The 102,946-nt window shown below is 49.3% G+C and overlaps 24 protein-coding genes across 24 annotated transcripts; 16 read left to right on the top strand and 8 right to left on the bottom strand.

Annotated features, from left to right (window-relative positions):
• Positions 1 to 5,278: 5,278 nt before the first annotated feature.
• FTJAE_2756 (uncharacterized protein) lies at positions 5,279 to 6,827 on the top strand (the record flags this gene model as incomplete). Its single annotated transcript, XM_037348982.1, has 3 exons — positions 5,279 to 5,560; positions 5,607 to 5,744; positions 6,090 to 6,827. 3 exons carry the CDS (start codon positions 5,279 to 5,281, stop codon positions 6,825 to 6,827), a joined length of 1,158 nt encoding a protein of 385 aa, XP_037210149.1.
• Positions 6,828 to 11,398: 4,571 nt separating this feature from the next.
• FTJAE_2755 (uncharacterized protein) lies at positions 11,399 to 11,737 on the top strand (the record flags this gene model as incomplete). The annotated part of the gene is made up of 2 exons (XM_037348981.1): positions 11,399 to 11,485; positions 11,540 to 11,737. The coding sequence occupies 2 exons, from the start codon at positions 11,399 to 11,401 to the stop codon at positions 11,735 to 11,737; spliced, it is 285 nt and encodes a 94-aa protein (XP_037210148.1).
• Positions 11,738 to 13,647: 1,910 nt separating this feature from the next.
• Positions 13,648 to 18,549, top strand: FTJAE_2754 (26S proteasome subunit YTA7; the record flags this gene model as incomplete). Its single annotated transcript, XM_037348980.1, has 3 exons — positions 13,648 to 16,509; positions 16,556 to 16,831; positions 16,879 to 18,549. 3 exons carry the CDS (start codon positions 13,648 to 13,650, stop codon positions 18,547 to 18,549), a joined length of 4,809 nt encoding a protein of 1,602 aa, XP_037210147.1.
• A 290-nt stretch (positions 18,550 to 18,839) lies between these two features.
• Positions 18,840 to 19,924, bottom strand: FTJAE_2753 (reductase; the record flags this gene model as incomplete). Its single annotated transcript, XM_037348979.1, has 4 exons — positions 18,840 to 19,157; positions 19,206 to 19,532; positions 19,585 to 19,778; positions 19,831 to 19,924. The coding sequence occupies 4 exons, from the start codon at positions 19,922 to 19,924 to the stop codon at positions 18,840 to 18,842; spliced, it is 933 nt and encodes a 310-aa protein (XP_037210146.1).
• Positions 19,925 to 20,231: 307 nt separating this feature from the next.
• On the top strand, positions 20,232 to 21,138 carry FTJAE_2752 (glutathione S-transferase kappa 1; the record flags this gene model as incomplete). Its single annotated transcript, XM_037348978.1, has 5 exons — positions 20,232 to 20,265; positions 20,315 to 20,393; positions 20,443 to 20,483; positions 20,536 to 21,016; positions 21,066 to 21,138. The coding sequence occupies 5 exons, from the start codon at positions 20,232 to 20,234 to the stop codon at positions 21,136 to 21,138; spliced, it is 708 nt and encodes a 235-aa protein (XP_037210145.1).
• Positions 21,139 to 21,459: 321 nt separating this feature from the next.
• Positions 21,460 to 22,144, top strand: FTJAE_2751 (dihydrofolate reductase; the record flags this gene model as incomplete). Its single annotated transcript, XM_037348977.1, has 2 exons — positions 21,460 to 21,582; positions 21,677 to 22,144. 2 exons carry the CDS (start codon positions 21,460 to 21,462, stop codon positions 22,142 to 22,144), a joined length of 591 nt encoding a protein of 196 aa, XP_037210144.1.
• Positions 22,145 to 22,350: 206 nt separating this feature from the next.
• On the bottom strand, positions 22,351 to 24,980 carry FTJAE_2750 (3-oxoacyl-synthase II; the record flags this gene model as incomplete). Its single annotated transcript, XM_037348976.1, has 6 exons — positions 22,351 to 22,916; positions 22,969 to 23,414; positions 23,517 to 23,574; positions 23,636 to 23,759; positions 23,808 to 24,530; positions 24,579 to 24,980. 6 exons carry the CDS (start codon positions 24,978 to 24,980, stop codon positions 22,351 to 22,353), a joined length of 2,319 nt encoding a protein of 772 aa, XP_037210143.1.
• An 811-nt stretch (positions 24,981 to 25,791) lies between these two features.
• FTJAE_2749 (uncharacterized protein) lies at positions 25,792 to 28,586 on the top strand (the record flags this gene model as incomplete). Its single annotated transcript, XM_037348974.1, has 6 exons — positions 25,792 to 26,572; positions 26,775 to 26,943; positions 26,990 to 27,208; positions 27,256 to 27,451; positions 27,506 to 27,711; positions 27,848 to 28,586. The coding sequence occupies 6 exons, from the start codon at positions 25,792 to 25,794 to the stop codon at positions 28,584 to 28,586; spliced, it is 2,310 nt and encodes a 769-aa protein (XP_037210142.1).
• A 1,561-nt stretch (positions 28,587 to 30,147) lies between these two features.
• FTJAE_2748 (transcriptional regulatory) lies at positions 30,148 to 32,190 on the bottom strand (the record flags this gene model as incomplete). The annotated part of the gene is made up of 4 exons (XM_037348973.1): positions 30,148 to 30,608; positions 31,077 to 31,737; positions 31,789 to 31,985; positions 32,040 to 32,190. 4 exons carry the CDS (start codon positions 32,188 to 32,190, stop codon positions 30,148 to 30,150), a joined length of 1,470 nt encoding a protein of 489 aa, XP_037210141.1.
• A 3,383-nt stretch (positions 32,191 to 35,573) lies between these two features.
• Positions 35,574 to 36,743, bottom strand: FTJAE_2747 (pyruvate dehydrogenase complex X precursor dihydrolipoamide acetyltransferase comp; the record flags this gene model as incomplete). Its single annotated transcript, XM_037348972.1, has 1 exon — positions 35,574 to 36,743. The coding sequence occupies one exon, from the start codon at positions 36,741 to 36,743 to the stop codon at positions 35,574 to 35,576; it is 1,170 nt and encodes a 389-aa protein (XP_037210140.1).
• Positions 36,744 to 37,499: 756 nt separating this feature from the next.
• Positions 37,500 to 38,393, top strand: FTJAE_2746 (uncharacterized protein; the record flags this gene model as incomplete). The annotated part of the gene is made up of 1 exon (XM_037348971.1): positions 37,500 to 38,393. One exon carries the CDS (start codon positions 37,500 to 37,502, stop codon positions 38,391 to 38,393), a length of 894 nt encoding a protein of 297 aa, XP_037210139.1.
• An 8,810-nt stretch (positions 38,394 to 47,203) lies between these two features.
• On the top strand, positions 47,204 to 49,806 carry FTJAE_2745 (Leucine Rich repeat domain protein; the record flags this gene model as incomplete). Its single annotated transcript, XM_037348970.1, has 2 exons — positions 47,204 to 47,236; positions 47,296 to 49,806. The coding sequence occupies 2 exons, from the start codon at positions 47,204 to 47,206 to the stop codon at positions 49,804 to 49,806; spliced, it is 2,544 nt and encodes an 847-aa protein (XP_037210138.1).
• Positions 49,807 to 52,909: 3,103 nt separating this feature from the next.
• Positions 52,910 to 56,487, top strand: FTJAE_2744 (3 HAT complex component NTO1; the record flags this gene model as incomplete). Its single annotated transcript, XM_037348969.1, has 2 exons — positions 52,910 to 55,437; positions 55,488 to 56,487. 2 exons carry the CDS (start codon positions 52,910 to 52,912, stop codon positions 56,485 to 56,487), a joined length of 3,528 nt encoding a protein of 1,175 aa, XP_037210137.1.
• A 3,694-nt stretch (positions 56,488 to 60,181) lies between these two features.
• Positions 60,182 to 61,407, top strand: FTJAE_2743 (serine threonine phosphatase PP1; the record flags this gene model as incomplete). Its single annotated transcript, XM_037348968.1, has 4 exons — positions 60,182 to 60,361; positions 60,485 to 60,886; positions 60,957 to 61,256; positions 61,312 to 61,407. 4 exons carry the CDS (start codon positions 60,182 to 60,184, stop codon positions 61,405 to 61,407), a joined length of 978 nt encoding a protein of 325 aa, XP_037210136.1.
• Positions 61,408 to 62,462: 1,055 nt separating this feature from the next.
• On the bottom strand, positions 62,463 to 62,936 carry FTJAE_2742 (uncharacterized protein; the record flags this gene model as incomplete). Its single annotated transcript, XM_037348967.1, has 2 exons — positions 62,463 to 62,771; positions 62,847 to 62,936. The coding sequence occupies 2 exons, from the start codon at positions 62,934 to 62,936 to the stop codon at positions 62,463 to 62,465; spliced, it is 399 nt and encodes a 132-aa protein (XP_037210135.1).
• A 1,587-nt stretch (positions 62,937 to 64,523) lies between these two features.
• Positions 64,524 to 64,858, bottom strand: FTJAE_2741 (guanine nucleotide-binding subunit gamma; the record flags this gene model as incomplete). The annotated part of the gene is made up of 2 exons (XM_037348966.1): positions 64,524 to 64,644; positions 64,698 to 64,858. 2 exons carry the CDS (start codon positions 64,856 to 64,858, stop codon positions 64,524 to 64,526), a joined length of 282 nt encoding a protein of 93 aa, XP_037210134.1.
• A 4,009-nt stretch (positions 64,859 to 68,867) lies between these two features.
• On the top strand, positions 68,868 to 72,222 carry FTJAE_2740 (translation initiation factor 3 subunit A; the record flags this gene model as incomplete). Its single annotated transcript, XM_037348965.1, has 3 exons — positions 68,868 to 68,870; positions 68,996 to 69,259; positions 69,322 to 72,222. 3 exons carry the CDS (start codon positions 68,868 to 68,870, stop codon positions 72,220 to 72,222), a joined length of 3,168 nt encoding a protein of 1,055 aa, XP_037210133.1.
• Positions 72,223 to 74,935: 2,713 nt separating this feature from the next.
• FTJAE_2739 (beta-1 3 exoglucanase) lies at positions 74,936 to 76,903 on the top strand (the record flags this gene model as incomplete). Its single annotated transcript, XM_037348963.1, has 1 exon — positions 74,936 to 76,903. One exon carries the CDS (start codon positions 74,936 to 74,938, stop codon positions 76,901 to 76,903), a length of 1,968 nt encoding a protein of 655 aa, XP_037210132.1.
• A 948-nt stretch (positions 76,904 to 77,851) lies between these two features.
• Positions 77,852 to 78,885, top strand: FTJAE_2738 (DFG10; the record flags this gene model as incomplete). The annotated part of the gene is made up of 2 exons (XM_037348962.1): positions 77,852 to 78,443; positions 78,494 to 78,885. The coding sequence occupies 2 exons, from the start codon at positions 77,852 to 77,854 to the stop codon at positions 78,883 to 78,885; spliced, it is 984 nt and encodes a 327-aa protein (XP_037210131.1).
• Positions 78,886 to 78,908: 23 nt separating this feature from the next.
• On the bottom strand, positions 78,909 to 79,799 carry FTJAE_2737 (alkylated DNA repair alkB like 6; the record flags this gene model as incomplete). The annotated part of the gene is made up of 3 exons (XM_037348961.1): positions 78,909 to 79,246; positions 79,348 to 79,588; positions 79,641 to 79,799. The coding sequence occupies 3 exons, from the start codon at positions 79,797 to 79,799 to the stop codon at positions 78,909 to 78,911; spliced, it is 738 nt and encodes a 245-aa protein (XP_037210130.1).
• Positions 79,800 to 81,452: 1,653 nt separating this feature from the next.
• Positions 81,453 to 86,133, top strand: FTJAE_2736 (nasopharyngeal carcinoma susceptibility LZ16; the record flags this gene model as incomplete). The annotated part of the gene is made up of 3 exons (XM_037348960.1): positions 81,453 to 85,248; positions 85,300 to 85,526; positions 85,579 to 86,133. 3 exons carry the CDS (start codon positions 81,453 to 81,455, stop codon positions 86,131 to 86,133), a joined length of 4,578 nt encoding a protein of 1,525 aa, XP_037210129.1.
• Positions 86,134 to 86,956: 823 nt separating this feature from the next.
• Positions 86,957 to 88,896, top strand: FTJAE_2735 (ribosome-interacting GTPase 1; the record flags this gene model as incomplete). Its single annotated transcript, XM_037348959.1, has 6 exons — positions 86,957 to 86,977; positions 87,192 to 87,474; positions 87,674 to 88,064; positions 88,150 to 88,396; positions 88,511 to 88,631; positions 88,877 to 88,896. 6 exons carry the CDS (start codon positions 86,957 to 86,959, stop codon positions 88,894 to 88,896), a joined length of 1,083 nt encoding a protein of 360 aa, XP_037210128.1.
• A 7,728-nt stretch (positions 88,897 to 96,624) lies between these two features.
• On the top strand, positions 96,625 to 98,327 carry FTJAE_2734 (centromere binding B; the record flags this gene model as incomplete). Its single annotated transcript, XM_037348958.1, has 2 exons — positions 96,625 to 97,136; positions 97,199 to 98,327. The coding sequence occupies 2 exons, from the start codon at positions 96,625 to 96,627 to the stop codon at positions 98,325 to 98,327; spliced, it is 1,641 nt and encodes a 546-aa protein (XP_037210127.1).
• A 2,337-nt stretch (positions 98,328 to 100,664) lies between these two features.
• FTJAE_2733 (uncharacterized protein) lies at positions 100,665 to 102,470 on the bottom strand (the record flags this gene model as incomplete). Its single annotated transcript, XM_037348957.1, has 4 exons — positions 100,665 to 101,022; positions 101,060 to 101,110; positions 101,162 to 101,930; positions 101,978 to 102,470. 4 exons carry the CDS (start codon positions 102,468 to 102,470, stop codon positions 100,665 to 100,667), a joined length of 1,671 nt encoding a protein of 556 aa, XP_037210126.1.
• Positions 102,471 to 102,946: the final 476 nt, after the last annotated feature.

Genomic DNA, 102,946 nt, shown 5'->3' with positions numbered 1-102,946 from the left:
TCGGGGCAATGGAACGGTGAAGTAGACGAGTGAGGCGAGGAAACAAAGTATTACGGAGTTCGCTCGCGAGATGAGGGCTATGATCGACAGGGCAGGCAAGATTTCCAGTGGTCGAGAATCGTCACAGGGGTCTGGAGAGAGCAGAAGCGAATGGCTAAGCAAATGCAACTGCGGATAGAATGCTACAAGTGTCGAGGTCTGAGGCCAAACGATCACAGGAGACGATAGATGTAGAATGTGCAAGATCGAAAGATCGAAAGCGTTGGAAGGGTTCTGGGAGATTCGGGGCAAGCGGCGGCCGAGAGAAAGGGGTACGGCAATCTGGAGAAAGTCGAGCCGGGGAGACGAGGGGCAGAGAAGGCCAAAATGGCGATGGGTTACGGTGATGGCGACAATGAGGAGGAGAATAGAAAGGAAAAGGAAGAAAAGACACCTGAACAAGGAGAAACAACGAGACGATGAGATGAGATGGTGAAGAAGTCAATCTGTTGTTCAGAAAGTGAGGTGAGGTGATTGAGAAACCTCAAGAGCCCAGGTGGGTACGTAACTCGTGTTATCCACACGCTAATAATGCATGGGATGGTCCTAGTCGGACTTGCAGAAAAGGGACCCCGTGGTGCAGAAGCTCACTACATATGTACAGTGGACTGCCAAAGTTTGTTTTCTACAGGGCACAGACAGCAGTGAGGTCCCTATAATTTAGCGGTCCAAGACCCAAATTCCGGGTACACTCCCACCCCAACGCGGCCCATCGTGGGAGTGATCTCGGACATGCAACCCTTTCGACATGAACGTGACAGCAGTGTGGTTGCAATCTAACGCCTATTCAGAAAATAGCCTCGAATGAGGATGGATCGCTAGGGAGGAAGAGGCAAGCGACAGCCGCGATTCATCTATCTCACTCAAACATCCATCGTCTCTTGGGTCTTGTTCAGCTTGATCACGACAATGATAACACAACCTCACGCGTTCAAAGACAGCGTATCAGGCTGGTAACCGTTCCGTAGTCCTGGAGATACATAAAGTATTGTCAGCATGCAGGGGACAAGGGGCAAGACGTCGTAAGCCAATTCTCTCCGTCCGTCTGGTCTGGTCTGGTCTGGTTGCTGTTGGCATCTCGAGATGGTCGATATTCACACAGGCCTCTCATGCACCCGCACTCGTCCTAAACACGAGGTGCTCGTGGAGCCATCCCAGGGATTCCCCAAGTGAAAATCCCACAACTCCCAGGAGACTTGAGCGGGTCTTGTCAATGCCAGAAGGGCCAGTACGTCCACCATTGGTCACCGCCGCACGGAGCTAGCAGGGAGCCTGGTTCGGTAGAGTGACCACGTCGAGAGTCTCTCATCTCTCCCTCTGTTTCTGTTGTGCTTTCTAGGCTGTCGCGAGAGAGGCAGAGAGCATTGATCCAGGAACAAACTCCTGTCCGTGCTAGATTGATGGCTTTTGCCTGTGCTCTCTCTGCTGCATTGCCCAGTGACCAGCTGACGGGACCGGGAAGGGCTCAAACATTGGTGCTGTCTCTGTGCGAGGCTATTATGGGTGCTTGAGGTGAAGTCCCTGAATTTCTTTCCTTTCCGTCCCGTCGTCGCTTGTCCGCGGTCCTTTGTCTGTTGCCGTCTCAAACTAGAAGACCGAAACGGATTTCGGGGTCTTGAGAGAAGAAAAAAACCACCTCACAGCAGACAGCGACTACGGGATACATACTCAGGGGTATGAACATTTTCCGGCCGCTGCACAAAATACTTGCGTGTACAGTACAGTACAAGACATACATACACATCCATGAATTGGATCAAAGCAAGGGACATTCAGGGGATAAGCCTGGCTTAGTAACTGATCCACGTCAGACGTGCCAATCACCAATGAGCATCATAGACGTTGAGAGGATCAACATTGAGATACGATTGATTTTCACGCTTTAGCTCCTTTAGGGGTTCGCGCTTGTGTGTGTCTCGTCTGGAAAGGGTCATGGCTTTTTTCGGCTGTTTCTTTCAGGTTGTGACTTTTGAGCCAGACAATTGATAGCGGCTAACGTTAGATCGAGCCAAACAGTCTGGTATCGCTTGGCGTTGTGTTTAACATAACCAACAGCTCTTGAAGCTATTCTGGCGATATTAACAAATATGTAATCAATGTGACAATGACTCGCCGTTTCCAGGCAGGAAACAAATATCTCAACCTTCCAGTAAACAAACAAGACTACCCAGTCGAGATGTGTGTGAACCCACTCAGCTGCTGAATGAACTTCTTTTTAACTCGGTCATGTTTCTGCAACTCAACTCTTATTGTCCGCCCGGCAAGATACGAAAACACCAATTATCCCTTCAGCCGCAGCCATTCTTTTCAAGTACCCGCAGTTCTGGGATTCCTCTGGCATATGATCGAGGCCGTTGGGCTCGATGTCGGCAGAGAGAAGCGTCTCATGGCTTGCAGTCTGCAGTAGCTTCTGCAGGATGCGTGGGATCTGACACCAAACATCCGATAAGTCCAACTGGTCCAGCCAGTTCTTTCAACGGCCACGGCGGGACACTCAAAAAATAACCCCCATGGGCCGAAGACGCGAGTCCAGTGGATCTCGAAGCAGAAAAAAAGGCCAATCTCATGCATGATGAAATCGTAGACGAGCCCTCGACTTCTGATAGGAGGGGATTTGACAAGACATGTTTTACAAGACGACACCATCTTCTATCACTTTGACCCTGAGAGACATTCCTATGCTTGACTCTTGCTGCCATGGAGTCTCTTTCAGCTCACCACAATTGCTGACCCTTGCATATCATAGGTATTCTCCCCGGCCTTGGTTCTCCTGTTTCTGTATCATAACAACAGCTCATGCATGGTACTGGAATTTTCCATGACAGCATGATATGGCACTCCAGTCTCCTCGCCTCTTCCAAGTACACAAGAATAGTAGTTATCCGCGTATTTTTAGAATGGGTCCGCAGGTCGTCAATCGCGTACCCACTGAGGAACTTAATTGTGCGTGTATTTTTGCTTAATGGATGTGTATAGAATAGGTGCTAAACCAAGAAAGTCCCGTCAGAACTTGGAAAGATCAGGTTTCTAGCATGTTCATGTTGGTGCAGAAAGGGAATGAATACCGAAAGCACAAAACTTTAACAGAGAAACTATTACTGACGAGAAACCTGATCATGGACGGATTGTCCTCACCGACAAAACACCGTCACTTACATACCAGTCTTTGTCTGACTCAATTTACGGGTCTGGGGTAGGTAGAGAATGACAATGGAGGAGATATCCTGGACATTTCCAGGGTTGAAACAAGCCCGCAGGCTGGGGTCTCAATCTACGTTCTGAGACAGGCACATTAAATTCTGGTGATATTTTAGATTGCTTCATCATGCTCATTGCTGTATATTGAACCATGCTATAGAAACTGCGCCTCATGGAGCAGAAGCAAGTCATGCTATCTAGATCTCCATCGACCAGAGATAGAAAAGAACTGAGATGAACTCGAATCTCGGCTCTGCAACAGGCCAAATGTGTGTTGCTGAGGTCTTGGCTGCCGAGGTTGGTGTACACATCCCATTACAGCACTGCTTCACGCCTTATGAGCAGTTGCTTGTAAGAGAAACTGATCGTGGTCCCTAAAGTAGAGTTCGGACTATGTAAACATATTGCCCAGTTTGCCACTGTAACTAACTTGTAAGGTTCTTGCTCTGGCTGTCGCGGCTGTTTGCTTTTTAAACCAGCCTCAACTCAATTAACCATACAAGCAAACTCTCTAGACTCTCCCGCCTTTTCCGTTCAACAACCTTATGCCCCGTCTAGACCGACTAGATTCCAGGTTCGACCAACGATTTAGACAAGCACCTAGCTTGGCTATGTATCGCATTAATCTAAAACTCATTAAAGTGCTCGTCTCCTCATTCGGCGTCTCTAGCTCGATATACGCAATCCAATACACATGCACAGGCTAATATGCGAACCGTTCTTCGGTACTCCAAAGAAAAGCGAAACTGCTTGGGTAATGCAGATCAATCTCTCGTCATCCACGATTTAATTACTGGGCGCATGTAACAGCGTCTCAGCTCATGGGCCACAGCGGCCAACTGCGTTGAGATTGGGGCCGTTCCCCTATGTTCAGATAGATTACACAGGGATATGAATTCATTTCAGTTCAGGGCGAGTTGGATACATTCCAGGGGTCTCTGAAAACCTCCTAGCGTCGTTCGAATAGAGTAATTCCCGCAGCTAATTGCCGGAGAATGCTGTACATAGCCCACTGTCCCCGTGGGCTGGTAGGCCGCCATTGTCTATTCTTCAATTTCGGTGAAGTTGTCCTAACTGAGCTTTCTGAGAGGGAGACCGAGGATATGTTACAGATACATCAAGTGATCGACATTGACAAGAGAGATTGATTGAATGCAACACCACCGAGCCTCGGGCCAGCTTGTAAAGTGGTCCTGGTGGAATTCGATCAAAGTTTCTCCAGATTTTTGAACAAATCCATCCGTAACAGGCTGAATAGACTAGACGTCGATACTACATAATCCTCTCAAGGTAGCAGTACTGTGCGTGATCCGCGTTGTCAGATTTGCGAGAGGCGTGGTAGCTGTTCTGGGGCTGATTTCCATATGGAGGAATACATAGGTAGCGCTGAATCCCTTGTTTGTTGCCTTGAAACTCTACAATACTAGCACACACTGCCTCCGAACAATACTTACTGTACATACATACATCCATCCTTGATAACACAACATAGAAACCCCGCGAAGACAGATGCTCTCTAAAGGGCCGATCCGACAGCGCAAATCATCTCTCTTCCCCGCCAGTACAAGCATATTCATCACAATCCCCTCAACGTCGCCGGCCGCTTCGGGAAGTTAAACCGCTGGGGGTTCATGTCGATCTGATCCGACCCGATAGCGGCACAGATGATTAGTTAAGAACCGGCGGTGAGCCCTTGATTAACCTTGTCATGGTTGGTGTTCCCAGGAGCACTGGATGCCGCCTTTGCAGAACCAGGAAGGTCAAATGTGATACCCTCAAGCCGTCCTGCGGCAACTGCATCAAATATGGAGCAGAGTGTCCAGGTTATTCTCGTGGCCTGAAGTTTGTCGATGAGAAGCATCAGATTCGTCAACGCGGCAGACGACAGGGCAAAAGCCAAGAAGTGTCGACTACTGATAGTTCCGCTTCCAGTACAACGGGCTCTGATATCGCTGCATTAGACTCAGAATCATGGTCTTTGGTAAGGCCCTCGCCAACCCTGCTGAGGCTGGAGTTGCCAAGAGGGCCACTGCTACTCAACATGATAGAGTCGTCCACTAACTACACTCGGTCTACTGATGTCTTTATACTCTTATCATGGTTGAACATTGATCGTCTAGGAAAGCGGGCTCTGCTCGACGGGGCTATCTGTTCTTTTGCTCTCCATCTGACTGGCAAAGCAAACTCCAATGCCGACCTGGTCGCCAAAAGCAGAACCATATATGGCTTGGCACTCAATGAGTTACAGGCCGCTCTGCAACACTCCACAGAGTGGAAGGCATCTGAGACCCTATGCGCTGCTATACTATTATGCTACTTCGAGGTATTCCTGCCACCAATATTCTTTATTCAAAGCTTACGCCCCATAGCTGTTTGCTGGGACAGCAGTCCCAGATACTTGGATTCAACATGCCAAAGGCATTGGAACTCTAATGGAGCAGCGAGGACCAGCAGCTCACGCTGAAGGCTGGGACGCAGCCATGCTGCTCTCATGCCGTGGTATTCTTGTATGTCCCACGTTTCTCCTTGACTACATGAACAAGGCAAAGGATAAGGAACTCGCATTATCTCCAGGTCAAGTGACGTGACGGAGCCTTGCGAATGTCTTCCAGTAAGAACCAATCGCTGTTTGGGGAGCACAATGCGTTGGATTCTGTCTCTGTTTCGTCACCGGCAGGGTTACTCTGCATTGCTGCATTGAGATGGCGCGATATAGCATCTCACATATCACCCATCCAGTCCAAGTGGACTTGTCATCCTAGCCCTTCACCTTGGGTGGACCTTTCGTCCCTTTGCAACGGCCTTGACAATGTTACCCTAGCGGGGTCACCACTAACACGGTCCCATGCCAGACTATAAGCGATATGTTCTATCCCGGAAAGGACCAATTGTTCCTGTCGAGGCCAGCATGGAGGCATGTCACGTCTGATGGCGGTAGGCGTCTCATCTATCCTCCTGACGCCCCCATTGAGCACATCCGCGTCGGTGATGGCTTCCTTGCAAACCTGGCCCAGCTCACGCCTATTTTGCATGGGGCTTATCTTCTGAGAGAAGCTAACAAGGCTGGCATGTTTGTCGAGCCTGACAAAATCTCCGCCTTGGCCCACCTAGCCACCGTGGAACATGCGAGATTGGCGCGATGGTTCGACGATTTCGACGCGCTTGAGTTTCCAAGACCGGTCGAGGTTCTGCCAACCGACCCGGATAATTCGTTGTTCGAGACAGTGCTGGAGCACAAGTCGGCAGCAGCCGGGTCCTTACTCATGGGCTACTGGGCAAGTATGCTCATCCTAGAAGAGACATTGGTCGAATGCGGGACACCGCGAGCTGATTCGGAGATATCCATCCGGTACTTTGTGGAACAGATATTGCGGTCGGTAGAATCTGTGGGACGAGACACCATGGGGCCATATCGAATTGGGTTCGCCATACGGATCGTGTATGAATTCGCTACCGGGCAAGAACAGAGGTGGATTGCCAGCATGTTGGATAAGTTCTCACAAGGGTATGCTGCGATTGACAAGAAGACATACCCTAAGCCTAAGGACGATGACACTCAGCCAACACGGTTTGTCCAGTCTACAGCTTAGGGTAGATGGTGACCTGGAGGATCCCCAAGATGATGCTTGATGTTGTAGGTAGATGCTATTTATTAGTTTCCTGAGAAGTTTCCCACAAGTCAATCGATATCCAAGCCTTTACAAATCTTTACACCAGTGCTGAATCTATTGATCGAGGTCGACAAGTGCGTTCTTCCCTTTCAACTAATTGGCGACAGATAGCCAGTCCTCTAATACCATTTATGTAAAAATCTTGAATGCCACAAGTATTCATCTTGATTAGTTACCTGGAACGATGCAGCTGGAAGTTATCTTCTTTGATAAGGTCATTGAGACTTGACAGTTTGCTCAAATAACATATTCTGACTTACACTTCTGTAGCTGTTACTGGAGTGACTGAATCCCAATTCCTGATTGCCACTAATCTAAACAAGACACGTAACGGTTGTCTTGTATCAATATATGATAGGAGCTCACTATGGTGAGTTTGAAGCTTGAACATGACTATGTCGAGACTCTGTCAGTTGTATACGAAACTCGGTGGGAAAGCGTTAAAAGTCAGTAGAGGTTTTGATGGTCTGCAGTGACCTTTATTCGATGAAAGATGTCTCAATTGGTTGACAAATATGACTCGAGAGTGCTAACTTGAGGAATACATGGCTCCCTTGAGGTCACTCACACTCATTTACTAAGCTGAATCGCTCTGTTATGAGGGTCAGATCTCCTGAGAAGAAATACTCATATACAGGAAGCTTATGAGTGATGTTGCCTAACCGTAAACACAGTTTGGTCTGGGTTGAGGTTCTGCATAGAGAGAAGTTACGAGCGATGGCTCAGGAAGAACCAGTACATTTTCCCCATCAGCGTGTACAGCAATGGATTGTATAACCCTAGGGGACTGACCCAGATCCGTGGTGAGGGTATTGTACCTCGAATACTTGATCAGGTTTGTACGAGTGATGAATAAACAGCGTAGCAAGTAGTACAAACTTGCCGTCCAATATCAATCAGTAGCCACTGCTTTTCATAGGAACTCTACTAGCCATAGCAAGTGACAGATACGGTATCATGGGAGTTTCAATATCATAGTGAGGCTTTTTTTGAAATGAATAACCATGGGTAGTTGAAGTCAATCCTATTACGAGTTGTGTTCTTTACGAGTGTACTCCTGTCATTCATCAAAAGTCTTGCCACCTCAACAAAACCGCTATCAGTTGGACCTAGAAAGAAACGAACTATGCTTGAAACAAAATGACAGCAAGTTTTAAGCTTGTAATTCCAGGAATTAAAGGTCTTCCTTTTGGAACAAGCCGCCAATGTCAAAAGGTCGCTTGACTTCAGCAATACAAATTGTCAGAACCTATAATTGAATACATTTTGACTGTTCATGCTATTGACAACACTATGGTAGTATCTCTGTGCCAAATGTCCGATGAACATGAATTTTCACATGGTGTATTCACATGTCACACTGCTTCTGGTCAATACGTGCGAATTATACCACAACGTCGCATCGATTGCACAGTCAATCACATGTAAATCGATACGAACACTTGTAGATAGGTAGAAAATTATATTCGCCTGCAAAAGGGTATTCTTATCCGCCCCCGACGACATCCTCCTCAGGCGGTCTGCATCAGGATACGGTCTCCTTTCTCAAGATGCAGGTTTAGGTCCACTTCCGGAGCGTTGTGTAACGACGGGCTCAAAAGGTAAGCAGCTAGAGTAGCCAATAATAAAGCTTATCAGCTCTGTCATATATCGATTCGAACACTGTTTGCCCATTCACTTTAAGCAACTTAGAAATGGATGTCAATTGGATCGCTCACTGGTTCGATGTCTGGCTTCCTCACAGGGTTACGAGGAAATACCCGGAGAGATATAGACTGGGTACCTTTATCATGGCGAGTCTTGCGTTGCACAGTAGCTGATACTTACTGGAATGATATGCGTTTTGATGAATATCAAGACACTGAGTGGTTCAGCCGGGAGAGCTCGCCAGAGCGGTTCCAACGCCAGTCACACATTAAGGTAAAGTATGTGATTAGTTTAGTCAAAAGGTCCATACCTGGCGGTGACTCCTTGTTCATAGCTCGCATCACTCATAAGTTTCATTCTAGATCTAGCAAGATATCTCCACTCACCTAGTTCGAGCAAAGAAACCACAACACACTCGCATCCATTGGCAAGGATAGTACCATACTGATCCAATGACAAAACCTCATAGCAACAATTGTGATGCTTACCTGACGGAAGTTCCCTTCGGTGCTACTTAGATGAGGCCTGCTCATCTCTTCAATGAAGAGACAACTGGCTACTCCACTGAATGACAAAGAGAAAAGAAAATCGTACCACAAAAGGACCAAGATTAAACTAGATGGGCCATAATAATATCCACCTCTCACCACGTTCCGAAGATCTGAGACTCCCGGTACGCAAAATAGGGCTGATATAGGCAGGTACAAAGTCGGGATGGATCATGGGCCGAAACCTTGATCTCAAAATTGCCGTGAATACTCCAAAAGGCAAAAAGTTGTCAATAAGAGACGAGAGCCAAGGATAGAGCGGCATCTTAGTTCCAAAGAAGATGTTGCCAAGATGACGACCGCTTCTTGGTCGAGACTGATGAGAGTTTCTTTAGCTACCTGACCTTTGAAGCAGATGCTACCATTGTGAGATGCAACCTATCGACGTAATTGACGGCGTGGCCGTTAGAGCAAACGATGCAACGGTCTAAGAGCTCATCACTGCTCGGTCCCTTGGAGAAGAGTCATCGCAGGTTCTAGAACCCTGTCAACTAAAAGGCACCAACCTGATAAAGCAAGGTCAATCGGGTCAGAACCTCCTCGCTGGAAAGTGCCGTTTGACACTTGCAACTGTGGCTTTCAGCTCAAGGCCACATCGTCATCCCTTGCCATAGTTTCACTAAAAATAAGAGCTTGGGTTTATGTGGCTGCAGCTGGTCAGTCTGCCCTACGCTCTAGACCGTGTCTTTTGTTTAAGGTTCTCAGTAGTGGAAAACGCCGCGATGCAACGTTCCTACACTATCTCTCGGTTAGAGAGAGTTCTCGCATAGCTATTTTGAGTGCCTAGACTCTTGATTGCTTGTTGCGTACCGACACAAAGGTTCGTAGGATAATTGAGTTTATTTGGCGAAATCGAGCTTGGGGTAAGCCACTTTTGACTATAGTAAGGCTGACTGACATCAGGTGAAGTTGCCAACAGCTGCTGCGTACGTGTGCAACCAAACCAGCCAATGTGCAGATCTGAATCAGTTGCTTACACGATTAAGCATCTGACATGGAACCCTCAAATGCTTGCTATGACAATCTACCCCAAAAGCCATCAGGCAGCAAAATAATGCATACGCTAAAAATGCCAATCTTCAATTGACCAACGAGATCCCAGGCCGCGTATCTCATGATAATTCCCCATGACTTCACCAAGCCAGAATGAGGTTGCATCGGAGATATGAGAAGCCCCCCGCCAAGCAATAGTTTGTTCTCTTGGCCCAAGGCTGAGAGAACGCCCGGGTTCGGTGTGACAGACCTTGATCTTATCTCGACATTATCTGATACGGATGGGCGAATCATTACCCAGACCGTCAATCTTACATGCATAGAACTCCTTCTAGCGAGCTTCTGGAAATGGAGTTTTGGTGGGGACGTGGTCACGAGGTTGTTGTTTTCTCTCTTGGCGGGAAGGATAAACGGTGCCGATGCTTCGGTGCTTCCGACTATGGGGAAACCGGTCTCCACCCGGCGGATGACGGTCCGGGGTTATGTCAGCATCTCGGCCGACCAGTGCCGTCTGTAGGCTCCACATGTTGTCACTGGAATTCCGCTGGATGGGAAGTGAGGGGAGAAGAGATAAGGGGAACCAAGGGATGGGCTATATGGGCAAATGTAAGGGACCAGGCGCCTGGCTACGGTTGAGCTATTTACTGCTCATCACAATAAATGCCGAATAATTGTATCACGGCAGTGTCTGACTCCCTTATCATACGACTTTCCGATTGACCCTATCGTAATATTTACCGTATCACTCGTACTCAGCACTGACTCCTTGTTGACACCTGAATGGCTACCTGCACGGCGATCAATGTCAAAGGTGAGCCACAAGGTCGCATCGTATCTTCAATTGGACCCCGCGGAATCCATAAGCTATCCAAGCCGGCACGTCATACCCAAGAACAGCCAAGCTAGCCAAGCCTTCGTCTGACTACAGGCATTTTTAGCGTCGCTCCATAGGGCGGCATCTGCTACGTAGCAACTAGGGTTGGCGTGGTCTTCGAGTCTTGGTACAGCTTGGGGTAGATCAGCCGCAGAAGCATTGTTGACAAGAACTTTTATTTAAGGGAGTCTTTCCCCCCTTGATGATTCTATCTTATCCTCATCATCATCAATCAGTTCCTTCATAAACAAACAAACTCTCCTTGAACATCTTTTAGATTGCACCAGGAGTGCCTTGAACATAACTACAGTACCTTGAAGGTTAATAGACGATACATCTACGATACACATACCCAGCAGACTTAAGACAGTCAAGCAATTACTTCAACTATACACCACATACAACTCTTCAACTTTACAAACATCGCAATGGCTTTCGGATCTTCTCGCACCAGAACCTCTTCTGAGGAGCAGCGTGGACGAAGCACTGAGCCAATTCCCCTCATGGAGTCTAAGGTATGTGACACTGAACTCAGACTTAGCCTGGCCCCACTAACAAAGCTATTTCAGCAACGAACAAACTCATACTCCAGCGAGTTCTCGACCCAGTCTACGGCATCTTCCACTACCAAAGCTTCCCGCTCTTGGTTCAAGGCTGCCCCCCAGCCAGTCAACAATGTCACCTACTGTGGCCGCCATTCAAGCCAGTTCCTCTTTGGCGGCCCTTCTCTGGCTGATCTCGCCCGGGCGATGTTGGGCAAGGATTGAAGTGTCAGCTGTACGAGCACATACGAACAAGAACAAAGAAACCCTGCTCTGTCTGCAGCATCACCAGCACTATAGCATGATCGCCTAATCACGCCAAAGAAACATAAACACTGCGCTGGTTGTTTCACACTCACTCATCGTCACTGGCTGGTACGGGACGGACACTCTCATTCACTGGGAAGCGTGGCGTCTTTGGTATGGTTGCAGACACTTGTCCATCCAACCAGGCGCAATTAGGGAACTTTTTTAGGAGTCGGAGTGGGAATGACTGTACCACAAGAGACCATGATACCATTTTCGTGTAACAATACCTATTTAACTACAATGAGTCCATGAATTCGATACAAATTTTTACAAAATCTTCTAAAACCTGTTTCTAAATTTGGTGTGATGTTGAGCAAGAAAAAAAAAAGTCTGATCAGGCCGTGTTTTCCGTTTCACGAATCGTGAAGATCCTCGCATTCGGAACGATCTTCGCATTGCGTGGCTAGTCTTGGCGATTATGAGCCAAGACCTGGGCCGCGTAATGTTTGGCCGAGCATCCGACTATGAGGGTATATCAGGGTCCGGGAATATTACGATAAAAATGTGACTATTCCCGTTGTAGTCCTGGAAACACTAGGGTAGGTCGGTTCATCATCCGAGCAAAGATCTAGACCAAGCTGATTTTACGCGGTGTCCAATAGATAAGGGCTAACGTTTCTTACGATCCCCTCGTCTCCTGTGTTACGGACAAATTCTATTTATTCTCTGTCATACAATTGGATTATGGCTGATCATAGGTATTCAGTTGATAGCTTCAGGGAGAGTAACGGGTAACGCCCCTTCGCAATTAGAATAAAGTGTCACAATAGAGTACAATGGGTCAAGTTGAACATACCATGCGCAGATTTCACGAACTCTAACTTCTAATAATTATTACCCAGTGAAGCGCACGTAGCCATAAATCCCTCTCAATAGCTTTCATTGATGATCATGTGTGATCTATTGTTGTGTGTCGGGAGATCCTATTGTGCAGTGCTGCCTAAATCATAAGGCAACCATTTTCTGGGGTAAGGCGCATGCACCATGCTGTCAACGTCTTCAGCCCTACAACGATACCGAGCTTTAAATCAAGCTGACTACCGGGGACGAGCTGGGATAGATCGAATTTATATGTGAGCATGTTGGAAAATATGATCAAGAATTGAAAGTGCAGATGGGCTTGAGCAAGGTCAAAAATGCGAGGAAAACGAATTTGAGGCCGAAACTGACCTTATTGACAACAAAAGAGACCCGAAAGCCATTAAACAAGTCATGTTGAGAATTCGTCCTTTTGTTCTCGTCATGGGAGCTTCGTAGATCAAGCTACAATTAAACTGCGATCACATTGAAATTGGTGGTGACCCACCAATCAGAGACTGGAACCACAACTGCCTAAATGAAAGTGGGTCTACATTGCTAACCTGTCGTTTGGTATCCGTAACTAAACCTTCACTTCACGCGGCGAACCCCCAAATTCCATCTCCTATTTTGACCGCGTTTGCTTCGAATATACCATCAGCATCAGCCAGTTCAATCATCGAAATTGCGCGGTTTGGTTGTTTGGCTTGTTTTCCACTTGATGTCTTTGCGCCGATCTTGAGCGCCACAAGCTCAACCGCGACCCAGGCCGCGCCCATGCATGCTTTGACGTGAAATCATAACTAGACGCGCATATAGGTGAGTTTACCCCCCAAAAAATCATCAAAAGGAACGCGACGATTCGATGAATGCAATGCAAGGTCCGCGCTTATGGCCGTGACTGTTGTGACCCTGTTGGCATCCCTTGGCTGACCTTGACCTCCCTTTGCGTACAGAACCGCCAAAGTTCAATTATACCGGTCGCCGATAACCTTCCATCATATTTACGCGCAAACACCATAACAACCATGGTTAGCAAACGCAAAAGAGTCCTCGAGGACTTTGATCCTAACAAGTCTGATCCCGAAGACGAGAATTTCGACCCCTCGGAAGCTGGACCACCCCGAAAAAGCACTAAGAAGCACTCCCGTTCACGCGGCGGAAAACCCAGCCGCCGACGCAGGAACGGTTACCTGGGTTCGGACATCGATGATGACGAGGATGAAGTCTCTGATAGCAACGAAGACGATTTCCTCGATGACGACGAAGAAGAAGAGGATGATGCTGCTCCTGTGAATGCCGCTGGTCGTCGCGCCAGAAAAGCTGCCACGCAGCCCCGCAACTACGCAGAGAGCAGCGAAGGAGAAGAAGCATCAGCTACTGGCGACGAATCTGATAAGCCAGGCGATGAGAACATCAAAGTTGACGAAGATGTCAAAGAAGACGACGCCGAAGGCGAGCCAGTAGAGGAGCCTGCCAGGTCAACTAGATCCAGAGTTGTCAAGCTGAAACTCACCAACTCCAAGTTGCCTGCGCCTCGTAGGACTACTCGGGCCCATACAGAGGAAGCTGAAGAGTTCCTTGAACTATCCAACTCTGGAAAACACGCCGTCCCTTCACGCGATTCGCGAAGTAGAAGCCCTGAGACATTCGCTCGGAGCACGAGAGCTACACGTGGGTTTAAGGGCCTCAAGAAAGCCCCGGAGACGATTCAAGAGGCCACACAGGAAAGCAGCTTTAAGGAAGTCAGAGATGCCGACCAGCCCGACGAATTATCTCAAGATCCCGAAGAGATTGAAAAGAAAGAGGTGGCTGATCAAGAAATGCTAGATGCTGCTGATCAGGATGCACCTGGAGAAGATGCGCCTGTGCAGACGGTAGAGGATGAGGACGAGGAGGATGATGTGCCTGTTACTCGCCGAACCCGTGGATCCCGCGCCAACGCCTCCGCAGCACTGGAAGAAGCTGAATCGGATGCTGGACCTAGAAAGACGCGCCGACTTACCCGCAAATCGAGCAAAAAGTCTCAAGAAGTCAGCAGTGACTTCGAGCCAGGCGACGAATCTGACGACGCAGAGGGCTCCGGTGCAGAGAAGCCCCTACCTCAAGATGACGACGACGTTGATAGCCCAGTTCCCCGCGGCCGACGTTCCCAACCCGCCAGATCTCGCCGTGGTGGGGACTCTGGAGACGAGGAACCCGAATTCGACTTGGACGAGCTGAACGAAGAGGCACGAGAACTTAGGCAGGACTCGCGCTCTCGCCGCCGTCGCCCAAGAAAAGAATCGCCCATTGTGTACCAGGAAAGCACTCGGCGAGCGAGAACACGGGTGAATTATTACATGCCTCCTCTCACCTCGGCCAATATCGAAGAGGAAGAAGTTGAGGCTCCTGCTGCGCAATCGCGCTCGCGCCGAGGACGTGGCGGTGCCAGTCAAGGCTGGGAACGCAGTCTCAACACCACATTTGGACCTTTTGGAGGCGGCGGCGGAGCTGGATCCCTTCTTAATGGGCCCTGGGGTACTGGCGCAGCTGGCGGGGTCGATTCAGACAGCAGTGACGATGAGATGGTGCATCGCTCTAGTGTAGCTGGTAATGTCGGTATGACGCCGACAGCAGCGACTCACGGTGGGCTTCTTCCCGGTGTCCCTGGCCTGAACCCTGATGCTGGCGCTCCCAACGTTGGCAAGATCAAGGACCGCAAAGCTCTTGCGGATGCTGATCCTCTGGGTGTTGACCTGAACGTTGACTTCAGCAAGGTTGGTGGTCTTCAGGGACATATCGATCAGTTGAAGGAAATGGTACAGCTTCCTTTGCTCTACCCTGAGCTCTTTACACGATTCCACGTCACTCCACCTCGTGGTGTTTTGTTCCACGGTCCCCCTGGAACTGGTAAAACGCTGCTTGCTCGTGCTCTGGCCAACTCAGTTGGCTCCGGTGGCCGTAAGATCTCATTCTACATGCGTAAGGGTGCCGATGCCCTGAGCAAGTGGGTGGGTGAAGCCGAGAAACAGCTTCGATTACTGTTCGAGGAAGCGCGCAGAACTCAGCCCAGTATCATTTTCTTTGATGAAATTGATGGTCTTGCGCCGGTTCGTTCCAGCAAGCAGGAGCAGATCCATGCTTCCATTGTCTCAACCCTGTTAGCATTGATGGATGGTATGGACGGTCGTGGCCAAGTCATTGTTATTGGAGCTACCAATCGACCTGACAATATCGACCCCGCTCTTCGTCGACCTGGCCGATTCGACCGAGAGTTTTACTTCCCGTTGCCTGACATCGAAGGGCGAAAGTCAATCCTCAACATCCACACAGCAGACTGGGGACTATCAGAGAAGTTCAAAGATTCCCTAGCCGAGAACACAAAGGGCTATGGTGGTGCTGATTTACGAGCTCTCTGTACTGAAGCAGCTCTCAATGCCATTCAGCGAACTTACCCCCAAATTTACGCCTCCAAGGAAAAGCTTGTGGTCGACCCCGAGAAGATTGGCGTTCATGCCACTGACTTTATGCTGTCCATCAAGAAGCTTATTCCCTCCTCTGAACGATCAGCGACATCTGGTGCTAAACCACTTCCCAAATCGATAGAGCCACTATTGCGCAAACAGTTCAGCGAAGCCAAGAATGCCCTCGATGACCTGTTGCCTCGTAGGAAGAAGATGACAGCTCTTGAAGAAGCCATGTACGAGCAATTCGATGACGATGATCATGGCTTTGGTAGAGAAACCATGCACCAGGAGTTTGAACGATCCAGAGTGTTCCGCCCTCGCTTCATCATATATGGTGTTAGCGGTATGGGACAGAGTTACATTGCTTCTGCCATTCTTCACCATTTCGAGGGTGTTCATGTTCAGAATTTTGATCTTCCCAGCATCTTGGGCGATGGAAGAGTAAGTTTGTGCACTCACACGGGAAACCACAGACTAACATCGGCAGGCTATGGAGCAAGTCATTGTCGGTCTCTTTACGGAAGTCAGGCGACACAAACCTAGCGTTATTTATATCCCTAACATCGAAGCTTGGTATATGGCACTACACAACACTCTGGCTCTTACAACTTTCAAGACTATGTTACGATCTATTCCTCCTACAGATCCAGTTCTTCTTTTCGCCACAGCAGAGGGTGATAGAGACGAGCTTCCCAGTGAGCTCTTCCGCGATTTCTTTGGATTCGCAAAGAAGAACCAAATGAAAATTGAGAAACCTGATCTGGTAAGTCAGAGAGTTGTGGAATGGGGCTCCTGTGCTAACTTTTGTAGCATTCTCGAATGGAATACTTCAGCACAACGTTGCAATATGTTAAGAAAAAACCCCGCGAGTTCCCCGACCCCGAAAACCGGAAGAAGAGGGTCCTTGAGGAGCTTCCTGTGGCTCCTCCAATCGAACCACCGCCCCCTACCAAGGCTGATATGAAGGCTGCACAGAAGAAAGACCACCAGCTTCTCAATGCTCTCAAGATTCAGCTTCAACCCATCATGGATCAGATCAATCGAAAGTACAAGAAGTTCAGACAGCCTGTCATACCTCAAACTCAGATCGACTATCTTTTCGCGGAGTCGGACCCCAATTATGTGCGTCCAGACCTTGAAGCTGGACAACTTAGACCATATGAGATCGTCAAGGACAAGTATGACAACGATGTTCTCAGAGATACCACATCTGGGAAGTGTTATTATAATCTTGAGACAACCACCATCGAGGAGCGCTTGTCAAATGGCTTCTATGCCCGTCCAAAGGACTTTCTTTTCGACATCAAGGCTCTTGCAAAAGACGCCAAAAATATTGGAGACAAGGAGCGAACTCTCAAGGCCAATGAACTCCTCAGCAACGTCGAGGTTGATGTCGCTAGTATCGAAAACCAAACCTCTCAAGTTGACTGGGAGGCGCTATACAGACGCCAAGTTCAGCGCGCCAAGGATGCTACCGAGAAAGAGAGAAAGCGAAGAGCCATGCAGTCTGTCATAGACCGTGTGCAATCTGATCTGGGTGGAAATGACAGCGACTCTCAAGGCCCTGTAACTCTGGGAGAAGCCGTGCCAGGATCGAGGACAACTGCCAGATTTCAAGTTAGAAGCCCACTTTCAAATGGTCATGGCACCTCTGGCCAGGACTCATCACACCCCTTGAGTAATGGCATCACCCAACCATTAGGAGAAGATGTCCAGATGAGCGGTGTCCAAGATGATACGCAGGCCATGTCTGACATGGGACCTCCACCAAAGTCTCATGACCCCAGCGTGGCTCATACTGGCATGACACAGATTTCACAGAAGTCAGTAGTGACTACTCTTCCCCCAGGAGTTTCACCATCAGCTGTTATCAACGAGGCTTCAACAACCAAAACCTCGGACCCGTCAACTCACCAATCGTCAAACTTTAGTCAAATGACAAATGGTGGCCATGCTGAGAACCGAGGTGTTGAGGATGATAGCCAAGTCGACATCCCAGACACGCTACTCGTAGCCGGGCACAATACTTCTGGAGATGACTCTTGGTTGCACTCTCAAGCTCAGGCTGCTGCGGCAGGGGGTAACCTCTTGCAAGGATCGGGCATCTCTGGTAGCCCACCTTCGCAACGATCATCCGGTTTCAAGGCTCAGAGTGTGGGCGGAATGGCCAACATCCTCAATGATCAGACTTCTGATGAATACCAGTCGGTTCGAAACTCGGGTTCATCCACTTCCGCTTCTCAACCGTTCGCTGGAGGCGAGATAGATACAGTCCTTCAGCACCTAACTGACGCGACAAGCGGCTGTACTATTGAGCAACTTGAGCAAATTAACCGTGAGCTCATGGATGCTATATGGCGCACAAGAAATGAGTGGAACCGCAGCAGAGTCGTTGACCAAATCATGCACGTATTCAACGGTGTAATGGACGACATTGATGGCATGCAAGGAGTTGGACCAGGTAGCCAAGTCCCCTATTGATGGCTGGCACACCACAGATTCTCAGCAGATACGTGTTTTTGTAAAATGACAGGGAAAGGAAAGGGATGGAATGGAATGGAAAGGAGGGGTTTCAAAGAGTCGGGTGTACGTTTATAATCATGTCTAGGAGTTTGGTGAACGCAGCTTCCATGGCCAAGGAGGTATTAGATGTGTGTTCTAGAGGATATCATGGCTGCTCAGGTTGATTTTCCCCGTGCCAGTAGTTAGCTACCTGTACAACGGTCTCTTTTTTCCTACATATATTGAAACAATAGCGATCCTCAATAATTCTATAGCTTGGGTTTATCCTTCGTGCTGTCGTAGCGTTTGCCCTCATCTGCTTGCTCTGCTACAGTCAAGTCTGGGAGACTTTGAGGCATGATCCTCCGTGGTGAGGCACCTGGAACTACATTGTATTTGGAGAAGTCGGTTATGCCTGCATGTTGGCGGAGGAAGTCTTCATCTAGTAGGAGCTCGCCGTTCACAACGCTTGGAGAAGCTTTGAGAATCTCGAGGATAGCGTCGGAGAAGATGGTTGCCTTTCGTAAATCATTGGCTTCTTCCGGGTTTTTGGCTGTGAATTTCCCTGTGGCCGCCGACTCGATAGCCTAATATGTCAGTTGTTTGAGTGACTCAAGGTGTCAGATCCAACATACCACAGCTGGCCAAATTGACGTGATGGCCATATCCTTCTTCCCCTGGCGCTCAAAGTCCATGGCAAGACCCTTTGTGAGGACACTCATACCAACCTTGCCCATAGCATATGCGGTCTTGCCACGGAAGAAACGACTATAGATAGGTGGGCTAACAACAACTATCCGACCCGAAGAAGAAATATGAGGAAGAACAGCTTGAACGGTTGCGTAGAGTCCTTCTGGATTGACGCGCTGCATGAGTTGGAAGCGCTTTACGGGAGTCGACGATACAGGGGCCCAGAAGATGGCGCCTGAGTTGTAGATGAGAACATCTAGACGGCCATAAGTCTGGAACTGTCAGTAGTGAGAGTTAAAAGGAAGAGCAATTCGGTAGACTCACGGAGATAGTATTCGATACAAGAGCATCTATACTCTCAGGATAGCGAACGTCAACCTGAATAGCAGTAGCGTCGCCTCCCTCAGAAGTAATCTCACGAGCAACTGTTGTGATGGTAGAAGCGGAAGAGTTAGGATTTGGAGGAAAGGGTTCTGGTAGATTAGAAGGATCACTGATTGTCTTTGCAGCAACAACAACTTTAGAGGGTCAGCTTCATGAGTACAATACCTATAGTGAAGCTTGACATACCAGCGTAGCCATTGCGGGCGAGGTCAACGGCGACTTGACGGCCGATGCCTCTGGAGGCGCCTACAACAAGGGCAACAGGTTTCTTGGATACCATTGTGAATAATTGTTTTACTGGTCAAGAGATTTGTTATTTGAAGACTTGAATAAATAAATACTGACGATCTGCTTATAGATCAGATCTGAAAGGTCCAAGTCCGATGCACCCCAACCCCAACCTCCACCTTCCCCGAGCCTCGGCACGGGGAAAGACCCCACATCGACCGGGGCCGAGATCCGTTTAATAGGTAGGTAATAGAGCTCCCTCCCTCCACCTTGGAATTGTATGTACAGTACCTGCAAAGTACGGATACAGATCTCGTCATTTACTCCTCGAATAACGTCAGAAACAAGTGTCGTCTAAAATGGGTGGACGTATCGACTGCTACCTAGACATTGGTGAGAAGCCTAACATCTCTATTTCCCGGACAGCACTGATGTGTAACAGTGTCATTCTACAGCTATGTAGGATATGCGGACTTGAGGCAGAACATGAGCAAACTTGCTGCTCATGGGGTACAAGTAAAGTATGTTCATGGATATCCATATCTTTAAGCAAATCGCTGACTTTTATAGCTTCATCCCTGTCTTTTTGGGCGGCATTATGCAGACATCAGGTAACTAACTATACTGAACCGAATACCACGACTTCTTCTTACATAAACTTAGGAAACCGTCCTCCATGGGTTCTCAAGGCCAAGGGGAAATATCTTGCTAGAGACTCATTCCGCGCTGCTGAGCGTCTTGGTGTTCCCTACCAAGGCTCGCCACCCGATATCGTTGCCATCGCAAAGACCGTGTCACCTCTCCGCGCTTTACACTTTATTAAGGACAACTACCCAGAGTCAACTTATCTCGCTGCGATCCGATTCCTCTTCCACAAGATCTGGCTGCCTCCTCATGTCAATCTTGCCGAGGATGAGAAGCTCATTGCAGCTCTCAAGGAAGCAACAGATGAGTTAGATGGAGGGTCTGGCAAGAAGTTGTTCTCTGATGAGGATGTTGAGAAGATCATGAATGGGAGAGAGAGCATGAAGGAGAGGGTCAAAGATCTTACTGGTGAAGCGGTTCAGAACGGCGCTTTTGGAGCTCCTTGGTTGATCGTGACCCGCGATGATGGCAAGTCTGAGGCGTTCTTTGGAAGTGACAGGTAAGTCGTCAATATGGCAAAGGAAAGAAAACAGAAACTGACTTTGCAGATTTAACCATATTTACCGGTTTCTGGGGGTTCCTTTCAAGGATGTTGAGATTTTGCCTCCATCAAAATTGTGAGGATAGTCTCACTCGATACCTAGATACCTTAACCTTGGGTGGTTAACAGAAGGAATTCATAAGCCTGGGACTAGATTTGTACCAACAACCAAGACAGAATTTATTATAAATTAAACGAAACACGATCCACTAATTACAAGCGTAAGAACAGTGAAAGATGTAGAATAGATACGCGATACATCGTCATTCCATGTCTCAGGTGTCATTAGTCCTATCACCGTTACACCAACAAATCCACTCAACTTAAGCATCATCAAACCTCCACCTCAAACTAACCTCACAGATTCATCATCAACGTCTTGAGCAATGCAGTCTCTCGAAATGAATCTCATAGTCGCGGCCACGCGCAACATGGGCATTGGCCTTCATGGAACAATGCCATGGCAAGGTCTACGCAAAGAGATGAAGTACTTTGCGCGCGTCACAACTCGGGTGCCTCCACAGGTATATAATACCCTTCCTTACTTTGCCATCTATATATCGCTGCGTTGTCGCTTTATTGAACAGACCATGAGATTCATGTACTGACTCGACCAAGGCTTCTTCATCCTCTATCAACGCAGTCATCATGGGCCGCAAAACCTGGGACTCAATCCCCACCAAATTCCGCCCTCTCAAAGACCGTCTCAACATTGTCATATCCCGCTCCGCGCCCTCAAAGCTCCCCGAAACAGTCGAGCCTTCTGAACCCGTAAGAGTTCAATCTCTTGAACTTGCTCTTCAATACGCTCGTACTCACAGCGACGTCGGTCGAATTTTCGTCATCGGTGGTGCGCAGATCTATGATGCTGCTCTCAAACTGCCAGAAGCGCGACGGATCCTTCTCACGAGTATCGAGCGTGATTTTGACTGCGATACTTTCTTTCCTGTCGACTTGAAGGATGGATCATGGGAGAGAAAGTCTAGAGATGAGCTACAGGAGTGGACAGGTGAAGAAATTGAAGAGGGTGGTCAAGAAGAGGCTGGCACAAAATATGAGTTTCAAATGTGGGAGAAGCGTGATTAGTTAACTAGGCCATACAAATATAATCACAACAAAAGAACATATATATGAGGTGGAATATCATCAGGGGAATTATTCATATACAACCGTCATGCCTAGGAAAACCCCATCTTCCAGTGCCCTATTCATACAGCCTGCCCGTTCTATTTTTTTTTGTCATGTAACCCATACATCCATCCATCTGATAGTACAAATATTCCATCCGCATTCTAGTTCGCTGAAACCTTGGCTGTCTCCGCTGTTGATACAGGCTCCTCGTTCACCTCCTTAGCAGGAAGACTATCCTCCTGCTGTCCGCCAAGTTGCTTCTCCAATCTCGTCCAGAACACATCCACTGGCTTGGCCATAATCGCTGGTAATTGCACAGCAAGGTTATTGTCCGAAACAGCCTCGAACTGCAACAGTGTCGATCTCATCCAGCCCACGATAGCAAGAAGAGCTCTAGGATCCGCATCAGCAGAACCCTTGAACAGATTTCGCCAGATGGCGCTTGCCAGCATCGCATCGCCCTTGATGAGGCCCTCGTCGTATGCTAGTAGGAGACCACGCCACTGAACGAAAATGTCCTTGAGGTATCGCTGGCGGAGGGCGCTCGATGTGATGTGGTGATCGATGTGCATCTTCTTCTCGCATTCGAAGAAGAAGTGGTCTGTGAGCTGGTGCTGCCAGTTTTGAAAGCCCTCGCGGTCGAAGCAGCGTATTCGGGTGTTGATTAGGTAGAGGTGAAGCATGGTTACGTGGGACCAGGTGCTGAAGGTTGGAGGAAGTTTAAAGGCTGTGGAAGTCAGCATGAGACAGGTACTTTGAAGTTTGTTAAGAAGACATACTGTGATGCCAGGGACTGTCAGGGTTCAGAGAATGCCCAATCTCTTCACCATCCTCTGCGAGCTGCACCTGATCATCCTTTCTCTCCTTCTCAGTGATATGATAATCTGCCGCCTTCGCTGAAGCCTTGAAAAGCTGCTCCGTCGCACCCAACACACGATACGGCTCGGCCATAGATTTTCCAATACCCTTGAGGAGGCTTCTCGAGCTCGTGTTGCTGAAATGTCGTCGAGTAACAACCGCAGTGGGTGGAAGGAAATTCCTCGTCGTCGGTGCAGCGGCTCGTGATGCGCCGGCTCGCATTGCAGCCCGGAGGACGGTCCGGGCCTGGGTTCTACATGTCTCGCAGGCCATGCTCATTGTGAGAGGATTTTCAGTAGGGAAATTCGGCGTGAAGGGCCTGGACAAGGCGGGATGAGAGGCACTTGGAGTGTTATCGTCATGGACCCTTGGATCCTAAGCTAGTAAGTTGAATCTGAAATTTTGTGACTGGTTCGGCTGTCGGTAATATGGTGCGAAATGCACTGTATCTACTGTGCTATATACCTACCATGCGATCACTTGAGAATAGAGAGGAATTTGATCAGCAGAAATACAGTAGTATACAGCTATTTTACATTTCACGTTAGCATCATTGATATCTGGAAAATAACAATGAGCTATTTGTACCGCCAAAGCCAAAGCTATTGGATACGGCTACATCAACCGTCTTCTCTTGTGCTTCATTTGGCACAAAATTAAAGGCAGCTCTAACATCTGGCTTCTGTAGGTTTAATGTTGCTGGCACAACTCCCTGGGAACAGTTAGTGAATGCGTCTTGACGGCTTTGGAATCTACATACCTCATGAATGGCTAGGATGCAAAACAAAGCCTCAACAGCCCCAGCTGCTCCCAGCAAATGTCCGACTGCGCCCTTGGTGCTGCTGACTGTAACATCTGACTCTTTCTGATGTCCCTCTTCGCCCAGCATGATCCGTCTGATGGCCGACGTTTCCGCTACATCCCCAACATGAGTTGCAGTTGCGTGTGCGTTGATGTAGTCAACCTGTGAGGGCTTGATGCCTGCACTTTTGAGTGCTTTCTTCATAGCAAGATATGCGCCATGGCCATCTTCACGTGGTGCTGTCATATGGTGAGCATCACCGCTGCAGCCGTAGCCCTTGATTTCAGCATATATATGGGCTCCCCGTGCTTTGGCGTGCTCTAATTCCTCGAGAACCACCACCGCAGCACCTTCAGAAACAACGAAGCCATTGCGGTCAGCATCAAACGGACGACAGCTTGCTGTGGGATTGTCGTTATATGCTGTCGACAGAGATCTTGCTCTGCCAAAGCCAGCGAAAGTCAAAGGATGGATACATGATTCTGAACCTCCGGCGACCATTACATCGGCGTCTCCCATGGTGATAAACCGTGCTGCATCTCCGATCGAGTGTGCACCAGTCGTGCAAGCCGTCGTAGCCGTGTGGTTGGGACCCTGGAAGCCGTATTTCATAGCCACATGGCCGGCGGCCATATTAATAAGAATTTTGGGAACAAATAACGGAGACACCTTCTTGTAGCCCTGTCACGTATTTAGCATAGGTTCGACAATAACCGAATGGCTTCTCACGTCTTGATGGTGCACTAAACTGGTCTCGTAAATCTCGTCTAGATTTCCAATACCGCTTCCAAGGCAAACACCTGTTGCCTCCTGCTGCTCTGCGTTCTTCGGCTCCCACCCCGAGTCCCTGAGAGCCATGTCGCTAGCTGCGATGGCATATTTTGTAAATTTTGACATTCGTCTTTGCTCATTTGCATTGACCCATTCTGATGCCCTCCATCGTCCTTCTCCATCACCACTGGGCACTAACCCAGAGACTGTGCTCGTCAACTCTTTCCATCGCGCCTGAGGCTCGAGATCTGCGACGCTGACGATTCCGCATTCGTTGTTAATAAGACGAGTCCATGTTCGCCTTACGCCAACTCCCAAGGGCGTGATGGCTCCCAGGCCTGTCACTACCACGCGACGCATCATAAACCCATTCCGAGGAGCAGGGTCTGAATGAGTGCTACAGGGGAATAGATGAATCGTATAGAAATCTTAACACAAATCAAGTGAATCTATACAGGTCCAAGTGATTAAGGGACGGTGGAGCTGATGTTGTATAAAATCGATGGATTATTTGATCCAAACCGAAGTGGAATTTCCGTGTCAGGCTTAGTGCCATCTTGATACAGGGGCATGTCTGAGGCACCTCTCATAAGTTCAATGGGAATCCTCCCGAACCTTATCTTGAACAACATCCTCCTGAGTAGATCTCTTACCTTCTTCGGATTATCTGGAGGATTTGTCCCTTTCATTGTTCGATGCTGAACCAACAGCTTATATTATTGTCCATTATTGTTTGCTGACAGGCTTATGAAGAGACCCGAGCCTCAATAGACGCCACAAAGTAGTACAAACAAAAGGACACTTCCCTCATATAACGACACGACTTCAACGACACCTTGAGTCTCGAACATTTAAAAACTCTTATACTCAGCTCAGACACGTCTTTCTTTTGCAAGAGTAGGAAAGAATACATGTCATAGCTTCATCTCAACCACGTCTGTTCTCTGTCTAGGGCTTGAGGCCACCCTTACCTCAGACTGCGTGTCCTATACCGGCGGATGAGATGCAAACCGATTTCATTCAAAATAGTGAGTTCATACCAAAGAGTGCAATGCCTTTGAGATACTAATGTGGTATCTAGACTCTCTGAATTGTCCAAAGAACTAGATGAGCTGCAAATCACTATAGCCCACTTACCGATAATCCCGGGTGAGAAGAGCCAAATCTCATAATGCCAAAAAATAAGAAGTTAGGGTCGGTATTGCCAGCCGAAGCCGTTGGCCAGAGTATAGGAGGTCCTAGTGGACGCTTGTCCACGTCTCTTGAGATTGAGGACTCGTCAAACGAGAACCTCAAGCATCGCCTCCATGAGTGGGCAACCTCAGCGCGAAATGACGACGAGGCAGGTTCGGAATACGAGATGCTTATGGACCCAAATCTACCCGATGAGTATGAGACACGACGAAAGGGCTCAGGAGAGTCTGGTGATGAAGCAGCGCTTCTCAGTGGTGATGAAGACGACGAAGAGGAAGAAAACTCCCCTTATCCTGAAGTTCGAGCTGCGGTGAGAAATTTCGACGAAGATCTTCCATGCAATACAGTGAGAGCTTGGACTATAGGGATGATTCTGGTAACTGTCGGGGCTAGTATAAATACGCTTTGTTCTCTCCGCCAACCGTCCATTAGTATTGGGCCTCTCATCGCTCAAATCGTTGCGTGGCCTATGGGTCATGGCTGGGCAAAGGTTGTTACTGACAGGGAGTTCACCACTTTCGGTATAACGTGGACTCTGAATCCTGGGCCCTTTAATGTCAAGGAACATGCAATCATCGTTGTCATGGCCAGTGTGTCATTCTCTGTCGCGTATGCTACAGATATCATCCTTGCACAGGTTGTCTTCTACAAGCAGGACTTTGGTATTGTGTTCCAGCTTCTCCTGACTATCTCAACGCAATCTGTGGGATATGGCATTGCGGGGATGCTACGCAAGTTCTTAGGCAAGTTGTCCCTATGTCACCGTAATCCCGCAACTAACCCTATAAGTCTATCCTGCGTCCATGATCTGGCCCGAGAATCTTGTTGGTGTAACTCTTATGAATGCCATGTACGAGACAAACGATACGCCAGATCCCACCATTATAGGGGGCAGAATGCACAGATACAAGTGGTTCGCCATTGTAACTGCATGTTCCTTCGTATACTACTTCATTCCAGGCTTTCTGGCCCAATTTCTGAGTATCTTTGCTGTTGCCACATGGATGGCACCTCAGAATCCTATTGTGAATCAGCTATTTGGAGGACAGACGGGTCTTTCGCTTCTTCCTATCACCTTTGACTGGACTCAAGTAGCAGGATACGTTGGCTCGCCGCTCATTCCACCATGGTATGTTTGAAAGAAACTCTTGATAGGAGTAGCTAATCAAGAAAAGGCACGCCATCGCCAATACCGTCATCGGAGTTGTTCTGTTCTTCGTTATAGGATCATCCTTTCTTCATTACGGCGGAGCTTGGTATGCTGAGTATTTGCCCATGAGTGACTCTGGGACTTACGATAATACCGGCGCTTCCTATAATACCTCCAGGATTCTCACGAAGGACTTTGATTTGGATGAAGAAGAGTACAAGAACTACTCCCCCCTTTTTATTAGGTATGATAAGCAGTTCATATAACCATGATCAAGACTAACATGGAGAGCACCACTTTTGCCATCTCTTACGGCTTATCGTTCGCTGCTATATCGTCACTCGTTGTCTACACCTATCTGCATAACGGAAAGCAGATCTGGCAACAATGGAGAAACAGCACAAACGAGAAGCCTGACATACATATGAAGCTCATGAGAAAGTATAAAGAGGCTCCTACATGGTGGTATATGTCCCTATTTGCTGTTGTATGTCATGATGCTGAGGGCCTCTTCTTGTATAGTTGACTGACAATGAAGTAGATGCTACTTATAGGGCTCTATACAGTACTGGCCTACCCGACCAATCTCTCCTGGTGGGCTTTCTTGCTTGCTATAGCCATTTCTTTTGGTTTTTCTCTGCCTATAGGCATTATCCAAGCCGTTACAAACACTCAGATTGGCTTGAATGTATTGACCGAGTTCATCTATGGATACCTTCAGCCAGGTCGACCTCTAGCGCTCATGATGTACGTTCGGCCTCCACTTCAATAACACTTGTGTGCTAATCCATTAAGCTTTAAAACCCTGGGCTACATATCAATGCAAGTATCATAGACACCCTCGAAATGACGAAAGAGCGAGACTAGCTAACACTCACCCCAGGGCGCAATCGCTTCGTTTTGTCTCGGACTTGAAGTTCGGACATTACATGAAGATCCCCCCTCGAACCATGTTCCTGTCTCAAGTCGTGGCCACTACATTCTCGTGCTTCATACAGATCGTCGTTCTAAACCTATCCCTGAAAAACATACCCGAAGTCTGTGAGAAACCACCCTTCACGTGCCCTGGTGGCCGTGTCTTCTTTGCCGGTAAGTCATGCAATCCATCGCCTACAGCTCTTCCTAATTGGCTAGCATCTGTGATCTGGGGCCTCCTAGGTCCTGCACGCATGTTTTCCCCTGGTCAGGTATACTCTGGCCTCTTCTTCTTCTTTGTCTTGGGTGCCATTACACCAATAGTCATCTATGTCTCAGCCAAACGATGGCCGAGGTCTCCGGTGCGATATCTCATGGCACCCCTCATATTCGGAGGTGCAGGGGCGATCCCACCCGCAACGCCGCTGAATTATCTCTCATGGGGCATTGTTGGCTTCGTCTTCCAGTTCTGGATCAAGAAGCGCCACTTCAGGTGGTGGACCAGACTCAACTTCCTGACGTCGTCGGCTCTCGATCTAGGTCTCGCCCTAGCGACTTTGTTCATCTTCTTTGCTTTTACGCTGCATGGTGTAGATCCGCCAAGCTGGTGGGGGAACAATATTGTCACCTCGACGATGGATGTCCAGGGGACCGCGATACAAGCTCACGTACCGGATGGAGAGCGATTCGGGCCCGAGAACTGGTGATGTAAGAGGTGCATATGAGAGGAACTATTGTATCTAGAGTTGCATAGGTATTCTAGGCAAATTTGTTGGTGGCTGATGCATCTGCAGAACCGAACCATTCGATGCAACATATCATTCAGAGACATCTTGACTATCGATGTTTAGAGTTATCTCAAAGTATTCACTCAACAGCCAGTCAGACTCAACGTGGCGCATGTCGCGCAGATGGACAATAAGCCCGCCGCCCGCAGAGTCGAGAAGCTGAGACATATGCAAGACTGCATTGCATTGCATTGCATTACATTGCCTGCCGGGAAAAGTTCGCAGCCTTAGGGGCAAAGAAAACACCAAACCTTGATATAAGGTGTCAAAATAAACTTAGCAAAGAATACCCTAAGCTTAGGCTAAATTTACCTAATATTTTCATCGCTTAGGGTCAAGGTCCTGAGTTTTCTCTCCTCCCATAGCGCAGTATTGCATTTCGTGTGTACGTGCGTTTGTTATGTGGCTTGAAGAAGGGATATATCCATGTACCGGGAACCGAAACTAATCTAAACATTGCCTCTTTTGTTGCATCGCATGATTCGTTGCGAATCCTGTAGTCTGACATACTAACTAAGGTAGCGAGCAAACCTGCATGCAATACTGCGCAAGCATGTCATTTTAGCCTAGAGCGGGCATAACAAATTGCAGTCTAGAATCGTTGAAGGAATATGATGTATCAAGCAAACATTATGCAAAAATATGTATCAATGCGCCATGCAATGCAGAAGATCACCTAAGTTAGCTGAAATGAAATAGCGTCTTGGTACTGTATTAGCTGCATTGCATACCCAAGGTACAGTACATTTAGAGCTGGACAGCGACCAGTCATTTTTCAACTCACCGGGTTTCACCTTTATGACCGGTATTGGTGAGCGGTTCTGAAGATCATATGTTCTTCTTGTTGTTGTCTCTTATCTCTTCTCAGGCATCTATCTGATTTGTAGTTGATCACTACGTACCTTATGCAGTGTACTCACTCCAACACAATCAAATACCTAGCACAAGGCAGTTGATGCTGCTACAGTGCCATAAAGATGCAAAATTGTATCTACAAAGACAAAAGTTATAGTTGCAGAAGTCTCAAACTAGGGGCAGATCACTTCTAGCCCATATGTTGCCATTGTAGGGGCCAAGAGCGGAGTTCAGTCAATGCAGGGCCAACAGTCACTGCTTAACTTGGAGTTTCTGTGGTATTGAGTGACACACCAACTACCCGGACATGATTTCCATTGACACGTATGACATATGTTCCTGAAATTCGTCTCAAAACGCCTTTCTAGGACTAAAGTGACATACTGTATTTGACATCTGCCTCCCAATCCAGCACACTAACCATCCTTCCTCCTACGCCAAGTGCTAGGCTCATCCGCGTTTACCGAGCTATTTCCATTTGCCTGCCGGATCCCTCATCCATCAAGTTTCCCTTTTCTCTCAGTTACTTGGCTGCGTATGTTTGGAATGACCCATTGTATGTCTGGGCTGCCAGGTCATCGAGAACGTCCCAATTTGAACCTTGAAGAAAGGGTCTCATGGCAGACTAATCCATGTCGATGCTATGGTCACTAAAATTTGAGCTTTGTGAATACTCAGCAAAAGACTGGGATTGATCCATATTGAAATCGGTAGGCGAGAATAGGGGCCTTGATGACAAGGGGCCCGAGTACCCCCCAGCTTCTTGCTTGATCATGGTGTGGTTTGCAGTCCCTGACATGCGACGGCTATCGCATGGGGATACCAAACTACCACGAGGCATTTGCTGGAATGGAGAGCGATACTGACTAGGCTCGTAAGTTGTCACCGGCTCGCGTTTGACTTTGTGAGCCTGTCTCCTCGAAGCCTGTCTTATAGCTTTCAGTTGTTCTTGGCGTTCGACGTCACGCCGAAACAAGTCCAACTTGGAAGCGAACTGCTCTGCGTAAGGGCTCGAGGCGTGCCATGTTTTCAAGATGAACATTGCGTCTTCAACCAACAACAAGTGTTCCTTTCGAGCGTAGATGTCTGCATAAGTACTGCTAAGCAAGACAAGTGTCGCTTCAAATAAAACATAGCTGTGCTTTTATGAGCGAATACTCAAGGCCGACAATATGCAGCAGACTTACAGAGCTAAGGGGTCAGAATGGCGCAAGAGGTTGGCATGAAAACCCCCTTTCACCATTTCAACCGCTTGAAGTGATTGAGATACGCATCTTTCAGACAGTCTATTGATCTGTGTCTGGATACCATCCGAGGCGTTCGCCCCCATGAAGGATAAAAGGAAAAAAGGGCGACAAAGGAGGATGTTGGCGTAAAACCCAAGTAAATGCACATGAATTTGAGACACCGTGGGCATTAAGCTGCTTGCCGTAAAGAATCCATCTTCTTGGAAACTTGGGTGGGCTTCTAGATACCCCAGCATTTGATTCGGAATCTCGATCGCAACTTTGTCACATGAGTAAATGTTGTTCACGATATGACCAATCATTTTACATGCATCAATAGGGGGGTCGAGCATGTCCCTTTTCGGAATTTTGTTGGGACTGCTTGGTCGGCCGGGTGGCATAAGGGAGGATTCGGAGTATTCGTTGTCAGAGATGGCGAATGGTCTTCCTAACGTTGCAGCCAGGAATCTGTCTAGGACAAACAAACTTCTCCAAACGTTTCTTCGTAAAACTCTGAGTTCCTCGCTGGCGGGGAACTGGCTGATCTCAGACTCATGACCTCGATGAATTCCAAGGGCGTACGCAACTCGAACAGCTCGACCTGAACCATTGTTAGCTTCGATGGTTCGTATACAGATACGATGAGACTTGCCGCAGTATTCATAGGCAGTATTCCTCATAGAAACAGACATCATAAAAAACGACATCAGAGCGAGAGCTTGGAGGGGCCAGAGGACGTCATCGTGGTACTGGGACTTTTCGAATGTACGGGTTGGGTGAGCCAGCCCCTCGGCTACAGCAAATAGCTGGTGTTTAAATTCCGGGCTCGGTGAGTGTGCTGAATCACCATAATCCAAGGCGAGTGCAACGGCTAGAACCAAGTAGAAAATGCACCGATCGGGTCCCTGAACCTCATTCGGATTATTTTGGAATTGATACAAGGTTAATCTCACAGCTTCTGGGTTGACAATATCGATGAAGCTCCGTACCTAATGAGAAATCAGTTCTGTTCTTCTCTCTCGAGTAGCCCAACGACTTACGTGGTTGAAATATAATTCGATCAAACTCGCAGTTGCACTTGGAGAGAGAAACGACTGCATCCTAGGGGCCACGGGGAGTCTTTCTGGTAGACCGCTCCAATTGCTATCTGCCGTGAATTCCGAAGGGCCATCACGTTTCTCGATCGTGTTCCTGATGTGGTGCATGAACGAGTGAGCAGTAGAACGCCCAACAAAGGCTAGGGCTATCAGTAACAACTCCCAGATAACTCCAGAATAGCGAGCGGGCTTACAGAGACGATTCTGGCAATCAAGCAGCATGCAAGTGTGCGCCGGTATCTGGATCTCTTCGGATCCGGAAACCGAAACAAGTCGAAACCTGAAATCAAATTCGGGAGTGGCTGATCTCGCGACGTTCTGTTGGATAGGTGCATCATGGACCATGTCCAACGTACCGGAAAGCTCAGGCAGGTTAGAACACTCTCTATAAGGACTTTGCCTCGATGACGGACGAGGAGACTCGCTCGATGATACTGAGTCTGTACGACTCCTGTATTCACAGTCCACTCTTCGTTTTCGACAATATTTACAGGGACGAAGGCCATCACACTGTATGATAGAGGAGGTGTTAGTAAACGCGTTTTTGTCCAATTATTTGCGGACCAGGTCGCCGATCTAAGAGACTTGATAGTTCGGGATAAGATCATATAGGGGAAACCTCCCAGGAGTAGCTGCTTAATCAGCAAGGCCACGCTTCCTATGGTTAGGATATAGGAGTCGCTTGTGGCTAGGAGTGAAGGACACCATGAGGTCCGCTGATAGAATGGAAAGGACATTGGTAAAGACAACTGATTATGAATCAAGGGGGAATAGACTCTTTTCTTACACGTTGTTTACGCTGCCTGCATGCGTTACAGGCCTGCGCAACCCGTCTGCGCTTATCTGCTGGGACTCTCAGTCGCGTCATGTCAGATACAACTGTCAAGGTGTCCGCTTCGAAGATAATCTTTGTGTAGCTTTATACAGAGGAGACTGTTTCCGCAAAACAGTCCCGTGGTGTTGATGTAAGCTGATGCGTCTTGCAAAAGCGACTGGATAGCCGGTGACTCAGTCGTATCAATTGTGAGGGTCCTTGTGTCTGAATTGTGAAATTCAGCAAGAAATTTCTGCGGCAGGCCCTGCCAAGACTGTTCAGGATACGAAACTGGAAGACAAGGAGGACTCCCGCAACTGCAGATTCACTCCGGGGAGGTCTTACTCGGTTGGTGGTCGTCTTGGTCAATATTGGATCCGAAGATGCTGGAGGCCAGAGCTTCATATATATAGGGCTCTACCTTGGCAGGAGGCTTCTAGAGAAACAGCCTTGGATTGTACAAATGGGATGCAACGACAATGCAGAAGAGCAGTGACACTCAGCATTAACGAGACGGCACAGCGGGACGGCAGACACTTTCTACCCATCTTGCCAGCGATGGGGCCTAAATTCATCCAACTAGAAGCCTTACCAACAGCTCGGAACCAGGCTGTATGATGTTATGTGACCAGATGAAAGCAGCGACGCTGGTGGGAGAGGTAAAGCAGACAATTGTGGCGTCCCATGGGCGTTCCATGGCGCATGGTCGCAGGAGCTGAGAGGGAGGAGGGGTCCTGAGACGTACACAGCAGACATGGAGCTATTGGAAGGCCCTCCTTGTCTTAGTGATCATCCTGGAACTTCTGGTTGCGAAGTCATATCATTGGCTTCAGGCTGGGGTCGCAAGGTCCTGCAGTAACGGGGAGGGGCAGATCTGAGACCAGAAGAAGCAAGTATATGCTATTGGAAGGGCCTCCTGGAATGAAAAGAACCCTGTCTCTATAGTCCTAGTGCGAAAGTCCAACATAATGGCTCCTCTAAGCTCGCGACGCGAGGTAGTTTGAAGCCTTGGGTGGGGGACATGTCGCTCTAGATGATGGATTGATCCTGGGGGTGTGAATTTCTCAATCGGAACTCAGAAAGTCTTGGTATTTCTGTTGGTTGGTTGTTTCTCTCGTATTATGTCGAGGACACGACTAGCGGTCTTTTCTCTCTCTGTAGCGTGGCCAGGTTGTCCATCGTGAAGATGTTCAACTTGTTGGTCCAGTCAGAGGAAAGAGAGAAGTCTATTCACTTTGCTTCTTCCACGTGACGAACATTAGCTGCCGGCGAAGTCGCTTTGTGTAACCGGCCTTCCTTCACTTACATACATGCGGCCCGGGACGCCTTAGTCATCCATCCACTTGCTTACACTGAAACTCAAGGCTCAGCCTGGCAAGGATCTCAACATCATCTTCATCTATGAGCATTCCGATCCCGCCTTGTCCTTCTCCTGCCTTACCATGTCTTAGCTCAAGCGTTTCAACAAACAGGGGTGATTCATCGCCACTAGCATCGGTCGATTGGGCAACTCCAGCCAGTATTAATACGCTTCTGCAGATAGCCGCTTGCTTGTTTTTTCCTCACCAATCAAGACCTTCGCTGGTAACTCTTATTGATACGTCTCGAGGCTACGGCACTTTCCAGCTGTTTTCCATGTATCATAACCTTGTCCGCCGACCGGGTTCGCGGATTCTGTCCTATTCCCCGAGACACACCCACAGCCACTTCAGTCAACCAATTCATAGATTGCAGTCCTAGTCTTGCCCGCTTCCTTCAGTTGAGGCATCACTAATGCAAGTCGACAAGAAAGGTCAGCCCTCCCAGGGCGGCTTTCGACTGTTTCATCCTTCTGCATGAGTTTGCTGATCACGATTCCTCACGATCTCTGCCACTAAAGACACTACTATGGGCCATGACACATTTCAAAACAACAATAGCTTAGCTGGCGTCGGTACGTGACCGATACATACAATACATGCAGGCATATGGAGATGCATTCACAATCTAGACAACCCAAGTTGGGCCTTGGCATCTCGGTATTTCCCGTTCAACTCCGCAATAAAGCTGAATTAATTTCATGGTCTCGCCTTCAGCCGAATGCCGATCAATTACTCAAGATTGGAGGATGTCTAGGAACTTATGTGGGTTTGCTTGACATTGCAGACGGGAACTACTTATAATGCTCCGATGGTGTGGACCAGATCGAAGGGATGGCCTTTGAATACGTTCACTACAAAGGAGCTCAAGATGAATAGCGAGAGGAAATGATTGTATACAACACTACGCGCTGATCTCGTATCTCGAAGCTACCTAGTTACTCCTTTGCTAAAAGACGATGATTTTCTAGGATGCATAGTGAACAAGAAGATAATCACATGGCAGCGATAGAAACAAGGTATCTTAGACTATTGGAGTACCTAGTATAGTTAGATGGACTTGTATGTAAGCATAATGATGAGCGTAATCCCATGGACACATGGTTGCTATGCCGTCATACTGGGATACACATCATCAAGGCGACAGACAGAAAGACTGGTAACCTTAGATACGAGGGTCTCAGTTTAGGCAGGCGGTACTTAAAAATTTCGTTTTCAAAACCCTTCTTTATCTGTGGGACTGTTAATCTTGGGAAACCGACTTACCAAAGTATCATCGTAGGCAGATGAGATGCAAAGACTGGTTATGTTCTAATTTGAGGGCTTCTCCAAGACAGCATGAAAACACGATACACAAACCCAAATGGCACAAAGAACTAGTTTATTAGAAATGTTCTGGCATCAAACATGTTTCATCATTGGATTGTAGTTCTGACTATCTGGCAAACCACCACTGAAAGGCGTAGACATAATACCAAGAGTGCGTTCCAAGCGCAATTACTAGCCATTGTCTATAGCAAAAAAATATCGATATGTTACAGGGAATCTTCATAAGCTCACAATACCAGTCGTCCTGGCTCCTCCTCCAGAATCACCTTGCAACGCTCAAGGAAGATTTGCGCTCTCTCCTCCTCTGCCTTGGGGACCACAAGAGTAAAAACGTTGGTGCCGCTGGACAGACCAGGGACGGTCTGAATGGTAGCGGGCTTGGGAGCTGACTTCTTCGGCGCGGCGAGGATGTCAATGATGTCAGTCTGCTTTCGGGTGGGAGTGAGAGGAGTGAGTAGAGAGGTGGGAGGGACAGCAGAGATCTGGGGTAGGTAGACACCGCGAGAACCCTTAGCAGCCTTGATCTTATCGAGACCAAGAACCTGGTCAAAAAGCTCGTTGGCGGTAGGGGCACGCTTGGTCGGAGGGAGGTCGTCGTTGGCAACCTCAGCAGCGCGGCCGACAAAGGTCGAGATGGGCAGGAAGACACCGAGGGTCTCGTGGATCCGGTTCTGGACCTCAACGACCTTGGACAAAGTAATGGGGATGGAAACTTCGAGGTCCTCGACCACAGGGGCCTTAGGAGCCTCAGCCTTAGCCTCCTCAACAGGCTTAGAAGGAGGAGCAGGCTTGGTAGCCACCTTGATGTTGCTCAGGTCGAGGTGGAACAGGTTGTTAAAGTTGACCTCGTTGGCAGCGGGAGTCTCGGGATTGATGCTTCCAAGGTAGGCAAGGATATCACCCTTGAGCAATCGGCCGTGAGGACCAGTGCCCTTGATCTTCTTGAGGTCGGCCTCACTGATGCCCTTCTCCTTGATCAGATGTCCAACAGAGGGCAGCAGAGGGTACTTGTGTTCGTAGGTATCGTTTCCAGTAGGCTTTGCGCTCTTCTTCTCAACGGGGTTCGACTCGGAGGGGGCGGTGCTCTCCTTGGGGGCCTGGGCGCTGGACTGTTCCTTCGGTTGCTCCTTGGCCTGCTCATCGGCGGGGATTTCGAGGGAGTTGATATCATCGCCGGCCTCAGCAATAACTCCAATGCGTGATCCAACCTGAACAGCCTTGCTTCCATCACCAGCCATGATCTTGACCATGATACCATCATCCTGGGCCTCAACATCCATGCTAGCCTTGTCGGTCTCGATCTCGAGCAGCACATCACCGGCACTGAAAGCCTCTCCTTCCTTGACCTTCCATGTAGCAATATTACCCTCGGTCATAGTGGGCGAGAGGGCGGGCATGGTGAAGTTCTGAGCGGCGAGGCATCGCGTCGAGGTGGTGAAGCCTACAACAAAGGATGATGTGTTAGTCGGTGCGCGACAAAAGGGTCCGAGGGGCTTTTCCAACGTCAGGAAATGGACAGAACGTACCACGAGCAATAGCGGACCGAGCAGTAACAGCTCGGGCAGATGCCCTGCATGCTGCTGTAAGAGAGGCCATTGCACAGCTCAATTGAGGGTGAAGAAGTCGAGATGAGGCGGTTGAGGGAGATTTTCGGTGCACGTAAGAGCGACCTCGGGGTGTTGAGGGATTGAGCTGTTGAGATATCCTTAATAGTGGGTCCGACAGTTTGGAAATTTTTGGCGCGACTTATACATGAGAGCTTTAATGTTTATTCTTTACTACGATCGTAGGAGATGAATAAATACTAATAACAATTGGTCAAATTCAAGGAGCTCATCATTCGCTTCGATTAAATATTTCCTTCGCATATCAGTTCGTCTCAAAGCTCATGCCATGATCAAAGACCATCTCAACCGTTGAACTTGGCTATCTCCTCGGGTTGCGGCGAAAAGTTGTCCGATCTGGAACTAACTATTGCCGGTTTATTGCCGACAAGAATTTCCAAATAGCTTCATTTTTGAAAGTTCAGCCCACTATCATTCAGCAATGTCAACTGGATGTAACCACCGAACAACCCGACGTATTCCTACCATCCGTGAAAATTCTAGGTGTCTCTTCTCTTAAGGTCACGTCCGAGGAGCTCAATTCTCGTAATGGCTGGCCTCGCAAGAGGCTTCTGCCTCCCTGGCCTTCGGCCCCTCCTTGCACCTCGTGCCGAGTCCGTCCTCCTCCGATCCCGTTTCTTCAGCACCTCCGTTGTCCGGTTCGCTGGACCTGCTGCGAAAGCAGCTCGAACTCCTACGGCCTCAAGGGCTGCTGCTGCTGCCTCCGCCGCCCAAATGGCACCCAGTAAATACGCCTTCATCAAGAGTCTCGCTTCAAAACCAACCCCAACCGTCCTCTACGAAGGTCCCTCGCATTTTTGGTTCTATTTTGGCTGCTGGTCGAGTGGGCTATTCTTACTTGCTTGGACTGGATCTACTACGCATTTGGTAGTAAAGCAGCCTGAAGGTGTACCGCAATGGATCGGCATTGTGTTTGGAACAGCATATCTCCTACTCGCTTCCATGGGAACATTCATGATCGCAAAGACTCCAAACATTGTTGGACAGATCCGCGTTCTTCCTTACCAGGCATCCAAGATCGCTCCCACCACACCATTGCAGTTGGAAATCACTGTTAAGAGAATGGTGCCATTTCTCAAACCCAAGGTCATTGTCGCTCCGGTTAGCAATATTGCTCTCAAGACGCGCTTCTCGCTACCAGAGGAGTACGTGCCTCAACTGAGGCGCATAGAGTTGGAAGCGAAGGCAAAGGAGCAGCAAAAGGCCCTACATGAGTTCGACATGCAGCACATCTTCACAATGCCTTTTCGAAGAATGGGTCGAACCCTGGCAGCCATGTTTAACGGTGTCAAATCTGCGTGGACTGATATGGGCTTTGGGTTCATCGTAGTTGACGGCAAGAACTACAAGGTGGACGTGACCAAGGGCTTTGCTCATGACGGCTTCAGGACGTTAGAGAAGCTTGTGGATATCAAGTCTTGATGCGCCTACCCTAGAGGATCATGGTGAAGACCTCAACCAAAATCCATCAACTCTTCTCCCGGGATTAGGGGTGTCTCATTAGCCTGTACTTTTACTGTATACAACATTTATGAAGAACATATGATTTATGGGCCGAGAATATCATAGTACTGTATGATATTTCAGCATCTCAACTTGAGATATCATTGGATCACGATGGAAACTAGTAAGTTTGGACAACTAGACTACTGGTGAAAGGGAAATATTCGCACCTCGTGACAAAATCGACCGATCTGTCAGGCACACAAGCTTCAAGCTGCTCAACCAAGCGGGACTGTTGCAAGAAAGCAACGTTCCTAGTCACTACAAGGTGTTGCCATATACAAATCGCTCAAGTTGACACCACTGCACCGGCTGAGACCGAGGCGGACAAGAACACAACACGTACATTCGAGGCTGATTGCATTATCGCATATCCACAGTTCTAGGTGCGGGTACATACTGCTTTCGAAATCAAGTAGATAATACAAGACACTGTCCTGTAGGACGACGTGCAGAACATGAGATCTGAAGATATCCACATGCCGTTTTGAAGATCCATGGAACACTCCTTGCAAGCGAGTGACATTCTAAAATCTGTCTTCCCTCGTGATATTTGAGACTTACAAATCGACTTGAACTAAATCTCGATGAGGCACCATCAGAAGGAGTATGTTAGTTGAAGTCGATATACAAATGTTTCTAAATACAAGGAACTTGACAGCACCAGAGAGCACCTCAAACTTGACACCAGCACTGACGTCTGCCTGTCAAATCCCCCCACAAGAAGATAGTTAGCACATAAACTATGGACCATTCACGACCTTTGGAGTGAGTTTCTAGATGGAATTACCATCAGGTTGGACATTGCACGTCAGTTAGGCGTGTATGCACAGCTAGACAAGCGACTTGGAAGAGGGACTCTGGGTCTGAGCGGATCGAACACGACCCAGTTTCGAGAATATCGTGGAGTTGGAACATTCCCCATGGATCTATAGAAACCTGGAAAAAGACGAGAAACTTACCCCTCCAAATCAATGTCGTCCAATCTCGTTGTAAGCGGTCAGCCAGCCTCAGCTTTAATAGAAACGAGGCTATCCTTGACAAAGCCACAAGCGCCAGATGCACCATATCCATACGTCTTGGAGATCCACCGACGTGCGCAGGCGGGGGGGCCTGGCGGGGTCGTTCTTTTATACAAGGTATTTGCTTTGTCTAGAGTGGTTTTCAAAGTTCAACAGGCGATGAATATCACTCGATTTTGACCGTAGATCATGCCATACCAATTCCCGTCGCGCATCTGGTCTTTGGATAAGACGATGTTTCATGATACTGCTAGACCGTAAGATCAGCAGCCGATCCCCTGTATATCAGGGTCCGATCTATCAGGGAGTGCGAGTTAGAGTTCGAGTTGCACTGACGCTCTTAATCCTCGCTCTGGACCCTGAAGGATACAGCCGACGTCTAACTGCCGATGCACCAGCCCAATATCAGCATCCATCCATGCTTGTCAACAGCATCTGTTTGACGTCATAAAGCCAAGAGCTCGCTGGTTGGCTCAGCTTGGTAGTGGGTTACGGTGAGGTTGAAGCGTCCCACTGCTGGCATCAGATGCAGAACGAGACGAGGGGGACCCTTGTTCTTTATTTAGCGCCTTAAATGATGCGGGCAATAATCTTGGAAACTTTTTTTTCCTGTCGAGATGAAGATCAACCCCAAATCTGGACTCCAACTTGGAGGCTTTGTCCTCTTCATGAAGGGTCCATTGGTGCCCGCCACCAAACGTCTGACAGTTGTGACTAAAATATGAGATTCCGTGAACTAGACTAAGGAGCCACAGAAGGGCCGTGCCATCCATCTTCTCGAGTCAAAAGCTTGGTGTAAGCGGTATGGCATGTATGTATGTACACTGAACATCTCGATGCCGCAACTCCATATCCGACACTTGCTCGGTTTTGTAACTCGGGATAAATCGCGGACGCCCGACTTGGATTAACCAACCTCGATAAATGTTGATGGTTACCTCTCATTGCACAAACTATATGTATGCATACGCATGCCTTGGTTCGATACCAGAAAGCCGCCGTACCGTAGTCTTCGACGACAGTGACCCGCACTAAATGTAACATGCTCGCCGCCCATCTTCTTTGTCTTTCAGTTACGGGTCGCTATACTATCCATTTAGATGTTTGTCCCAGGCGCTGGTGAAACATGGTCACACGCAATCATCCCCCCTACTGAGCCTCTGACGGGACCGAAAAAAGATGATGTGTGTACAGGCTACCACGCCAGCGGGGCGGCTCAGAGCAAAAGATAAGTAGTCTAAGTAGATAGAACTTGGAATAATTGTATGTATGTATGTATGTATCATCACCAACTTACCCACTACTTGCTTCTGTAGATGCTAGATTTCCAAGAAGAAATGTTCTATTATTCGGTGGATCGTGGCCCTTTCGTCATTGAAGCCGGGGCCCTTCCATTGAGATGCAAAGGTGGCATGTCGTCAAAGGAGATTGGACAATTCCCCACCAGATCGAGGGGTATTGTGCAGACGTTCTTACATACATACATACAGACAGTACAGAGGGGACTCCGTGTGTTATTGGATGTGATGACATGTGCCGGAGGCTTCATCCATTCAAGCGATGTCACTGGAATTGCAGCCCCAATGCAGTTCAAAGGATATGAAAGGAACATATGTAGAAGATGCTTCTCATCTGTGCCGCCAAACTAACGTGAGGCCTCTGCAAAACACACTCAGTGAACCTGTGATAATTTAAATGTCGTTCTTCTGGCGTCATGTATGTCATCTTGAACTCTGGGGGGATGGACATTTGACCCTAGAAGTCGTGGGGGTAGAGCAGCGGTGAGAGAATATGATGGGCGAAGGAAGAAATATCGATCGTTTTAGCACGGTCATCGACCGAGCTGCCACTCTGCCACCCCAAATCAAGAGTGAGGAATGCGAGATTGTTGTGCATCATGTGCTCTCTGTTTCAATCTGGGCATGGTGGTCTCTTTTCCACCATTGGTTGGCTGCCATCCCTTGATTTCTAGAATATCCGCCGGTAGCGCAAAGAGTCAGACGAGATGAGGGTGCAAAGTCGCCGATCCAATTACATGGCAAAGAGCACCATGTAATTGATGAGGCACACTGGAGGGACAGAAACTTCTGTTATTTGCCAGAAGAGTGATGTGAGTATCTCCAACACACTCTCTGAGTTAGATCCTCTGTCCGCTAGCATCTGGGTAGATCGTGTCCAGTCTCCGTAGTGGCGTGTGTTCAACATGAACAAGTTCGAGACGGGCGATACCATAATGGAGCGATTGTTTCGCTTGTTGATCCCTTAAGGGTATGAGCGAGTCGCGGCAGAACACACAATATGAAACCAAAGTAAACTGCTGCTGGGTTCTAGGAAAGAGTGAGACAATTCAAAGCCATGCATTCATTGCAAGTTCGAGAATGGCTTCTTTTTGTCTGCTTCCAAGGACACTAGCTTCACTAGGCCGCATCCAAGAGCCTTAAATATGGAACGTGGCATGAGATGTGATATAAGGAATTTATAGCTGACTCACAGTTTAAACTGTTTCCCCAGACTGAGGCTGTATGGAACACGGTTCCTCAAGAGTGTCTATCATCGGAAAAAGAAAATTTGAGACAACATGACTCGGACCAACAGTGTATGTATGTACATATGTATCCGTCCAGATCCATGGCTACACCAAGATCATGGCCAGTGCACGATAAGCATATCCTGGCTCTTAGACGCTGAACCCTTGTTTGTGTTGCTGGATCTTCCTGCCAGAAGGAGAGCAACATTTCCGAAAAGCGTTGAGATCTCAGCATGCAGAGTTTGGGGCTCAGATTTGTACGAATACATGCCTCACCATTTTTCTCGAAATTATGACCAAGCATGGCCATCTCAGATAGCTGCAGTTGACGGCTGCATACTGCTCAAACGCCGTCTGTGACCATGACTGCAGAAGGATATTCTCCTGCAGCAACGGCTTATATGTCAAACGTATGATGCCCACCCAAGACATATTGCCGAATTGGGCAGGAAGACTGGTGTTGACTTGGGGTTCAATGGTCTAGACCTTTTCTCTGGCCGTAGACTCATCAGAGCTATCTTCAGGATATCTGAACCTCGAGATGGGCATAACTGTTTCGTGGTCTTATCTGAGTCCCTTCCGACTTTGTCTGTTTTAATATTCAATATCCAACCAATACCTATTGTAACGGACCGTGTTACGACTCTTGTAAGCCGCACAGGATTTACTGGCGTCTGACGGAGTAGCAAACACAGCCATGCCGCCCAAGTTCCACAGAGACTTGGCTTGCGTTTCTTGCGTAACAACACCACATTTGTTCCAGTCCCTGACATCGTAGGGTATCTACCACTGTAATGTGTATGCCGAACAAAGCAATACATACAGCGAAGATGAAAAGAGATCGGCCAGTGTAGTTGTGGGTATTATAAAGGTTTTAGCAAACTGACACAACAAGAATAAAGCCGACGAAGTGATGATACAACACTGACCACCTCTTTTATTGTAGTTACGGTGATGCTCGTTGGCTTTGACTTTGTCTTGGCAAGTGTTGAGATTGTTCGAAGATCATCGTGAGTTTGAGCATTTTGAAATGTTCAGCGGAGCGGGATGAGCATCCACTACAAATGGGCAGGGATAAAGAGAGCTAGCTCAACAGCCTGCAGGCCACAAGTATCCGCTACCTAACATCGGGAGTGGAACTTCGACAAGGTACAGTACTCTCGAGGCCCTTCAAGCAAGATGACATTCGACTCCCAATCAGAGAATGATGTTAATAGGTTTTAGTGGAGGTATGACATAACCGTAGCGAAAACGCCGAGAGAAATGAAATGGCCAGAGGCTCCGCAAGCTTCAAAGGCGCAGCAGAGATGCAGAGGCGAGGATACATAGTCGTGATGGACCATAACCTCGACAGATCAACCGCAAATCTTCAGAGAAACAAGGGGTGATTTGGTGGCAGAGGAACCGTGTTGACAGAGAGAAAGCGTCCGTTCCCGCATGCTTAAACCTCATGACGGAGATGCGCGTGGGAGAAGCATAAGATATTGAGGGAACTGTCCAGAATGTAGTCTGAGGTCTCGTGGCAGCGCATAGCTGTGCTGCGTGACGGCCGTGTCTTAGATGTGCCATCGATAGTCGTGACAGCCATCTGACCCTGACGCGTTGGGTTGCAGGTGGGTTCGGTGTTGATCTTGCGTGTGATAGTGCTGCTGATAGCTACTGAATCAAGCAATGATGAAGCCATGGAATGGTCGAGTCGCTCGGTGGTGTGGGTGGTTGATCATCATGGTATTCTGGTGTTTGAAGTTGACAGCATTCTGGACTAGGTGGCTAGTCATTGCGAGAACCATTCAATGTTATTATGTATGGACGATATGTTGCTCCTTGTACAATGTCAAAGTCACATTCGCCAGCAATATTGCTTGCTTGTCGCAACAGCGGCCCCGTACTCCGTATATGTATCGATATCGGAACTCTTGCTATTAAGGAGCCGGTAGACATGGCGGTAATTCAACGTGATGTGCGCTGTCTTGTATCGACCAGACAAGAGAGAAACACGCGAATCACTGTAATCAAGCGCTGCATGTCATTCTTCTCCAGATGCTCTATGCATCGTCTCTATCAAATGCCGGTGCTCCACCGGCAGGGAACCCCAAAATTTCGGTTGTCAAGGAACCATGATGCCATGTTGCAAAGAGAAAACGAAAAGTGTAGTACTTCGTAGTGTATTATGAAGTTTCTGTTTATCTTGCGGCTTTCTCATCTCTCTCTCGGGTAATACTTTGCAAGTCAAATTTGAGGGGCACCGCCGATATGAACACAGCTGTGCTGGAGGACGGCGTGTCCGTCGCTAAGTAAACAAACAACGAAAACAACACAAAATCATGGTGTTGCTGAGCCTCGTGGTCAATGCCCATGGCCATGGTCCGTGAGACATTGGTCTTTGGTATGGAACGCTGGGCACAAGCAGTGGCTGATGCTCGTGCACGTCCTCGATCTTTATCCTGAGATTCCTGACCGGACTGGCCAGTGTCCCTCTTATATCGTAGTAATATTATTATCATGGTGGTTTGTTTACTGCTGAAGGGATTCAAGCCTGGACTAATCCGGGCGGGCTGCTGGAAATGAAGGTCCAGCACTAAGAGCCCATCAGGGACTGGAGTCCCGATACTGCAACGTCCCTAGCCTCCCCTAGAGGAAATAAGCGGCTTGCGACTATCGCTGAAATGGTTATTTCAGCGGAACGGTTATCACCAATCTCAAGCGCAGCACTCGGATTCTCGCTTGTGACTCGTCCGAGTCCCTGTGCCTCTAGCCATGTCCTCCCTTATCCTGGTCAAACGCCAAGCACCCCCACCAATGATAACCCCACTAAGACCTCCGAAGACTTGGCGGCGCGACTCGGTGATGCGTGCTGTGTTCGGACTGTCATTCACCACAAGATATCATGAGCTCGCGGCGTGCCCGGTACATCAACCTGACAGTCCTTATCCAGCCATGTTCTTCAGCCACTCCTGAACATCAGCTAGAGTAAGGTATCGGATGAGGGGAGGCTTCAATGATGTCTTGCTCAGTTCTTATAACGAACCCCCAATACGAAGGTGGCGGGGTTGAGTCAAGCCTGAGAGCAGTCTAGCATTGTTGAAGAACGGACATGCTGTCATTTGATGCCCGTGAAAGTCGGATATGGTATAACTACGAGTCTTTCAGCTTGACCGACTTTGGCGACGAAGCCTGTCAAGTATGAAGGAGGCGAATATGCGTAGTTGAGGTCAGTGAGCGCAAAATTCCTGAGGAGAAAAGAGATGATGAAGTTGATATGTGGTGGCACAGGGAATGGATTGGCTGAAAAGACCATTATAGACAGGCGAAAGGCCCTAAAGGCACGGACGGTGAGTGAAGATTGATGCGAGGGAAGCTAAACAGGGTGTTGCAGAGGAAAGCCACGGCCGTTTTTTAGTCGATGTCGTTATCGTCGTTCGCGTTGTAACCGGCCGGTATTATTTTCTCCATTTCAACCGCTGCCGTATCCGTAGACTTCAATGCACACAATCGATCGCTGATGACCTCACCTGCCAGCGCGTGCTGCGACTCTACCTGTGAATAATGCATTCCCTCTATAAATCTGCAAGAGATCAAGGTGCCAGAGCGCTGCATGCTGGAAACCTTTCCGGAACTGCTACTGGGCGATTCTTTGCTGAATGTGAATCCGTCGTCGCCGGCCTGGACCCTCGCTGGGATAAGTTGCAGAAGATCCATTCAAGGGTCCACCTCAATGGTCCACATCAACCAGAGAGGTCGCGATGTATAGGATACTTGCGCCCCTTGAACCAGTCAGCCGCCGTACGAGCCAGCCAGGGTACCGACCAGGGTGGTTAGAGGACAAACCCATCCTGCGAGAGGGTGTCCTGGCTCCTGGGGTGGTGGACGAAGGGTGTGCTGTGCTGCCCGCTGTACGTAGCGTAGGTAGTATGTCCATCCGCTCCGCTATTAACGCTACCGAGAGTGAACCTGTGAGGTGAGGTGAGCGTGAGCCTCCCGTCGTGATGGAAATTGAAAACCCGGCCCCGTTCAATTGGCAACGAAAATCAGTGGGCGGGCGAGGTCGTGAGGACGAGATTCCCATCTGATACCCCCTGTTTTTAGTTTCTATGGGTCTCTTCGCAGCACCCACACTTCACACTTACAAGGTACTTAGTTCTTAGACTCCCCTTCGTCTGCTTCTCCTCTTACTTTCTTGGGTTCACGTCGACTTCCTTCCTCTACAACCTCGACCATTTCGTCGGTCCTTCGAATCCTCGAAGGTTATCGGACTCGCCCTCGGATATCTCGAGTCGTAATAATCACCCCGTGTCTTTGGTTCGCCGGATTCCATTTCGAAACTGCTGCTGCTGTGCTTGCGGCCGGTTCTCCTACACCAAACGAGGTGAGTACATGATGCTCCTGTGCCGGTTCTTGATTTTTGATCGCATCCCCATTGTGCCGATATTTGCATCTTGATTTCGCTCGGCGGTCTTTTGCGTTTGAATTCTCCTGCTGTTCTGCGACAGTGATGGAGAGGAAAACGTGACGGTGATGAAAATGCGTCACGGTTGCCTATCTTCCTCTGCATCACCCCAACTGCAACTACCTACCTGAGACAACCATCACTCCATGGATATTTGCATGGAACCTTCCACCCGTCTGGCCCCTTCTGCACGCTTGCATCTACACGATCCGCGCGATCTAATGCCTTGCTACAATTTACGACAAAACTCTGTGTCTTGATCCAAATCGATTCTATAATCGCTCCTTTGGCCGTCATCTCCCGCCTCATTGCGTGATTACTGCCACTAGCGATTTTCCAAATGCGTGTGACCATCCAGACTGCGACAGTGATCACGCTTAGCATTGCTACCTACGACGAGTGAAGAACGCGGCTGTGCTCAATCATCATTTCTCCTTTACGCCACTGACTGTTGTGTCTTCCTGCTCGCTTACATTTCACTTCGAGTGCTCGAGAAAGACCGGCATTGTATTCCATTGCCTCACATCTGCTTTGCATTTTGTACTAGGCCAACTTTTCAAGCTTGACAAGCCACTAACTCGCTCGTGAAATAGGCCGACATTACAGTCCCTCGATATAATAGAAGCCGTGCCTTTCCCGTTTGGCATTGCTGATTCCACTTGTTCATCCTCCAAACCACATATCCTTATCTTTCTCGGGTCGAATCCCCTTTCATGTGTCGTGGGCAATAATCATGGATTCAGAAGACGGAGAACTGTTCATAAAGGTGGGCATTTCGCATGTTTGGTATTCTTGTTGATCACGTTAACTGATAGGCAATGATAGCAACTTGCCGGCTATGTTCGGACGCACGAGAAGGCTTTGGCCAACGCTCTTCAACTGCGCCGCCAAGTCCGCCATAAGCCATCTCAGAGTACAGGCTCAGCGACCCTCCTCTCCCAAACTTCCACTTCGCTTCCCGAACGACCATCCACCTCTGCTTCAACATCGAGTTCGCTCGCAGCTGCATTGTCGCTTGGAACCTTAAACTTCACATCACATAATGCCAAATCTGTAAAATTGGCTCTCACGCCTCATCACCTATTTTACCTACTCTCCCGCTTCGAAGAACTCAGCATCAACGTCGGTCCCATGAAAGTCCGGCTTGAAAACCTCCACGACAGTTCATCCTCCGCCAACTATGTTTCATTCCTCAGTAATACCCAGCGATCGAGAAGCAAAGGCTCGGATATTGATTCAATACACTCTGTCTCGAGTATACGAAGTGTCATGTCGGGCATGTCTGCATTATGGTCGAGTTTCGGCATTGGAGCCAGCATATCCGCTGCTCGGACTGAACGCCAAAAAGCCGCTCTGGAAGCTGACATGAAATACCTCTATTCTGCTTTTACCAAGATTCCTTGCTTGAGATTGGCTCCAGATTGGCGTGCCCGCCTGATTCGTGGTTATGAAGAGTTTCCATTCGATTCAGCTGTACCCCTATACGTTTTCAAGAACCTGCAGGCTCTCGAAGTTAGCAGCATCGACTTCCGACAATTCTTTGGCTGGGATCGTCTAGCTGATCAGCTGCGTTCTCTTACCCTGAAACGTGCAGGTATTGAGGACCCCGCGGACATATTGATTGACATCGTCTTGGATGATATGGACAAACGCCGTCGACGAGTCTCCAAATCCCAGTCCTCGCCCACTTCAGTTTGGACCGGTAGCGGCAGTCCTCGTCGTAATATTGCTCACCCCGAGCTTCACCGAGCCGTGTCTGCTCCAAGCTCTCCTGGTGCACACGTCGACATGCGAGTCGGTTCGTTGACCCCAAGTGAGCATGCTATCGAAGAGAGCAGCCGTAGGCAGTCTTTGAGCAAGGATGACGAGCAAGATGACTCCCCACAAACTGTGCACAAGTCTTCTCGTCCCAGGAGCAACTCACCTCCGCGCCCTACCAGCTCTCGAACGCAATCACATCCTGTTCGAGGTAACCATCATCGCATGAGGCGATCGGGATCTGGTAGTTCTCATTCCAGTCTTTCTGATTCTTGGACTGGTCATCACCATTCTCGAGGCAGCTCTGGTAACTTACTTGCTATGGGCGTCCTCCCCACTTCAAAGTGGCGCTTTTTGCGACATCTGAGTCTGGCTGACAATTCCATGACTTCCATTCCGCAAAATAGTCTGGCACCCCTATCCAACACACTTTACTCTCTGGATATTTCCTCCAACCTCTTCAGCCAGGTCCCAGACAGTCTGGCTACTCTGACCGCCCTTAGAGCTCTGAACTTGTCTAACTGCATGATCGACTCTCTCCAGTCCTTGACCCGCAACCCTCTTCCTGCCATCACAGCTCTCAATCTTCGAGCAAACAGGCTCCAGAGCCTTGCTGGCGTTGAGAAGTTGGTTCCTCTTGAGAGACTCGATTTGAGAGATAACCGTCTAGTCGACCCAATGGAAGTGGCGAGATTGACAGGTATCCCCGACATCCACGAGATTTGGGTTGAAGGCAATCCCTTCACTCGTACCCACAAGGATTATCGGATCACCATCTTCAATCTCTTTCGCAAAGCTCCAGGCTATACTGATGACGTGATTATTGATGGCAGTGGTCCCAGTTACGTTGAAAGACGATCACTGGTTGACCGCCCCCCTATCCCGGACTCCATCCCTGTCGTCAAGCCACAGGCTCCTGAGGTGCCTACTGTTGATGTCAGCAAGCCTGCCATTATTTTCAACCCTCCCAAAGAGCCAGCTGTCCTCCGAAAGGAACGGCCTACGCCTAAGGCTGTCATGAGTGAAATTAACACCAGCTCGACACGTCGGCGAAAAACTCCAAAGAGGCGAATCGTGGATTTGGCCACTTCTGATACCCCATCCTTCCCATCCCCAGTCGAGGTTCAAATAGCGAAGCCGGCTGGCAAGCAGCCCAAGTCTCCGCTCACTAACGACGGAAACTACCGGATATCCCAGCAGCCTGAAGGCCAGGTTTTGTCGCCGCCCACATTATCGACCGAGTCGCAAGTTGTCAGCTCACCTGAAGTACCGCGAGTTGACACCAACATCTTCACCGACATCCCAGCTGCTTACTCATCTAACGATGATGCTTCCACTTGGAAGGAATCCCAGGACTGGGATGCCGGTGGTGAAATATACCGTCAGAAGATTGAAGCCTTGCGGAATACTGTTGGCAATAGCTACCTTTCTGTCTTGAGCGAAGAGACTTGGGCTCCCAGCCGCCCGGCAGACTTTTCCACACCTAATCTCCCATCCGGTACAGCCATGCGCACAGCACACACTCCTATCCACGCCCCTCAGGCTCAAGCCATACACAGTGGTCGGACCTTGGGCTGAAATCGAAGATGCGATACCAGCAGAGTTAGACTTGGAAAACGACATCCATATGATACCCATATACCCTCTCTACTGTGGGAGCATGCTGGACTCCTCGGTATGATTTCAATTCTTCTGTTGAGCTAAGTCTGAAGATTCAAGCTCGAACACTTCGTATTTTACTTTTTATTGGCATTTGCAACGATATCATGGAGCATAGCGAGGCGGCGTTTTGGGCAGATGACGCATCTGCATTTGTTTGAGTATAGGAACTCATATTTACTTTTCATGGCTGCTTCTCCTTTCTGGAGCCTGCATGTTTCTCTCGCCCTTGTTCTAGAGATATCACATCTTTCAGCGGCTTCTGATAGAGAGAGGGTTTCATCTAAGGGATGCCTGTTATTCTCATTCGAAATGAGATTGAACATGTACTGTTTTTTGCTTTCACGTAGGAGTCTGGACATTGCGTTGGAAGGTCAAGGGCGTTTGCCCATATGCATTTTGATTTTACGGTACGGTTGGAAGAAAAAAAGACTTCACTTGGCTTGAAGGTTATGTGATCTGAGGCAGCTATGCTGAAGAATTGGACATTGTTGTAATACATGATATCCCTTATCTGTTCAAACCCTTGGTGGTTCTAGTTGTCCTCGTAATACTGTCGTGACATCTTGATAATCATGAATTGCCACCGTCCCAAAATATCCTTATTGTGAGCGTGCACAGATCGCACCGCCAACATGAATCGTTTCAGAGGTCACTCGTCATGGCTTATGGACCCCAGGAGGGAAATGATCCTGCTGTGCTCCGATGATGCTGTCGTGGAAGAAGCCAAGAGACGAGCCAGACTATTGGTTGACGTGACCAGGTCAGCCGGCTTTAGCCTGATGCTTTAAGTCGCAGAAGGACCAAAGAGGCTTGGGGTTAGGAGTATTGAAAGAGACATGACCAGATGGTTATGGACGCTTTGTTCCTGACACAGCTAGAACATTGAGATGGTGGGCTGGCTAAGCCGTTGGTATAAGGTACATAAGAACATCTGTTGGTGATGATGGAGGGGCGGGCTGAGTGAGAGATTGAAGGGTTGGGAGGGTAAGTTTAAGGCTTGGCCAATATCTGAGCCATGAGGGGGCGTCATCATTCCTGGGCGAGGTGCGACATCGAATTTCTGGTGAAGATGGCACCATTGATGAAGCTAGTGTTGGATGGCTGAGTCAATACCCCAGATTCGAGGTCATTCGCATTCGCAGTTGCCATGACAGTATCACGGTGGCGACGAAGGTAGTGCCAGCGATCGAATTGGAGATTTTCAGGCTGTGGCTAATGGATTAGTTGGTAGTAAAGTTCTGGCTATCTGTTTATGGTATTTCTCACAGACCTTTGGTATTGGTAGCGCATGTGATTATGTTTTCAGTTTAACGCTTCATGCTTCCCGCAACCCATGAGAAACGAAGGCATATGCTGAAATGGCACACAGGATGATGTGCATGACATTGTTCCGGTGCGGTCAGAGGCTTTGATATGGATTATCTATCAAGTTAGGCACTTATCTGTGCATCTACAGCCATTTGAATTACCTGACATGGAAATGCCGTGCCTTTTTTATGACATTTTACAATGCTGTCACTGTTACATGGCTGTAAGCTATTGAGCGTAGAGTCACCGCGAGCCATATAACGACACCACAACTGACGATACATCGTTAATCATTGACCGCTCAGAAGAATTGCCAGCACCTGGATCCGCCCGGAAGTCGTGCCCGTTCTGGGGCCGCCGAGGCAACGGAGTGGATCGAAGCGGATGGCCCCGCGGCCAGGGACAGGTACTAGGGTCATTAGATCTGAGGCCATCGTGAATATGGATAAGCTCTCATGCACCTCAAGCGTCGGAGTAGTTCTGTGGGTGCTCAAATCTAGCTTCTGCATTGCTATCGGCGATGTAGATATGGTGGTATGGATGTCAGGCGATGAATATTGTTTTCAACTATAAGATATCTCGCAATTCTTTGACAACCGATCATGAATGATTGTCATTGCATGGGGAGGAAAAGGCGGTAATGGGCTGTTGCACTGTCGACCCAGTTCGCTTACACAGGTGTCAAAGTGTCAACAAGAGTGGGCATGAGGGTAGGATATGATAGGATCACAAATTAACCCCTGGGCAGATCTCTAGATCTTGCTTAGGCATTTCTTCCATGATTTGCGGAGCCAAGGAGTCATATGCAAACAATCGTCGTTAATACGATTGGAATCAATAACAAGTCCCTGGTCGGGTGGGCGCAAGAGAGAGACAACGCATTACCAACTGATGGCTGGTCCCTTGAAAGTTCTGAACCAAACAGTTGCAGGTGCAGACAAGCTTAGGACCAGACAATACACACATGCTTATCACAAGGTCAGGAGATTTCGGATGGCCTGGCTAAAAGTACTGGTACTAGAGGTAGGTAGGCAGAAAGCGCCAGCAACCTGAAGCAACGGTGATCTGCGAACTGGGGAAACAAATCTTGGCATTACTTGTAGTCAAACGCAAGGGCTTTTCCTTGGGGAGATCCTACGTCACTGGAGGGCAGCAATGCCAGGCACAATAAGTCGTGTCAGATCTGATCAAGCAATTCTATCAAAATGCTAGATCTGCTTCCCCACGTTGCAGATGCGGCCCATGAGCTTAAGCCAGAAAGAGACAGACTGACAGATGAGTTGCATAAACAAGTAACGCTGTTGAACCATACTGAAAGTTTAATCTGAGCAACTCGTCGCTTGTAGTGCCCCAAAATATCTCAAAGTCTGGTGACCTCTTTATGTCAGCCTTTGCCCTGGATGCCGCTGACTAAACGGGGGCCGTGCACGCCAACTTCACGCGTTCCTTGCCCGACGCAGAACATCACCTCCTCTGCAGTCGCGAGTTCCATCAATTTGTTCACTGAACAAGTCTTCCTTTGGCCATCAATCCTACGGAATAGTAAAGACAGCTCTCCTGGTGTGTATGGCGCCTTTCAAATGATTGGTGAAATCGCCAAGCTTCGGACAGAGCCTGCGCGCCACCTCCCCCTTGACGCGATTACCCATCTCAAGCTTGCGCCAGCGACGCTCCGAGCTTCAAGTTTACATCGCCATTAGTTTCGCTCAAGATGGCTCCGGCATCTCCGACTCCCAGGCGACCCGTCACCGGAAGACGTCGGGGTCGTCCTCCGGGCTCGACCAATGCTGCTCGTGCTGCAAGAGCAGCTCTCGCGGCAGCCTCCGCAACTGAACCACCGCCGAAACGACGTCGATATATTCCAGGAGGGGCCGGTGGTGGTGGTCGCTTCGCTGATGCTGACTTGCTGACCACGCCGAATACCACTGGGCCTTCAACAGCATCGAGGTCAAGAGCAGCTGCGCGCGAGGCTATCAATGGCCCTTCTCCATCCATAATGCCTCGACGAGAAAGAGGCGCTCGCACGCGAGCTGCTGGCAATGATGGCTTAGAGGAAATGCAATGGGGTTCAGCTGCAGCTATGGCGACTGCTGTGAAGCAGGCTGAAGATTACAAGCCCCGCGAGGAGCGCAGCTGGGAGGACTTCCACCCTAACCTAGATATTGATGCTACATTCATGATCCTGCCATCTGAGCAAGTTGATGGTATAACTCGAGAACAACCGGATTTATCAGTGGTTCAGGCATTCGGAACACCTTTGGACGAAACTCTAACCCCATCCAGACAACCGAACCCCGCATCAACTGGAAACACACCAAATCCCCAAGGCCGCTCAGACTCGAATGTAGCCGATGTTCTCAGCGAAACACCTTTACGGCGCCCTCGTCGACCGACCCGAGATGTGGTCAGCTTTTATAGCAGCAAGCCCCTGGACTTTCTCACAACACCGAAAACACCTAAAATCCTACCCATCCAGAACCAGACACCGAAAGAGAAACTGGATCTTAAACTACCGTCATACCGCAAAACTAACAGCATTGAATTATATGAGAGCAAAACCTTTGGTCAGGCTCGTTTTGTCGACAAGTCAATGAGTAATGTCGGCTATCAGGAGAGTGATCACTACCTGCGCCCGGAGCAAGCTTTAATCAAGTCTTCTGATCTTACCATGGAAGATGATGCAGAATTGACCGATGCTGCTATGGCAGCATCTGACGGACCGGTTCACCGTACCCGAATCGGTCGTGTCGAATATGATATGGATGAACAAGATGATATCTGGCTTGGGCGATACAATACCCACCGCAAGCAAAACGACGTTCCAGCTATAACCCGGGAAATTTTCGAAATCACTATGACAAAGATCGAAAAGGAGTGGCATGTGCTCGAGAAGAGAATTCCAAAACCGAACCCGAAGCCTCCACAAACACATCGTCCACGATCAAGCTCTGCCGCCGCTGTCAATGGTGAGCCGCAAGGGGGTGAAGAGCCTGACTCAAAATGCGCCATTTGCGACGACGGCGATTGTGAAAACACCAACGCAATTGTGTTCTGTGATGGCTGCAACCTCGCAGTTCATCAAGAATGTTATGGTGTCCCATTTATCCCAGAAGGCCAGTGGCTCTGCCGCAAATGCCAGCTCTGCGGGCCTTCCGTTCCCGTAAGTCTAGCTCAGAACACTTTCTCGAGTTACCCTACTGACCCAAAGCAGACTTGCATCTTCTGCCCCAATACCGACGGTGCGTTCAAGCAAACAAATTCTTCGAAGTGGGCACATCTGCTTTGCGCAATGTGGATTCCTGAGGTTTCCTTGGGTAACCACACGTTCATGGAACCAGTCATGGACGTAGAAAAGGTCCCGAAAAACCGTTGGAAATTGACGTGTTACATTTGTCGACAGCGGATGGGCGCATGCATACAATGCGGAAACAAGAACTGCTATCAAGCATTTCATGTCACCTGTGCGCGGAGATCCCGGCTGTTTCTTAAGATGAAGACTAGCCAGGGTGCTCTCGCTGTGTTGGATGGCGGCATGGTGCTCAAGGCCTTTTGCGACAAGCATTGCCCCCCTGACTATGTGCAAGAGCATAGTGTTCAACAGGCCACAAAGGCGGCCAAGAAATTCTATAAGAGAACTATGAGAAATCGTATCTGGGCTGATAACACCGCTGTTGCGAATGCTATTGCAGAGCAGCAGCGCAATGCCCTTTCGGAACAGCCGTCGGACGAAACGCAGCTTACTGGGACAAAGTCTGCAGCGGTTGGCGACAAAAAGAGAGGCCAGAATCCGAAAAACGTCTGGAAAACTCCTGCAGGTGCACCTATTATACCGCAGGCCGTGTTTGAAGTCGTGGACGCTTCGATCCAAAGATTCGCATTTCCCAAACGCAAGGAGTTCTTGAGCCAGGCATGCCGCTACTGGACCCTGAAGCGTGAGAATCGTCGAGGAGCAGCACTTTTAAAGCGTCTGCAGCTCCAGATGGAGTCCTTTTCCTCGATGGAGCTTACGCGGCGTGACTTCGCAGCCATGGGACCGAGCGGAAAGATCAGGCTTGCTAGACGCATTGAATTCGCTGAGAATTTGATTGTTGAGCTTGAGCAGCTCAAAGATCTTGCAGCTGAGCTTGTGGAACGGGAGCAGATCAAGGTTGCCGCTGGTGAACTTGAACAAGAATTTGTGGATGAGTGTTACTTCCCTGTCGCGAAACTTCTCAACCCTGCTGTTGACAGAGCAATATCGTAAGTGCATGTATTATTCCGCTGATCTTGACTTGGACTAATTCTTTCAGACTTGATAAGGATCTCTTCAAGGACGGTCTTGACAAGCTTCAGAGCCGCGTTAATGCCCGCTTTTATGTCACAGTCATGTCCTTTGCTTTAGATCTTTGCGATGTAATCAGTACTGGCATTTCTACAGCACCGCCTGAGTCATCTACGGCTGCAACTCAAACTGAAGCTGTCGACGCACCGCCTGCTAAAACCACTTTCTCGGATATACGAGAGCGCCGAAAATTGGGAAAACGCATACTGAAGGCTGTTCAGCCACACCTCGAGACAGCCTTGCGAATCGAGTCGGAGATCTCCCAAAAGCCTTTCGAGGGCTTGAAGAAGGAGTTGGAGAACATCATTGACAGAAGCGTGGACGTCCGACCACTGACTGCGACGAGCCAAGATAAACCAACTGACCTCAGTGATGAAGTCAACGACACCATTATGGTTGATGCCGAGCTTCAAATTACTGTTAAGGCCAGTTCTATCGAGGGTGGAGATGCGATGGACACCACTTCAGAAAATGGAAATATTGAGGTCAGCACTAATATTGATGTCGACACATCTGATCTTGCAGAGGCGGGTGCTGTCGAAAAACACGAGTCTCTCCACAACACTGTCAACTCCTCCAATACACCCCCCGACACAGATGGTTATATGCCGAAGCCTCAGCCGGCACAACCGGGGCCTCCCACACCGCCACAATCTAACGGCAGTCTTGGATTGGAGCCCACGGATCCTCTCACAGATGGAGGGATACTTTGGTACCTCAAGGGTCATGATCCCAGGGGAACATCTGTTCTTGAGGAGCGATGGGCCGGGAGAGATGCCATCCGCATGCTCAGCGAGGACCTTACAGATTTAGATGACGAAGAGTTCAAAGGCTTGGGTATGGATGTTGACCACGCTGCAGCAACTGCCACAGTTGAGGCAGATGTGAAGGAGGAGGTAGAACCCGCGGGTGGTAAGACCAGAGCGAGTAAAGCAAAGAAGCGGAGGACATCAACAAGGAGAAGATGATCTTGAACGTACAGGCACATACCAAGCAAACGCTCACCACAACCGGCGCATTTTGATTGCTTGCCATTTTTGTCATGCGGGTTCATTTCACAGAGTATAAAGGGCCATACAGATGCACTGATGAGCTTGGCGTTCTAGGGAAGGACGGGAAACAAGTATTGCAGGGTCAATACCTTTGAGAAGGAATTTATGGGATGGAAAAGGCGTTGGCGAAAGATTCCATGGATTATGGGAATGAAAGGACTTAGCTCAGCGATGGATTGCGGCTTGAGAATGTGTATGGTTAGTGGGATACGATACAAATGTATAAACTTAATGATCGTGGAATCTGAACCGAATAGTATGACTCCTGGGCCATAGTTTCCATCGAATACTGAGTTCAATAATATCTCAACCCTGCTTTGATTGCTTCATGACGGCCCCTATGGAATGAACCCCTTACGATCAAGTGAAACCCGGAGCGGATATATGGAACTCGGTGACATAATTCGATCACGATATGATGGAGAACATCTCTCATGATGTTGGAAAGGATTATCTGATAACTCTCTTTAGTGGCGGTGATGGCTTGTGATGTCACGTGAATCACGGCCTGGATGTGCGATGATGTACCGGTAGCCACCCTCGTCCATTCGTTTGCTTGCATCACCGTTTGTATTTGTACACCGGCTCCTGCGCGTCCTAGCGGGGCACGCGTACTGACGCAATAGACGAGAGAGAAATGAATGGTCGGTGAATAAATTGCGGTCATTTTCTTCACAAGACGGAGCTTGGGTAGCACAAAGATAGGTGTCTTGCTGCCTTTTCTAATATCTGGCTCGTCTAATTATTGAACAATAAAGCTGTGATACACACACATTGTTAGCCGACATGTTCATCGAGCTTACGTGGGATGAAATGGTTAAATCGGAGCATCCAATGCAGAATTCTTTTCTCTCTTGGATGGAGCTGAGCTTAGCTTAGCTCTGCAGAGCTAGTTCTCCGTATGCACCAGGTTCTTGATTTTTGGTTGGTGTTTTTCGATCCTCCATACAGAGACCTCGAAAGGGATCAGCATCATGCAGCAGAGGAAGGACATGGGCCGTTGTGTGTTGCCTTGGGCATGAGTGGCAAGTTTCTTGCATGCGCAACTGAAAACCGATGGGGTTTATGAAGGAGTTGCTGAAGAGTGGATGAGGCGACTTTTTTGAAGTCTGAAGTCGGAGAGTAAGTAAGCTCTGCCGTGACCGTTGTCAACTGGAATGAAACGAGTGGATGTTACATACTCGATCGCAATACGACTTTGCGGGCCTGTCTATCTTTGTATCATATCCTGGTATTGAAGAAATCCCTGTTCTCGATGCGCTTCATGTCGAACGAATCAGCTTCTCACATCCGCAACCTATACACACGCGACAACGTCTTCCTTATTCGCACGTACTTTCGGGTGATGAACTAATAAGGAAAGAGACTCTCTTCTCCGGGACTGACTTGGGGACCGATGCTAAGAAAGCCGAGAGAGGCTGAGCCAGATGAAACTGATGTTTGCTCAATTGGGGCTCTCTATCACTTGGTGCTCTAGTCTAAGCGCCGACGAATCCGGTCGCCAAAGCTATGTCGGAGCCCTTAAAGTCCAGACGCCCCCTTTTTTTAATTCCTAGTGACAGGAAAGGAGCAATTTTCCCTGGCGAGGCTGGCTTGTCAGAAAAAATCAAGGTTTTTGTTTAGAAGTTAGGGCTTCTTAAGACGCGATATGAGGTGAGGGTATCCATACCTGGGCACCCAACGGGCAGCAAGCAAATGAGACTTACAGCGAGAAGGAAATGAGACGGTGATTTGAGCCAAGCAAGCGAGACAAGAAACAAAGTAACCCAGGACGACAAGGAATAATTGAAGAGGTGCTCTGAAATGTCAAGATGAGTTACGTTCCAGTCTCTATTGTTGTATGGGTATGCAGATGCTATGTAGACACTGGATCAATGAGAAGAGCCAAGATTCTGTCTCTGTCCATCGTTGGATCTGTCCTGTCGGGTCACACCGAGGCATCCATGGGCAGGTGAGGTCGGGTGAGGATCCAATGCAATTTATAGCGGCTTCCCACTAAAAATATAGCTATCCTCAGCAGCCCCAACCCCGGAGTGCCACTGAGGGCCATGTTCACATCCGGGCCCTGTACTAGCGCTTTTCCAGACCAGGGCAGGTACCGTTTAGTGCAGGCAGCCCAAAGCCCAAGCGTCCCGGTCGGGTCAGCTCTGTTTGGTGGTTGTGACGAGTCCACCTTCTCAGCGAGTGAGTGAGTGAGTGTGAAAGCCCAGGCAGGAAAAATTGGAAAACTTTCCCCCTTCCGTTCCCTCAGGTCACAGGATAAACTTCAACCCTTCAACTCAACCCGACGACGACCGAGACGAAGATTCTCTCCACGTGTTAGCCACATCGCCGACACTCTCTGCGAACATATCACAAACCGCTCGTCTCTGTGAAGAGCTGCTTTGCTTGTTACTTGATCCGCCATTTCCTTTTGGCCCCAGACGACGACTGACGAACCACCGTGTTCCGTCCCTCAACTCCAAATTCCCTGATCGCGCCCACTTTGGCTGCCCCAACAGACCAGACGACGATAACATAAATAAATTTAAAAAAAAAAGCAAAAAAAAAAAAAAAAAAGGCGACGAGAACATCGTTTCTCATATCTCAAAAGAAAATCATCAAAGCCGACGATACAGAGGCCCTTTGCTGCACTCTGCTTATACATCCTACAAAGGCGACGAAGCGTCACATATTTGTCGACGCAATATTTACTCTTGCTTGACCAGAAGACGAGGACCGCGAAAACTCGCACGCGCTGACGGTGTTCTGTCTCCCCCCTTCTGGCTTCTAGCATCTTGCTCGCCCCTCATTTTCTGACGCCCTGTACCTACCTGTCTATTTCTGGTACAGCTATCAACAACCAAAGTCGGTGGCCCACTGCGGCAACCACGACGACGATTGTTTTCTCCCCATATTCAACGTGATCAGATTGCTTCTTTTTTGCAATTCAATATCGAACGGCGACACAATTTGCTATTGCTGATCAACTTGCTCTTCTGCGGGTTCGACCTCTCGAAACGCAAAATCCTCCAATCGCTCACTCCATTAGAGACGTGATCCCTTCACGGGTAAGTTACCATTTGGCGTTGGTACTGGCGTGCGCCCCATTCAATTCATTGCTCGCCCGCGCCGCGCCGTCTCGTCTCCCCTCTTGTTCCCCTCCCGTACCCATTTCGCGCTCACAGCCCTCTCTTCATGCTTGTTCGGCTGCTTCCCCTCCAATTTTTCTAGACTCCTCTCGTTTCGTTGTTCCACCATCGCAACGCAACGCAACGCAAAGCAAACCCAAACTTGTATTTTGCCTCATATTTATCCATCCATTCACCGTCAAATTTTCACCCTCTTGTCGGTCGCGGCGTTTGCGAGTTTGTTTGGACACATTTTTCTTCGACTTGTCTCTTTTCCCACGTCTCTCTTTTTTTTCGCCTTGTATCTTGTTGCATCCCGGTTCACCGGCTGACTCGGCCAGGTTTTTGTGAAGTGTATTCATCTGGTATCATATTTCAGTCGACAAAGTTGGCCCCGCAGTTGTTCTGATTAGCGATCTTGTCTGCCGCCTTCCTCCTCCCCCACGCGACCCTCCCTTAACTCTACTGCGGGCATCCTCTCGCCAGCAAATTCTCTCAAAATGGCAGACCAACACGAGGTCGATCTCGACTCTATAATCGACAGGCTACTCGAGGTACGAGGCAGCCGACCCGGCAAGCAAGTTCAGCTTCTCGAGGCTGAGATCCGTTATCTCTGCACCAAGGCTCGTGAGATCTTCATCTCTCAGCCCATCCTTCTCGAACTGGAGGCTCCAATTAAGGTATGTTTTTGGTCATTATTCGTGCTGCTTCGGTCTGAGAATTGGTGCTTGCTACGGGCGCTTCTGCTCTGGGGTTTTGGCAGTCAAGAAAACCCCTTTGCTGACTTACCTGTGCCCTGATAGATCTGCGGTGATATCCACGGACAGTACTACGATCTTCTCCGACTCTTCGAGTACGGTGGCTTCCCTCCCGAGGCCAACTACCTCTTCCTCGGTGACTACGTCGACCGAGGCAAGCAGTCTCTTGAGACCATTTGCTTGCTCCTTGCCTACAAGATCAAGTATCCCGAAAACTTCTTCATCCTCCGAGGTAACCACGAGTGCGCCTCCATCAACCGAATCTATGGCTTCTACGACGAGTGCAAGCGTCGCTACAACATCAAGCTTTGGAAGACGTTCACCGATTGCTTCAACTGCCTTCCTATCGCCGCTATCATCGACGAGAAGATTTTCACCATGCACGGTGGCCTCAGCCCTGACCTCAACTCTATGGAGCAAATTCGCCGTGTCATGCGACCTACTGATGTGAGTAGCCGGGACTGCGCGAGATGAAGGCGTAGATTGTTCCGAGTGAGAGATACTGACAGATCTCTAGATCCCTGACTGCGGTCTTCTTTGCGATCTCCTGTGGTCTGATCCAGATAAGGATATTACTGGCTGGAGCGAAAATGACCGTGGTGTCTCGTTCACATTTGGTCCCGATGTTGTCTCGCGCTTCCTGCAGAAACACGATATGGACCTAATCTGCCGAGCTCATCAGGTTGTGGAGGATGGCTATGAATTCTTTTCCAAGCGTCAGCTGGTCACGCTATTCAGTGCGCCCAACTACTGTGGTGAATTTGACAATGCTGGTGCGATGATGAGTGTCGACGAGAGCTTGCTGTGTTCTTTTCAGGTGAGATTTTACAATGCTTACTATGATACAAACATGCTGATTATGCTTTTTCTAGATCTTGAAACCCGCTGAAAAGAAGCAAAAGTATGTTCCAACCACTCTTGGCAGCGCTAGCACGCCTATCAACTCCCCCCGCAAGAAAAATATTTGAAGAATTTATACCAACAATGTGCTTTCAACAGGTTCGGCCGACGTTAAACGATCATCCCACCTCTTCAACCAAGGTGAATGACAACCGCGACGAAGAACGAACGACTCGACTCGGGACTTGTCTCGATCGAAGTGCACCCCCAATCTCCGCCGTCTCGCAGCTAGCCTTGCCACCGTTGGTGGCAGGGAATGTTGGTCCACTGGGAGGGTGACGGAACTTAAGAGGCGCCGGACGCGACGCTGACTTTTGCGAAACCCGAATCGTCTCTAATGCCTATATGCGAACTTGATAACGACAAACGGCTGTTTCTTAGCTCCACACACAGATAAAACATTGACAAAACTGTTTTTTTGAGTTGCACAAGCGCACATACAGTTCTCGGATTCCATGCACACATGATCCACGGGACAGACGATCTTGCTATGTCTGCTCTGCGTAGGCTGGCCCGTGGACATACGCAGTTCGAGAGGCTGGTATTCTCTCACTTGATTTCTTGTGATGACAAGGATAAGATACTCCATCCATTGCTAATCTGTCTGGCTGGGAGCGTTTTCTTTTGCGGTCATGTTGCATTTCATGGACGAGCTTTGTGTGGTCTTATTCGTTGCTCAAGAGCGACCCCTATATACGTTTTGTGCTTTTAGATGGGTTTAGGGAGAGTGGGCAGGAGGGTAAAGCGTTGCTTGATTTTGGTAAGGGATAGCGAAGGTAGTGCAAGAGGAGAGGAATAAGTTGCTAGAGCGAAAAGTAACAGCTGCCCGAATTGTGACGAAGATGGTGTCGTAGTATCTGGTTGATAGTACTCATTACTCGACTTACGCCAAAGTTGAGGATGAGTACGAAGTGGCTGTTATGGAATCACAAGAATACTCATCTCCTCAGATGACCACCACGTAGGCGTATAAGTCTAACTATGCCTATTCACATCTACATGATGGAAGATTCTTCTTGGACAGCAAGCGGCGCTATCAATACGAATGCCACACGTGAAGGGGCATTCATTAACCCGCCATAGGCCAGCCAGGTCATGACCCCAAATGTTTGAGAAACGAACGCTACTGACAATCGTCGCATTTCTCCTTGTCAACTGGCTTGTCTTTCGCTGCCTCATCCTCCTTCCCATGATCCCTATCAACATGGCCTAGATCTCTTCCTGGTTCAATGACATCTCTCACCCTCCTCTTGAGCTCCTTCGTCTCAGGAAAGCCCCCATCTTCCCGACGATCCCAGAGGGTCTTTGTAGAAGCAATTTCTGCACCAGGGGCTTGATGCGTGATGGTCACGATGAAAGTCCCTCCTGTAGAAGGCTGAAGAGCGACCTCCCCGAGGCCTGTTGAGAATGTGGAGAGGAGTTCTTGAGCATACTGAGGGGTGTGAGCTTCTCGTCACATGCCAACATACCTACCTTAGCTAGCAGGCTGCGAATTCGGTCAACTCACATAGGCAGCTCGTAACATCCATTTACACTGCGTGCAAAACTGGATAGAAACGCGGGGAAGAGGCGTTTGCGTGGACGCCTGGCTTGTCATGATTTTCTCTCGCTGACTCTCAGTTGCTGGTTTTGCTATGCTATGTTATGCAGTCGTTTCCGGGAACGTCGTGGTCTATTCTTGGCTTGGCTGGGCTGGACTTTTGAGTTTTTAAACTCTGAGGCGTTGAGGGTTCAGAGCTTGAGTTCGGCAACGAAATCTTTCCAGTAAGGTGACCTTATCGTTGAGGTTTGAAGGGAACAATTGAAACAGTACGGGAATCTTGCCCTAATGGCTTGAGATGCCCAGGATCGATTGATACTTGTAGATGATTACAAGTAGTAGCATATACTACTAACTACCCAGGTAGGTAGGTATACTGTATGAGGGGATATTCTTTGCCCCTCCACCTACAGCTAATGCGAATGCCCAGTCATACCTCTGTATGCAAGCCCCGCGGTCGAGAACGCCTCAATTCGACCCAGGTGATCCACTTAGTGATTTCTGCTTAGGTACATCAGGTGCCCCCGATAATGTACTGACATCCATGCTGAGGAAGAGAACTGGTTCTGCTGAAGACCTCGACATAAGATGTGATATATGGCTGTTACAGGTTAGAAGCGAAAGGGGCAGCACTCTCTACGGCGTAGCCAAAGTGAATGGGTAGTGTATAATGATATTCAAGACCTGCTCGAGGTCGGGACGTTATGTACCTACTCTCCAGCAAAAGGCTGCAAGGAAGAATTGCCCGGGTCGGGTCGGACGGGCGTAAGATTGAGTCCTTAAACCCTCAAAGTCTGCACTATGCGAAATAGTGACTTATCCTATGGGCAGAAATGACTAAGTGGAAATCACGAGTTATAAAACCGAGTATAAGCACGATTAACACTCATATCTCAAAGCCTCAAGATCAACAGGTGCAAGGATTAAAGTCATCAAATCATAGATAAAAAAGTATATTTGCTTGGGGAACGTACACGACATTGGATGGAAATGACACCAAGATGATAACAGAAAAATGATAATAAAAAGGGGAATTATTACATTCGCGCAAGAGCCCGATCCATAAACCGTTTCCTAAGACCCAGACTCAGACCCGGACTCGTCGTAGTGGTTCTTCAACCTCTCCCCTTATCGTTGGTCTCATAGCAACATCCATGTCTCTTCCAGCGGGAAGAAAAACAAACGTGCGGAGACAGAAATATTAAATCGCTGTAGTCCAGTCCAGCCCTCCTCATAAACTATGGCTCCATTGCTCTCGCTGTTGGTTTTCATGACCCGCTCAAATAGTATGGTATCTTGGGTATCTTGATCTGGGTCCTTCTGGTACAGCTGGATCTTGTGTATGGGCTTTCTCCCTCTTTCTCGCGCTTCGCGTCGCTTCGTCAATAGGGCAAGTCGTTCCTGGTAGCTTCCCAAGTAGCCGTCGTGGTAGTGCTAGCAAGAGCTTCGGTATCCAGGGCCTAATTCGCCTCCATCATCCGAGTATCCCAGACTCAGTTCTCCTTGATTTACTCCCCTTAAATGCGTCACAAGCATATCAAACCCGACTGCGGCCCACCCCCTAATCGCTGAATCATTGCCGACATTGCGTAATTGTTGATTTTGGTAACCAGTAATAAGGAAAAATTATTATCACGGGTAGCATTACATGACCACACAGCAGCCGCCAGATTGTTGCGGCGCATAAGGGTCCTCGCCCTTGGGTACAGCGCCCCAGACGGAGGGAACCATGTAGTCGCGAGTGCCATTGCAGTAGGCAATGATGCTAATACGGATCAGTTACTGACGCGTTGGGCGTGATTAACACGATCAACTCACCTCTTTGATGCTGTGCTGACGGGAATACGCTCTCGCTCAAGATCCTCGCGCAGACGATTGTTGAGCTCGGTTAGCCGTCGGAGCTTGAGATCGGCCATCGACTGCTTGTTCTTCTTGATTTGCGAAGGGTCGCCGACATCGCGAGAAGTGTACTGAGGCATCTTGGAACGGGGTGCCGAGGTGGGCGAGTGAGAGCGGTTTTGGAGGGAGAGTCACGGCGATGAGGCGCGTGAATAGGTCGAGAACTGTTAATCTTCAATATTAGCGAGGTGCTGGAGTGACATCGATGAGTTCGCAGTGTAATCGAGGCATCGCGAGATGTGCAAAAGACGGATCAGGGAAGGTCGGCGAATCGCGTCAATCGAGTTTGTCTCGGGCAAATGTCATCGCAATCGGAACGCATGAGTCCAAGGGAACATCGTCCATCATTTGATTGATTCTGTCGATGCCCATTTCCATGTTGTAGCACCTATATGGAATTGTCGCTTGCCCCTGGTTGATGGCGACGAGGATTTAATCACTAATAGGATATGACTTACGGAGCGTCGGACTCGAGTCAATAAATGACAGTCGGAGCTTGCGAGGCGGTTCAGTACGCAGACAAGAATGAGAGAATCGACGGTCGGGAGGGTATTCGGAACGTGATGATGGTTGGAACGGGTGTGTAAAGGAGAAGAAAAAAGGGTCCGTCGCGAGAGGCCAGGGAAAGTGGAAGTGCAAGTGCAAGTGGAAAGGAAGGTAAGGTTTGGTGAAGTTGGTGGCAGAGAGCAGAGCAGGAGCGAGAATGTGATGGGAAAGACCTGGCCTGGCTTGGCCCGGGGGCCATGGTAGGGGGGGAAACTGCACTGCAGTGGAAACCTTCGAGCTAGGTAGGTAGGTACGACCGTACGGCCTACCTAACCCAAAGCCAACATCAGGTCCAAGTTGCGGGAAGCACCAGCACCAGCATTAGGACAAGCTGGGTTTAGATCGCATAGTGGAGCCACTTTTCCACGGAAATGAGCCACTGAGTGCTCGATAAGTCTTTGCGCGTCTGGGGACATCCTTAGGCGGATTTGCTTGGTGGCTCGTGCACCTGAAGCTGTGGCTCTTCCTTCTGTTCCTGTGCTGCGGGAGCCCTGGCATTGAAATTGGGGGGTAGGGGGGAGCTGCTGGGGGCCCCCGTTGAGGGACCTTTAGACCTTGCTAGGGGTTGATGTGATGATCAACGGGATAAGGAGACGAGACATTATCTCCAGGACGCTGGATGGAGCCAATTGATTCAGAAAGGAACATGCCTACAGCCGATTTCTACAGCATCAGAATTAGCTTCGAGTTCCAACCTTTTCAACAACCCGTTGAAAACAGTGAGTTCAGCCTGGCCCGGCCCAGCCCCTGACCTGCCTGATGTGTTATGCTCATAGCTAACGAGTTAATTATGCTCCTCTTATTGCAGCAGACAAGCATCCATGGCAAAAAGGACCTTTAATTGAGCCAGAGAACGCTTGTGGTTGGCTTTGGTGGGGCCTGCGGAACCGTATTTGGCCCCGAAGCCATCTTAGTTGCAAAGCTACAGGCACTTGATATTGCCTTTCAAATTATGAGGGGAGGAACCTGAATCAGCAACCCTCCAAAGCCAAGAAGCCGGAGCGAGTGAGAGAACCTCGTCAATCTCTTCGATTTTTGTTGATAGGGGAGGTTGAATGACATTGACTTCAAACCTCTTGCGTCAATACTCTTACAAGTATTTAGTACCTACAAGTACCTACGGAGTAGGTATAGATGGTTACTGACCTTGGTTACGAGGCTTATCTACCAGGTCTTCCATGAGATCATGCAAAGCCACCAAAGACTGATTTTATCAAACTTTGATCAATCGGTAAAAGCGGGAAGATCTACTACCAGAACGCGAGAGTTTTAAGCAATACGCCATTCATCTCGACAATGGGGCAGAGAGGAAGTCAGGTTGATCAAGTCCAAGCTCGAAAAGCACAGGTCCAACTAGGAAAACATTGCCCGAGCTCGTTCGTTCTTGGTCACCCAAAAGCTGGTCTCGTCTCGGCTGCTCGCAAGCTTATAGAACCGAATACAACTACTTCGTCCAAAAGCTTGCGACACCACGTAGGTAACGTTCCCAGATTTTGTGAGCCCCTTCCTCGATGCGCACCTACTGCATCACTCTCAAGTTTCCGTAGAGTTCGAGACGCTCAGAGTCTCTGTTTCTGCTAGGTACTGTCGCTTCCCGCTCTCGGAACGCTGCAGTAGCGGCCTGCATACATAAAGGGGTTCCTTTTCCTGGGCTGAGAGAAACGTTTGATTCTCGAGTCCATCCAAGAAGTCGATAACGTGAGCAAGCCCATCAAACAGAGATGGCAGGTTGCCTTCAGAAACAAACAATAGCGGCAAACTTTGGGTTGTTTATTCATGATTTCTGTGTTTTATTAAATTATTCACTCTTTTCTTACGGAGTATACTTATGGTCTACGACGGAGCAATGAAGCCAGGACTCCTCCGTACCTATGTAAGAGGAAACCAACGAGATCCACCAATGCTGCTAGTCATTAAGATGAGACCCGTCTTGGCGACACAGACTCTCTGCAAATGGTTTGAGTAACGGCGCAGCAGTCACGATACATTGCTTTCTCTCTCGGTTGCAGCCTCAAAAGGGCTGTGTTGCCCTGTACGAAGTTGTTTCTGTTTCGAATTGTTATGAGCTGTTGCATTGGAGCTGGGGCTTACGATGGCATCGAATGCTCACCAGAGGGTGAAACAATTCTGCATCAAGAGTGTACTTCGCCTTCTAGCCTCTGCAATTCCGGCATAGAGAGTAATTGTCTTGACGAGTCCTCTCCTCAGGTCCAACATCAACCAAGTTCCGCTTGTTGTGGGCTGATAATTGCAAGTTGTGCAGCTCTCATATTGACATGGTTCGAGCCTGGTGTGTCGGCACTTTTTCCCACACGATCCCCGGCTCAGGTACCTGTTTTTAGGACCCCTGACCAGATTGCCAACCCATCTGTTCATTATGTGCAGCCGTACTGTTTGATGACTTCCGAGATGCCAGAACTCGTGAAACGAATGATCAACGCCATCCAGCTGGGACCAACTGACGCCATTCGCAAGGATATACACGGATTGGGTTATTGTAATCTGTGACCGAAAACCCAGAATCTCAGCTTTGTGTATGAACAATGCTCGTACATACCATACCGGCCCTGCAAGCCGTTGGAGGAGGGCTGAGCATATTATGCTCTTTTGCACATAGTCGGAGTAAATCCTTTCTTTTGACTTATTATTAGTCGTGAAATGAAACCGAACCACGAACCAAATGGAACCTTCTTATCAAGAAGAAGCTTGAGCACAATTTACCACTTTAACTACTATGCTCAGATGTCGGATGTCCGGTGTCAATTGCATTCGAGTTCCAATGGGATCCCAGTTTGCAAAGGGCACAAGACATCCTTCGTACTTCTCGTTATTCTCTGGATGACTGGCCGCCTGACTGCTGCTATCAATCAAGTTGGACAGCAACATGGGTCTCGAGAGATCTCTAACATATATCTTCATCATGCTCCAAAGTTTGTCACTTTGAGGCGATGGTCTTCTTAAACTTGACAACTCGTAGCGGGCAGGCTATCAGCTGGTACACCAATTCTCTTCGATGTCAACAACAATGTCAATGGGCTGCGAATAAACCTTTGATCCAGTCGAGTCTGCTAACTGTATAGCAAGGTCAGCCCTTCAACTACTTGTCCTCAGAGTTGAACAGATCTCCAAGAAGCGATGGCTTATCATGCCTTTTTTTTCTGTAGAGAAGGCAACCAGAAATAACACCACACGATCTCATTCGATTCCAGCGATGAGTGTAATTTAAAACTTATCTCGACCAGTTCAATTTCCGGCTGGGTCACCCAACCAACGAGAGAAGGTATGTGGCTGAGATGGTGCACGGCCACCAAACTTGAGTACCGCCACACCACAATCATAACAGCTGATGTAAGCCGTGAGATAGCCCCTCCTAACCGTAGCGGCCACACACGAAAATCGAAAAATTCAACCTACGTCGTCGCAACACCATCACGAGTGCCGGTCGAATACCTCAGCGCACCTCCCCACCGGCTGATCGATCTCGGATCATCATAAAGAAATCTCCTCTCTTAGTCAAGTCATATACAGAGGAGGTTGCCCAGCATGGTACGTGGAATACTTGCCTTTCTTTGTCCCGGTTGTCGTGAACTCGAGCCCTATCTCTCTATTCGAACTTTACCCCTCCTCCACACTAAATCCGCATTTGATGTTGACTTGAAGTCTTTTGATAGCCTCCTCCGCCGCACCAAAAGCCTGAGAATGTTCTCAAGAGGGCTCACGAACTCATCGGAGTCGGTCAGGCTCCCGCCGCCTTGACTCTGCTCCATGAGCACATCACCAACAAGCGCTCCCGAAATGTCCCAATTATGTCGCTGGAGCCTGTGATGCTCCTCCTCGTCGAGCTTTCCGTCGAACAGAAGAAGGGCAAGCTTGCCAAGGACGCCCTTTACCAATACAAGAATATTTCCCAGAACACAAATATTGCTACCATCGAGGTGCGTACATCATAGCAGAGTCCATGCCGTTGGGATTTCCGATATTAATATATACATTACAGCTGGTCCTTAAGAAGTTCATTGAGCTCGCGGTTGAGAAGGTTACTGCCGCCCAGCAAAAGGCCGACGAAGTTCAGGAGAGCATTGACGCTACTGCCGGCACCTCCAACATCGACGATCTCGAGGCCACCGAGACCCCGGAGTCTATCCTCCTTGCTACTGTCTCCGGTGAGCAGTCCCGAGACCGTACCGACCGGGCTATCGTCACTCCTTGGCTCAAGTTCCTCTGGGAGGCCTACAGAACTGTCCTCGACATTCTCCGAAACAATGCTCGTCTCGAGATCCTCTACCAGAGCACCGCCACCCAGGCATTTGACTTTTGTCTCAAGTACACTCGCAAGACCGAGTTCCGTCGACTCTGCGAGCTCCTCCGAAACCATGTGCAGACCGCTGCCAAGTACTCCTCTCAGATGCACGCCATCAATCTGAGCGACCCCGACACTCTCCAGCGACACCTTGAGACACGTTTCCAACAGCTCAATGTCGCTGTAGAGCTCGAGCTCTGGCAGGAGGCTTTCCGAAGTGTCGAGGATGTTCACACTCTTCTTAACCTCAGCAAGCGACCTCCCAAGAATGTCATGATGGCCAACTACTACGAGAAGCTTACCCGAATTTTCCTTGTCGGCGAGAACTACCTCTTCCACGCTGCTGCTTGGTCGCGATACTACACTCTTCTTCGTCAGTCCTCTGTCCTGGTAGCCACTGGCCAGGGCAAGAAGGCTGACAACCCCCCTGCCTCCGATGCTGAGCTTCAAAAGGCCGCCTCGTTCGTTGTGCTCTCCGCCCTTGCCATCCCTGTCATCAGTACATCCCGATCTCGAGGTGCCATGGTTGACTTCGACGAGGCCAGAAAGAACAAGAACTCTCGCTTGACTCACCTCCTTGGAATGTCTCAAGCACCTACTCGTGCCAGACTGTTCCGGGACGCTCTCTCAAAGTCCCTTCTTCAGCGCGCTCGCCCTGAGATTCGGGAGCTTTACGAGATCCTTGAGGTCGACTTCCATCCTCTGTCCATTTGTCAGAAGATCTCTCCTATCCTGACCAAGATTGGAGCCGATTCTGAGATGGAGAAATACATTCTCCCCCTGCAGCAGGTCATCCTTACCCGTCTGTTCCAGCAGCTTTCCCAGGTCTACGAAACTGTCGACCTGTCTTTCGTCGAGAGCCTGGCTCAATTCCCGGAGCCTTACCAGGTCACTCGTGGAACTATTGAGAAGTTCATCATGAATGGTAACAAGAAGGGTGATCTCTCTGTCCGCATGGCCCATGCCACAGGTGTTCTGAGTTTCGATAACGATGTCTTCTCTTCCTCCAAGGCTAGCCACGGCGGGTCCTCTGCTGGTTCTGCAGAGTCTGAGACCGGTACCGTCCAGCGTCTTCAGAGCACTCCCTCTGAGATCGTCCGCTCCCAGCTTACCCGCCTCGCCAAGTCTCTCTTCACCACTTGCCATTACGTTGACCCTGGCTTTAACAAGGGGCGCCTCGAGGCTCGTGAAGCTGCTCTCGCTCGCGCCAAGGCTGGTGCTGAGGAGGAACATCTGGCTATTCTTTCACGAAAGGACCTCATCCAGAAGCGCAAGGAGGTTGCTTCTGAGATCCAAGCCAAGAAGGAGAAGGAGAATGCCCGCCAGAAGAGGCTTCGTGAGCAAGCTCTTCAAGAAGCTGAGGATCTTCGTCTCGCCAATGAGCAAAAGGAGCGTGAAGCCAAGCGCCTCAAGGCTGAGCGCGACCGAGTTCGCAAGGAGGAACTCAAGAAGCAGATCGCCGATCTCAAAATTGGTGACAAGGCTATCGATATTGATCTGGAGGATCTTGACAACCTTGACAGCAACCGCCTACGCGCAATGAAGCTGGCTCAGCTTGAGCGTGAGAAGAATGATGTTAACGAGCGTCTCCGCATCACTGGCAAGCGCCTCGATCATCTTGAACGTGCTTTCCGTAAGGAGGAAGCCAAGAAACTGCACGAGGACTATGCCAAGCAAAATGAGCAGGACCGCAAGATCTATGAGACTGTTAAGGCCCAAACCCTCAAGGATGCTGAGCAGAAACACAAGGAGAGTGTTGAACTCAAACACCGACTTAGTCGACTGGTGCCTCAGTACGAGGAGTTCCGTGACTCCCTGCATGAACGCCGTCGTGATGAGTTCGAGAAGCGCCGTCGCGATGCTGAGCGTGAGCTTGAGAAGCAGATCGCACAGCGCAAGAAGGAGGTCCGAGACCGACGTCTTCGTGAGAAGCGTGAGCGCGAGGAGAAAGAGCGCGAGCTACGTGAGGCTGAAGAGCGCGCTGCTCGCGAGAAGGAGGAGCAGCGCATTCGGGATGAAGCTCGTAAGGAAGAGCTTGCCAAGCTCAAAGAGCAGCGGGAGAAGGAACGTCAAGAGATGCTGGAGAAGGCTGCCCTTCAACAGCGACGCGAAGAAGAAGCACTGGCTCGTCGCAAGGCGGAGAAGGCCCAAGGGGCTGGTGGCTTCTCCCGTGGACCAGAGCGCACAGATTCGTCCGAGGGCCGAAGACCACCTGTCTTTGGTGCTGGCAAATGGCGAGAACGTGAGGCGGCCACTCGTGACGCTGGCGATGCTCCTCCTCCTTCTCGAGCACCTCCTGCCGAGAGGTCTGATTCCAATGACCGACCTTCTGCTGGTGGTCCTCCCAAGCTCAACCTTGCTGGTTCCAAGCCCAGCTGGCGAGAGCGTGAGGCTGCAAAGCAGGCCGCTGGTGGCGGAGCTGATGTTGGATCTTCCGCCCCTCCCCCTCGCTTCGCGCCTCGGGGTGGTGCGCCGCCTATGGACCGAAGCGGCTCTGGGCGTGCTGATGAGGATCGAAAGCAGTCTCCAGCTCCTCCTGCGGAATCCCTGCCTGCCTCACGAGGCAAGTGGGTTCCTCCTCACATGAGGAACAAATAAGAGATGCAGATAAGGGGAAGAGATCGCAGTCAGGCATGCATAGTTTGCGATTCAGGCGTTCAGGATTTGGTTTCTTGTTCTCCGTAGCATGGAAGGAAAAGTAGTAGTAGTATGAATCAATTCAAGACTAAGCGCATACGAGCACCGTGTTACAACCTTTTTTTTTTTTCAAGAGTCAAGCTCATTGGTTATCTAAGGGACAGGATAGATCATGAGGTAGACGAATGATGACTTCTTACAACTTTAACAAACAATTAAGTGCCACAGCCTTTCTAGACCTGTTGTTTATTAGTCTGCATTCCTCGTACCTGGACAAACTCTGTCGGTGGTCAAGGTGGCTGTCAAGTTCAAAAACTCAACTAGCGTTGTAGACGGGCTTCTGTCTTGCCTGTATTTGTAGGCTTGCAAAGTCCGGTACATCATATATATGCTTTGTTCACGAGTCAGTTGAGGGAGGGCATATATTGCCTCAGAGGGCAGGATTAGGTTAGAGGTTAAGACCAGGTGGAGTTATTTGAGACAGAAACATGATATGAGGAGTATACTTTTGAAGTCATGATATTTCATCGATCGGTAAGATTGAATATCCGCTCTTTCCGAACGAATGACTGAGTCTCGAACTGAGTTTGGTTCCTGGATCGTCGGGATCGTTTAGTGAATCCCAACGGTTGGCTCTGAAACTGTAATGCCAGATTCGAGACCAATCTTCTCTAACAGCTCCGAGGTTTCACTAATGGAGACTTGTTGAACGTGATCAGCAAAGTTTATACGAGGTGCAGACGGTAGTGGTGCTCTCATGAGGCGTCAGGCTGTTTGCCAATGGAAGAAAGTCGAATGATCATCACAAGTGGTGGGTGTGATCGAATAGACTCAAGAACTCCGGCAATTTTGGATACTAACGTGAGCCCTGACTTATTATCTAATCTCTTTGAACACTTTTACTTGCAAGTTTTAATGTTCTGCGGTCTGCGTTTGTCACCCAGGTCGTCGGTCGGTGATACCTGTAGTTTGAGGTATCTAGTCATGTCTTCAACGATCACGTGCAAACTAACTAGTACTGGGAGCAACCAACTTCAACTTCACGATTGACAAGTTTTTTCTGTACAATACCAGACACCAATGGTTTTTTTTCTTTCTTCTTGCTTTTCCTGTAACTGGAAAATTAATGGTATGTTCAGCCCTCTCGTGGCTGAACGACTAAACAAGATCGTTCCCTGATGCTGCCAAACTAGAGCTGTTCAATATCCTTCCATCTTGGCCAAATCCGGCGATCAGAGAGGACGGCCAGACCGGACCTCAGCCATCTAGACTCTCACGACATGGATCTTCTGGCAATCAAAAATGGATTAGGATCCAATTGTGGCTTTACATAGCAAAGGCTAGTAGCGCTGAAGAGGCCTGTTGTGCGAATATGATCGACCAACACAACACCAGCAAGTGCTGAACCCACATGAAGAACCAGCTAGCCACAGGTATGCTGGGCCAGAGCCACGATACCACTATTGTGGTGTTTGTCCTCCATCGTGGATCCGATCGAAAAGCAAAGCTTTATTGGGGGATTTGGAATATGACCTTGTTGTAGATCCAGTTTTATCTGGTTTGGGGGATGGAAATTTCCCACAGGGACAAACTAGAATCTTCTCAAGATACACCCCTTGGAGATTCTGCCAGGACTCCTGCTCTATTCATGTTAGACTCTACATGTTCTGTCACTCAAGATTGACGTGTTACAAGTTTATGGGAATTCGGGATCTGTGTCAACACCTTCATGGTCACAGGTGGTATGAGTGGGCAATACTCGGCCTCGCCTCATTACTGACTCTTCAACTAGGACCTAGACCTCCATTGTACCTGCATCAGAAGCTGCAGGAACAGGCGGGAGAGCTACAGGCCCCTTAACGCCTCCAAATCCATTCCGAGAGCCGGCCGCCATCGGTCACGTCTGGACCCTTGGCGTCCCCACGTGTATCAAGATTCACCTCTGGAAGTCTGTTACGCCCCAGTGATTGTCGTAAAATCGGCCTCCTGCGCCTCTTCGTCTCTCACTCTACCCACTAAACTCAAAAGATCAATTCACTATAAGGGACTCAACTCGTCCACTTCTCGATCTACGCCCGAATCAGCGAACGAGGAACTTATCCGTCTGAGCTGTTGAAATAGTCTCATCCTTAGCAGAACTGGCCGATTGATACTACCTTCGAGTTTGGCGTGTGTTAGGCGCTTAGTGGCGTCTGTCTACGACTCCTGCTTTGGGAAGGATTGTTCTTGTTGTGCCACGAGCTCATCGGTGTCCACTGGCGTCTTTCGCATCATGATGTTATTCAGTAGATTTGTGGCATTTTGGATGGGTACGGGGCTTCCGGTTCCTGAGTCTATGGCTGACATGGCTGAGTCTGTTAAGCTGATCGAGAGGCGAGGAGATTTTGCTTTGGCAGTTATGGAAACATCGCAAAGGATAAATATCTTCGAAACCCCCGTTTCATAACCAGGCTTTTCTCATCATCCAACAGCAACTTCTCAAGCAATCAGCTTACTCTCACACTCTCTTCTTCGGATCACATTCTTTCTTGTATTTGCCCTGGGGCGCCACTCTCTTTAAACATCAAGACTGCTTGCAACGACACTGAGGCACCGGATACCCGATCTCACTTACAACAGCCTCGACAGCTATTTGCAACTTTCTATCCTCTCATTTGATAACAACAACAAAACCATGTTCTCTTTTAGAACCATTGTCGCTGGTGCGACTATCGCCTTGGCTGGCATGGCCCAAGCCACCCACATCGACTACCCACCTTGTCTTGACCCTTTTCAGCCCTATGTTTCATCTGGATGTTACATGGATGGTGTTGAGGGTCATATGGGTGGTGCACTCATCTACCGCTCCGGTCAGAACCAGTACAACATGACTGTCGAGAAGTGTGTTGCCGAGTGCAAGGGTAACGGCTTCCGGTACGCTGGTCTCAAGTACTATGGTGTCTGTTACTGTGGTTCCACCGTTGGTGGCATTCAGCTTCCTGATAGCCAGTGCAACTATCCTTGCACCGGTGATAAAACCGAAACTTGCGGCAGTGACAATGCCTTCTCCATCTGGCAGGATCCCACTTTCAAGCTCACCAACCTTGGAGGAGTTGTTACTCAACTCCAAGGAGCTGTCCAGTCTATCGCCGGTTATAAGCCCAACGGTTGCTACACTGACAACTCCTCCAAGGGCCGCGCTCTGACATGGCCCATGGATATTGATGGTTCTCAGATGACCCCCACCACTTGCTTGACTGCCTGCGCTGACCAGGGCTTCCCTTTTGCTGGTCTTGAATATGGTGGTGAATGCTACTGCGGTAACGTCCTGGCCAACGACACGGTCAAGGCAGATGTTGGTGACTGCAACGTTCCTTGCAATGGTGACAATACCCTGCTCTGCGGTGGACCTAGTCGTTTGAGTGTCTACGTTGCTGAGGATCTGCTGTCTCTTCAGCCATGTGGCTGGAAGCCTAGCAACTCTGCCTCTGCCTCGGCTTCCGTTTCTCTCTGGCCATCTACCTCTACCACTTCCGCTACTACCTCAAGTGTTGCTACATCTAGTTCTTCAAGCACCATTCCTATCGTTAGCTCCGTATCGATTGTCACCAGCTCTTCCACAACATTGAGCACTTTAACCAGCACTACTGGAAATGGACAGTCTTCTACCACGGGTCAGCCTTCTGGTCCCTCTGGTCCCTCTGGTCCTTCTTCCACCAACGGCAATGGCCAGTCTACCACCAACAAGCCTTCCACTACATCCTGCAGCACCACTACTGGTCCTGCTATGTGTACCTCCACCGTTGTCGTACCCAACACCTGCGAGTACAAGTGTGGTAACTGGTGTGCGCCGTCTGTCCCTGACTTCCAGGATCAAAACAGTTGCCAGACCGCCTACAATAACTGCGCCAAGAACATTGCTGCTTGCTTCCAGAACGCTGGCTGGCCCGGCGCTCTGAACTGCTTCGACTTCTCTAAGTGGTGTGATGGTGTCCAGGGCTACTGTGCTTCTTCTTGCTCCCGTGGTCGTAGCTGCAACAAGCTTGGCTGCATTAAGAACAACGCTCCCACTGGCGGAAACAGTGCCTCGACTACTACCAGCGTCTATCCCTGCGCCGTCACCAGCACTTCCACGACTTCTTCGGCTGCTGCCACCTCTTGTGCTCCTCAGCCCACCAACATTTGCCAGCAGCCCAGCTCCAACATCTGGGGCTATGGTCCCGGCAACCCTGTCGGTGGCATTGAGCTGCCTCTTGTTGCCTGTAACGACTTGAAGAGCGACTTTTCTCAGAACCCCTTCAAGCTTTACACCAATACCAACTCCAATTCTTGCTCCTCTTATCGCCGCAACCAGCAGTCCAGCGCTTGCGCCGACGCCTGCAAGGCTCAGTACAACGCTTGTGTCGGTACCTATGTCCAGAGCTGCAAGAAGCTTAACACTCGCAGTGATAGCAGCAACTACTTCGACAAGCGATCTCACACCCACTTCCACAAGCGTGGACTCGAGAAGTCTGGTATCGAGCCTCGCTTCTTCAACCTATTCGGTAACGACCAGTGGCAGAGCGCTCAGAATAAGTGCTCCATCCAGTATGCTGACTGTCTCTGGGAGAACGCCAATGTCAATTTCAGCAGCCGCTGCCAGAACTTCGGCTCTGGTTTGTAAGGGATGTTCGCTCAGTGATCTGGAGTTTCGGATATTGGTGGCCAAAAGCGGTGGCGGTGTTTGGGTTTGAGCATGGGATGGGAAATATGGTTTGCTTTTCGGGTTGGTGTTTACTGCTGTTTCCACATACACTCGCTTGGTTGTCATTTTATTGATTGGACTATCGTTCGCTAAACAGAAGCTGCTTCGTTTTGATATGCCAACCCCCTCTCTTCTCCTTACTTTTGTGAACTTGATTATAACTCTCAGCGAAATTCTATCTCTGTGCTCGGCATCTCCATTGTCACAAGCTTTAAGAGTCTGTATGTCTGAATTAAGAGGCTACTCTTGCCATAACTTGATGAAGTGGATAAGTGTCCTTTGGGTATAGAATAGGATGTCAGAGGTAACTTATAGCACTCTCTCACCCAAAAATCTGTGAAGCTCAATTTTCGTCTCTCTAGGGTAAACTGTGACAATTTCTGAGGGCCACTCATCGTTGGTGTCATACTAAATTGACTGAAACTGCACCCTCGAGAACAAATAGGTTTCTCTATATTGCCTCCGGAACAAGAAGCACTTCTCGGTTGAATAACTTTTTCATTCCGTGTCGACATCATTGTTTTGAAAACTGGATATGTTCGACCTCAGCTTAGAATTCAAAGACCAAAGCAAAATCTAAACAGGGAACGAATCAACCATTGACGTATTACTTCATAATATGGCTTCACCCCCGGTTTATGATATAGAGTAATGGAGCAACAATGAGAACTACCTTACTGAAGATAAGTACCTGAGCTGCTGAGGTATATCCGACGTGAGATACATGCACAGTGTATAACACATACCTCGGAGAAATTGATACTGTACAAAACACGCGCCAGGGAAAGGTTCCAACTTAAGCCAAGACCCAACAAACGTATTTTGAAGAACCTCACCTTGTCCTTCCAGTTCAGAAATATCAGCGACATGAAAATACCACAAAAGGTAATGGAGGAGATTCTGAATAAAGTGGTAGATCTGTTATCAACATTATCTCCAGCTCAATGGTGCCAGAGTTTCTTCACACTTTCTGCCGCTCTCGTTTTAGCTCTACAGATTCTCCCCCAAGATGTCCGTAAGGCTATGATGGACTATGGTCCTCGAAGACCTAAAGATGGAAAGTCTAAGAGCAAGAAAGGAGACGATGAAAAGCAAAACTTCGCAGGATTGAGATCATTCTTGAAAAACCTAACAGAATATGGACAAGTGCCTCACTCGTGGTTCATGCACTTTTACATCACCTCAGTATCTCTGTCAGGCTTCTGGGCTTGGCAATACCTGACGAGGGGATCGGTGTTGAGGAGTATTGCTACTTGGCAGGACAGGGCTGGCAGATCATCGATGAGCCTAGAGCAAATATATATCGCATGGCTGCTCATGGCGTTGCAGGGCTCAAGGCGTTTATACGAGAGCCTGTTTGTATTCAAGCCAGGCTCGTCACCCATGTGGTTCATTCATTGGGCACTCGGTATTGCATTCTATGCCATTATAAGCCTCGCTGTCTGGATCGAGGGTTCCGGTACGCTACAAACCCGCCACAATTGGCCACCAGACACTGACAAGTCATAGGTGCAATTTTGTCATGTTGGGATTCTCCTAACCAGTCTCTTGAAATCCCACGGAGGTTGCTATCAGCTGTCCTATTCTATTCCGTTGCATACTTCAAGCAGAATCAATGCCACAGACATCTGGCCAGCCTCAAGAAGTACACACTTCCAACAGAAGGGTGGTTCAAATATCTCATTTGCCCTCACTATACTGCCGAGTGCATTCTGTATCTTGCAATTGCCTGGATCGCTGCGCCTCCAGGCGAGCTATTCAACAAGAGCATACTGACTGCTGTGGCGTTTGTGGCCGTGAACCTGGGCGCGACGGCAAAGGGCACAAAAGCATGGTATGAGAACAAGTTCGGCTCCGACAAAGTAGCCGACCGATGGATCATGATCCCACCTGTCTACTAGCTTTCTAGTCACACCCGAATCTTTTATCGTTTGAGGAAAATGCCGAGCTTGTTCGCGACTTTTGATACCTGAAGAACATCTCGATAAGTCAGGCTTGTGCGAGTTTGACGAATATTCCGGCCGTTGGCGTATACATCAGGAGAACCGAGCAGATCCCAGTTGGAAACAGTTTCGGCACTCAAGTCAACATCTTCTTCGATATCAGCAATCCCATGGAGATAGTCGGTATACAGCTCGCTAGTTGTAATGAGTAAACTACGGGGTTCCTGGAGGATTCTCCAAGCAGGTCCGGGATCAAGAGCGCCGTCCTCCTTGCTGCGATGCAGGTTCAGGCATAAGCTAGCTCCAAGGCTGACGGTGGCTACAACCGGCCAGTATGCTGCACCATCCTGTATGGTATAAGTACGAAAGAGAAAAGAGGGTGTATCGCTTGGTGAATACTCAACTTATGTGGCATGATACCAATACCAGGTGGATACTCATTGATGAGGACATGGTTCGGCTTCTTGTGAGGACTTCTTTCGAATATGTTGGCTGATGAGGAGTCATGGGATGGCATCGAGAGCAGACGGGATATGACTGGGTCTTGAAGCCAGAGAGGGAGGGGAGCTTCAAGGAGTTTGTTGTTGACGAGATCCGAAGGCCAGGTCTGAAGACGTCGTTTTGTAAGCTGTTTCCACCTGGGTTTGGGAGCGCTTGATATCTAGAGATGGTTGAGTCGTGCTCGGCTATTATTTGTATTACTGGATGCCAACCTTGTCCAAAATGTTCTGTTCTTCTTGCTCGGTTATGAAGTTAGGAATATAGTACGCCGCCTCTGGTAGAGTGTTAATCCTGGCGTGTTGCAGAGAAGGAGGCAGTAAGAAGACATCGTCTTTATCCGTGCTCGGTAAGGCAGAGCTTGAGGAATCCATCACGATCTTCTTGTCATTACAGCACGTAAAAGGTCAGGTGCGATTCTTTGACTTCGATGAGCTGTGATGTGATTCCACCACACGTCGAGAGCTTGATGTTGTGCTAGGTCCAAGATCAGCGAGGGAGAGAATTGTTAGTGGTTGAAGTTGCATCCAGGCAGAGACAGTGGAGATCCCCGGTACAGTTAAATATGGGGCACAGGGACTGATGAAACCAAAAGCCTACTAGGTACTAAGGTAAGTAAGTACCTTAGCTTGAGTAAAGACTCCATACACGGAACCTTGGATAAATACGAAATATTGATTGCCCAGAGACATAGTCACAAGGTGGGTAGCATAAACAAGACAACGGAATCTATAACCCAGGCAGTCAATCCCGAGCGAGTAAAATTATGAAGAGGGATTCAACATTATGCGCTACTGATCCAGCAGGCTAACGTTGCAAGTCTTTACTGGTATCCGTACATAAGTCAATCGTATCAAGGTGTCATCTTGGAGTTTCCTTACTGCAGGGGGGAACAAGCTAAACTACAATAGGTGTCTGTCTACCTTGGGTTCCTTGCCTTTATGGTAAGTGGATGGTTAATTGCATTGGATGCAAAGTAGGTACCTTACTAACGTACTGACACTGTTATAGGTACCAATGTCCTTAACATGAGAGCCCGAGCAAGAGAGTTGCTTCGTATTAGGTACACTACGCATAGACTCAATATACATGTCGCACGGTTTGAAAGAAAAGCGTATCTATTTCCTGTCATATTTAAATTAAATAAAGCCAGTCGGTTCTTTTTGACTGTGCTAGTTCAAATTGCGGTCTGGGTCTTTATGCCTGACCGGATAAGACTAAAAGACAGTACAGTACAAGTACGAAATGAGACTCAGCCAATCATAATACATCTTGGAGGCCGGGAGCCTTGCTCGGGCATTTGCTTTGGAGTTTCCAAATCCAATTCTTCCACTCTTCTCTTCCACTTCGCACTCATCCTCCCGTTAACCCCGTTTCAATCTCAATCTGGGTAAAAGGCCCGCCCAAAGACGCCGTGGTCCATCATCATTCATTCTCCTAAAACCACCATTATTACTCCGTACACCGTAGCTATCCCCATAAACAGGCTTTCTGGTCAGACTCAGCCCAGGCTAGGTGCCTGCAATTCACTATCCATCTCCCCTTCTAAACCGATGAATACAATCTCAACTTCTATTGGACTTAAACTCAACCGGGCTTAATCTAACCAACTCCACTCCCACTCCCAATTCTATCTCCAATCCGAAACCAATCACTCTCACTCACTCACTCACTCGCTCGCTCTCTCTCTTCTTCACCTTTACTCACATACCGTATTCTATTGCTCAACGCCTCCGACCGCCCAATTTCCAGACACTCCAAATCGCCCCTACGAATCAATCCTTCGCCTTTTCGCGTAGCCTTGTTTTTCTTCTTCTTTCTTTTTGCCCCCGCATTACCTCTCCTGGTTGACTGCGCTCTTATTCGCCTCTTCGGTTTTTGTCGTTCTCGCGCCCGACCGTTGCTTTTCCTCTTGGCTAAGTTCATAGGCATCAACGCCAGCGCGAGTCCATCGCCCCTTCAACTTCTGCCTATACCATCATCACCAGAATGGTGGTAGTCGCTAGTCGTCCTCGCAGGTAAATGTCATGGATGCGCAGAATGCTGCCCAGTCCGACCAGACGAGGCCTGCTGGCGACACACCTCAGCGGCCTGACTCGAAACCCGACACTTCAAAGTCGACTCCGCCGCCAGTAAGCCCCAAGCCTTCTGAGCCTGTTGACAAGGAGAAGGAAAAAGACAAGGATAAAGACACACGACGGAATGCGAATTCTTCATCTGCTGTCGACCAAGATGCGTTGGAAGACCGCGATTCAGACGCCGAAACCATTGTATTGCCTGGCAAGGATGGCCATTCCCCTTCAAAGGCGCGGAAGGTAAGACAGGAGGACAGGAGCGACGGTGATGCCGATGGTGATAACGATGGCGACGCACCCAAATCTTCAATCAAGGCTGCTGGTTATCGTCCAGAGCTTGAAAAGAGTTCGTCGTCAATCCACGCTCGCGGTGACCCTATCAAGAAGAAGCGCATTTCGTCGGCCCACATCGAACGCGAGAAGCTGTCACGGGGTAAAGATGCAGCTGCCTCCAGTGGCTTGAGCTCTGCACCAGCGTCTCCACCCCATCACCGGCAGCAACAGCGTCGCCGATTTGCGGATGACACGCATTCATCTTCCGACTCTGAACATTCCCATCCCCGACCCGCCAAGTCTATTCGCGAGAAGTTGAAATCGGGTGAAAACACGGCATCACATAAGCGCAAGAGTCTCAAAGTCGAGTCCGACGACGAAGGCGAGAGCCGCAAAGTCAGGCGGCAACGAACGACTAGCGCTAGCATCGATTCAGGTCGTCCGCAGAAGGAGCACAAGCCTCTCTCAGCAAAGTCACACCATGATTCACAGAACCGATCCATCTCACCACAGGCTCGATCTCACCGAAGGAGTGCATCCTCCCAGTTACCTGCCTATTCCTCCAACGGCCTCGGCCACAAGAAGAGGCGACTGCCTCCCCCGTTGCACGCCACTGACTATCACTCTGACGACTCATCAGCGAGTGGCAGTCCCCATCCTCGCAGTTCTAAACTACGTAATCTGGCGACGGCTGCCGCCGACACAAATGCCTCCCCTGCAAGGATGGCTCCTCATAAGAAGCATCTCGATGCCCACGGTCAGACATTACTTGCTCGCGCCTGTGCTCGAGGAGAGTACGAAGGGGCCAAGACACGTCTTACTGAGAGACCTGAAGATCTGAATGTAGCTGACTACGCGGGAAACACACCTCTTCAGATTGCAGCAATCAATGGATGCGAAGACATCGTCAAACTTCTGATCGACGCTGGATGCAATTTGGATTGTGTTAATTACGACAAGGACACACCACTTCTCGATGCGGTCGACAACGGCCATCTGGGCGTTGTCAAGTTACTACTAGACGCAGGCGTCAATCCTAGAAAGGCCAACGTGAACGGGGAAGAGCCAATCGATCGGGTGAGCGGCGAAACAGATAACGCCGAGGAGATTCGAGCCGCACTCATGGCTGCAAGGAAGCGAGCAGGAGATCGGAGGCGCACTTCAGAAGAACATCACTCCCACCAAGATCAAGATACGAGGGACTCGCATGCGCCTGATAGCCCACGCCATTCCCCGGCTACAAATTCCGGAACAAGTCGAAGAACAGGAAATATGCGCGCAACAAAGACGAGAAACGATCTATTGTATATGCCCCTCGATGACAAGACACTTCGACAGGCTGCGGGGCGAGGAGATGAGGAAACTGTCGCACGCATCTTGCAGGTAAAGGAAGGATGTAATGACCCCGCTGCTATGGTTGCTGCGGCTCGAGGTGGCCATGACTTGGTGATTCAGCTACTCCTAGGCCTCGGAGGCGCTAATCCTGATCCCCGACCTATTTTCAACGCTCAGCCCGAATTCGCGACGCCAATACTAGCAGCAATTGGGCAAGAGAATATCAAAGTCATAGAGTTACTTTTGGAACAAGCTGGATTCGATCCCACACGAAGGTACAGAGGAGAAACATACTACGAGATTGCCCGACACCGGGCTGGTCCAAACTGGAAGGACGAAGAGCATATGCTGAAGAACGCCTACGATGAGTTTAAGAGGAGCGGAAAGAAGACAAATTCTCGCCAGGAACAACAAGACGAAGCTTTGCGTGCCCGACGAGCAAAGGAGGAGGCCAGACAACATAAAAGGAGCCTCTCTAGTCCCGAGCCAAAGAAGAAGTCAAGCACCTCCAAGCTTACCAGCCCAAAAGAGAAACGAAGGTCGAATTCTATTACAAACCAGGGAGATGAGGGTTCAAAGCGTGGCCCAGGACGACCCCGTAAAGATGATCCCGTCCCGTCGATTAATATCTCAGACCGCGAACAATCCCCGACTATCTCGCAGAAACAGCTCAAAGCTAAACATGCTGATTCAGATGCTGCCGGCGTATCGTCAGATGGGGAAACACATAAACCGAGGAGGAAGCTTGTGTCCAAGGGGGAGCTTCGAGGGGAACGAGAGCGGCAACGTCGCGCCAGTATGGCTTCGAACGCTTCATCTTTTAAAGATCACCCAAGTAGCCCCCATGAGTCGAGGCATGAGGAGTCAGGCGACAAACACGAAAAGAACAGAGTCGAGAAACTATCCGAAAAGTACTATGATCGTACCAAGGCTCTCAAAAGAGACGAATCCCGGGATCGCTTGTCGGTGTCTGGCGATGGGTCGGCTAAGAGACATCGTGCCAGCATCACACCTGACCGACCCAGTAATGGTGACAAGGACGATAGTGAGGTTCCACCTAAGCGACGACGACTCGATAGCGAGACAAAGGAGAAACGGCCCAAACAACCTTTATCATCTGACGAGAGACCTCGAAAATCCAGCAATCTTCAAGACTCTTCTAAACCATCCTCAAAACCTAGTCATAAAAAGCACGATGAGGAGAAACGCGATAGGCGCGCTGACTCTCACCGTACAGACACCGACCGGGCCAGTAGTGTCGAAAAACAGATTCATGTCAAGTCAGAGGAGACTGACGTGGAGATGAAAGACGCCGATTCTATCAAGGCTGTGTCTGAGTCGGAACTGCAAGCGGCTCGAGCTAAGGAAGCCGAACAAGAGAAGCAAAAGCAAGCCGATGAGGAAGCCAAGAAGAAGGACGAGCTTCGGAAGAAGCATGAAGCACGCAAGAAAGAAGAAGAACGCAAGCGAGCTGAGGCTGAAGCCGTGAGGAAGCGTGAAGAGGAAGAGGAAAAGAAGCGAAAGGAGGAGGCTGCCGAAGAGGAGAGACTGCAAAAGGAATTAGAGGAGCGTGAAGCCGAGCGCAAACGCAAGGAGGAAGAAGAGCGCCAGCGACGAGAGGAGGAGGAGAAGAAGCAACGGCGCGAAGCCGAGGAGATGGCACGTCGAGAAGAGGCAGAAAAGCAACGCATCGAAGAAGAGAGAAAGAAGAAGGAGGAGGAGGAGCAGAAACAGCGAGAGGAAGAGGAGAGGCTGCATCGTGAGCAACTCGAGCGAGAAGCCGCCGAGGAAGCTCGCCGTCAACGCGAGGAAGAAGAGCGTAAAGAACGTGAGCGACGAGAACGTGCGCATCGTGAGGATATGGAACGCAAACGAGCGGCACGCGAAGCTGAACAGCGACGGTTCCGTGAGGAGCAAGAACGCATCCGCCTCGATAAACTGCCTCCCCTCCTACGATGGTTCGATACATGTCCCAACCCCAAGCTTCCGGTCCTTGCCGAGAAATTCAAGCGGATTCAAGGCTGCCGATACGACACAATTCGACACGAAGCTAATGGCACAGCCGAAGGTCGTGAGCAGTGGGTACTTAACACACATGTAGCTCTCCTTCTTGGCGAGAAGGATCTTGACCTCTCCCGGTGTAAGTCCATTAATCAAACTTATTGGGGTAGCCACTGATTATTTTTCATAGATACTGCTTGGGAACGGGCTCCTGTGACTGAACTAGCAAAGTTGTCTTTGTGGCGCGTTGAATGGCGTCTTTACTCTCTTCTCGATGACAGGCTGTGGGATCTCGGTCGACAACTCCCCGAATACTACGGTGACGAGGATCCCTCCGAATTAGGTTATGTGATGAAGCAACGACTAAAAGCAGAGGCTTGGGAGAAATTCCTCAATATGGACATGTTCTTTGTTAAGGTGACTACCAGCCACTCAAATATGCAAAAATGCGAAAAGCTAACATGATCAGGTGTCGGATCTTATGTATACTGTCCCCAACATACCACATCTTCGTAATATTCGTCTCGAAGTTGAATACCGGGAACTTCTGGAGACAGAAGCACAAAGCCGGGGATGGGGAACATGTCAGAAGTGGAAGCAGGATCCGGATTCTGCTCGGTACAACAGACTTGCTCCACGATGCAAGTACTATCAAAATGGCGTTTTCGTTGGCGAGGATAAACCCCAACTCGCACAAACAAGCAGTACGCCTTTTCTCGACAAGAAAGTCCCTCGACGCGGACTGGTGCAAGTGCTGCCAGACGACCCAGATTATACTAGAATATGCCTCGAACAAGGTCTAGAGCATCTCGTCAACGGTCACCTCAGCCCGCCTCTTGTCAATGGCATTCATTCATCACCAATGAGCCAGAAATCAATGACGTCGGGAGGACCCCCTATAAATGGGATGATCAAAGCTTTGACACCTGGTTTGACTTCAGAAAGCTTGACGATGTCGAATGCTGGGCACGAGACTCTTGTAAATGGCATCAACGGGAACACGAACGGAAACCCAGCCCACTGACAGTTAATGTCTCCAACAAGCAGCTGAACATACTTTGTTACATTATTGCGCCGAGTTTTCTTTGTTAGCATAATGATCATGGGTGGCGCAGAGACAGTGTAGGGCTATTGTATGGATTGTTATTTTTCTCAATAACTGGGGATGGTTGTTAGATGGTAAAGTTTTCCTCATGAGCATTGGATCGGAATACTATACAGGCCTATTGCACAAAGAGTTGGCCAGCGGCCGGTTGGATGATTATCTTTGAAAGATTAGCAAATAACGTCGGGAGGTGTGCAAGGTGTATTGCGTTGTTGCTGTTATGAACGAAGCATGACTGGTATCTTTATAGAGAAGCAAGCGGAGGGTTACTCGGGGTAAAGTCTTGTCTTGTCTTGTTGGTAGACAGACTCTGGCCACTGCATCTGACAGGCTGATACGCAACAATCAACAAAACTTTTTAAAAACACCAAAAACCAAGCCATTTTTATTGTGTGAGAAGAATGTCGATTGACTAATCCATCCCATTCCCTCAAAACCCAAGTGCCTTATTAGGTCGCTGATACGGTACTGACTTGAGCTTTCAACATACTAGGTATGTAAATGGTGGAGACAACTAAGTACTAATAAGTCAATTACCTATGTGATTGGCTGTGTGAGGGCCAAACTGGCTGACGTAGGTGTGGAGCAGGTTTTTCTGTCGTGCCCCGCCATTTTCAACTTTCTTTGCAATTTATCACCAAAAGTGCTTTTACACAACGAATTGGGCCACGAACCCAAGATCTGAGGCCAGACAACAACCGAATATCGACTCGAGACAGCTTCTGTAACTGCAACCGTAATCATGGCGACCACGGTGGACAAGGTATGTAGCTCTCCCACCAGAAAGACTATGCCTGCCACGATTTGGCTAACCCCGGTTCCCCTACCAGATCAAAGATATTGAGGCCGAAGTACGTGATATTCCAATCGAACCCTTCCGTAAAGGATGCCATCGGAGAAGATGATTGTCGAAAACCCAAGATGGGGGGCTCTTTATCGTATAGATAGCCGGGATCAGCTCTGACATGTGTAACCAGATGGCCAAAACCCAGAAGAACAAGGCGACTTCTTACCATTTGGGTCAGCTCAAGGCCAAGCTGGCCAAGCTCAAGCGCGAACTGTTGACTCCCAGCGGCGGAGGTGGTGGCGGAGGTGCTGGTTTCGATGTGGCCAGAACAGGCGTAGCCAGTATTGGCTTCATCGGCTTCCCTTCAGTGGGCAAGAGTACGCTCATGAGCAGACTCACAGGCCAACACTCGGAGGCTGCCGCCTACGAATTCACCACCTTGACCTCTGTGCCTGGTCAAGTTGTCTATAATGGTTAGTCGTTTGTGATATCCCTCCCCTCTCGCCTTCTCCATCCCCACCTCAACTTCGATCACCGGATGCGGTGCGGCGCGGCTATTTTCTTGTTCTCGGCTTGATGCCCAATCTCCAATTCCACCACCACCACCACCATCATCATCAGAAGGCGGCTCCTTTGTGCATCAAACATCGTGGCTGACATGGATTTCTCCAGGTGCCCCCTTGCAGATTATTGACCTTCCTGGTATCATTGAGGGTGCCAAGGATGGTCGAGGTCGAGGTCGACAAGTCATCGCCGTCGCTAAGACATGCCATCTGATCTTCATTGTGCTGGATGTCAATAAGCCTCTGACGGATAAGCGGGTGATTGAGGCGGAACTCGAGGGTTTCGGAATCCGCATCAATAAGGAACCCCCCAACATCACCTTCAGGAAGAAGGACAAGGGTGGCCTCAATATCACCAGCACCGTACCCCTGACACATATCGACCACGGCGAGATTAAGGCTGTCATGAGCGAATATCGCATCAATTCTGCGGACATTACAATCCGGTGTGACGCTACCGTTGATGACCTGATCGACGTTCTTGAGGCAAAGAGCAGAAGGTAAGGCTGAAGTGTAGAAGTGTGGCAAACACAGCTGCTTTCAAAGTCGAGATTATTTTAGTTTGCTAACTATCCAACTCTTCAGTTATATCCCAGTTGTCTACTGCCTGAACAAGATTGATTCCATCAGCATTGAGGAGCTTGACCTTCTCTATCGAATTCCCAATGCTGTCCCCATCAGTTCCGAGCATGGATGGAACATTGATGAGCTGATGGAGGCCATGTGGGACAAGCTAAACCTTGTCCGCGTGTACACAAAGCCCAAGGGCAAGCAGCCTGATTACTCTCAGCCTGTTGTGCTCCGATCTACGCGCTGCACTGTCGAAGATTTCGTAAGTCAGATCAGTTTCATGTGGCGGGCGCCCTTTTGGCCGTCCACTGCGGAGCCTCATGCCCAAAATCCAAATTAGGAATCCTGGATTGCTAATCGAGCTACCACCACATAGTGTAACGCCATTCACCGAAGCATTACGGAGGTGTTCAAGACGGCCATCGTTTATGGCAAGTCAGTCAAGCATCAGCCTCAACGCGTTGGCCTGGCTCACGAACTGTGTGATGAAGATGTTGGTAGGTTACCCCCGGAGTCTCCGACAACAACCCTCGACCCCAGCAGCAGCCTAAAGACAGATTGAGAATGGGGGAGACAAGTACTTAGTTAGGCCGCAGTGAGCTTGATCTACCCGATGCAGTTGGGATCTTGCTTCGTTGATGAGCCAGGGCGCCCATGATCCCAGTCTCAGTCTGATCCGTTGCACCAAGGCGGCCAGGGTTGCATTGTATCAAGCTCAGAGCAACGCTAACCATTGTAACAGTAACTATTGTCAAGCGATGAAGAGAAACCTTGGAGAGATTGAAGGGGATGATCCTGCGGCAACGCCAGAGGCTTGGAGAGCGAGCGAGACATTGCCAGATAGCTTGGACCGCCGCTTCGCATCAGACTGTTACTGCAGCCATGCCAGCCAGCCACCACTTTGCGACTCTGATTTAGCTCCGAGTGGCTGACGGAGAGAGAGAGAGAGAGAGGAGGAAACTTCACAGACCAGGGGAGCCCTGAGTGGGATGGATGGGATGCTGAATACTACTACGACAACAATAGCAGCAGCAGCAGCAGCAGCAGCAGCACAAATGTTCAATATGAACAGGGCTGACAATGGATGCACGGCTACGAGCACGTCTGGTTGACAAGAAGTATCGACTTGGCTCGACCAGGCACGATAATGATCGGCACAATAGTTTCCGGGGGAAGTCAGAAGTGGCGTGCACACTTACATGGTAGGTTGATGGGTCTAGAGCAGGGGAGAGAAATTTTGGGTCAACGGCAGACGTCGATGAACAAGGAAGGGCGAGATTTAAGATGAAGATGGAGAGCAACACGGAACGGAGTAACTACGGACGTGGATTTTATACGAAAGCCTATGTCCGGGTTAGTTTTCCGGGATAAAAGAAAAAGCAACATTGGGTATCGCGCAAGCAGAAAGTAAGCCCGGCAGTTACTATTGTTGGCTATCCAGTACACAAGGAGTTGCAATCAGTTTGCTCGAAAGATGAAACAAAATGAATGATTATCGATGATAAAAGGGCAGTCAGTCATCATCAATTAATGGATAGTAACAACATCTTGGCGGGTTGCCATTCATCCAGGCGGCTGAAATGCACAAAGGCTTGACCGAGCGGAGATATTTCCAATAACAAACCCGAGCAAGGTTTATGATACCGATTGTCGTAGCATGAGAGAGCTGACAGATAATAAATCAGCACTGCTACTGGGGGCGAGACTCAGCCGAATTGAAATCTATTGCTACAGCAGCAACAGGTCAATTGACGGGTATAGTTGCGGTAACGGTGACATTCAAATGGACAAAACGCCACCATCTGATGTCAACGAGCAGAAGCAGAGCGGGAATGGGATGCAGTTGGGAGTGGTTCGACCTGCATAGCCGAGGGCCTCTTGATCTGCGGCCGGATTGCCCAGCAGAAGCGTGGGATATGCAGCTGCAGCTGCAGCTACAGACGCAGACGCAGACGCAGGGGTTTGAGGCCTACGAATCAGGTTATGCGTGGATTCTTTCACGGCGCTTAAAGTCGAGACGTGGGACGAGACAGAGAGAAAAAGAGTAAAAAAGAGCGGTTGACTTTTAGGGCATTTCTAGGAGATTGTTCAACTTTATCGAGACAAGTGAAACAGACCATCAGTTGCCAAGGCGATTAGATGTACCTGAACCAGCCAAGGTACTAAGGTAAGGTACCTAGTATCTACTGAAGGCGAAAGGTGCTTTACAGAATGAAGAGAGAGAGAGAGAGAGAGGAGGCATGGAGTAGCATCAGAGGGTACTGTACACCTACACCTACCTACCTAAGGTACCTACAGTAGAGCATCAAACATGCGCTCCGTTCCGTCCACACCCCAGCTAGCTTTTCTTACTGATTAAGGGAACTTAGTTCTGCACCCGACCCTTAGCCTTTCTTGATGGCGGCGGTAAGAGACGATTCGTGAAAGGCGGAGAGCTCAAGCCTCTTTGGCGAGAAAAACGTCCCGAAGCCCACACCAGACTTAAACAAGGTTAGCGGGGAGCAAAAGGCCAGGGGGAGTTGAGCAGTAAACCAACAGCCAACAGTCTCTTCTTGCTAGGCCATCTCCACAATAAACCAAGGTAAGGTACCTAATAAGTTAGTGCACTCCATGAAAGTCACATCCATACCGGGCTAACATCACCAGCAGCAGCAGCAGGAGCAGCAGGTAGAGTGGCTGCAGAACAGGGGAAGTCATCTTTAAACTTTTTTTCTTTCTTTTCTTTCAATGAGGTATGATGAGATTCAAGGTTCATGGGCCATATTTACCCCACAAGTGTCTGTGTTATTCAATTTTTATTCAATAAAACATGTAGTGTTGTCTACCTTAGTACCTACTATAGGTAGCAGGTACAGATCTGGTGAATACAGCCTACTGCGGATATGAATATAAGTAGCAGCTTAGGCAGTAGGCAGTTGTTCGCGGCAGCAAGCTCAACAAATCCCAGATAAGGTTGAACCCGCTGTAAAAGCACAACATTAAGTCTAATAGTTACCTACCTGTGGCATCACTACATGTGAAAGGATTATAAGCATCATCATGTGCAGAACAACTGCAGTGTTGATAAGATCTAACTAGGTACCTAAATCGAAGTACAAGGGGTATATGGCGCCTAGGAAGAGTCCATCCATCCTCAAACCTACAACATGAACAAGGAACACCCCTGAGAGAGCATCAATTGATTGATTGATTGACTGAATAAACGACCCCTGACAGCGCCTGACTAGCAAACATTTGACCAAACACTATGCGAGGCACACGATTAATATCGACATCAAAGCAGAGAATTGCAGAGCGATTGGTTGATTTCGGCCACTTATACGCGAGTTTCTACACAGGGCGTTCAGTCTGCACATGGCTATGGATGACATTGGATGCTAAGTTAGCGCACCGGCATGATACTTCTGTCATGAGATGAGATGAAATGAGACTGCGCGAGTAGGCATACATCGTGCCTAGGTAACCTAGTAGATCTCTCCCGAGCGGCCGCGATCCTTTCTCGTCATCATCTTCCCACTTGGAAGGCCTCGTTTTTTCTTTCTGTGTGTGTTTTGTCTGCTTACGGTCAAGCTTGGCTGCTTCATACAGGGGCACCCGGAGCTCAGAATTCCTTGGTGAGTCCAGATCGATGTGGGCATATGAGGTAGGTAGGCAGGTCATACCTGCCTTGATTATTCATTCAGGTACCTTTGCAATTGCCCGTCCCATCCACGTTGCGAGTTACTGGTTGGTACCTTCCATGCTTCAATTTCTCAAACTCGATATCTCAAGGCAAGAAGATAGTAGGTACATACCTATTGAGATGGGCTAACGAGCCTCAGGACATCAGATGCATCCTCCTTTCTGTCTAACTGCATATCGACTCCTCACTGTTGTCTTCCATTATCAACTCTGTCAAAGTGAACCTCGAAGCAAACAACATATGCTAGACACCATCACATTACATTCGGCCTACCTACATAAGTACTAAAGCCCGGCGCCAGGGATCTTGATCAAACTGGCCAACTGGAACAACACCCGGAAGACGGATTGGACCGTCTATGGCGCGCCACAGCTTCCCCCCCTCCTTCACTATACTGTACATACAGAGTACGGAGTACCTCTGCATCTTCTTCTGCCCGTTCATCATCCATGCATTCATTTCATCTGTCGCATTGCATCGCATCGCAGGCCTGATCAGGATTCATAGCCAGGGACAAACAAACATTGACACAATACAGTAGAACAGGTATGGACACCTTTGCTGCCCAATCACAAAATATCTGGGGCAAGCTTATGTATAATGGTGGCCGTATCTGCATGTCCATTGATTGAACCCTCCGGAGATTGCGCTAACCGTCCCCATCAGGATCCAGCCAAGATGTTGATCCCTCATCCCGACTCTGTTGCTTGGATACGAACGTTGAAGAAATGAGAATGTTACTCGAGCAATCACCATCCCTCTCACAACTTACCATCACTCGCTCAGAAAAGCAGGACCACGACAAAAGACCGTAACGTGGACAAGGTAACGTACTCCAGTGCCATGGATGTCGGACATGGATGCTGATGGGATGGACTAGGGGCGGAATGGTAACTGGCCATGCCATGGGCGGCAGGCGGCGGCTGTCAAACTGGCTCCAGAAAGGGCCGTCCCACTAGCCTGCCTCTGTCCTTGACCTGACCTGACCTGACCTGTCCATGCCTAGTGCCTGGCAAGCCCCAGTTCAACCTTGCTCAGAGTAGCGGTCGATCTTCGTCTTCCATCCACAGTGAAGCCATGGCAAAGCAACACGACGCATCAAAATGCTACTGGGCACCGTACCATGGCACCTTCAGTCCATCTATGTATGTCCTTCAAGATACAGGATAGGATGGCATGGCTGGAAAATTTTGACCCACCGACATTCCAGTTGCGGCATCCCGAGCACAATGTCATCATGGTGCCGAGTAAGGTCTGACAGAAGAAGGGGGTTTGATAGTGGTGGTAGCGGTAGTCTTCATTTGACATGGTTGCTCGTCCGCATAAAGCGAACAAGACACACGAAACTATCAGCGATATGAACGAAACTACAATCGATAAGGTCAAACAGAAAGGAGCATCGTGAACTGGATTCACAATCAACATTGCAACTGGTCAGGATGAACTCAGCATGCATCTGACACCTTTTTGTCGGCTCCATCGCACACCTGATACGTCGAGATGAGGAAGAAATAAGGAAAAATTTCAACGTCAAGTGGACCACGTGCGCCGGTTTGTTACAGCGAGATAGTCAGCATGAATTCTCGCTTCTTCCTCCTCTTTTGGACTGGGCTTGCAAGTTTACAATGTGCCGTATCTCCACGGCCACGATATTTGTCTGCACTAGACCTTGACCCATAAGCCATGCCGCCCAATGGCTTCGGCCTGAGGGCTTGGAGGAGCAAGCAGATGCAAAAGACAAGGGTGCTCCAATGAAGCTTCGGGCCCATGTCTCTCCTCGTTAGCGATGAAGACCCTTAACATCCTGAGGCACTTGCTTTATTACACAAGTTATGGCTGTGCCATCCTGGGACCACGAGGCAAGCAAGCAAGGCGAGGCGAGGAGACACGAGAGGCAAGGGAGAAGGTCATGGGCTAGGGCATAAGATGAGGAACAAGGCTGAGCGAATCAAACAACTAAAGCCTTGTTCATCAGTCCCCTCCCTTCTCACTCACCCCATCTCCGCCCCGTCTTCCCTTTGAGACAGTCTGAGCTCCCGGATCTCGCTATCCGGTTGGGCTTTGACCTTGAAGTGCTCCGTGTATCAGAGCTACGTGCTCGGGAAGGCAAGAAGAGTGTGCATCAGTCTATATGAGAGAGAAAGAGATGAGGCCGCGGGCTGATCCGCTCGAGGCTGAAGCTGAACGATTGTTGTGTTTCGGGCTAATAAGCTGAACTGGTATCCTCGCTGCCACCCATACCTCGGTGTCATTTTCACTTTCCATCGATGGAGCAGACCCCAAAGTTAATGTCAACCCGCTCATGGTCGGCGATAATCATCCTTGGCCATTGGAATTTCCTTTACATCAAGCACAAGGGTCATCGTATACCCCTGCTCTCGAGTGGCCGGGCATGCCGCTGCAATTGCATTTTGCTGCATGCTCTGTATCTAATCCGTGTCCCGTCAGTCGATCTTACTTTGTGCCATTTCGATTCTTTGTTACCACTCTCCCGTCCGGGACTGAATATTATACTAGAACCAGCATGTTAATATTACGATTCGGAGCTTGGGCTCCCAAGCCTGACCTGACCAGGTTTCGTCTGGGGGGATCTGTTCTAACAGGTGACCAACTGTCGAAGTGGACTCCTTTCGGGAGAAAAGTCTGACCTATTACAACCCTCTCTCAACCTTCTCCAGTTTAGACCGAGCCTAGTTAGCCACTTCCCATCAAAGTGCATGGATTTTGGCGCGCCGCGCTTTCTAGATTAGACAGAGATGCCCTATGAAAGCTGCAAGTCGATGGTTTTCAGATGGACTATCTCTCTAGCTCGGGCGCGACATTTTCTTCCTTCTCCTCTTTACAGTACCCGGCAGTGGACACTGATACGGGACGCCCCATCTTCTGACCTCATCCTCACGAGCTCTGAGCCCTCCCATTGCTCAACCTTCATGAGAGCATGGCCACTCTTCTACTACGCAGCATAGCTGGAGCGGGATAAGAGGGTGAAATGGGCTGACAGGTCTGAAAACAAAACCAGCTCTTCCGGAAAGGTAAAGTCAACAGTAAAGGGAGGGGGATACGAGGAAACCCTATTACCTTCGGAGGAACAACATGACCAGAGACAGAGAGGACTTCCCTGGTCTTATCCCACGGCCCATTATGCTTTACTCGTTGCTTCTTCCGCTTCCCGTTCCGTTGATCAGAAGCTTGTGTCTATGGGAATGGGTTTGATTGAAAACCCTTTCCCGAGACAGTCTTCACCTATCAGATGGCTATGGGCCAGGGCTTTTGTGCCTACCCACGTCTTCTTTCAACGGCTGACGGTTCTCTTGCTTTTCCCGACCTGGCAATGACCTGGCCAGGATCAACGACAAGAAGAAGAGTCGGCTGAGAGCTCCATAGTACTATACCCTAGCTCACCGGTCTATCCCCGAATCCGAAAGCGTCCATCCCATTACCTCAAGGTCTGTTTTCTACCATTTCAGATTCTGAATAATTTGCTGCGCTTGTCGGTGGGTGAGTATCTGTCTGTGTGTGAGCCTCTGTCTTGCCTACACGCGTGAAGTCTCTCGCTGAGCGTTCAACGTCCTGTCATACACGGTTTGAGCCACTCTCCGTCTTTATCAGCTTCATCCACACCCTAAATGCACATGTACTATACACACACTTAGACGGCGTCTTCAGAATTCATCAGTTGTCCACTCTGTACATACAGCTTTCTGGCTTTTACCCACTACCCTCCCACACACACCACTCCTTGATCGCTCGCAGTCACAGGAGACACCCCTCCCCCCTTGCGAGGGAAACCCCCCACACCCTCGTCGGTATTCCTCGTGCATTCTGCATATGTATATGGAGAAGGTCGACCTCTGGGGTCTCATCTTTACATATGTAGCGATGCGAATGGCTTTAGGTCTCGCTTGTTTGCACTACGCTATACTGCACTACACATCTTGAAAACGATATACTCCTAACGGTCTGGCCTCGTGTTGGAACGTCCGCCTCAAGTTTTGCGGTCCACCATCAAAACTCTGTCTCGAGATTGCCGTCCGGATCGAGCTACTGGCGGTCCTTTCTAGGCATCGTTACGGCTCGCTGCCCTGTGGCTTCCTCACCCGCCGGCCCACCCTCCACCGACTCAATCCGTTCTTGTCTTGCCTTTGTACATTGCCCTGCCGCGTTTATCCTGAGTCGGTTCTGCTGTCTCCGCAATCTCCACGAGCTCAACGAGGAAAAGCAAGTAAAAGAAGCCTCCCGCCGTGTCTCACTTTGGTGTGTTTGCGTGTTGAAAGACAAGCCCTTTCCTGTCGGAGAAAAAGAGGGCTCACAAACAAACAACCGGCTCGAAGTTGAGAAGTTGAGGTCAACTTTCTGCGACCTGACGAGTTCTAAACTCCACTACACCGTCGTTAAGGCTGAATCTGCTGCGGGTTTGAGTGGTTGCGTTGTTCGTGTGCCTCGTTGGGCTGCGCAAAAGGTTTGCTGCAATATAATCAACTCTTGTCTAACACGGAACAAATTGCCCTGAGCTGGAACTGGAGGGACCGACGGTAAACGTGGATTCACTTCACTTTTGCATTTTTAGGAACCAATTCGGGCAAGACGATGCATCTCTCTATCGACTGGTGTCAAATGTGAGCAACATCACACCAAGTCTTTTCGTCCCCTCCAACACTGCTTCCAGCTTCCAGGAACTCGGCACCAATCGATTCGCCTCTTGTGTCCCGAGAATTCTTGCAGACGAGGCTGTTGGGTCTATCAGTATATTAAACGGCTGTGAAGCCTGCTTTTCTTTATCCGGTGCCAGCTAGGCAGCACATACAACAATGAACCCCAATGGAACAACTGCAATGGGACATGATAGCACCATGGCCCAGAGTAATGGGTATGGGAGCGATGCCTGGACAAGCATGAGCCCTTACAGTCAAAGCCCATATAGCGCAAGCCCCTTGACTGAATATCCATCCTTTGGCGCCTTTGTCAATCATGGACTGCCCTCGGAGTCAATAAATCGAATGCCTCCTCCACCACCCCAAACACATCAGATGCTACAGCCATCCCCGACTCCTATGGCTCATCATCAACTGCCCCTTCTGAATACAACTTGGCCGAGCCAACTGACAAACCCGGCTCCGCCACAGAGTTACTCGGCACCACCCTTATCAATGACACCAGCTACCAGCGCACCGCCCGTGGAGCCCCCTAGGTTACCGACACAGCACGAGAAATCGAGGAAGACTCTTACCACGGAACAGAAACGAGCCATGTGCCAATTCCATGAAGATAACCCTGGTACCCGACAAGCCGATATTGGAGCCCGATTCGGCGTTGAAAGAAGGTAGGCATTTTTGGATCCAAAGTTACAATTCGCCATCGAGAATCTGACAAACTTGACAACAGCACAGTTTCCAAGGTTTTGAGGCATAAAGATCAGTACCTAAAGCGAGACCAAGAGCCAGAAAACGCCGCTGTCAAGCGTGGCAAGGGCAAGCATCCAGATTTCGACCGGACACTCAGCAACTACGTCAGGAGACAGCAACAGCGAGGTTTCCAAGTCAGCGATGAGGAGATTATGGAACAGGCGAGGCTTTTTGCTCATGCGAGTGGAAACCAGGAGAGTGTCCTGAATAATTTGAATAGCAGCTGGCTGCAGAAGTTTAAACAAAAGCACGGAATTGGACCAGGCAAGTTAATGCGGCGGGCTTCAGAGGCAAATATTCCGGATAGTGCAAGACTCTCGACACTTGCCTCGAAGTCCAGCGATCTGTCGCCTTCGCCAACGGGCCAGCTTTCACCTCTTTCAGGAAGTCGAAGCGATGAGGAGGCACACGCTGATGGAATTGACTTTGACTTTGGGTATAAGCATCCCGAGTCCCAGTCAACAACCTCACTTTCGAGCGACTTTCGAGATAACACGGCCTCTTCATTCTCTGGCACCATGAGCCCAACTGGAACTTTTACTTTCTCTCCCGACCCAAATGTGGGAGGATTCCCTATGGATCAACTTCGAGGTACCGATTACCAGCACAGAGAGAAAAGAAGCAACACATTCCCGTCACTCAACATCGACTATGTGAATCAAGTCTCATCGTCAACGGAACCAATAACTCCTCGTCATCCTCCATCTTCCACCGCACCGTCTTCGGCTTTAGAATCGCCGCAGCATGAACTTCAGGCGCCGTTTAGCATCGACACCAGCGTCAACTCACCCCCTCCAATGCTACGCCGCAGCAGCAGCAACTCAAGTATAAATCGATCCACAGCAGCGACAAGTGCTAATTCATCCACACCTGTTGATTCATCTCCAGTCTCGCCCTCCCAGGAGGACGCCCGCCGGGCCGCACAGACACTCCTGAATTACATCCAGACTGCTGGCACTTTCGATTCCAACGACTATATGTCAATCGTTCAGCTGACCAAAAAGCTCAAGATCCACCAAGGTAGACCGTCGATAGGAGGACTCTCTCGAATCCCGGAAGGCGATGTTGAAGCCCCTGTCCTCCTGTCGACCAAGATGGAATCGGCTTGAAGTCGGGTCATGCTCATAGCATTGACTGTGTGTTTCTTTTTCGTACCGATGTCTTATCAATCAAGTCTCTGTTCAAATGGGATTTTCCTGAGGACATAAGGGTGCTTAGAATATCGTGGTTGGGGCCATTTTGGGTCAGCGCCCTGCTCACGCGGGTAATGGACTATAAGAGCATTCCAAATGATGGCGCTGGCCACGATTTGAAGTGTTTGTTGAGTCTGTTTTGCATTTCCAACCGCACTTTGGCCGACTATTCTTTTGTTTATTTAAAAAAAAAACCCTGAAATCAAAATAACAGAAAACCCAGGTTAACGGGAGCGAACTTTTTCTTATACTCGATACCATCCCTGGAAAGTTTATTCTGCCGCTCGCGCGAGCCCGAAGAAACATATACAAACAGTCGTCCACACGAAGTTACAATTGAAAACTGCTCGTTTCACAAACGAGGTGCGAAGGAAAAGGCAAATGATCGGAAATAGGTGGAAATGATGGGGTAAAGGACTACATGGTAGCAGGGAAGGGGTACACATCAGGGCGACGATCTCGGCAACAACAGTTTAAGGGGCAACGCAACATGCTGCGTTTGTCAACGTGTGTTTCCTTTTTGAATGTTCTTCATTTCCCATCTACATCTTTTCGTTTTTCCTGGTTGCATTTTACGGCATTGACGTGGAGGGATTAATTGTCTGCGCATACGCTCGTTTCTTTATATCATCATCATTTCTTGTCTATATTCTGTTCAAAGACGAGAAGGTATCTGCTGCGAGGCACGGCACGACACGGCATGGTATGGCATGACATGTTACAGGGAACGAGGTGGTACATGGTTTACAAAGCGCCTTGTTGAGGTCGCTATGGTTTTCAGGACGGCAATGGAAAAGAGGCTGAAGAGACTCTTTGGTTGAAGGAATGAGTGCTGATGCTAGTTGAGTGTAGCCCACGAGCAACCCGAGGGTGTACTGGAGGTGGTCAAATGCCTGGCAGTCGAGGGCATCCCTTCTTTAGTTGAATGGGCGGCATTTGTGCATTTCGGAATGTCCTTGCTCTTGACTCTTATCGTTCCATATTGCTGTGATTTCTCTAAACTCTGATTATGCATTACTAACTTGTCAACAAAGGGGTATCATTAGTCTAAAAGAGCGTCTACAGATCTATTCAGCCAAGTCTTTCGTCCCAAAGCTCCGTCACGCTTTTCTCCGTCAGCTCAGGCATCAGGCGAGCAAGTAGCAGCTCCAGAATGCTGTACATCAGATGCTTGTTGCAGTACTCATCGTCTAGCACAAGAAGCAGCCTCTCCATTTCATCTACCAGATCCTCGTCATCTGATAAGTCACCCTCGCTCTCCGCACTTCGCCGCCATAAGCGACCACCAAAATAAAGCCTTCCCACACCCTTCGGTAGCAACCCCCAAAGAGACTTAGCGGCTCTACGACGCAGGGCTTGCAGCTCGGCCTCGGACGATGGTGGGAACAAGGTCGTCTTACCAGGGGCGTTATTGGGAAAGAGGACACCGCGAAGGGTACGCAGAAGAGGGGGCAGATTCGAGGGAGAGAAGAGGGAATTGATGTGATGCGAGAGGAGTCTGTGAGAGAGATACGTTAGCATGTATTGGCCTTAATCTGTATTTGAGTTAGTACAACGTGGGGGGTTCAATGATCGGAAACGTTATATGCAATAAGGGGCACGTCGAGTGTATGTCGGGCTAGCCGATGTGATGCGATGCGCTGCAATGCAGTGTGAGGGTGAGCAACAAAGCTCAAGGCGAGACGAGGTAGTTATTAGCCTATTGGCTTTCACTCTCTCTGGGCTGGCGCATAAAGTGGTGTCTCCATGTTGATCCGTCCCACGTTAGATGAATATGGACCTAATTGGGACCAGGGAGAGCTCTACAAGATGAGGCTTGCAAGGTGCGGGGAAATGGATGTGGAAGCGCATTCGTCGTCCATGTTGGTATACTCTCATGCAGATAGAGATGTGAGATTACACAACAGGTTTACAACCAGGCCGTGGGTGAGTGTGGGTAGCATATGACCAGTCAGCCCTGTTCTCGAACCACTCCTTCGTCGTCAAGGATCGTGTAAACAGCTCCGCGTGGAGGGTGTATAAGATTCTGATGGGCCCGACATGTCTCGGGCTCTGAGAAAGAGTTGAGACCGACCGGTCAGACCAGCCCGGTCAAGCCAGACCGCTCCTGGAAGGTTCGCGAGTGTTGTGGCCAAGACTGCGGTGAAAATCTTGAGTATGGTTTCCACAGGCCAGTATAGCATAACCTCGCCGGAAATGATAAAGGTAGTCTTATAACGGGTGGCGCGGCACGGAGCGAGAGTCAATTCAAGCTCATTGCTGCATCGTCAAAGAGCGGGTGGTCCCCTTGGAGAAGCTGACATGGGCAGGGCGCGTAATCTTGACATTTCGCTGGATGAAAAGGCCTAGCTTCGTGCACCATGTCAAGCAATCAGGTGTCAAAGACAGCGCTATGTCTTTCGATTGGCTGAAAGCCCAAATCCCAAGACCCATATCAATCGTGATCGTGACACCGAGGAACATGACAAGAAAAAAGGTCTCGCCTTGGTTTGATAGTCCTCGTGTTGAAATTGTGGGCTGTGGGTTGCGTGGGCTTGTGAAGATGGCGGTTTGGACGAGGTCATAGACGGCATGGGCCGCTCCCAAGACAAGGCGGGCCGTTTGACCATGCCTGTGCCGCTGAAGAAGTCATTGTCCTGAAAGCTCACTGGAGCTTCAGGAGGTCCAGTGACTTCAGACTCATGCGAGATGAATACTGTCTGGTGACGGTCTAGGTGTGAGGAAGTGGAATAGAGACGCTCATATCTTACCTGTCAATAGGGCCATCGTGGCCAGCGATTCGTCCAGGTCCGTTGACCGCGCCGTATTGTAAAAGTGATAGAAATCCATCCAGCCAAGGCATGCGCAAGCTGAGCTCAAACAGATTTCCAAGGCATGTCCATACTCGACACGACAGGATCGGCGCCTTAACAGGGTCGAATGACCTCGGCGGAGACTTGTCGTGATCCAACAAAGCTTCTTTCTCATCCAAGGGCGTGGCCCTAGCAGGGAGGGACGATGCCATCACCAGAGCAGTCGTGATAAACCGGAGCGAGGCGACTACCACCATCCCAAGCTGAATAACAGCAAGGAACATAGACCTTACAGACCAGCTGCGACGGCCTTTTACGTCAACCTTGGGCCCACCGGCATCGTTTTGGGTCTCTGCAACCACTACCCCTTCGTCTTTTCTCTGTCGCAAGACCCTGGCCGTGATGCAGATGCCCTCATACAGCATCCATGGCTGAGAGGCCTTATTGGCTATAACGTTACCAATTATAAGCTCTGAAAAGATCTGTTCAACGAGAGACGTAAGACAAGGGTTCTCGAGGTCTTCCGTGGGCAATAGGATCGCGAGGACGCCCTGAACCAGCAATTGGCGATACAATGCTTCATTCTCCTTCTGGTCGGATATCGTGTCTGGGCAATCTGGGTGGGGGACTGGTGCGAGGTGTGGCAGAGGGCACATGGCATGGTAGGCCTCTCGAGGGTCGACCTCAACAGGCTGTCTGGCGATAGGGCTATGAGAGATACGGTATGCTGGTCACCGTTAGAAAGGAACGGCGTCGTAGAGTTCAAGTTCTCACATGTTATGTGCTTGTCCAGCAAGTCAGGTATCTCATCCAATACTAGGCTCTCTAGATCAACCTTGCGGAACCGCTGTTCCAATGCTCGGGAACAGTGGGCTATAATGTGCAATATCTCTGATACAAACTGTTCATCCGTAGTGATTTTGCTATACCAGCTCTGCACGAATTCTCTCATGACAATAGCGAGCAGGGCGTACAACTGAAGGTCGACATCGTTGCGACTAGTCAATGGTGGAAGTAGCTCGTCTATAGGCACTTGCGAATCGCGGCTCTTCTCCCCCAACTGAGGGGAGCAGAGGGTACGACGTATCAGAAGCGAAGTCGCTCGGTCGAATAAGGGATCGGTAGCATTAGAGCGTAAAGGGCGGCGAGTAGGAGAGGCCATATTGGCAGAGGTCGGCGACTCGGTATCAAAGGCAACCGATTTGGGGCGTGGGACTGGCGGACGGGCAGGAGGCACGGCTGGAGCCAGAGAGGGAGTAGCGGTCATGACCGAAGTGATTGGCGAGTCTCCAGTATCATGACCTGGTCGGTGAGCGGGAGGAGGATGGCGATGGCGATGGCGATGGCGAGTTTGAGGGATGTTCGATTTCGAGGTTTGGGGTTGAAGTCAAGTTAACATCGGGTCGCAGGGCAGGCCGCATACATACATCCATTCCATGTTAAGCTCCTGTCTCCTGGCTCCTGCCCGCGCACGGCACGGCTTGGCCCGTTACCTGAACCGTGCGCTGCATGCGCGGGGAGTCCGCAGGCATGAGATAGGTACATACCTTAGTACTGAGTTACCATACCCATGCTGTAACTTGCTGAGTAGCAGAAATGAACATTCCAAACAGCCCGATTAAAGTGGTATAAATTGATCGAATACAGTTCAAGCCATCGAATGATCAGTGCAATACCTACCAAGCCTACAAGCCTACAAGCCTACAAGCCTACAAACCAAGGTAGCTGCTAACCCTGACCTGG

Source organism: Fusarium tjaetaba (genome assembly GCF_013396195.1).
Source record: "Fusarium tjaetaba strain NRRL 66243 chromosome Unknown NRRL66243_c0000057, whole genome shotgun sequence".
NCBI lineage: Eukaryota > Fungi > Ascomycota > Sordariomycetes > Hypocreales > Nectriaceae > Fusarium > Fusarium tjaetaba.
This window is presented reverse-complemented; position numbering and strand designations above follow the sequence as displayed.